The sequence below is a fragment of the Cebidichthys violaceus genome, unplaced genomic scaffold (genome assembly GCF_023349555.1).
Source record: "Cebidichthys violaceus isolate CVI_PGR_0920_01 unplaced genomic scaffold, fCebVio1.0.p SCAF_10, whole genome shotgun sequence".
NCBI lineage: Eukaryota > Metazoa > Chordata > Actinopteri > Perciformes > Stichaeidae > Cebidichthys > Cebidichthys violaceus.
In genome coordinates this window covers 923,576-1,052,500 of record NW_027176263.1, presented here as the reverse complement: position 1 = coordinate 1,052,500, position 128,925 = coordinate 923,576, and the positions used below count along the sequence as shown (strand labels likewise).

The window sequence follows — 128,925 nt, the reverse complement described above, 5'->3', positions numbered from 1 at the left end:
TTCAGTGTTATGAAGTTAAAGAAATATTTCTACATGTGGATCTAAATTATGAAGATTACATACATTTGTTAAAAGTACAGTCAATATGAAGATATGGTAAACACAGACACACAAAGCCAAGCTCTGTAAAAAATAAGTGAAAATAGCTTTGTGCAGATCTTTTCTCTCTAGTACATAGTGTCATAAAGCAGCACTGCTCTGATTTGCTATATTGAAAATGTCAGCAGCAGCAGATGCTGAGCTAATAGCCACTGGATGCTGCACTGGAATCTAGCAGCTGGTAACCATGACACTAACTACCACCGGAGAGAACGGCCAAGCTATCCACAACCCTGTTGCAGTCGAGGAGCAGTACACAACACTTCATCACAGTTTTTTGGGGTAATGCAATACATAGGCAAAGCCTCAGCTTATACTTGCTGAGCAATATGGCTTAGTGGAAAGCAGAAAAACAGGGTTTGTTATAGGGCTGCCAACAAATACTCTTAATTTAAATGTATATATATTCAAACAGATATTCAAATAGGAAAAACAATATTTGACTGTGAAAAAAGCAGCACTACAGCAGTCGTCTACCACATGACAAGAGTCACACGTCACTTTCATTAACTGAAAATGAGATGTAACGTTGAGTTAAGCAGAACGAGAGAGTCACACCTATCAACAAGCGTTTCCTTACGTCATGTAAATAAACCAGGTACCATCAGCTGAGAGCTCCACATCAGACTGGAGACGTAACCACTGCAAAGATGGGTTACTCTTTAAACAGAAAATACACATTTAATATTGTGATATTTACTGGAAATTACACACAATATAGCCAAGAGCAAGTAGGAAACTTTAAGGCGATCTCCCTCCAGCCACCTGCCTCCTTATTTAGGTGTTTGTAGTGAAATGAGGAGGCATCGTATATGTATACCTCCTCATTTCAACCTCACCAATCAGCGACCGGAATAAATAAAACAGGTTGTGAGACAAAATTTCAGCTCAAAACGTCAAGCTGCACCGTGCTGTGTCCCCCGTGGACATAAAATACACAAAAATAGGCATTTGAATATTTCGAACCTATGTGTGTATCATGGATATTCCACCGTCATTGTTTTGTTACTCAGAATCAGATTTGCAGCTCCATGAAGCCGAACCACAGATATCGTATTTTTGGTTCCACACACTTTTCCGTCCTTGTTAAAACTTGGCACCAACACTGCAATTTGACCACGAAAAGATGAGCCGTGATTCAACAGTGTTATGTTAATGAAGCCTTGAGCTGCTATCGTCAAGCAGAGATGAGGAGGTCTGGTGAGCTCACTTTTCTCTAACTCCAAACCCCGACATTTGACGTCACTCGAAGCATTCATCCGACTTCAACTAGCTCTCTCTGAAGCCGCAAATGGCTTTTTACAACTTTTTCACATATGCAGTAGTACCAACTGTAACCCAGTCCTGGGTAAGTACACCTCACTGTAAGTTGTAAGTGCAATAACCATAAACACAACAAACAAGAGAATTCACTGCAACTTTAGTTCGCCTTTGAATAGCAAAACAAATGCAACATTTAAATGGATATGAAAAATAAAAAACTCCTTTTAAACCAAAGAAAACTGTCATTATGTTTTATGTAATTGAGTCAGTGTCTGATGACCATAGGGATAATTTGTCAGTGAACTTTGTCAGTGTTTTGAGTTCAGATCACATGAAGGTCTGATGAGTCAGACTCTCTAAGTATGTTGTTTGAGCTGGTGATGGCAGGATCCTACCACAAAGCAGATGGTTTATCAGCTGTTTCACTGGTAATGTAGATCCGGGTTCCTGGAAGCCAAGCTGGGAGGATCGCCATCTTCTGGGATCTAAGCAATAAATAAATATAGTTTACACATTAAGTCTACTAACATTACCAAGGGAGCAATCACAATGAATTTGATAGATATTCTTACTCAGTAACAGTTTTTTAGTTCACCATTTCTTATCAAAATACAGCTTGACAAAATCACGTAATCATCTCTAGCAACATAAAGAGTAATGTTAACCGAATAACAAATCCACATTTAAAGAAATTCAGTTTTTTTGTCTTTTAATAACATGGTGAATATTACGAAGAAATGTACACTTTAAACATCATTAGACAGTTCATATTCATATTCACCACTGTAAAATGCTCTTGTGGGCTTAAGATGGACATAAGTAGTTAGCACAACTAGCAAATTAGACCTGAGAGGTGAACATTTTCTTACAAGTGAAGTGTGACTTATTGAGATGAAACGGGCACTTCTGTCATTCTAGTGGCTTCTGCAGAGAAACCGTTTCACTGTCATCTGTCACGGCTCGACTTCAGCGACTGTTTTCACTTATTGGCTTCTGTTTCTCAACTTTTGTGAAGCCAACCTCGTTACACCGAGCAACTACTTGTTGCTCAACATGGCGACCCAGAGGGATCGACATCGCAGACTCCTACCTCGCAAATGGCACTGCAAAACTTCCGGTTAATGTTATTAACTGCACAGCAACACCTCCGGTGGATTTGAGTATAAGCTCACCTTAACTGCGCTGCAAAACTTCCGGTAACGTAAGTGACTGCACTGCAAAACTCCCGGTTAATTTTAGTAAGGGATGGGAAGAGGTCAATCAAAAGATTTAACAAAGTTATCACAACTGTACTGTCTTATAACAGAAATAAAAGCATTGATAGTAGATAGTTCAATTGTTAATAACTTTTAATTACATTTTCAATAAAATTTCATTTTAATAGCCCAATATAAAAAATCTCAAAATCGTCCTTAGTGGGCTTTACAGTCTGTACAACGTATGGCATCCTCTGTCCTTGGATCCTCGCATCGGATGAGGAAAAACTTGCCAAAAAAACATTATTCTTTTTGATTTTTACCTGTTTTGTTAAGTTGGTTGACATAAGTAAGAACAGCAAACAGACTTTGATGTCAGTGGAGTTCTGCTTTAACTCTGTCTTGATCTAGTATTTTTGATCTACTATTTTTTTTAGAAGTAAAAAAGGGTCCTAAAGAGATCAAAGGAAAACACAAGCAGATAACTGTAAACACATACAAGGCCAAATTGAGTGTATTTCCCCCATTTGCAGCAGAACCAGCATGCAAACCTCTCAAAAGTCTGAATTGTACCTTCAACTTGTAAAATATTCCCCTAACATGTATTCAAACTATTTTAACTGGTGCCACAGAAAGGAAAAGTTGCCCTCAGCAAATACACCAACACATGAGCACTGTTGCTTTCTGGTCCCCCACCAAGACCTGTCACTCACCCCCAACGCACCCCCAGTTCATCACCACCTTTCTCCGTCTGTCCGTCAAACAGGACACAGAACCCCCCCCCCCCCATCCATCTGTTATCATCTCCCCTTCTCCACAAGTGCTGGGGGGTCGGTGGGGGCCGTCCACGGGCTGGTCATCCCGTTAGAGGCCTATTAACAGTCCCCGGGCTCTCTACTGGGGCCTACTGGAGAGAAATCCATATCAATACCTATCTGTTATGCCTCCCACCGCTAGACACAGCCAGGCTGCCTGCCTGGCACAGACAGCACTGCATGGGCCTCCTGTCGAGACAGAGAGGGGATGGGGCTTCAATGCGAGCGTGGCACTTCAGTACGGACCTCCTGTCAGTCCTCCTGTTGCACTGATGGACCTCAGAAGACAATGCAGAGTTTGAAAAGGCACACTTCTTAGTTCTGTTGGTGTCTTTAATACCATCAGTTGTCTCTTTGGATCACATCTGGCCTGCAGAGTTTACAGCATGCCACTTCCTCCACCACGCTGAGAGAAAGGAGGCTATGCAGAGGTGAAGAGAAAGTGCGTGAGGGCAAAGACACATGGAAACAAACTGTTGAGGGAGTTTGTAAAATATGCTTTCTAGAAACCATTATTAACATACCAATTATCTATTCACCCTTCCCTTAATTTAACTTTGCGTTTCACCTCTGTTTTAAACTTGTATCCTTGTGGGTGCCTTCTACGGCTTTTCTGGTCTTTATCAATACTGACTGATAGTAAAAAAAAAAGGAAGCCACGATGTGTAAAAGGTGCTGATGAAAACTTTCTCCCAGTTTCTCCTGGAGCAACAGTAGACCTGGTTCTGCGATAAGGCAGCTAGAAAAATTCGAAAACATTCAGAAAAAACAAACAATGATATTGCTTTTTTAATTTCTTAAAATGAAAGTTAATTATTGATAAAAGGTAACTCCAATGCCTCCAGATCCAGCCACTCGGACCAATCAGAGCCTTTCTGCCATCTAATCCGTCATATTAGTAGGAAGTTTAAAACCAACATGTCGTGTGAGTCCATCTGTCTTGATGTTAGCAGAGAATGGAGGCCTGTTTCCTCATTAGCAGCTTATTAACAGCCCCAGCCCAGCAGAGAGCACTCTCCCTGGAGGACAGGGGCCCAGGGGGAGGGCATTCGAATGGCAGAGAGTGCTTTGTTTCTGGGTCTGGCCTCCTAAACAGGCCCCCTGTCCGGGCCTGCCCAGGGGACTCTGTGTTATGCATGAAGAGGATAAGGAGAGCCAGAGGAGAGGGACGGAGAGAGGAGGAGAAGGAAGGATGGAGAGCAGAGGAGATGGAGAAGGAGAGTTAGCTGGAGGTCATCCATCAAACCTGCTGTCAATGTTCTCCCTTCCTGTGGAGACTCAGAGACAAGGACAGAGAGAGATTTAATGCTGCCCGAATTTAAAACAGACAGTAGCAATTTAGAGTCACTGAAATTTTTAAATATTTTTCCAAATTTCCAAAAGAAGAAATTTAAGTTGTATTTTATAGCGCTCCCTGCATTTGTTGTCAAATCACCACCTTAATTGTTGCGGTATTTTTGAGGGCAGTACATCATGGTTTAATTTACCAATTCAAATTTCTAAAATGGAATAAATAAAATGTCAGAAAGCAAAAAAATGAGCACTACATTGTGAATGCCGATGACTAAGCAGGTGTAGAAAATAACTTGACCCAGAAGTAACTGTAGCTGGTTATTATCAGCGCTAATGTAACTGATGTCACCCTCTTTTGATAAATTATAATTATGCACAAGTGCTGCATTATGTCGCTATTTATATTTCCTTACTCTAAAGGGAGGAGAATTAAAACTTCAGTTTGCTTTAAAGGATTTAATACCCACCCCAATAGCTGTGAAGCCACTTTTAAACAGAAAACGAGACATTTCTTTGAGCTGCTTTTCGTTCCAGGATTTGCTTAACACATCTGTTCAGTGTGTGCTTGTGCCAGCACAGACATGTGTTGACCTCAGACCAAAGCCGGACCCTGAAGGTCTCATGGTATTTGTTGGGTTTGTGCTAGAGATCAGGACAACATGGGTTCAGGTCTTCATGATCACACCCATGCAGCGCCCATCTGTCCAGCGTGCGACATGAGCTGTACATGTAAGAACACTGATGAATACATAAAGTGCGACTATAGACACACAGACAAAAGCAAATTAACATATTCTTGCACAAGTTTAGGAACACAAACGTGGCAAGCTTCCCAAGACGCACACACTATAACAAGGAAAACAACATATTCCACTAATTAACCGACTAATTATACAGTCGCCCGCGTATTTACAGTATTGTAGAAGTGAAAGGCAGATGACACAAGCTGGCAGTTCCTCACAATGCTTTACCAGGCGCTGTAAGGCAGCTGGTTAGCAGAGGGCCTGAGTAGGAGGAGGGAACTGGCAACAGCTGCTGGAATGAATGCGAGTAGTTAAACACAAGTCCTCCAGAGGCTTGATGTTCGGAGCGATCACCTGAAGCTTCATATTCCTGCACGATGAAGAGACTGACATGGAAATGAGAGCTGCAGGAGGAAAAGATGGCACAAAATCGTTTCTAAAATAATTCCTCCAAATAAAAATAAAAATACATTATTTGTAACTGTGTGAAGTTACTAACAAAACCCATGTTCAGTGTTAGCTGAGCCATCTACTCCCTTTACAAAGACTTTGTCGCTCGATAACAATGTCACCTCACTTCCTTCTTTTGCTCCTGTCATCATGACTTGAACTTCAACTGATGCTCTTGTGAAATAGTTTGTGTATATCGAGTAAATAACAGTTCATAAGAAACATAGTCTCAGTTTATCTTCATTTGTGTTCCTGCTCTACTGATTCTTCATCCTGGCTGCTTCTATTCCAGCCCTATCTCTAACCGCTCTCCTCCTCCTCCTCCCCCATTCTCCTGCAGGCCACCCTTCCCTTCCCAGCCTGCTTTGCAGTCCCGGAGGCGCCAGCCGCACCCTGTCCCGTGCAGTCTCCTGCGGTCCCGCTGAAGACCGTGAAATCGGCATGATTAATAATTATAATTATTGGCAAACGTGCCAGCTGCTCTGTGGCAATGGGCACCTCTGATTTATGGTTCTGTAAACGCAAACAGTCATTGTCCATATTCAGAGAAGAAAGGAGGGAAGGCAGGAGGGCAGACGGAGGCAGACGGGGAGTTTTGGACGCCTGCCCTCGAAATATGATTTTATCTTCGGAAGTCAGCGGCCCTGTCCTGCAGGCATTGTCCTCTGTCCCTCCCTCCTCGCTTCCAACCATTCGGCTCTTGTTCTGCCCATACTCCTCACCTAGTCTGTGCTCCATGGAGCATTGCTTTTTGATCTCAGTGGGCTTCAAAGGAGTCTGAGGCCACAGGGTTTCAAGCATTGTGCGCAGACTGCCGGCTTTATGGACAGCCTATCGTTAGCATTGTATTACCACGGTCTTAGCTGTTAGTGTCGAGGTGTATGTCCACAAAGCTGCGCGAATGGGTTAAAGACAATTAATGGTTCAAAAGGAAAGTAGAACTAGATAAATCATCAATTATCCGGGCATAATATGATTTTTCTGATCCAATAATAAACGGGCGAACAACCAGGAGTCTGTCACAAGCACTGACGTGGAGTGTGCACTTCATATTTGTGTTACCTGCATGTGTGTGTGCGTGTGCGTGCTCTGACTGATGGAGCTGCACAGTCTGTTCATCAGGCTCTGGGGGTCCGCTGATGTGTCTATCACTGACAGAACGAGACTATGGATTACCTCGCTCATTAATCACCATCAATTTGGCAGCCTGCGTGCACTCCCTCACACAGACTTGTGTATCACATACGTGCACAAATGTGAGCTCACACAAGTACGCCTTCATGCAAACACACACACACACACACACACACACACACACATTAATCTCTCCACACACAGACAGAGCAGTTGTGACAGCTACTGGCCACCAACCTGTCCGCAGACTAATCTCATTAGGGTCCTTCTGGCATCTGGGCCGGTTCTGCAGAGGGATGCTCTATGATGGAGTGAAGAAGACAAGGCGTTCAAGCGTATAATAGATGTCTAAATCATCTGGCCTCAGCCAGCGGGTCCTCTCGCTCTTTCATGTGATGCTCTGGAAGTATGCAGGGGAAACTATCGTGCAATAAAGGGAGACGGAGGGAGAAAGAAATGAAAACAGATCTTGAATTTGTGTAATTCTGCAAAGTATTTTTGCAGAAAAGCACGTGGCAACAGTAATAAAATGTCACAGTGGTTGGGGGTGGCACAGTGACACTCATCACACCTGTCTGCCACTCTCCAGTCTGCTGCAGGCCTTACCTGTCCTGTCTGGTCCTGGAGTGCAGCGTTGTACCTGTCAGTGTTGTGCAGATGGGCTCCAGCTCCCCCAGGTACCTGGGCTAAATACCCGTCATTAATCACCACATAAAGCCTCCCCAGCGGGAGATGCCCCAGGTTAGACCACATCAAGAAATAAATTGGCTGAAAAATGGCTCTGGACGAAAGCTCCGTCCCTGGAGAGGAGAGGAGAATCTGAAAGCAGCCTTCTGAAGCTCGCTAAGTGATCTGTCAGCGAGCTAAGCGACATCATCATTCACTTGGCCCCTTTCGTGTTCCCGTGGTGCTGACAATCTCAGCTGTTTGCTTTCAGATTTGTACAAATTCATCTTCTTTGTTTTCCAAAGTGGCTATGCTTAGATGGAAGACTGAGCTTTGAGTGTGCGAGCCTTTAGGTCCATCGCGCTTTGAATAAACACTTGTGAAAGATGACAGAATAGTAATGGGACGGGTCGTTCCCATCATTATCTAAGCTCCAAACTCTTTGGTCTATATTGGTTTCTTTGCTTATTAAACTTTCTTACTTTTTTTTCTGACATGGGCCTCTTTTGACAACATAAATACCTTGCAGCTTCAGATAGCAACCCCTCTAAAATAATCCATATTAATCTTCCTGTGACCCACCTAGAGGTCACGACCCAATCTTAGAACAACGTTGCTTTAGGGCTCACACTGATTTAGGGGCCAATAACATCAGAAAAGCTAAATTGGGAAACTGTCCTCTGTAATACAGGGTCCTGTCAACAAAAGAAATGCCTGTCTTCTTTAGGCAGTTAATCAAACAATCAAAATGTCTCCACACAACATGTTTTATCCATGAAGATGCTAGAAAATGACCAAGAAAATGCTACAATCACGGGTGTAAAAAAATCACAAAAACAAAGAAGATGATTACATCGATGAGGTCAAGGACGTGATGTAGTCCAGTGGCCCAGACCTGTCCACCTGTGTCTGATGCTGTCCAGTCCTATGATTAATGACCACTGAACCTCTGCTCTATTGACACTGGTCCACTTTTCACTAGTGATATTCTGCAGCTCCTCAGGGCCTCACAGAGACTTCAATAGTGTACAGATCTCCTACAAATTAAACATTTTATGAAGGCATCAGAGCTAAAGTGTTCCCTTTTTTATTATTGAACTAATGGTTTTACGTTTTTTAAGATGTGATTACAATCATCTCTGTGGCTGTAGTGGGAAGTTCTTTAGTACCATACTTAAGTCGTTTTTAGGTACTTGTACTTTACTTGAGTATTGTCATATTATACTCGTATACTCCACCACATTTCTGAAAGAAATATTGTTCTTTTTATAGCACTTAATTGATCTGACAGCTATCTATTGGTTATTTTGCAGATTTTACAGATTCTGTCTCGTTCATCAGCTTCGGAAACATGATGCATTATTCAGAGATCAAAAAAAACAAAACTCCAAGATGTCTTTAACACTTAAATCAAAGTTTTATTTTCTTAAAAAATGCAATGTGATAGTTTGAATATACTCAGTGTATATAACAATTTTCATAATTGTAGTGCAATAACCAATTATGTAATCTCTTGTTTCAAGATAGACACTTTTCTAAAACATTTAATAAACAACTTGATTACAAATTTTAAAAAAAATATACAAATATTCTCACATAGTCATTGAGTGGCAAGGACTCAATGCAGACAATGGGAGTCAGGTGACTGGAGCAGGTGGGGAATTGATGGACAGGTAGAGAACAGCAATGAACAGGTTTGAAACAGAAGTAAAGTCCAAAGTGATACAAAGATACCAGCTATCCCAAAACCAAACCATTAGCAGTTCACTTCAATATCTTTTAATTCTATCTACTGTCACAGGTTAAGAAACACTGACACACAGTAATGATGTGTTGTATGTACTGCAGACACTTTACACATGTCTACAACATATTGCAGTTTGGGTTTCTGATTTCAAAAATGACAGGTGAAAACTTTGTATTTCAAGCTGGTCATTCATTTGAAACTTCAAGGTTTCATCGTAGATGTTAAATGAAATCAAACTCATAATCGGGAAGTTATTCCCTGAACTCCATAAATACACTATATTTGTGTGGATTTCCAAAATGTTTAATATATTCTATTTCATTTTGCAGCTGTTTAAGAAGCTCATTTGTTTGTTTGTCACCTTTAATGTTGCATTTTTTCTGCAGGTACCTTTTTCTGAGTGTTAAACAAATGAAAGCACTACTCTCTGAAACTGCCGCAGTGATTGAACAATATGTTTCAAACTCTGCGGGCGGAGATCACAGTAACTCACACCATAAATCTGTGCTGACTTTGAGCTGAAACCTTTACCTCTACATCTCTGCACATCACGCTTTAATACAAACACACTCTTAAAAGGCATAGCAGAGCACCACAAGCCATTATGTATCTTAAAAAGAGGGGCATGGTGAGCGGCCAGGTTATGCTCCTCTATTCTTCTTATTCTTCCCTCACCAGAGCGGTCGCTGTCAGTAGGAGATGGCAGGACAATGGAGGTGATCTCTCTGATCTCAGCGCTTCTATTGTTGCCCGTCATATTATTAATGTTCATCTCTGAGAAAAGCCACGGCCTCTGCCTCGCTGCTTCTGCATCGCTCTGTCATTTTCTCTCTGCTGGACTTTCTCTCTTCTCTCTGTCGTACTTTCATCTCCACGCAGCTCTGCCACCTCCATGCGGTATTCTCTCTGTCAAACACACATGCACACACACAAATCACCAAAGGAAATTAAAGTCTTTATCCGGGTCAGTTCCTGAAAAAATACCCTTTTTTTTTTTTACAAGCCTCATTAATCAGTTGTTATAAGGCAAATATGTCAGCTCTATAGACATACCAGAGGGACACTGATATCAACAATCATTTGTAGAACTGTTGATGCGCAGAGAAGTACAGTTTGCTTTAAATTCCTTCCCAATGAGCCTTTGCTTACAAACCTTCATTCAGACATGCCCACTCATTCCCGCAATGTCTTTGTACTCCTACAATTATGCAAAAAATGGGAACACTTTGAAGGTATGTTACCCACTCTCCTTTCAAAACACACAAGCGAGAGAAGCCACGGTAGCTGTCGTTCATTTATCACCGGGGCCGTGGGTTGCTCATGCCTTGCTGTGCCGTGCATGGGGTCAGGCTTCCTTCACTGTGGACTGGGAGTAATTATTAACCTACTGGGATTGTCCCGCAGTCCTCTGGTCATCTGGGACTGCTGAGTGTCAATCTGCAAAGGTCATGACAAGGCAACACGGTGATGAAGAAGGAGCTGGAGAGTGAATATAGACACAGAGAGAGAGAGACTGACCAATGAATTAAAATCCAACTGGAAAATTAGACCACTTTCATAACAAGAGGCGTGAATCATGGATTACACACATTTTTTCTCTGTGCAAACATTTAAAGAATAGTCAGGTTATATTTTTCTTATTGTCAAGGATATGAACAGACCAGTGCAGAGGTGTGGATGTCGACGTTTTGGAGTTGTTCAACTGTATTTTAGAATTTGTGTTGAGTAACAGAAGTAAAGAACAAGTTGTGTAACTTATTTCTTTTGCTGATGAGTTATTAGTAGAGTAACGTTTTCACTCACTAATAGGGCTGTCCACTCTTAGTCGATTACTCCACTATTTAGTCCGCTTCTGTGTGATTCTTTCTGTTTCTTTGTGTGTAAGTGAGTGAACACACACACTTACACACTGTAGTTTGCTTTGAGTCAATCCCACACACACCACCCTGCTGTTATAAATACCCACTAAAATTCCAAATGTGTATCAATCCCTGGCTGAAATTGTCCCCAACACATGACCATTATTGGACATTATTTAGCCTTTTACACAAATTAATTATTTACTATCTTTTTGAATGGTGTTTTTTTCCTAACTTTATTCAAGAGCATGGTTTTTCAATTTGAGAGCATGACTCATTGATTTCCCTTTTAGATTTTGTAATGCTTTTCTTCAAAACACTGTCTTCACACCCAAATAGCCCCTGCCTGTGCTGTGCCTGTGGGTTTGATCTGCTTCTGCTCAAACTGTATGTTTGCACTTTTTTGTTTGCACCAGCCTGTGCTTAAGCTTCAGCACTTCTTACACTCAGGATGCTTCTATGCTTGTGAAATGTGTGCTCTCAGATTTCTCCATGCTCTTGAATTTTCTTATGCAATAACCCTGTGAAATTCCCCCAACCAGTAGAATACCAGGTGTAGTGTTGACCAATGAAATGATCCCTGCATCCTTGCAGGTGCGTTCACTTTACTTCCCAGAGCGTCCCTGACCAGCAGAACCAGGTTCATCCACTTCTGTCAACCACAGCTTAGTTATGTAGCCTACTGCCCTTGCTTTCTTTATGACGTTTGGAATAAAATTAGTTTGTACTTTTTCTTTTACTACAATAACTACCATTATATGAACCAACTTTTTTATTTTGATGTAAGCTGACAAGGATGCCGTGAATCAAGCTCTTATTTCATTGTTTTAATTTAATTTTATTTAAATTTATTTGTATTTATTAGTTTGTTGTTATCGAATCGATTGGTTGTGTTTCATCTATTGTACTGTTTTATTAGGGTTTAAATTCATCCTTAGTTTGGTCTCACTGTTTCTGTTGTTTTATTGCCTTCATGTGTCTGTCAAAGCACTTTGTAAACTCTGTTTTTAAAGGTGCTATATAAATAAAGTTATTATTATTAATATTATCATTATTAAACATACAGTTTGAGCAGAAGTAGAGCAAATCCATGCCCAAGCAGACGCTATTTAAGTGAGAACAGGATTTTAAGGGAAAGTATTAAAGAATCTGAACATAAAGAGAACATAAGAGTCATGCTCTCAAATTCAAAGACCATATTTCCTTAGACTATAGCTCAATTAAATTTGTCTATGTAATCAAAACGGGTCATTCATCTAAAATGACTCTAAATTAATCGATTAGTCAATTGACAGAAAATGAATCAGCAATTATTTTGATAGCTGATTAATCAGTTAAGTAATTTTTCATGCCCATCAAAGCTCATCAATTGTGATGATTTGGGATAACAAGAACGTTAAAGATGTCAACCTGGGCTTAAGATAATGATGACAGGCATTTGTTTCTTAAAGACAAAACAATTGAGAATAAAAATTTGCAGAATAATTGATTATGAATATAATCTTTAGTTGTTCCAAACCCATTTAAATGATCCAAATGTAATTAAATAACCATCTAAAAAATTAAAATGTAATTTAAAGGTTTGTGTGAACGTAATCTTTTTCAATAGTTTCTGCTAGTCCCTAATCCCTCGGCTATGCCCCCTGTGTGTGATATAACCTGGGAAAAAGTGATTCTTTTTTTTTTTTTTAATCATGGGAACCAGAGCAGGGTGTGGACGTTCTCTACATAAAACCCACCACCTCAAACTGAAGGTAATTTATGCTGCTGCTGTGGCATTGTTGCCTACAGAGCCATTGTGAGGCAGTGCACAACACATCTTCTAAAGATGTTTGCGTTTTGTGGGGAATAAATTGTGCTGTTGGTCTGCGGTCCAGCTCTATATCATATTCGGCTGTCTTGTCGGTGCCAGTGGGGTGGTGAATGGGCCGCCAGAGGCCCAGCCACTAGCGGGTGGTCTGACACAGAAAGGTTAAATATGGTTCAGCCACGGACACGCTCAAAGAGCCTTGCTGTTAAAAAAAGAAGTTATGTGGGTTGTATGTCTTCAAGCAGTCAGGAAATTGACAATACTGGCGCAGTGAGGCACAAGGCTGTCCCAGGGCTGAACTTCATGCTTGACCGTCCAATTGGAAAAAAGAGTCACAACATCACTTGTTTCTGGTGGATTTATTGACGGCTCATCAAAGCCCTGGCTAGACGAGAGGTGTAAAGTCAACACAATGACCATGCGTATATAATTCTTATATTCATCTACAAGTTCTTTGAACTCAAAACTCTTTAGTGACAAGAAAATAGAGGCCAACAAAGATGCTGCAGTTAGAGAAAATAAATGGTTAAAACATTGACCTAGTACAAGCCTTACATGCCTTAGATAGTAGGAGAAACACAGGATTATAGCCCTGATCACACACTACTATAGTGATCTATTGCCCTGCTTGTATGGTGAATTTATCGTTTGTTTCGGCTTTGTGTTAAAAGGTAAGTTTACTCAAATTTCAGACTGTGATGGAGGCCAGTTTCCACCAGTCCCTGCACAGAAAGGTTCAAGTGTGTAGAAACAATCACATATTGAGGGAGACTCTCTCCACTTGAGGGCCGGGCTGATTTTAAGAGGAGCTATTCTTTAATCTCCCAGATGTAGGTCAGCGGCAAGTTGCTCATCTTCTCCTTGAATACGTTGTCAAAATGTTCATTCTGGGCCACTGTGAAGATATTCTTCCAGTCACCTGCTATACCTGTTCGGACACAGAAAACTGAGATGTACCCGTCTGTACTGGTCTGCTGCTTAGTCATTTCCCACCATTAAAAGTAATTTTCTTCTCTGTAAATGATGACAAAAGTAGTGTAAACAAACCTTTGCGCATGGTTTCCTTCTCGTAGCGTTTGGTTTCAACCAAGTCCTTGTAGTTTGCTTTGGGGTTGGTCTTCATGTTTTTGAAGGTGGACATCTCCACAACATCATCAATGGCTTCATCTGTCAGATCTCTTCCCAGAAAAGCACAAAGCTTCACAACTTCCCCTCTGAGGTCCTGTCAATCACAGATGTGTATACAATATGTGTATATTATTTAACATTGTGTTCAAAACAGAAAGGCCCATAAATCCAAAATCTGCAGGAATCATTCAAGTCTTTGAACATCACTGATTCTCAGTGGTGTTACCTCATGGCTGTTACATCCATGCACATTAGTTCATCATTGCTTCAGTACTCAACTAATTTATATATTTGTATAAAAGTCTTTCTAAATGTTCTATAAAAAAATACAATAGAAAAAAGAAGATTCCTAACCTTCAACATGTTCTCATATTGCACAAAATAGATGTTCAGTTGGTCTTGTGCTTTGTGATAATCTTGGATGTGATCAAACCATGATCCCATGTAAACTGTTGGAGAAAAGATTTGTGAGGTTTGTTTTCTAAAACTTAACTAAATACTACCAACCATACCAAAATAAAGTGAGATACACAAACAGACATTTTATTTGAAAAGTCAAATACCTCATTTGAAATTTCAACTCCTTGTTGTATCTTCAAATAAAATCAAATGATTAGATGCAAAAACGGACTTTGATTTACTTAAGTAACCTGAACCTACCATTACCATCCAGGAACTGCTGAAAGAAATCCTCAAAGCTCTGAGGTGTTTCCAGCAACACCCAACTGTGGGCAAAGTGATAGAACGACACCAGGATATCCTTGGGGTTCCTCCAAACATACACAACCTAGAGCAAAAAAACATACAGTATATGTATTTTTTTAATTCGGCTACAAATCAATGCTTGAATTGAATTGAATATTGTAAATTACCTTGATTTGTTTGGCTTTCACTCCCTGTGGTAACATGTCGGGGGGGAGATGCGAGCCAAAGATTCGAGGATCAGGCCTTTCTCTGAAAGGGTTGTCCACACTTCTCTCCTCCAGCCAAGGAACTCTTGTCCTGTTTGGCATCTTCTGCCAAATCAGGGTGTGCAGCATCCATGATACAGACCAGGATCTGCTGCATCCATGCTGTACCTGCAGAGTCAAATAAAATATAGGATGTTTTAAATACAACAGAGGGAAAAGAACATACCAGACCAGACCAGCCTGTTTCTGTTATTCAGCCTACCATCATTGATATAAATGTGGTGGAAATAATAAATAATAGAAACACCTGTCAGAATAACACAACAGCACTATGATAGTATCTAATACTTGGAAAAACAGAAAAGCAATTTCAGAGAAGCCGACAGAAGGTCTGCAATATGTGTTTGAGGTATATATCCAGGATGTGAAACTGACTCAGCAGTGAAAAAAGGTTAAAAAGATAAAGATAGAAGCTAAAGCCTACAGATCACAGTGTTAACATGAACCACCACATCACCTGGAGTTCAAGACAGAAGACAATGACATTAAGGAGCATCTCTGTTCCTGTAAAGCCGGTTAGGTCTGTATTGTATAAGTGCCGTATATATTTCACTCGTAGTATGTAATTGGGACACAGTTTGGGTGTGCATGGTTAATCTGACGTTAACGTTCTTCATCTTAAAAACCAAAGTATTGCTGCATGTTTTATCCAAAGGTGTCATTTGCACCGGAAAAATAGTTAAAAAAAACATATTTGTTTGAATGACTCACTTAAATCTGTCTTCTGACTGTTCAGCAGTCAAGTTTTAGATGACAGAATAGAGGAGTTAGTGTCAGCTGAGCCGCCAAAATTTACATTCATAGGATTCTTTCATTCATTCGCTCTCACAGCAATACGTTTTACAAGCAGCAGTGAAGGCACATTGGAGCTGTCCGAGCCTGACGGAGAGACCAGCAGACTTTACTTAGGGCTGAAAAAGGAACTACTGTACCACTGCATATCATTGACTCATTGACTATATATTGTGAATTACAGTTAATAGCTCCTAAAAAGACAATACAATTGAGTAAAAAAAAAAGATCTGTCATTGAAACAAAATGTGATTTTAATTGGGGACAATGGAATACATACATTTTCATAGAATTTGAACATATTCATCAAAGTTTATTTGCTATATATAAATAATTTGTTAGATATAAATATTATAATATTATATAATATTGATCTGATGCCCACTTTTCAAAGCACGCATGCTTACACAGCGTTTTCATTCACTAATGCCTGATATATATGCTTGTAAACAGTTGTGTGACAAAAAAAGCTGTAAAAGTGTCAAATTTAACAGAAAGTTCTAGAAAACAACTGACCTGACTTGGGGTACGTGACGAGGAAGATGTCAGTGGGACGGGTCTCAAAATGCTGCAGAGCATCAAGGTCTGTTGGTCGCAATTCGTCCTTGACCAGAAAGTTCCTCCTTTTGTGCCTGTACAGGTAAGGGCTCACTAGGTCCAGAGAATCCATGGATGCTAAAAATGTAACGTAAATGAGAGTAAAATCATGCAAGGATTCTTAGTATTCTTATATAGAATTGTGTATTAAGTTGGATATATGTTTCTACTTACACCTCTACAGCAGGTGAACACGTCAAGAGAAGCACTTGAAGGGATCCACTGCTGCCTTTCCTCCACTGAGGAAAGGCAGTTGAACTAAGCTTGCTAAACTTGCTAAGTTGGAAAGCAAGACGAACACGTTCTGTGCACCAGGTACATGTGGTGGGGAAAAGAGTTGACTGATCATATTGAAGCCGTTTCAAACCCTGGTTGAACCCTGTTTTACTGTGTGACTCAGATTTAAATTGTAGCTACTACCTGCCTCACAAAGCTGCTGGCATAGCTGTAGACTCAGATGTCAGATAATTGCACATGCCAATAATGTAGATGTGCCAGCTGATGATAGGCAAGAAATTGTGTAATAGGTTTGTCTGCCTCTAAAATGGCAACGTAAAAGACGATGTGTTTTGAAATTGGGGTGGGAGTGGGAAGAGGGTGTGTGTGTCCGGTTGCGGGGGGGGGGGGGGGGGGGGGGGTCCACAGGATGTGAAGGGGCTTCAAAGCCCGGGGAAGAGGTCCCTGGCCCCCCACTGCAGCCTTGTTCACATGAGAATCAATCTGGTGCCAGTGTTTGATGTGAACCGCCAATAAAAGAAAAGAAACAAAAAAGGACAGCGGGGAGATATGGAAAGATAGGGCATGAGCGGACAGGGAGATTAATGGGTAAGGCCGATAAAAACATGTAGAGGTATGAAGAGTTGCGAGAGGGCTATACGTTCAGGATACGGCATCTGAACAAGACCAGACAAGGCAAAGTACAGACATGCAAAGAAGAGACATAGATATGACACATAATTATGGAATCACACTAGGGAGGAGAGAGACTGAAAGGCAGACAAACAAAATCAAACCAACTGATTGACAGAAACATGCAAGTAGGAGGACAACGTGAAGGACGCAGTGTTTCAGTCAGACACGATCCATCAGTCAGTCAGACGTCGAAGGTTCAAAGCCAGCGTGGTGGACACAAGTGCAGCGTCTCCTCGCACATTCTCCCCGTGACGCCAGGAACTCGCATTAGCATCACAATGCAAACTGCATTATCATCATCGCCCTCACCATTGTCATGAAAAATGAAAATCATATTGAGTTCGGAGCAAAGCCCTCAGATGAAGGATTCACTCGTCTGGAACGTGGAGGTGATCTCTCCGCCTCTCAAAGAGTTGCAAACTCACGGAAAAAAACACACTGCTTTCGTATTGACACTCAATGCTAACATAATGTGTCAAAGTAAATCAGAAACATCCTTTTTAAATCACATGATCAGAGCCGAGAACTCCCCCCTCCTTTGCTGGTCCATCGGTCGGCCGTCATGCTCCTCATGGAACAGTGTAGGAATGTTGTTTTATTTGTACTAAGTTGAACAGAAAAGTCAGAGCTCTGTTATCACAGGGACAATGAGAGGTGGAGAGAGCAGCTTTTGGATCTTTTCTTGTTTTTATTTCAGTCGAAACAGACATTGTTGTTCTTTCTGCTAATTAAGCTGTTAGAGAGAGGGGCTGGTCTGACAGGGCCCTGCTTGGCGGGGAGGCAAAGAGTCAATGGGCCGAAGCCGAACAGGAGACATTTATGGGCTGCCTTAAGCCATTGTTTCCACCCACCGAGGATCTTTTCAGGCCGGCCGCCTCTGTCTCGGTGACCTGTACAATGAGAAGAATGCCACTCCGAGGACCCAGAGCCAGCCACAAAGAGCAGCCCCGCCAAATGAGGATTTCACGGCACTGGGCCGAATCCGGACGCTGCCAAGATTCCACGGATAGTTCTGGCTTCTTCTGATCGTCAGACGATCTGAGTAACTGTGTGTGTGTGTGTGTGTGTGTGTGTGTGTGTGTGTGTGTGTGTGTGTGTGTGTGTGTGTGTGTGTGTGTGTGTGTGTGTTATCTTACGGAGGTGGACAAATGCTTTGAATGTATACGTTTTCCATATATTCAATGACTCAGTTCAACAAATGGATAGTGCGGCTGGTGCAAAAAGCTAACTCAAAACCCAGATCTTAAACGTATTCCATAATAATGAAACTGAGACAAACTTCCTATTAAAGAACTCAGAAGTGCGAAAAGTTTCTTCTTTAGCATCAAAGTATTTCTCCTCAAAATTATAAAAGTATAAATTTCCAATTAATATGCTGAAAAAATCAGATCGGGGCTTTAATCAATGTTTCCAGAACGGCCTCTCTAAGTTTGTCCAGCAGCAGTTGTTTGAGCCACCTGTTCCTGTTACAGAAGCTGTCACCCAACCTTGCAGATTAAACAGGTGAGATTAAGGCAAAGCTCTGGGCAGCTTGCAGAACATCCCCTAACACAGGCTACAAACACCCCTTCTGTGACTGTGTTTGTGTGTCTGTGTCTATATGTGTGTGTGTGTGTGTGTGTGTGTGTGTGTGTGTGCGTGTGTCTATGTGTGTGTATGTGTGTGTGCACGCTCTGGTCCATTTGATGGTCATCCAAGCGTCTCCGTGTGTTTACTTGGACTGCAGATCCTTCCTCTCTTGCAGAGTCACACAGCTCTGTCGCTGGCCTGGAGATGAATTTGTGATCTGCTTAGCTGTTGCAGAAAACTCAAATTGTGGTTTTCTAGTGACTTAAAACAAACCATTTCTGTGTCAACACCACCTGCTTATGTCTTATCAGTGTGCCAGTTTCTGCTCCTTTAGCAACTGCCATGTGTTGTCATAATGTAACTCCATTTACCACAAAGTGTTGAACGGCACTTTCAGACGAGCCAGCACCTCGCACAACAAAGCGGCCCAATTATAGAGCCATTTATGTATTTGTCAGGGGCTTCAAATGGGCACTGGTTTCTCGGGGTAGCCATATTGGCGAGGTCAGGCACAGCATCTGAAAAAGGCAGCTTTATTACAGAACAAGCCATCCCTCTCTTAGATGAACACCCAAGAAGAAGAAAAAAAAGACAAAAAAAAGGAAGAAATAAAAAATGACAACTTTGTTCTTTACAACAGTTTGGCTGAGCCTGCCTGTCTGGCTGCTCTGCGGAGCGCAGCAGCATGTGTTTCAGGGATTGTTCTGGAAGCGGGAGTGCAGAAACAGCAGGGAGCAGAAGACAAACAGGCAATTCGTGACTCATTAAACACGGCGACGGTGGCCAGCACAGTGGAGGGGTGTGAGGACCCGCGTTCCAACCGGGCGATAAACCCCCCCTGTACCAGCTGGAGCAGGCATCTGTCAGCCGCACGCCGCACCACGCCACGCCGCCGATTATCAGCAACAAGCCATATACGACTGGCCGGCCACGACCATTTTCAAACACCCTACACTTACATAACAGCCCTGATTGGCTCACATGGGACCCGTAGGTCCACTGACAGGCCTCACGCTGGAAAGTTGTTGCAGGCCGAACTGTGGAGCGAGGCAAAGCATGTCTCTCTCTCTCTCTCTCTCTCTCTCTCTCTCTCTCTCTGATATACCAGAGGTCAACACATGTCATTTTTGTCATTTCGTTATGAGCAGCAGGTTGGCAGTTTGGTTTGGAAGTCCATCTGCTAACAGTGGCCCATAACAACAAAGCAAAGAAAGGACACCAAACCCAGAATAACTACCTGCTCCCAGGACAAGAGTTGAAGTCCAGGTAATTTTGACTTCAAACTTATGGCACATTCAACTGAGAGCTACTTGTATCTGACCTTGAAAAACTACAAGAAATTCATATACATATTTTGATATGCCTTGTTTTCAAATTTGCAGCAAATTGCACAATACTTCAGACACACTGGAGTGCCCCATCCGTACTGTGCAACTCCCAACAGAGATAAGAAGGCAGCGACATGGCTCAAGTTTAGTTCATTTGTAGAGCACATTTAAAAACAACAAAAGTTGACCAAAGTGTTGTGCAGCGGTAAAACAACAATACAATATATAAGAAGGCTGCTCACTCTTTAGCTACTAAATCATCAGCTCTGGAAAAAACAATGTGTCTAATTCTAATTACTCGATTTACTCGCCCGACGTGACATTTTACGGGCAAGCCTTATTGCTGAGCCCTGGTTGGTGAACATTGTGGAGCACTTAGCTGCTAATGAGCCGGATTTTTCCCAAAAGAGTTGGTGGAGACAAAAAGCAGAACTAGAAGGAGAATGAATATTGTACGTAGAGACAACTGTTAACTGTACAGACACCTTAAAAGACGATAGTATGTCAGTGTTGTGTTCACAGCATATTTATACTGCCCCCAAGTGGCCAAACAATCTGTTATAGTTGATTTGATGATTGCTAAATTCATGCTTGCTGTACGAGAGACTCCAGATTAATAAATATTTATTCCTCCATCTGTCTCAATAAGAAGCAAAAAATGTCAGAAGAGAATATTCTCCCTGAAAAAAAAACAAGGCGATAAAACAACAAAGATGACATAACTCAATAATAACTTATGACACTGTGGATGCAAGGTAATCAAAATCCTCCATCGCCTGGAAAAGCTCAACATCAGCACAACTTTGCAACGAGGTAAAAGTTTGCTCTCAATAGAATTTAATGAGCCGCTAACTGCCTAATTAAACGCTGAGAGCAGATAAAAGCATGAAATATAGATAAGCTGGAAACGCTGCCTACAGCTCTACGGTCCGCGCCGAGGAAGACAGTGATGTCTCCTAAAGCCACAATCAGCAGAGCAGCTGAACCGAAGCCTCGTCCTCCACCCGGTTGTGAATGTTTAATAAGAACGAGAAGCTAAACATGCTGCCTCACAAGCCATGAATTAGACTGAATCACCTGCCAATGGAGCAACGTAAAAACATGTCTAACTTTCGGTGAAAAGCCAGTGTTAATGTGGTACTTCAGAAGCCCATGGCACTTTCTAGGACTGAGGGATTGGGGCTTTAACAGCGCTCGAGGTGTGACAGAAGGGGCCTCTCCCTCTCCTCACCAGTGGTAGCCAGGGTTGTAATTCTGACTTTAGCAGTCTTTACGACTCCCTCTCCTCATTTCTCTGGAATATGAAAACATCAGCATATGGCCGCCAACAGCACCGAGGCTAAGGAGTCAATTTCCCCTAAGTAACATTGGGACAGGGGTGACATTCATTTCGATACTGCCCCCCTGGCTCAAAAAGAGGACAGAGGAGAGACAGAGAGAGAGAGAGAGACTGAGCTACAGAGCGAGAGGAGACAGATGGTGAGACGCACAAGGACAGAGAAATTCAATGGGAAAGAAAGAGACAAAGATGGTTTGACTCTCATTTTCTTGTACCAGCAGGTCTTCATCGCCTCCCTGTCTCAGTGTGTTCAGTGTGCAGTTCACAGAGTTTCATGTGGCTACCAGGAACAGAAAATCTGTCCGTCAGCTGCCAAAGGTTCCAGCTCCGCTCCGTTCCTCTGAGCGCTCTTAAAAACCCGCTGTTTCACACCCATGAATTACGCTATTTATGGCCCCGGTTAAAATGGGCAGTTTCTGGGCACGCTGCATGTGTGTGCCTCTGTTTCTGTGTGTGTGTGTGTGTGTGCGTGTGTGCGCATGGGTGTGCCATGTGGCAGATGGGAAGCAATATGGCACACCTCTGCCCGGACAGATGTGGCACAGCACATCACAGTGAGCTGGGAGAGGAATCGGAAACCTCAGGAACATCTGGACCATGGGGCAACCTTCACCCTCAGCCAACAAGCTAACTTTACCTAGCTGCTGAGGACCTGGGAGGAGAGGAGACGAGACGAGAGGAGAGGAGGAACCACTGACTCGTAAGATATCATCGGTCCCCGCTACACCCCTTACATCGCATCTTCATCTCCAGCCGCATTTCGACAAACAGATGAAGAATCCCACCTCCCTCAGTGAGGGCTGTCAATCAATTGCTCTGTGGAGTGGAGCGCTGAGGCCTGTCCCAACATGGGCCTGTCATGGCTTGCTGCACAGGAGTACATTCCCACCACTCAGGGGGCAGCCTGGCTGGGACAGACTGGGGCTTTTCACAGTAATATAAAATAGATATTAGAGAGGGAATTATGACCTGTTTAACTTCCTAACACTAGCTCTAAGCAGCTTATAATACATATCTTTTATTACAATATTTCATTTGAATTGTTTCTTTTTATGCAAAAAAAAATGATTGATGACAATAACAAAGTAAAAGGATAACATGTTGTTGGTCTGACTATCCAACCATGGTAACAGACCCAGAGTTTGAGTTACCTCTCCTTCTGAAACTGAAAAATGGAGTTTCCCTCATATCAGGGTGAACTATCTCCAGTTTTCACAAACCTGCTTTCTTAAACAGAGCCCATGACTCGAGTTTCACACCTTGCGAGAGACCACCTGGCTTTGCCAGCGTGTTTGAGTGTGTATAATAGTGTGTGTATAACAGTGCTGGGGGAGTAAACATTTTTGCATTGGCCGGGAATCGAACCCAGCACTCCCGCGGGCGAGAATTCTACCACTGAACCACCATTGCTGTTCTCTCAGAATAAAAGGGGGCGGGGCCTGATGGCAAACGTAGTATTTAGTTCCACAACAGCAGAGCAGTTTGGTCAAACAAATCTGAGTTGTTCACTCTTAGAAAAAAAAACCCCACGATTCATCATGGCAACAGGTAAACAAAAGGCCGCAGCATGACAGTTGCTGTCATGCTTTTGGTCTGGCACACACAGCGTTACAGACCAAAGTTCAGAATTTGTCACAACTGAAAGTCCAAATTAAATCTTGAAGGAACGACCTTATAAACATTTGGAACAACTAACTGAATCAGTCACTTGCTTGTGTATCATTCCCATACATGCTGCTCAGAGTTATCACAGTGACCAGCTCTCCATCTCTTCCATTGCACAGTCCTGCTTTCAACATAGCTATACCGCCTAGTTAACAGAGGTTACATCTACTTGTGTTATGATGCGTCTTTTGTTTTTTTGGGGACGGTGTGGGAAATAATTAGTCGGGAGCCTTGCTGTCAATTGTTGTTTTTAGAAAGATAATTGGAATTTAAAAAAAAATAATCAAAGAATCATAATTGGCCAAGAAAATTGCAATTGCAGCATCTCTATTTATAGATTAAATGCACAACTTTGACTATTTTCTGAGTGTTTTCTTACTTTGAGAATAGTTGACTAGTCTAAGTTTTAACCTTAGTTTAAACATCAGGGAATTTAGTGGTTAGGAGCATCCTTATATCAAGTAAAAACAAATGTGCGTCTACACCTCCTTTAAACGGAGTGTGGAGCAATCGCAGCACTTCTCTGTGAGATGAAGATCGTGGTGTGAGTCAGTCCTCTAGACTGGGCAGACGCTCCCCCGAACACCTGTACGTCCTCTGCTCCTCTGTCTCCTTATAGTCTGTTGTATGTCTACAGACCCAGGGAACAGCCTGTTTCCCTCACAAGTCATCTGGTACACGAAACAAAATACCTTCATGAGAATCTATATTTGATCATTCTCTTTCAAATAAAAATATTACCTGATCTGGAATATCACTCATATACCCAAACGGATGACAGATTGCAGTGTACGATTACTATACATTCAATCCTTTTATATGCTGCACATGTAAAGCCCTGGTGCTAGCATAGCACACAACAAAATGACTAGCATTTTCTTTAGATCCCTTAATATAATGTTTTAGTTTATTCAACTAAAGTCATACTCCAATTGTTTTTTAGTAAATATCTTCAAATGGCATGAAGTCCCACCAGAAGAACTTCTTACTCTCTGTGAATGACTTCGCTGTGTTAGCTGTAAGAGATGTTAGCTATTTTAACTATGTTAGCGATGTCAGCTATGTTGGCACAGAATTATAAATATACAACAAACACTCACAGGAGATGTAGCTACACTGGTCCAGCAAGAATGGCGACGCTTCGTACTGATGCTTATTTTCCGCGCTCTCTCTCTCTCTCTCTCTCTCTCTCTCTCTCTCTCTCTCTCTCTCTCTCTCTTCAGCATCTCAGACACCGTGAAAACTACAAACAAACAAACATTTTACATAAATTGCGAGCTCTTCCTGGAGTTTCTCAGGAACATATCCCTTGCTAAACAGGCTAGCACATATTAGCACATTAATAATGACATAAACTACAAAGTACAATCTCAAATATTCAACACATGTAAACGTAAATGCAGGTCAACAACAATACACACAAATACATGCACAAATGAACACTTTACCGTGTGCACCTCTTGGACCACGTGCAGAATTAGTTTAACCTGGGGTCGTTCACGCCTCTCTGCTTCTGCGCCAGCAAACGACCCACAATGCCAAGGTCATATGTCCACGCCAACTCTGGGTGTGGCCCGTTACTTTGCGACATTACATGACGAATCAATACCTTGAGGCACCACATACGGTACCAAATAAACTCAATACATTCACATGTCTCTTTGACAGTTACAGGAGAATCAAATACAGTGAAACACCTCTGCAGAAATTTGACCAGTTACTCCTCGCCAACAAACGCCCTCTGTTGGACTAACATAGCTATTGCAGATTGGACAAAAGACAAAATATAAATGAGTATAAATAAATAAACCATAATAAATGGTTAAATAAATAACCATTTTGTAAAAACATTCATGGTTCCCCAGATAATGTGTCCTCAAGTCTTTAGTGATCCCCTGACTTTTCCTCTCGCAGCACCAACAACTATTGGACGGATTGTCGTGACATTTAGTACAACCATTTACTCCTCCCTCAGGATGAATTAAACCACTTTGGTGATCCCCTTACTTTTCAAGATGTTGCCTAACGGACCCAGAGTTTAATTTACCTCTCTTTGTGAAACTGAAAAAGCAGAGTTCCCCTCATATCAGGGTTAACTTACTCCAGTTATCGCCAAACCTGCTTTCTGAAACTGGAAACTTTCTGATTCCAGTCCACGAGTCTCACGCCGCAGCAGCGGGAGCACGGGAGACCTCCTTCATCTGTGTCAGTGACTGGATATAGTACTGCGGAACTAAAGATTTTTGCATTGGCCGGGAATCGAACCCGGGCCTCCCGCGCGGCACCCGGGGATTCTTTAGCTAAAAGTCCCTAAACCGTTTCCCATTCATTTTCAATGGTAGTCCTAAACCAGTACGGATGTAATATATTTTTGGCCATCAGCAGCGCTGTGGAGCCAAAAGGACGTAATGTGTTCGGCTGGCCGCTAGTTGCGCTTTGGAGCCGTTTCGCGAGTGACAGACTTTCTCCGGTGTTTGTCAGTCAGTCGCAGCCTGGAAAGAGCATCGACCTCCCGCATTTTCCTAGAACTCTTCGCTGTGTGGACGCTACGTTAAACGGTAAGTCATTAAGATGAATAGCAATGAATTAAAATGTCATTATAATTAGTCTGGGCTGTCTGACATTCACTTGAACGCTAAAAAGATAAAGTGAGTCGTCTTTCTTCAGTGTTATTGTGTTGAAGTCGGACTTCTGTATGAGTTTGTTACCTTACATGCTAACGTAACGTAACCTGAAGCCGTTAACGGTTCATACCGGTTCATTCATGTCCGACTTTGTTGTGTTTTTTTGGCCGAAATTACCACAAGTTAATACGAACGTGCATTCAAATATATAGGTTAGCATTTACTGCTGTCCGATGAATATAGAGGCTGACCAGCGGCCGGTTAAGGTTAAGGTGAACGTTAGATATACTCTGTTACTTTACATACACGTAACGAAAAAACAACGAGCTATGACCGGACCCGGTGCTTCATTTGAATCACGTAACGTTAAATAAACACGCACGTCTCCGTTGGATCACGTCACGTATCGTCATTAATGCACGTAGTTCATAGTTACGTACATTAACTGCTCCACTGTTTGACATTAGTTACTAGTTACTTAGCAGATAGGACATCAGACAAAATATACTCAACTAATAAATGATGATGTGTTATTACAGATTACACTACCAGCAGTATATCAAGTCATTAAAGTGATGAACACATTAATACCTCAATAATTATAATACTATAATATAATGTATATTATTCTGCATTATGAGTTTATTTTTTGTACTTTTACTTAAGTAAGACTTTGAGTAAGTACGATTTAAATGCAGGACTTTTACTTGTAAAAGAGTATTTACACCATGTAGTGGTATTAATAATAATATTATTTTTTTTACTGAAGTACAAGGCCTATATACTTTCTCCATCACTGTTAAAATCAGAGATCACCAGAATATGATGATGTTGTTGTTTATTACATCGTATAATCTCTATTGCATGTTTGTTTGGGAGGGTGAAAAGGTGAATTGAGTTCCGAGCATTTCTTGATAAGACACTTCACACTTCATTGTTACTTCAGTCACATGACCGGGGGTCGTAAATGAAGGTGTGACTCCCCACTAGGCTGAGCTTCCTTCACCTCCCAAGTTCTTTTCCATCAGTCGTTCAAAGGCTTTCACCCACAGGGGGTCTGCCATTGAAGTGTAAATCAATCGCTGACTCAACAAGCACAGAGTTCATGTCAAATTGACAGGAACAGGCACTGAAGGTCCACACATGATCAACAACATCACATGTTAGGCTGATATACTAACCTCCTAAACCCTATCTATTAACATCTGTTATGAAAACAATGGCTGTCCATAAGGTAGTAATAGACTTATTCATATATTCTACTCTTTGTCATTACAGGTAAAATGCACAAACAGTTTTTTTTCCCTGGGAGAATGACGGTTACGTTCCGTAAGGGACCACTGGGATTTCTCCGTCAGGATCCGACTGATGCAGCCAAAGTCCTCAAAGACAACCCGTCTCTACAGGACAAGTCTGCAGCTGTGAAGGAGGAGCTGGTCAGACAGAATGCTCTGACTGTGGTCCGCCAGAGAGGAGGGGATGCCTCAGATAGAACTGAGGTGACTGGAGACTACATCCTGCAGTTTGGGAAGTACAAGGGCAAGTCCTTCCGCTGGCTCCTGGAGAATGACATTGGGTACACCATCTACCTAATCAGGAACCAGCAAAAGGAGGAGGCTGCAGGAGTGTTCATGGCAGCGGGGCACAGCAAGGACAGCCTGCTGTCATTTGTGAGCTATTCCCTCAGCTTTCAAGAAATCCAGTCTCTTCTCAGCTATGAGGAACAAAAGCCAGCTGTGACAGCAGCAGCAGCATCGGAGGATGACCAGCTGGTTGGTTTTGGCTCTCGTGCCAACAACACCTGGAGAGAGATTTGGCACAGCAGAGGTGATGGCTATGCATCTTTTATACTAAAGAAAAGCTGTGCTCCAGGGACGAAGATGCAGAAACTCCAGGTGTACCTCCAGAAGAAGCTGCATCCACCTTCTGGCTCCTCTGTGATGACACAACGTTCACCTGCTCCTGCTGAAGCCATGGGTGGGTCTGGTTTCCTGTTTGTTTTAGAGAGATGTACACGCTGTCATACACACCATCATTCCAGTCATTTAAGTCATACCCGCCCACGTACAAGAAGATATTCATTTAATGACATTCTGATTCTTGTCTGTTTGCATCTCAGTGATGGATGAAGATGAAGAGCTGGAGAGAGGGATGCTGAGTATCTCTCCTTCAAAGCAACAAGTGCAGTGCTGTGAGTAAACAGTTGCTGTCTTTTGTTTCTTTGTTTCTACCACCTGAAGATGTATTCTATTCAGTATATATGATATATTTTTTGTTTGTGTTTAACAGCTGTTTCTGCATCATCATCGTCATCATCATCATCTACAGCCAGACAACAGCAGGCTTCAGGAAGAAAAAGAGGTTTTTCACCAAAAACGTTCTGCCGTCAACTGACAGCCCTGGGACCATGAATTCTTATCCCACATGAAGCATGACTTGAGCCGTTCTCATGTTGACCATGTTCTGGTCCTGTTTGTGTTTTGGTGTTCTACTTGTTGTCCTAGTGACTATGAATTGATACCAGTCATGATGAGGGTACGTATCACTTTTTGTTTTCTTATATGGATAAAAAGAAAAAATATGTATGCATGTGAAACTTCTGTGTTACTAACACCTGAATGCATGTGTTTGAAGTGTGCCATGTTGCTTCACTTGCCTAGGTTACATCATACTGAATATTAACCCATCGAAACATAAACACACGTGTATGAATGAAGTATATTCTTTATATATTAATGTGAGAAACAGTCTGTTTCATTGGATAAGGCTGAGAAAGGCAGGTGAAGTAACCATACTAACAGTAGTGTTTGTATGTTGTCAAAATATAAATGACTGACATGTTTTTTTCTGTTGTAGAACCATCTGCTGCACTGGCTGCACCAACTCCTCTGAAGGGTTCACAAGTAGATGGTAAATGCATCTAACGTTTAAAGATATCCGTCATATTCACTGTGCTCATATCCGTTATAAAGCATTGGTTCTGGTTTGTGATCCTTCTCTCCTTGCAGCCGCCGCTCTAACTGTGAAGAGACCGGTGCCTGTTCCCCAGGAGCTCATGTGTCTGCTGCCAGAAGGACCGGCTCGTCCATCAACAGAAGCGACTGTCACAGTTCCTGGTGTGCATTATTTGACCTGTATTTGCATCTTAAAAATATCCATATGTAGTGTCCATCAATACTGTTGTTAATTCTTTAAAGTCTGTTTTAGACTTACTGCTGCACTGTATACAGTAACATGACATCTACACTACAGTGTAGATGTCATGTTACATTCTTGCTTCATGTTACTGTCAATAATAATAATAACATGTTTAATATTCTCTATAGTGTCAGAGGCCCCCCGGATTTCTCCTGAGACGTCTGCAGAGCCCGGTCAACTGTCACCTGCACAGAGAGATCAACGTTAGTATTAGAATGTGTTTCATGGCAAAAAGATTAAATCAAGTCGCACCAAAATGGTACTAATTAGCCCTGTTTATTCTTGTCTGACTAGGTGAGCCATTACCCAGGCCGTTAGCTGTGCCCACCCGTCCTCCTCCACAGCTCCCTGGCTACGACCAGGAAGTCAGCCAGTGGACCTGTTCACAGCAGCAGAGGATCTGGATGAAGACAGAGCTGGAATCCATGGGTCTCTGGCCGGGCTCCTTTCCTGTGCGCAACCTCATGAAGATGGTGTCATTGTGGCGTCTCCCTCCCCAGCCAGAATTAATTGACAGCGTCTCAGATCTTCCTTCCCCAAAGTACTTTCAGCTCCATCCCTTCTTCATATGGAAGCCAGAGAATGAGAACTTGATGGCTAGACTGAGGAACAATTACACTCTGCCGTGCATTGAAGGTTGTGCCCGGCCTCAAGTTGTCTCTGCAGGTGTTGGTAGACCTCGTGCGATTGTCGGTGTCACTGGACAGTACTACCTGTTGTCATCCAGGCTGTGCTGCAAAGTGTGCAGGAAGAGGTGGTACGCTGACAACCCAGTGTGGCTGGACAAACTCCCAAAGAGGTTCACAAACCTGTTGCCAGCAGTACTGACCTACAAGAAGGCCATTTGTAAATCGGTCATGGACGAGCTCAGGCGGACAGGCAACTCACCCACCGACATGGCAAAGCAGATCATGGAGATGATGCACCTGAAATTTGAACGTGCTCACCTGGCCTACCTCCTCAGCTGCCAAAACATCATGGATGCTGAGGCAGGAAAGTACGACCAAAGAACCATCACTCAGTTCATCAGGCAGGAAACCAAGCCAGCTCCCTTCGGAGAGTACGCTGATCCAGTTGGCTGGAACGGGATCTCTGTGTCTGCTCACTACCTGACCGACTGCCTGCTGCACGAGTACCAACACCAGGAGAGTGCCATAAAAAAACTCCTGCAGGGCACCTTTGGACAGGCTCTCCGCTCAGACCACACACGCAAAGTTGCGAGGAAGGTCACCTTTTCATCCGGCACCATGTCCTCGTATGCGGTCATGAATGAGAACTGGATGATCCTTTCATGGGTGATGGTGCAGTCGGAGACAGAGAAGTCCCTGAAGCCCATGTACGAGGGACTAGCACAGCGCTACAGCACTGCAGGCATAGAGAAGGCACAATACCAGTGGGTAGACAGGTAAATTATAATCAGTACTTTTTACCATCATTGGTGACACAAACAGCTCAGAATCACACTTACATTGCTTTTCATATTTCCAGTTTGATGACAGAAAATCCCTTTGCATTCATTTTATTGTGACGACCATATACACTGGACTACACATGGTGGTTGATATGACTACTTTAACATTCATGGCTATACTTTGTCTATATTTTTTCTTTCAGGGATTGCTGTGCAGCATTTAAGGTGGCTGAATCGTTTGCAGGAGAGCATCTGAACTGGGATTCTTGGAGAACAACTGATGCCATTGTTGCCGGGGCCACTTCTGGTAACCTGCTGAACACCTGTGCATCAAGATCCCACTTCAGTGCAAACATAACTATCAAGCTGGACTTATTCCACTGCATGAGGCGGTTCCTCCGTGAGTGTGTGTCAGAGCATCATGCCCTGTACAGCTCTTTTGCTCAGTTCCTGTCTGCAGCTTTTTCTGTGGTGGATCAGGAAGACCTGCAGAGGCTTAAAGCTGCATATGCCTTCTGTGGAATTCAGCCTGCCAACCCAACCAAGCTCCACATTCGCGAGCACTGCAGGACCAGGATTCCACAGCCTGAGGAGCTCATCAAGAGGGTTGAGGGAGTTTTCCAGCAGTTTCACCTTGCGAGTGATCCAAATGGCACTCCTCTCTTCAAGCCCTCAATGCTGAAGGCATGGCGGATTCAGCGGGTGCACATCCTGCGAAGTTGCCTGAGTGATCCTGTGGTGGAAGGAGGGACTTTGTACAGGTATGGAGGAACACTGCAGCTGAACCATATGCAGGGTGAAGGGGCCAAAGTTCCTGTTTGGATCCCCATCAGAGGCACGTCTCAGCAGGAGGGCTATCACTTCCACCAGGCTCAGTGGGTCACTGGAACACGTGTTTCCACAGAGCTGTTTCAAGCTCAGGGGATGACTGGGGTGGCACGGTGGAACTACCAGCGCCTGGTGGACTTGAAGCAGCCAGGCGTTCACCTCCCAGCTGTCTTTGATCCGGCATTGATTGCACAGCTCAACGCGGTCTCTGAACGGGTGTTGGGGCAGGTCAAGTATCCAGCTTTTCATCTCACTGGTAGAGACACTGGAGAGAAGTTTGGCCTGGAATACGTTGAGCCTGGTTGCCGCCCAGTTCTTCTAGACTGGGACAAGCACAGGAGCAAGACAGACTCCGCCCAGGCCCAGAATTCACCTCCTCAAAGCGGCCCGCCCGCTGCCCAGACTGCGCTTCCTCAGTCATCCTCAATGGCACCGCCCAAGTTGCTTCAGTTTTCTCCATGCCCTGCTGCTGATTCTGCTGCCAAACCAGAAGTGAATCCCACTACAACAGGTAAACATCTAACAGACAGACAAAGTAGTGCACCAGACTTCAGTTGGTAGTAACTCGATTTTATTCATATTTAATGACAAGCGTAATGGATGATTCACTTTTCCTTTTTTACGCGATGTGACAATATTGTGCAATTGAAAACATGTACAAAAACATACCAGTCAGCCATTTATCTAAAAGCGGAAAGTGTGTTTTCACCCATACAAGTGTATGAATTAGGGCTTTTCCCTTCTGTAGGTCAGAATGTCTTATTGTACTCTGTCTTTTGTTTTTATAGAAACCACACGTTGGCCGTCTCTGCCCCTGCTGTCCTCACCAACTGGCGCCCGCACTGGACCTGTGAAGACAGGAGGGAGAGTTTTTGTGTTGGACCACAAGCGATGGCCGGCCCCCATGAAGGCAGCCATCGACAACCTGCTCAATATTCACCGTGGGCAGAAGGACATGCTCAGGCTTGTGGACCAGGACTATGCTGCTCTAGTTCACAACTCCTGTACAGACCCCAACAGCATGCTCCACCCAACAACAAAATTGCACATCTCACTGTATGTAAAGCACCTGAGCAAATTATTAAACACCAGCTCATCTTTGAACATCAGCCCAGAAAAACTGCAAGAGAGGCAGGAACTCTGGCACTCTCTGACAGAGGGCAGTGAGACCACCAGTGTGCCAGTTGTGACCATGCCCGTTGCAGTCATTAACCCGCCTCCACCTGTTCAGACCCTGACTCAAGCCTCCATTGAGGAAATGGTACGAAACATCATGGAGAAACAGCAGCAGCAACAACAACAACAACAACAACAACAACAGTCAAAGGAAAAAAAGACCCAGACAAAAAGGTGTCTTTCTTGTGGTCAGCCAAAGTCCAGGTATGAGAATGATGGTTCTTCTATCCACTTCTTCTTCCAGCAGGGCCCTGTCAGATACTTTTACTGCTCCACGAAAGTTTTTAAAGTTTATGGTGCAGACGGTCTGACAAACCCAAGAATGCCCTTTGTCGACTTTGCAGAGACAAAGTTCTTTCAGCTGGAACTGGATGCAACAAGGAAAAGGGTGGAGGAGAGAGGACAGCAGAAGAGGAAGAGGACTGAATCCAAGCCCACAGGTCGTAAGTGCGGATTCTGTAAGATGGAACTGAAGCAGGGCCCAAACAGTCCTCATGTTCATACGGGGTTCCCTGGACTAACAGGGAAGTACATTTACTGCCCTGGTAAAGTCTTTTCCTTTTACAAAGACCAGGGCATGGAGAAGCAGATGACCTGGACTGAGTTCCAGAGGTCTCCTTTTTATGAGACAGAAAAAAAGAGATGGGAGGTTGAAAAGGGAAAATAAGAGACATGAGTGTTTTGTCGTGTATATACTGTATATATTTGCTCATTTTTTACTGGATTTATTATTATATTTGTTGTACATATTTGTGTTGTGTATTTGTGATCTTGCACTATGGGCTCTGTGTTCAACATTTACTGTCCCTGTTGTGTTTAATAAATATATTTTGTTCACTAATGTTTACATGTCTCATTAATAAGTGAATCATTATAGTGAACAGTAAATAAATATTTAATTGAAGTAATTAAGTGATTGCAATTTAAATGTTCATAATTAGGAAAACTGCAATATAATAGGTTAATAGCCATAAATAAATCATGCACTTGATAATATGTCTGCCACTACAATCTAGTGATAATCAGTAAATGTTAAAGTTGGATACACATTTCTTGATTCATAAATAGCTCTTTATCATTGATGAGTGGCTTTGCCCCAACTGAGACTCGAACCTGCGTCCAGGAGCTGAAACCAGCACTGTGAAAGTGGACTTTGAGCACCTTGGACAGCGTTAATAATGCTACAATTTCATTGGCTGTCAGCGTATGCCAACTATACGCGACTGGCCTCCGCGTGGCAGGCGAGAATTCTACCACTGAACCACCAATGCAATTGTTGCCCTAAACCAAGGCATGCTGGGAAATGTAGTTCTTCAGAACTACAAAACAGGTGATCAGCGTTTGTTCAATCAGCTTTGAGTTTGTTCACTCTTAACAAAAAAAGACATCATCAATGGAGCTCCAATGGCGCGATTCATCACGACAATAGGTAAACAAGAGGCAGAGCCTCGATTTTAATCCGGAGAACGTATTATTAATTAATCCCTGTAAAATATATATATATATATATATATATATATATATATATATATATATATATATATATATATATATATATATATATATATATATATATGTATGGACTGAGCACATTTATCTTTAAAAAAGAGAGCCTGAGACAAAGTGTCGATAACTTAACACAATTAAGTTTAAAATGTCCACATCGACATCGCAGGGACCAGCTCCACATCTCTCCCTGACTCAGCCCGGCTTAAAACGAAAGCTATACAGCCGGTGCGTTCAAGCTCCATTCAGCACATACAACACACAGTACCGTGTGTGATCAAATGCTGTACAAAAGTGCATTTAATAATTCTGCCAATGAATAAATATATAGACAGCCATCCCTACAGCTTTGGATTTAAGGATGGTAACGCCTCACAGGTACAGAAATCTTAACATTTTCCAGTCCTGTTGTTTGAAAGACATCAGGTGCAGTTTGTTGATAGTGGGCTATATGCCCCTAATCATAACACATTACAATAATTGATTGACTTTTTACACTGCAGTTTAACTACCCTAAAATGTGGAAATGCAAAGTTTGTAAAAGCTCCTGGATCTGAAACTATTTCTAAGATTTGAATACAAGAATAAGTGGTTAAGCCATTTTAAAAAACAAGTTCCCCTCCTGCCAAGGCTGTGATGGAAAAAAAGAAAGTATTTAGTGCAGTGTGTTTCACAGATTAAAGTCAACATTAGGTAGATCATAATAACACCCTGAAGCTCAATTAAACAATCAGAGAACAATTTCACACTAGAGCAGGCAACAGGTAATTATAATAAACTGACTTTCCAGGAAAAGCAAACAATTGTATTTTGTAGATTGTATTTTGTAACATAACAGGACTCAGAGCAGACAGCAGCGTGAGAAGGCCAGAACAAGTCCTTATGTATCATTACATCACTTAAAAAACGGTTGCATTATTTGCATTATATTACTATTGCATGGTATCTACTACTAAACAAATCTGGGTGGATATGTGTGACTAGCATTTTTCTTTTTAAGAAAACCAAATGTGTGTCTCAACTGCAACAGTAAAACATGAGAGGCACAAATTGTGGTTTGTTGTCTAAATGTCTCCAGGCTTGTTTGAGTGGTTAAGCCTTAAAAGTGTTTATTTAACCCGGCAGGAGTCGAAACAACCACAGATTGTTTAATCGTTCTGCTAACTTTTTCTGTCTGCTTTTCTTTTCTTTTCATCCGCGGTCAGAGATCACATCATTTATATTATTTCCTGCTCCATTAGGAAGCTCCGGTGGGAATAAGAACAGGCATATGTTGGACAGAGGTGTGCTGGATGCCTCTAGACTGAAGCCCAGATGTCCTCCCGTCCACACAAAGCACCGTCAATATGGCTCACATCCTCTGTCTCGCCTCAAAACAAAAACATCCCAAACTTCAGGGACTATGTGCTCCTCAAAAGCAACCAAATAAACAGTGTGGCAGTTCTGAAACAAGAAACCTTTCATAAACAATGTACTTTTTCATGAGATATGATATCAGTTTATCACCCTCTGTGCTCCTTCTATTCATTGGTGAAAACACTGAGCATGTTTTATTTACAGTATCATAACTTTATTGATACATCATGTAGAGACAATTATGTTATATGTTTTATATCTTCAGGGATTTACAGGGATTTTTAGACTCTTTCAATAAAAAAGACACAATAATCACTTAACTTGTAAATAGACTGTATTATAGCTTGATTTGTGCTGTATTTGTGTGTATGAATAGTGGAACAATATTTTTTTACGAGCCAGAACTGAATTTAAATTGACTTGTAACATTTCTATAGGCGCCTGTGTCATTTTTGAAATGTATTTTTGGGTTCCTCGCAGCTTTGCTAAGTTGACAAAATGAGAAATCAGACTTATAGCTGAGTTTGTGCAGAAAGAAAGGATTCCATGTAGGTGGGCTGAGGACAGTTTAAAAGGTGCTAAACAAAGTGACAAATGACTGAAGCTAAATCTACCTGGACTAGTCCCCGTCCTCTTGGTCTCACATCTTGCATCACATCACAGAGAAAAAACAACCGGCAGACTCCTTCCTCAGCTCCCGCTCCCTCTCGGCTCTTTGAATAATTAGTGATGTGTGTCAATATTGTGGCCCATAGTAACCATATGGTGGGTGCAGGCAGACAGGCCATTGTTTGGAGCTGTGAAATATTGTGTATCCCTGCGAGGGCTGGAGCCAGCAGAGGCAGGAAGTGTTGTCGGGACTGACAGGGACATTGTGCGCTTGAATGGGCGAGTCCTCGGTGGCAGGGAGCACCGCGGACCCAGACAGAAAGTCTTGACCCTGGCGAGAAAGGCTGATTAGGCATGGTGCTGCAGGCCTCTCCTTCATCCACCCCCACCACCACCACCACCACTCTCATCCACACCCCCAACTGGAAGCCGTTAGGGCCCGAGCAGAATACAACAAGGCCACTTAACTCAGCGGCGCCTTTTCACTGCGCACATAAAAACACTCATATATTCATGTCAGGGGTGGAGAGGAAAGGAGAGGGGCGGGGGCTCGGGGCCGCACCGTCAGTGTGTGAACCCCGGAATGATTAGAGTGAGTGTGTGTGTGTGTGTGTGTGTGTGTGTGTGTGTGTGTGTGTGTGTGTGTGTGTGTGTGTGTGTGTGTGATTTGTGGGAGTGACAGTGTAACATAAGAGAGTGTGAACTCGACAACTGATCTAATGCCTCTTAGAGGTGGAACGGAGTAGAAGAGAATGAAGTTGCTTTTGAGCGTTTTCTTTCAGCACTTTTTTAACATGCATCAAAACCAAATGATGTCGTTAGCGTGTTGTGCAGAGGACAGATTGGAAATGATGCTCAGCTTTTGTTTTACAGTCCTCATACTGCCACAGTATAATCAGACAAACACATTAGTTCAGATGTAATCGAAGGAGGCCAACATTATCCTGCCACATTAACAAGCTGTGGCGCGCAGGAAAACGGAGCAGCCAGTGCATCCTGACACTACACAAAGCCTTAAAACACACATATAACACCCCAGCAAGCATCCGACTCTTAGCTCTGCAAACATTTAAATTCAGGAGATCCTTCAAAACGTCGAGGAGAGACATTTAATTGCGATGCTTCTTCGGTAAACATCCGAGCTTCATGGCAAACATTTTACTTGTTAATGGAGCATTTAACAAATTGAATATCAAAACTTTATGCTGCTCAGAGAAAAAAAACTCCACATCACTCGCAAGACGACCAAATAAATCAATGGAGTGAATTATACTTTTAGAATTATGTGATGCACTTTAAAGGATCCAGCGATTTGTTAAACTGAGCACTGAACTTTTTTTTCCCACAACAGTGATAATACATCTTTTCTGCAAAACAATCTGGGCAGCTTCAACCGGAGGAGCTGGTTCATCTGGTTCTGTTTCATTTCACCATCCTCTGAGTCTTCTGCTCCTCTCTGCTCCAAAACTGCTTGATCAAATACGCCTCCATCCACATCCCTCCTCTTCCTCGTCTCTCCATCCTTCCCCTCTTTCATCCCGTCCTCCTTTCCCCTCTCTGCCAATTATCTCTCCGTCAGTCTGTCACACTTTGTAGTCTAATAAAGGCGTCCTAAATTGATGCCCATCCCGCCTTTATCCCCCTGATAAAGCACAACAATTAAGGCTCATGTCTCTTTGCTCAGGGCCCTTTGATGGCACACAAAGCTGCACCCAGAGAGAGAGAGCGAGAGAGAGAGAGAGAGAGAGAGAGAGAGGTGGTGGAGCTGTAGCTCTCTCTCTCTCTCTCTCTCTCTCTCTCTCTCTCTCTCTCTCTCTCTCTCTCTCTCTCTCCAAACTAATGTATGCCACTTAATGCAGGTATGAATCCAGAACAGTCTGTGCACAACAATGCATCTCAGGGGACTCGTGAATACTGCTGACTTTAAACAGGAAACAAATTGACAAGACACTTCTTGACTTTAACGCCAGTGACTCTGGACTTCACTTGAACTTTCTAGCCCTTTAATTTAGAATAATTTGCCAATCTTAAAAGTGGGCCTCTTTCTGCCAGCATTCTCAGGGAACAGATTAGACCAGGACTAAACCATGATAAGGTTTTTTGGGGGGTTTCTGGCCTCAAGCAGTCGCCGACCATTGTGGAAGGAATACCTGTAATGAGAAAAGCACCACAGGTGTGACAACAGCCATGAGCAAGAAGCTATATAAACTAAAACAACTTATAATTTGTCGATGTAAACAAAATGTGTTTATACATAAGAGCAGAGGCTCAATATATGAATAATACATAGAATAGAGATAAAGTCTAAACAGTTGTGCTGCCACTCAACATTTCTCCTCCTCAATCAGCAAAACATACAAATCTCAATTTAGTCTTTGAGTTTGTGTTATTTTTCATCTTTCTTCAAATGCTGAAAACACAAAGATTCAGTAAGGGATTCAAAACTTGATTCTGTTGAACCCCAACCTTAGTCACAAGAATAACACCAAGCATTATAATTCAGAATTTCTTCTGAGGGCAGAACAAAAGTTTCTGTTCCCAAAGTAAAAAAGAAAATCGTTTGGAAATGATTGATAAGAGTCTTGAAACAGCAAAATGTGGTAAACAATCATCAGGGCATGAGAAATAAAGCATAGATAATTACTGAGTAAATGCCAAAACATTTAGAACAAAAACGAGAACATTTAAAAAACACAGCGTGATTCCTGCAAGAATGTTCAACATGTTACCTCTTTGTTTATTGAGTTGTTGTTTTTTTGCTGTATGCCACGACATCGGGGGGGGGAGGCAAAAAATTTGAATCGTCAGTGGAAGTAAATGGAAAGCTGTGAAGAAAAGCAGAAGACACGACGTCGTTAAAATCCATCTTCGGTCTGAGAAGGATTCAGATACACAAGAGTTATGTTGTGATGGTGAACAATCTGCACCCTGTTATTATACCAGAGACGGATCTGAGGAGAAGTGAGCGCAAAACTCTTCAACTCAAAGAAAAAAATTATTTTTCTCTGTTCCAAAATCCAAATGTTGGATTATTGTTGCATTTTCTGCTGATGCCTAAAGCTCCTTCAAACTGTATTTAGATTATTTGGAGAAAAGTCTAAAGGTCAGTGACCTTACTCAGTAATGTGCTATTTCTACAACAATATATATAATATAAAGTTTGCTAACATTAGCTAGCATTAAGCTACTGGCTACCAGACCCAGTGAGGCTGTAGCAGCAAAAAACGTGAGTGTATTGAGCAGCAATTGTAAAATAAAGAAAACTCTTTCTCCTTAACAGTCACAAGTTGACACTGACAAATGAATACAGCTATTGACATACTGTAAGCATGTTCGCTGCAAATCAACACGACATTACAAACTGAAGTAACTGGTGATGTTTTTAGATTTTTTTGGTTCCTGTTCCATCAAGCCGTCAGTATGCAAATACAAGATGACGGAAAATAACATTATCGGAATGAGCTTTATTGGCCAAGTGTGTTTACGCATACAGGTGGCTCTAAATGCACTCACACACAGCTCCATGAGGGATGTTCATGAGGACACCGAGACGTGAGGTTCAGTGTCTCGCTCAAGGACACTTCAGCATGGAGGCAGGAGGAGCCGGGGATCGAACCACCAACCTTGTTGTAAAAGTAGTAAAAGTTGCTTTATATGGGCGACTGTGGCAAAGTGGATAGCAAGGCTGTCCTTCAATCGAAGGGTTGGTGGTTCGATCCCTGGCTCCTTCCTCCTTGATGTGACCTTGAGCAAGACACTTAATCCCAAAATTGCTCTGGTAGCTGTGCCTACAGTGTAGTGTGATAAAATCTGAATTGTAAGTCGCTTTGGATAAAAGTGTCTGCTGAAAGTCTGTAATGTATATGCATACAGTAGGTGGTTTATGTAATCACATGTGTTAAATAATAGTTTTTTCTGACTGGTTTAACTCTTCATTAAGTGATAGCATGTGGTATTCGAGTTTACTTTTGGTAAAGAACTTTCAGTCTTTCTCAGCTTCCTCAAGCGGTTAATGCTTTTTTTCTTCTTCTCTGGCTGTCGTTTGGTTGATCCGCATTATGTGCACACTGTGCTGAGGCTGCATGTGTACTGTCCCTCCCACCAGCAGCACCAGCTCAGCAGTGTAGTTACCTGGGAGGCCGGGCCTTGAGAGTGAGTAATGCTGCTGAAACAAAAGCGCTGACAGCAGAAGTGTGGAGAGAGTGATGAGACCCCCTGCTGGCCTGTTAGCTTGCCTGGCCTCGGAGTCTCCTCCCTGGCTTTCCCTTTCAGAGTCCTGCCCCCGAGGGCTCGGAGCCCTGGAGACACCGGGATCCCGGTTTACCATTGGTCACCTCTTATCCAAATGTTGTAGCCTTCTTGAGCTCAAATCCAAAATAACAACTTTAATAGTATGTAGTGTGAGGAGTTTGAAAGCTCAAACACTAAGAGGCTGTTTTACTTTGATGAAAGGAGGTTAGTATCAAAAAGTGCATGTATGTTTACTTACATATATCAAGTACAGTTTTGAGGTACTTTGATGTGTTTCAATATTCTGCTATTTTATACTTCTACTCCACTACATTTAAAAGGGATTATTGGACGTTTTTCTCCACTACAATAATTTGACATATTTATTGACTAGTTGTTTACTACAGATGAAGATTTTACATACAAAATGATAATGATCACCTTTTAAAATGTTGCAGTATAGATTTAACTACTCAAAAGTATATAAAACAGTAATGATCCCCACCTTAACACAAACATTTTAATGCAAAACATAAGAAATATATAATTATAACACTTGAAAAAGGGACATCCCTCATGGCAGTACTTTTGATACTTGTTTTTGTACATTTTGAACATTTACTTGAATGCAGAACTTCACTTGTAACAAAGTATTTTCAGTAGGATACTGCTACTTTTACTTGGCTCTCAATACTTTTTCCACCACTGAGTAGTATAAAATAAGAAGGCACCTGATGTGAGAAGGGAAATTAAGATTAAAAAGAAATTACATTAAGCTTTAAATACTGTATACGATGGTGGTTGCTTTGTCTCATCAGTAGTGTTGCCATCATTGACTCACTGTCAAAACTAGCTTCAAAACACGCCATGAGAACAGATTTAACAGTTTCTTTTTAAATTGATGTTCATGCTTTGTTCGATGAGCATGAGAAGAAATGAAGAAGCTTTGATGATAAAACGTGACATGATGTGTTTTCTCAGACTTGTAAAGAAACTAAGAAACACTCAGTCAACTACCTCCAAATACTGAACTCAATGAGAAAAATAACTTTTAGTGTTCGTGTTTGGAGGCTTCACACGGGAGACTTATGGTGACACAACACCACCAACTTCTCCTGCCCCCCCTCCCATCTCTGCCAACCTCTTGTGGTTGCCAAGGTAAACGTGGGATCGGCTGCAGGCTCGGAGGGACGTCTGGCTGTGATGGGGTGCGTGACATGATACTCGACAATCAGACACCATGACAACCTGGCAACAATGCTGTCGATTCAGCAACCACACTGTATGAGGAGTCGGAGGGAAAGAGGACAATAAACATGTTGCAGAGTGGAGGAAACTCAGCTAGGTGTTGAAAGGCTGCAGAGGAATAACAGGAGCTTAATGAGTGAAAAATGTGCTTTCTGTCCTTTTGTCTGTTTCACTCTCATGCACAAATAGGCTCTTACATTTAGAAAGTAAAATCATTATATGAAGCTTTTTAATATATTCTGCTTTTTTACTAATAATAATAAACACCCATCCTGGAGGTGGAAATAAAATGGGAAATCTCAGTTTGTTTTTCAGGATACATGTTGTTTCCCTTCCACATTTATTTAGCTGATGATTGTATCCAAAGCGACTTCAAATAACTGCATTCAATCATGAGGGTACAACCCCAAAAAGTGCAAGAATCATGCAAGTAGGCCTTCATCAACTTCCTCAGATATGCTGATCTACTTCACATTCTATTCTATTATAGATAACAGGAGATAAAGAAAGTGTTTTTGTTGTTTTATTTTAAGGGCCATGGTAAAGTCTGAACAGATGAGTTTTCAGTCTACAACAGAAGATGTGTAGAGTTTCTGGTGTCCTGAGATCAAGTTGGTTCCACCATTGTGGAGCCAGGACAGCAAACAGTGTGACTTTAAATGATCTTTGTAACGATCTAATAGAGAAACAGAAGATGTAAATCCAATTATTTGTTGAAGTTCTCATAATGTGCTTGGAAAAGGGAACCCCAACTCACATGTACATATAGATCAGGTGAACTTCAACCCCGGAAGACTTTCCTCCAATAACACGAGGAGATATGTGATGGTCCGAGTGTGTGTTAAATGTAATGTCATGTCACTGATTGTCTGTAAAAGTCAGAGAATATAAATAACAAAATACAGTATAATGCTAATGTTTATAGTAATTCTTCATATCTAGGCAATTCAAAGTGCTTCATATGCATTAAAAAAAAGAAATCTATTACAACAACATTAAATCACACACTAAAACAGAAAATAAAATAGAAATAAACAAAAATTATACAGTTGGAGAGCAGTTATAGTGCAGCAAAATGCTGTAAGTTGCTCCAAATTTGATAACGTAAAAAAATAAAGTAGAAAAATGAATCAACTGATGACACGGGGGTAGTTTTTGATTTTGATTTTAAAGGTTTGCAGCATCGTAGCTAAAAGCAGCTTCAAACTGTTTGGTTCTGCTTCCTAAAGAATCACAAGGCCTTCTGGGTACTCTGTTCATCAAACAGCTCAGAGATGTGTTCATGGCCCAGGTTGTTAAGTTATTTATAACCCAGCATCACCACTAAAATCTTTAACTAACTGGAAGCCTGTGCAAAGCTTTAAGAACAGGAGACATGTCTTGTTAAAATGTTCTGACTGAGCTGAAGTTGATATTTTTTGCGCCGATTCCTTCTATGTTTGTGATGATAAAATACTGATTTAGAGTATAAAAGTCTAAATGGATAAATATCAATTTAAGTGTTGCAGATCAAAATAATAACGATCTTTACCCTCTATTAGGCCTACACTGCCACCGTGTGGTAGCAGTAGAAACCAGAAATCTATAAAATGTATAGCTATCATCTACAATGTTCTGGATATATTCTTCCTCATGATGCATATTACCAAGTAACTCCTATTTTTAGTTTCAGTATAGTTTAGAGTCATATAAGGATCTTATAGAAAAAGATGGCTATAGACTTATTTTGAATAATGTAACATGAGATGTTGCATGTGTGTTGTAGTTCAATCATATCAAAAACTGAATGGCTGAAAATTGATGGCTTGTAGAGTTGGTTTTTTTCAGTGTCAGTTTCCTTTTTCTTACATAGTGAACATTTTGGTGTTTTTTCAGCTCAGATAAGAAAGATAACATAACATAACATAATATAAGATAAGATAAGATTAGCTTGAATTCTGAAACAATGGATAAAATGTACATCCTAATGCCATACAATATCTTATACCATATAAATAATAAGTGCAAACATGTGCAAAACGAATTAGTCCAGTAGTGCAACTCTGAAGGTCTTAAAGAAAAGACCCTGTCAAACAATACTGAATGGAAATGGGTCCATTTTATTCTGTTATAAAAGCCAGACAGATTATAAAACATTTACATTTTGTAACAATGTCCAACTTCATCAATTGTACTGAAATGGTTTCATGGTTCTAGTTGATGGAGGATGCAACACCCAGGGAGACATCCTGCTCCCATTTATCACAATGAATCTGGGTGCAAAGTGGGAAGCCCTCATCCACGAACCCAGATATGTCCCACAGGGGAGCGTAGAGGTCTCTGCAACCAACACTCTCATAGCCTTGATACACATAGGGGTCACCGCAGTTGGAGCTGAAAGTGACCTGATGCAGAGTCCTCAACATCCAGCTGCTTTCTGTGACCTCAGTGCAAGAAGACGCCTCAACGTCACTACTCAGACCACACCAAGCCTCCACCAGGGGAGAAGAGTCTTCATTTGTGGGAGGAAAGTCAGTACTCATGCTGACTGGCTGCCACATGTGCAGACCTCCAGGTCCTGGTGTAGATTTGGAGGGTCCAGAGATGCAGTCCAGCTCAGAGCTGTTGCAGGCTGGATAGTAAAGGTGTTGCTTTTTCCCAAGGACTTTTGTTAGATTACATGCAGTGTAATCCTCATCTTTGTCATCACTTTTTAAAGCATTTAGTAGAGTGACTGTTCGCATCCATGCTGAAAGACAGGACATACAGGAAAGTTGACAAATCAGCAATTAGCTGCTAAAATTGAATATTTCCTGATTTTGTTAATGTTCCTTATATAGTGCCTACATTGTCCCATGTTTTTCTCCCAGCTCCCTTTTGACATAATGTAAGAAACATACAAGTAAAGGTTTTCTGTTGTACAATGTTGGGAAGTTCAATTAAGCTTTTTTGTGTAAAATCTGAATCTGCAAAGTTCAATATTTGCCACTGAAATATTGGTGAAGAACTATAAAATGTCATTGAATTGAAATACTCAAGTAAAGTACCTCAGAATTGTTCTTAACTACAGTAACGTTACAGTACCATTACATTTAGGACATGGGGGAACTATTGGACCGTACAAAATCAGAGATGTTATTTGTAAGATAGACAAAATATATATAAGTAAACAAAATAAAGTTGCATCAAAGAAAAAACCTAGAAAAAGACTCATAGTCTGGCAGTAAAACATAAAAAAACGTTTAAAACGTAGCTATATTTAACAAATTTGCAAGCTGGCATCCTTAAATATTCCAGACAACAATTATCCTCACTGATCCACATTAGATGTGTAAAATCACTTACTTGGTTGGAAGTATTTCTCCATTGTTGACTTTTGAATCTTATTTCTGTCAGGACTGCAGTTGCTGCTTACTCAGCTAGTGAATGTCAACTGACAAAAGTGAATTGTTTTCTGCATCTGAGGAGCATTGTGACATTCAACTGCCTCATTCTGGAACTCTAATTATGTCATGTTGTATTGTGTTAAACAATACAACACCCTGATACTAAAGGCCACACATTCCCAACAATATTGTCACAAAACTAAATTACCCACTTGTACTGTACTTTGTGATTGAGATTTTTCTTTTCTACTTGTATCATATTTTGGAATATGCCATAAAAACTAACGATCAATATAGGGAACCTGCTGTTATTATTCAACAATGTTTTCCGTTTGTTTTTAAAAGTATTTGTTTTGTGTCATAATTTCTTGTGGGGATATTAAATCATAATCAACAGGCTGCAACTTGTGCTGTAAAAGTTATTTACCGCTTGGGATAAATGGGGTCCTTGCAGTTTTACGTGGCAGCACTAGAGGGAGCCCTCTACTCAGTCTCCACCGTCTCCTGAGCTCAATTAAATATAGATGTAAAGCCCATCACAACTGACTGCAACATGAAGCCAAGGGACTGGTATTCAAATAGGACATGACTTGTAGAAGGGGGAACTTTTTTTATTTTAAATTTAAATTTAGAATAATCCCTTAGAAAGAGTCCCAGGTAGAGTACAGCTCATCCATACCATGCAAACACACACTGTACAGTCCACACATCTGGAGTTCAATGCTGCTCTGGGGGGGGGGGGGGGGTTCTGTCACTGTTCACTGACCCGCTCTCTAAATTTATCAGGACTTGTGTCATCACGTGTGTCTCTCATATTTCTGCTGGCCGACGGGACCGACAGGCTAAGAATAGAAGAGCACTGACACAGATTAACAGGGCTGGTCTCTCCTTCTCACTCTTTCTAAAAAACGAATTATTTTCCATCTGTCGCTCTTACGACCATGAACCTCCTCCTTCTCTGCGTGTGTCTTGACCTTTTCGTATGTTTGACTAGTGACCTCGTCCATTGCAGTGTGTGGAAGACATGGACAACCTGAAGTTCAAATAAAGAGTTAAAGACCACAGGCAAGAGAGCAGGCCAAGGTTTGATCTGTATCAGTAGGATGCTTGGTGAGCCTTGAGGGTGTTGTTGTCCTCTCGATTTGACCCTTAGTTTCCCAGAAAAACTTTCAAATACTGTTCACAACTGCCTGCAAAAGACCCACGTTTTACAATCAGGGGTATTCCTTGACAAGAACTTTTTATCTGTGACTTTTATCAATGACAGGAGAGACAAGAGAGTCCTTCAGTGACTCCTAAATGTCACATCTAATCCCGGGATGGAGCAGGATCTCCAGGATATGTGGGGTTGTCCCTCAGAGAGAGAGAGAGAGAGAGAGAGAGAGTTGATCCAGCACTCGACAGACACCCAATCACAGCCAGCCAACTAAAGCCTGATTGGCTGATGATGTGCAGGGTTACATAAGGCGAGCTTCGAATGTAAATATAAATTGACTGTGTTGATGTGAGTGTGTGTGTGTGTGTGTGTCCAGGTCAGAGGAGTTAGAGTTTAGAGTTGGAAAGTTACAACAGTTCCTTTGATTACTTTCTCTAAACAGTAGCTTTGTTAGGTTAGGTAGAGCCGCTAAGATTAGCTAAATGCCAAAGCCAACACACCTCACTGCTGCAGCTAATGTAAACAGATTAAACCGAGGCTGCTGACTAAAACACACCTGTTTGACAAATAATCTAAGGGACTATTTAAGTCCATGTCACTACATGATGCATTTAATTGTTGTTGTGACATTTTCTGTCCTATCACGTGATCGTCCTCAGCAGAAAAATGGACAATACACAGATTTGGATTTGTAGACAATCAACTTAACATTTTTATGGGCACTAAATGACGTCTTGTGCAGGGGTGCTGGAAGGTAAGAGAATACATCATCATTTACCAAAAAAATAGTCTTTTAAGTCCTCTTTTAAGCCACATGTTGGATCTAAAAACTGAACCGAAGTATAGTCTGAGTATAATGAAGTATAAAACCTCTTCAAAGATACCAAGTGATACCAATAGATACCGATTGTCATGAAATTTTGTTCAGACAATTCATGGTTCCCAGAGGTTGAAGTCTTTGATGATCCCTGAATTGTCCCTACCACCATGAGGTTGACATTTGCACAGACATGTTCCCTCAAATTTCATTTGTTCAATAATGACGAAACATCGGCAAAACTTATTACGAGTTGTACTTTGCTAATTAGCAAACGTTAGCATGCTAACACGCTAGACTAAGGTGTTTAACATGGTAACATTGGGCCTGCCAAACATCAGCATTACATTATCATCGTGGCATGTTAGCATGCTGTTGTTAACATTTAGCTCACAGAGCCATTTGTTCATATTAAAATCTACATCCACATACTTCATTCTAAATGGTCTATTAAAGCATATTTATTGGTTTTAAACCCATATCTTCCTCAGCAGCAAACTGAGCACCAAGCCTCAGCAGCCAACTGTAACCTGGCATGGAATTACAAGGCTTGAAGTAAAAAGCTGCCCCCCTATAGGCATCTCTGACAGCAGATTGTCTCTTTTACACAATGTCAGAACATAATGCTGGACATGAACAGCTGCATAAACACATGAAGTCAGTTAACCCACTGAGGTGAAGAGCTTTTATCACCTTCTTGTTTGGCAGACATCGTCGCTGAGAGTAGTTAAAACACCATAAAGTTAGCAAGCATAGAACAACAGATCTGCACTTCATCCCAGATATCTGGCTCAACACAGGAGATAAGTCTTATCTTGGGGCAGTCTGCATGCGAAAGCAAAATGAACCTTCATCAAGGTGCCAAGGGAGGAAGTATTGTACAGTGTGTAGACATTAGACCACAAGGCTGATGGGTAATGCTGGCGGGTCGGTGAGGCTTTGCTTATAGGCACAGCGGCGTTTTGAGCTAAATCATTATCATGAGGCTTATTAATGTTTAGCAGGTATAATATTAGTGTGTTGATCATTGTAGTGTAAGCATGCTAACATTAGCTAACTAGCGCTACACATAAAGTACAGCTGAGGCTGGTGGGAATGACATCAGTTTTGCAGGTATTTGATAAACCAAAGTGATGGACAGTTGAAATGTGGACCTGATGATAGTTAGAGTTCATAGTAATACATCCAATAGTTGTTGAGATATCTCACATAAAATCACAAATGTCAACCCCAACCTGAAGGTACTGGAAAAGTCAACGTCATCCTCAGGAGACCATGAATGTCTGTATAAAATGTGAGTGTAGCCTGGTGTTGGCAGTCCAGAGACATGTTGAGGAAATGGATCCAATTTCCTCCAAGATTCCTATCTCACATTCTTAGGAACAATAATGTTGAAGACTATGTCATTAGTGGATGACAAAAGAAATAAACAAATTGGTCATACTGCCCAGTAGTAACAACAGGAAAAGAAGAAGTACAGTTACGCCCTGTCTGTGAATGAATGAATGAGTCAGTCATCTTCTACAGTGCCAAATAGAAAGGGAGGTGATTATTAAATAACACCAAAACCACCTAAGATGAACTCACTAGATAAATCAAATGACAGTCAGTTGCTTGTGGTGTTATCAATCAAACTGTATGAAGCCACACACAGACACACACACACACACACACACACACACACACACACACACACACACACACACACACAGCCCTGATGAGGACACATTAGCTGAGTTTTTGAGTGTTAAACTTTGATTATTGTAGCCTATTTTTTTTTTTACTTTAACTTGTAAAATATTAATTTATTTTTTTTTTAGATTGTAATTTACACTATTAACCAACAAACATAGCTATCTACATATTCTCTTTGTTTCAACGAGACGCGAGAAATAAACATACAACTAAGAACAAAGACAACAATGATGATGACGTCAAATAAACATTTAACTGTAGACATACAAGTATGTGAAAAAAAGATAATGACATAATAGGCCTATGTAAAAAAGTATATGCAACATAACATATCTATAAGTCAGATTTCTATCAATTGTAAACAAGAATAAAAAGTGCAACGAGTGGTAGAATATTGACTGATTAATGCAACAACTTTTCAAAGCCTTTAATTTGTCTAGTGTCAAATAAATGAAGGGTATGTAATGGCTGTATATTTAAAATAACATGTCCTTCTAATACTTTAAAAGAACTTTAAAAATAAATGGAGTTTCGCTTGTGTGAAATTAACTGAATAGTTTGCATACTAGTGCAAGGACGCACTACACTCAGCTGCAGCAGCCTCGGGGCGGCAGACAGCGTGAGAAGAAAAAAGCTCCTTTGACGTCAGCCACGTTAGGTTTCAGTAGTCCAAGATGGCGGAGGTGAGCGGGTTGAGGAGCAGAAATCACTTCGAGCCCAACTGCAAAAGCCGAGGCATTGACGAAGGTAAACCGTTGTTGATCTTGTCGAGTGGATCTGTGAGAGTGAATCGATTAAGGAGTGAGGAGCTGAGGAGCGAGGAGGATTAAAAAAAGTGTTTTTTGCTTCGATCGTCTTTGTCTTTTCTGAGGGGTGAACTCGCTTTTCCGTTAGCCTCTGTTTTCATTTGGTGTCCTGAAAAATGTGGTACCCCGTGTCAGAATGTGTCTCCTCCGACGTTAGTCTGCAAACTAGTGTCAACACAGCCCAAACTGTGCTAAAATTAATCTTGAGGCACAAACATGTTGTCAGCGCGTGTTTTCGCTTTGTCAAAACATGTTTTTCCCTCGTTAACTCGAGTGAAACCGATTCTGGCTCGGGTACGAAATTCACCCGCGACACCTGTCTGCTCATTTGTCCGGACCGTCACTTTCACCTGGCGGCTCGTGAACCTGGAGCTGCACAGTCGCACCTTGTATTGTCTTTAACTGCACGTGTTTGTGAAGCTGGAGCAGTTTTCTGTTCAGTCCAACTTAAACACAACACGTTAATCTTCTTCATGGCACTAATGACTCTGGGATATATTTAAATGCTCTATTATTAGTCTGTTCAGTTCTCCAGCAGACTTATCAACGTTAAACGCAAGGCTAATGTTGTCCTCTGAACATGTATTATTATTTATGTAAACCATAGTCATTAACACACTGTTGACTGATGCTAAAATTAATGCATTTCACATCTGATGTTGATATTTCTTGCATTGAATTTGTTTTTTATATTAACTATTTATTTCTTAAATATCTGGATCATGGTTTTTTTCCTCTAAATATACAGTTTATATATTAGTAAATCAGCAACGATTCATGTTCCCATCTGTGACTGACAACGGCGCCGTCCTTAAATTAGATTTAAAGCAGTATTGGGGGGAAATAAGGCTACTGCCAGCACCTTGTTCATATTGAGTAGTTGATTGACTAAAGTTGGCAACATAAATATTTGCAATTTTGATCATCGATCAATCATCAGTGAGTTGTTTAAACGAGCAAAAATGTCAGAAAAATTTACATAATTTCAAACTTTTTTGGAGGTGTTCATAGCAAATTCTCAGCACACTCACTGTTATTGTAACCTTTCTCTCAACCTTGTACAGATTCGTAAACGGTACATTTTCTCCCCATGGTTCCCCACTGAGATACTTTTATCATGATAACCTTTATATCTACTTTCATACGGACCAGCTGACTCTGTGGCAACAACATTCACTGACTGCGGCTGCTCTTAGTCTGCACTTTGTCCTCACGGACTACTGATCGGTCTGCTTGCTGCTATTGAACATTTGCCCTCCTTGACTCTTGTCTAGGGAGGCCGTGGCAGGTTGTCTGCTGGTGTGCATGAAAGTCAGGGTAACTGCATCTACAGTGGATAATTTGTCCGCTTTCGTTAGCTCAGACTCTGCAGTGTTGTTGTCTTGACATATAATAAACCTACATAGCCAGTGGTCACTCAAAATATAATTTTTCTCCAAGTAATTAAGAATGCATAGCCTGGATGTGCCAAGCGGGTGTTGAAACCCTGCTGAGAAGCACTGGTGTTAATAATCAGTCTTGCAACAGTAGAGAAACAGCTCCAGCATGAGTTTCTCAACACTTAAACTGTCAGTGTTCTCTCCTACGATCCAAAATGTGAAATGGGATTTAAAAACAACGGCATCAGCAAATATTTAACATCTTGCTTGCGGCGTATTTGTCACCGTCTAACTCGCAGCAGTGGTGAAATTTTCCTCGCATGCTTCAACTTCACTCCCAACGTTTTTGTCAGGGTCTTCATTCCTATGAAGGCTCCCGTTTAAGTCGAGTGGTCCATGGACTTATCAAAGTGTGCCTCAGATATAGTGCAGGAGTCCAGAGAAGGGAGAGCTGATTTGGGACGCGGTGCTGAGACGTAGGACCGGCCTGCACTCTATTCATGCCATGCATAGTTAAAGATAGACCCCACACTTGTGTGTTTGTGTGTGCTACACAAACTCATCTTATCCCTTAACAACTTTGTGTGTGAGTGTAACGCTGTGCAGAGTAAAAAGTATATAGGCCAGTTAACATCTGCTCAGTGGCTCCATAAGATAAGAGGTGATGCAGCTAATTTTAGTTCTGCCCTCGTTTGCTGCGAGCTGAGGCTGAAGGACGGGGCCACTTTATCAGAGCGTAGCGGTGAAGGCGCATATCGGCAAAGATAATGCGTTTTCACTGGCTGTTGTGCTTCCTTGCATGCTTATTGTGTTCTCCTCGCGGTCCCAGCAGAATGGTGTCTTTGTGTGGGTCCCCTCTGAGCCACTTCATCCTGCTGAGAGCTGCTCTGGACTCGGATGTGATCCTGCCAGACGGCCTCAGACTGATGAAGTCTGCTGGGCTAATTTGTGTGCGGAGAGCAGATTACTGTATGGCTGGATTACTGCTCCGTGCCTTCGGCCCAGCAGAGCATGGCTGCTTTCCTTTTTGGTGGCTTTGCAGCAACTACAGAGTTGATCTCGTGGATGCCCCATTTCCAGTTGTCCTATTTGAGGGACTCACAACGGCCCTCCCACTTCCTTAAAGTGGCCCAGTGCTGGTGCCTGGATTCAGACAAGCCAGCATTACCACCACTTAAAAAAAGTAGATAAAACAAACGGTACAACAACTAAGATGTGTAATCTACTGTGAGGAGTGTAAGAAAACACAAAATGAGTGTTGGAAAAGGATCCAGGTCTTGAACATCACCTAAATTTTGACGTTGGTTTGATAGTTGAGGCAGCTGATAGTCAGTAAAAGTAAGATAGTATGTTATTGATCCGGTTTGTTGTTGTTTTTGTCTCCCCTGTCACTGGTTCCTTAGCTTAGCGCCCAGCACAGTGTTGAGGACCATCTATTTTTGTTGGAGATACTCATTTAAAATGTGTTATCTAGCTTGTGTGTCTGCTGCTGCTGTAGCTCACTACCTGGGGTCACGTTTGTGATGAGCTGGTTGGTACAGCATGAACTCTCTCTTCATGCCCTCTTCCTGTGTCAACCACACAAGGCACCGCTGTCGTCGCTCTCTGTAGTGAACGATGGAGACATTTGGTTTGGATGTCTACACCGGTAGAGTAAAATAATTTAGGTTCTACTTGCTTGACGTAGCAATGTTTATTCTATCACTGTTGGAAACAGGTGGAGTATCGGGGGTGTGTCTTTTGTCCCTGCACTCTTTCTTCAGATGAGTAATTGAATGAGGAAGTCAGTGACTTGCATGCAGGTCCAGCGTGTCCATCAAGGGATGGGTCCTGCTGATTTGAATGTGGTGAGAGTCACTGTGGAGCGACGATTAACTCGGTACAGTTGACTGGCTAGTCGTTTGAAATATTTGAATGAGCAATGATTAATGCTAGTTGGCCGATGGATTGTCACTTTTGAGTTTGTGCTTCAGGGAGTGTCATCTTAATCCTGCGCCAGGGATTAATCTACACCAGGAAGGAAGGGGGGGGGGTATTTACCTCTGCACAGAACTGGATTAACAGTCATAACATGTAAATGTTTGTTCAAGCAGCTTCATTTTTGAATAATGCTTCATAGAGGTCTGAAAACTACAACGTAACACTACCAAGACGAGCGACCCGTCTGCATGCGTCAGTTTGTGGTTCAGCACCCTTACTTTTAGTTGTTACTGTGACAGGAAGTAAGGTATCTTACAGTTTTAGAGGCAAAAGACTTTCATAGAAACTGGCTGAGATGAAGAATGTGAAAACGCTGTCCCCTTAACTTATTTTTCTTCTGTCTTTTTTTTTTTTGCTGGCCCTTTGTGATTTTCAGGCTATTTTTGAGCTTGACCTAGATGGGCCGACCAGAGTGGATGACAGTATTTAGCTGTAAAGATCTACAATATGACCGCATGGAGGGCGTTTCTCCTTCTCTTAAACTTCTCCAAACTTATGACGATGAAACCTGGTGGTGTTTGATCCTAAACACACAAACCCCGCCTCCACATCTTGCGCCTGTTGTTTTGTACATTAACACGCAGCATGATGTTATCTGAACGGTGTATTTTAATCTTTTTTGCTCTACTTTGTCCGGTTATCTAAAGGCTTGAGTGGTGTGGAAGATGTCCCCATTTATCGGCACAAGCAGAGGCCTCCTTTAGCCCGGCCTGAAGACCTGGAGGATGAACAGCTCCCCAGGACCAGGGCCTCAAACTCGGGCAAAAAAGCCAAGCTCAACCTCTCACCAGACGAGTTCCTGGAAGGAGAGGTAAAGTGTTGCTGTATTTCCTGTCTAGTGACCAGCATGTTTACCACTAATATTTATCTACTAGAAATCTTTAAATTATCTCTGTGTCTTTGCTGTTCGTCAGGCTCCTGAATGTGTTCACCTTATTTTCCCCTCCCAGACGCTTTAATTGCTGATCTCAGCGTTGTTATTTTCAGTTCCCTGTTTCCTCCGTGAAACCCGCCTCATCATCACTGTAACGACCTAAATGCTTTCTCGATGCCAGAGAAAGCCACTGATTGATTGCAAACTCGTGTCTTCAGGCTGCTGCTGTGGTGGAGGAGGAGGAGGAGGAGGAGGAAGAGGAGAAGGAGGAAGAGGAGAAGGCCAGACCCATCCAGATCGTCGTGGCCAACGAGGACGAGCACAGCTTCGAGCTGGACGCCGCGGCGCTGGAGAGGATCCTGCTGCAGGACCACGTGAAGGACCTGAACGTGGTGGTGGTGTCGGTGGCCGGGGCCTTCCGCAAGGGCAAGTCCTTCCTGCTGGACTTCATGCTGCGCTACATGCACAGTCAGGTGAGAATAATCATGTGTTTCAACGTACACACAGTCCTGTGGAGATCAAGAGAGTCAAGTTCTTAATGCATGACGTCAAGCGTTGCTTATGTGACGCTGCATATATTATTAAGATCCGGACAAAACAATCTTTAACGTCATGGGTGCACTGATGGCAACTTCAGAGCAACCGTGCCAGACTGAAATATAAATAGTGATATTTCTCTCTGAGTCTTTGCACATTGAAGTTTAAATATTAACTTTGATCACTTTTAGTGATGGTCTCATTTACATAGAAATAGCCTATAATAACTAAAATACACTCCGATGCAGTTGCTCTTAAATTTATCACCCATAGGTCAAATTGGTGTGATACATTTGGCCCATCAGTTATCATTGTTCACACTTGTACTGATTGTGAAAGGCTGATGGTGTCTTTTACATGAGCTCAGTAAACATAATTCCTCTTGCACTTTAATATTGTGTAACATTCACAGGCAGTAGAGATTCTGAAAACAGGTGGGCTGGATAAATGAGTAGAGCAGATGAGATTACAACCGGCACAGACATGTGCGTCTTGTTTGGTCTCATCCTGAGAAACTGACTCAACCAGGTGACTAACACGTGGGGCATCAATGCGGCGCAGTGGTTTAACTGGTCTCCACTTACTGGGAAGGTGAATGTCGCCATATTTAGGTTTCATAATAAGAGTTTAGGAACTTTAGTGTAATTATAATAATATAAGAGTTTTGGTCCAATACTCTTAATTTCCCTGTGTGGTTACTGGCCTTTTATATAATATCTGTAAATATGAATAACACCAAGTGGTCACACACACACACACACACACACACACACACACACACACACACACACACACACACACACACTCTTGAGCTTTAACAACTGTGTGTCTCAACAACAACTAGTCCTTAAGCTAAGCAGCCAGGATCACCTTACACTCACTTGCACATACTCTCTCTGACACACACACACACACACACACACACACACACACACACACACACACACCCGTAAAGAGGGAGGAATGTTTCTCTCACAGCTGTGATGAATGTTTTCATTCATGTAAGTCTGACCAGATCTGCACATGTTCACATTTTCCCCTGAATACTGATATCCTGTTTCTTCAGACTGTGGCTCTTGATAGTCAGTTCCATCCAGAAGTTAATGTTGCAAACAGCAGCTGTCACAGGCGTGTGTTCATCTGTTGTTATTGGACTGCAGCTACATGTTCTCATCAAGCGACGGACTGCATTCCTGCTCTGTCGAGTGGTAGTGACGAGGCCTTCGGCACAGACGTCATGTTGTACACACCAAGAATCAGTGTTCATGCATACTTTGCCTTGCAAATCAGGTATTTGCTTGTCAGGTGAGGCTTGTTGACGCACTTCCTATTTGTGGTCAGTGGATCTCCTCCTTTTTAAAGTCATAACACAACTTTTTTTTTTTTTGGGATGAGGGCCTTTTAATGATGCATAAAACAAAAGACTGATAAGATAAACCTTACATCCAATGGGTGTTCATCTAAAGCTGAAGCCTTGTGCTGCAGCATATTCGTGTTTCTGTGTGACTCAACCAGTGTCTCCCAGAGTGATTTGTTCACTCCTGTTACTGTGCACACTGTACGAACATGAGGACGATGGTGTGACTTGTGATGCTACGGTGTCCTGTGGTGGTTTAAGTCAGCTATCAAGAAAGAACGGATGGTACCTGACTGGTTAGTTATTAATATTGTGGTCACAGACAAATTTAACAAAAGCTCTTTCTCTCTCTCTCAACCCTTTTTTTTTTTTTTTTTTTTCTATCCCAACCCATTTTCTCATCTCTTCTTCCATTCTTATTTCCTCTCATCTTATCCTATCCTCGTCTCCTCCGTCCTTCTCACCTTCAACAGCAGAGTGAGTCGTGGATTGGAGGGGATGATGAGCCCCTGACGGGGTTCACCTGGAGAGGGGGCTGCGAGAGGGAAACCACAGGAATTCAGATCTGGAGCGAAGTCTTTGTGGTCGACAAGCCTGACGGCAGCAAGGTAGACGGTGATCAAACAAACAGTACAATAAGTCCCGATGAGCTTCATCTTCACATGAAGCTCATAAGGAACCTGCTGCATATACGAATTTTGTGTTTTTACCAGTGTAAACATTAACAGCAAAAACACAAATGCCCTACTTGGCCGACAGGCTGCAGTATTTTACATCTATTGCATCTCTTGTCAACAGGTCGCTGTGCTCCTCGTGGACACTCAGGGAGCTTTCGACAGCCAGTCCACCATAAAGGACTGTGCCACTGTGTTCGCCCTCAGCACCATGACCAGCTCTGTACAGGTGAGACTTAAAAAGCTTGTGTTGTCTGGTGTAAATATGCTGTTTTTCTTTCTCTTACAATCATGTCCCATGTGGTGTGTCTTCCTTTTTTGTTTTTTTCAGGTGTACAACCTCTCCCAGAACATACAGGAGGACGACCTGCAGCATCTGCAGGTTGGTGTCACGTCTTCTCCTCCTCTGGGAAAATAGCACCAAAGTTACAGTAACTCCTGTTACCGGATCATAACTAGTTTTTCCTCTCACATTCAGCTCTTCACAGAATATGGCCGCCTGGCAATGGAAGAGATCTACCTAAAACCTTTCCAGGTACTGACTGTGAACATGCATGTCGTCTGAATGATATATAGAACATGCATCGTGTGCATAGAGTTATATTATATTAAATAAGTAGCTGCACAGCAAATCATGCAGTTTTCTAATAATTATTATAATATTAGATTATTAACATATCTATAGAATTGAGAAAATAACAATAAGACTCAAAACTGTGTTTCAGTCCCTGATGTTTCTGATTCGGGACTGGTGTTATCCTTATGATCACAACTACGGGCTGGAAGGAGGCAACAACTTCCTGGACAAAAGACTACAAGTGAGAATCTTTTTTAAATTTTTTTGAAAATGCAGATTTGTCTTTTTGTGGCTACTGGAAATATTTGTCTACCCTGACCTTTCTACACATTGTTGAAGACGTTTCTGCAGCAGGTCACACACACTCGCTGCTCCTGTCAGACACACCACACCTCTTTTTCATAACCACTTATCTCATCGTCTGTTCAGGTGTGTGCAAAATGTGCTTAGCGCGACGCATGCGTCTGTGTTTACACGCTCCACACATCAGTCAATGACGAGAAGGAAAAAAAGCACACACTTTCACTGTGAGTCAATTGTTGTCTGCTGCTGACTCAGGTGAGACAGAACCAGCACGAGGAGCTGCAGAATGTGAGGAAGCACATCCACTCCTGCTTCTCCAACATCGGCTGCTTCCTGCTGCCACATCCGGGCCTCAAGGTGGCCACCAACCAGCACTTTGACGGCAGGCTGAAAGGTGAGGAAAAACAGGAACATGAACTAATAACAAAGACTAGTGATGGCTGAAGCATGCTGGGCTGAAACGTTTCAGAGGACAATCGAGGTGTGTGTTTTGTGCGTTTCAGACATCGATAGCGATTTTAAGAGGGCGCTGGCCAGACTGGTGCCTCTCCTCCTGGCCCCAGACCGCCTGGTGGAAAAGGAGATCGGAGGCAACAAAGTCACCTGCAGAGATCTCCTGGAGTACTTCAAGGTCCTGCAAGATTTTATTCAAAGTCCAGTGGTTTTCACACTGATAAAAAGACAAACAAAAGCTTGATGGAGCATAAATGGCACAAAATTGTTTCGTTTTTTCACAGTAGATGTCAACAATGTCCTGTAGATTTAAAGAAAAAAACAATCCAAGTTTAGTCACTGCATAGACACACAACACGTGTACAATATGTCCCCCAGGCTGTTGATTTCCTGTGTTATCATCAGGTGTGATAAACTGTATTATTTTCCATTCCTGCAGGCTTACATAAAGATCTATCAAGGGGAGGAACTGCCTCACCCGAAGTCCATGCTGCAGGTTAGTTACCGTCTGAGGCAGCTTATCAAGTATGGCTCACACTTTTTGTTTTTTTATCTTGAACCTCATCGTCTTCTCCCGTTCGTCAGGCGACAGCAGAAGCCAACAACTTGACAGCTGTGGCAGGAGCCAAAGACATGTACGGCAAGAACATGGAGCTGGTGAGCACGTGTTTATCTTTCAGTCATCATGAGTTATGATCGCTTCATTAACCCAAAAATCACCAAATACGACCAGGTGTCATTGAAGGAGAGGGGGGAGGTGTTATGTTTACATGAAACTAGCAGCACACTGAGTCATTTTAATTGTTTAATCTCTAATAAAAATCTTCCCAAAATGGGCCCTAATGCACGTGCAGCTGGAGGTGTCTTCATCTCTTCCTCCGTCATTCTCAGGTCTGCGGCGGGGACAAGCCTTACATCGCCCCGGCCGACCTGGAGCGCTGCCACGAGGAGTTCCTCGAGCACTCGGTGCGTCACTTCCGCTCCGTGAAGAAAATGGGCGGAGACGAGTTCTGCCAGCGCTACCAGAACCAGCTGGAGTCGGAGCTGGGCGAGGCCTTCGCCAGCTTCTCGAAGCACAACGACGGCAAGAACATCTTCTACGCGGCGCGCACGCCCGCCACGCTTTTCGCGGTCATGTTTGTCACCTACGTGGTCTCCGGGCTGACGGGCTTCATCGGCCTGAGCGTCTTGGCGGCGCTGGCTAACCTGGTCATGGGCGTGGCGCTGCTGTCGCTCTGCGCCTGGGCCTATGTGAAGTACTCTGGAGAGTTTCGGGAGGTGGGGACATTGATAGATCTGGTGGCCGAGACACTCTGGGAACAGGTGGGTCGTGTGTGTGTGTGTGTGTGTGTGTGTGTGTGTGTGTGTGTGTGTGTGTGTGTGTGTGTGTGTGTGTGTGTGTGTGTGTGTGTGTGTGTGTGTGTGTGTGTGTGTGTGTGTGTGTGTGTGTGTGTGTGTGTGGCAGAAAATAGGTTATTTCTTAAGATTTGGCTTGAATGATAATACACTTGAGGTCAAATGTTTTTTAACAGAAAAGGTCTGGAAATAGGAAATGTCAGATATCAAAGCAGAAATAACCTTATCATGTCATCCAAGAAATAAGAGTAACTCGATATTGCACTTCAGAAAAACCAAAGATATATGTTTGTAAAATAGACAATGTCGCAAACTAATATGTTTTCATTTTTGATTAACTTGTTGATTATTTCTTTCAACTAATTGCTTAAAGTCTAAAAATATTTAATGTCAGAAAATAGTGACTTTTCCAAAGCCCAAGGTGATGTCTTCAGGTTGTCACTGAGCAACAAATCATCCCATTTGAGAAGCTGATCTTTAGCATTTGTGTTTGATAGATAATTCAAATGATCAATCGGTTATAAAAGATCGTTGCCAATTCTCTTGGTGGTGGACTTGTTACAGGCCTACATTTCAGAGTTTGTCCACCAGAGAGCACTGAGGGAAGATGTCCCATTCCATACATAGACTTCCTGGTTAATAGCCATTCATCAGCTAATATATTGTTTGATTCTTTTTTTTTTACTTTTGAACATTGTTGTCAAAGCTTAAGACAGGAGTCAAATGATGTTTTTTGAAGGGATTGACATTTTAATTATATTTTCTTTTCTCCAAATGAATAACAATATAAAGTTATATTTAGTGTTCCTGCCATTGGTTTCTACTGTAGTTTAGTTTCTGTGTTTTGAAAAGAGAAACAAGAATCCTTCCATCAGTTTTTAATTCCTTCTGTCCACTGCATGTTTATGATCGTCTTCACATCCGTCTCACGAACTCTTAAATCACCTTCCAGCGCTCCGTCCACACTCAAACTCCATCAGCACACACTGTTATTTGCTCCATCAGTTGTTGTCCTGCAGACTCTAATATAGAGTCGGGGTGTTTCTGGGTTTCTTATCTATTTAATCTAGTTTCATGAATGTTTGCGATTCAACACAAACGCAGCCCTCGTGTCTCCTCTGACTTCTCCTTCCTTCCTCTGCTTCTGTCTCCTCCTCTCTCTTTGCCTCACAGAAGACAGTGAGAAAGGTGAGAGCTGTTGGTTCTCTGATCTTCTGTTCTCAACATCTTTTCCTTTCCTTTTTACTTTCTCCACCTCCTGCGGCCGGTCTCCCTGTTTTTCTTTTGTTTTTCGTTTGTAAGGTTCAACATCTACCCAGTTTTCTCATCTTTTCATCTCTTCTTTTCTAACCTTTTTATTTCTCCTGAATCTGGATCCATCTTTTTCTTCCCCCCTCCTCTTCCTGCTCCAGTGTTCCTGTCAGTTCCTCGTTTTTTAACTCTCCCGTTCCTCCCTGCTGTCCTCTCAGGTGTTTTCCAAACTTTTGGAGCCTCTCAGGAGCCGCCTGGCTTGGCCCGTCTCGCTGGGCCTCGGAGCTCCGTCTCCTCTCAACAACAACTACAAGAAGATGAACTAGCTGCCGGCTGGATTTACAGACTGTTGATCTTCATTTTTTTTATATCAAAACTTGTGCAGTTTGCTGGCTTCTTGATAGTTAATTTTCAGTCCAATGGTGCTGGATTCTTGTACTTTAACGCGTGGACACTGACGGGCCAGACCCATCTCAGGATCTCAAAGACGTGACGCCGGCACAAACGGTCAATTATCTTGGATGACTGATTTCTCTTTTTTCTTTTCTTTAATGTTTATTTCCGTTGAAGAGGTTTTGTTCAGTTGTGTTGTGAATCTTTCCGTGGTCGCTTTGTGTTTTAGTTTCTTTATTTTACCGTAAACGGTTTTCTTCCCTAACCTGCTTTCTTTCCGTTTCTTTGTCCCCTTTATGGATACTTTTTCTTTTCGACGAGTTCATTTGATTTGTTCTCACAGAATCCTCTTTCTGTCTCTTCTCCTGCAGGTTTTGAAGCCGCTAAGTGAACATTATATGGAAGACAACGTCAGACAGACGGTGGTTAACTCCATCAGAGCCAGCTTGACAGAACCGGGCTCGCAGCGCACCAAGTTAAAGACTCACTGACGCTCTTCCTCCTCATCTCTCCCGTCGTCTTCATCACCCTCCTGCCCACTCGCCCAATGTGTTCAATCCTAGAACTGTGGAACTAGTTCAACACCAAAGCTGATCCTCTTTTAATCCCTCCCAAACGTCCATCGTCACCACATGGCTGCCCCCATCTTCATCTGTTGTGGACCTGCCCTGCTCTTCATCGCCCCCCAGTGCCTCAGAGCAGAAACAGCACGTTCACCAGAGGACGGAGGAGAGAAGCCGGTAACGTCGCCAAAACCGGACCTGAAGGACCGTCTCTTCAGTGTGCCATGCTGTGATAGATGTCTTTTGCTGTAGGCACACGCACACACGCACACACACACACACACACACACACACACGTATGCTGGTAGCGGACTGCACTCGCTTCAGGATTGAGCTGCAATTCAGGGAAAACTGACAACAACAATGGATGCAAACTGAAACACTTTTCTGTGCATTTAATCGTCTTGTCTTACAAGTCAGAGTTTACTTTCTCTTCAGTCTGTTTAATGAACGTTTCCTACAAGCACAAGAGACTATCGACTAATAGTGAGGTGATTGTCGAGTCTGGTTTTGTTATTGCAGTATAATCAGGAAATAGATTTTATTGATTCTGAATTGAAAATCCTGTCCTGGACCAGCTGGAGAGGCGTTTCACTTTTTATTTTCCAGTCTGTCTTCTACAAATTTGAGCTGTGTAGAACGTTTCTTCTTCTTCTTCTGACATGCTACTGACTCCATTCATTCAGTTTCTCTCAATACGTCTGGAAAGGTTAACCAGGTAACATAATGCCACGCTGGGCTCAGGTTGCTTCTAGCTGTCCGCACGTCTTTCCCTTTAATATTTTGTGATTGTAATCGTGAAGAGAACTGTAGGAAGCCTCGAGCCTCTCAGCTGACTTTTGAAGTGTTTTTTTTTTTTTAAATTAGGACTAATGTTTTATCTGGCCTTCAGTGTCTCGTAGCGAACCGGCCCGCCTTTGGCCCTCTGCATGGTGTTAAGAGCTACTGTGTCGTAGCATTAAACTAGCTAACAGCTTTTACAGCCAAGGTGTCTATAGTTAGGTAGCCAGGGAGGACTTTCATGTTGAACCATTTTCTCTTCCGCTGCCTTTTTATTTTTATTTTTTTATTAAAGCTGCACTAGAAGGTTTCCCTCAGTTGTAAGACCTTGATTCTTGATTTTGGGAGCCTTATTTAGTTGGAGCTCAAACTCCTATTACATCTTTTAATGAATTAGTTGAAACCTTTGGAAAATACGCTCATTTGCTTTCTTGAGTCAGTTAAATTGATATCATATCTGTAGGATGAATATACAGCCAGCAGGGGGGGAACTTAGAAGAACAGCCTAAAGCAGCACCTTAAATGCTCAATAATTAACATGGAATATCATACACACAAACCAAAGTGCTGTTTACCCTTTTTCCAATCTTCATGCTAAGCTAACTGGCTCCAGCTTCAGCGGACCGATATACATCTTCCCGTTTAACTCTATGCAACAAAGTGAAAAGGCGTATCTCCCAAAAATGTTGAACTATTTCTCTCTGAGCTCTTTTTTCTTTTTGTTGATTCCGTCCACATTATTTCTCACCTCAAGCGCCAGTGTCACACTGTACAGTCTCTCTTTCTGTGATCACGCAAGCACATCGGGCATGTTGTTGGATTACATATTTAAATAAACTTTGTATACATTTTATAGTGAATCAGTTGACAATTGCTGTTTTCTTGATCAACTTAACTTTGGTTTGTTTAAGAATAAGTTGCTGCTGTAGGGTTTACCTGTAGTTTATATCCTTTTCATGAGGATGGATGTTAATAGAAACATGGTGTGAATATTTGGATTCTGATAGGGAAATCTTTTGATTGTGACGAGTGGGTCGGAGACAATGTATTGTCTGCCTTTTAAAGATATCTCCTGTAATTTATTTTTGAATAAATCATCAATTCAATTCTTATGGCTCCTTTTTTTTTTTTAAGATTATTTCTGGGGAAAAGAATCGTGTTAAAATTGCTTTTTTTGGCCATTTGTTTAACATTTTAGTTTTATAAATTTTTTCAAGATCTATGCCTATCTGTCATGGGTAATCTACGTCTAATATTAGCATTATTGCAGAGTTGCTCAATCAGTGGCCTCATTTCATAAAGGTCACTGAGAAGTTGCCAAGACGAGCTGCATGTTTCTGTGCTGAACACTGAGGCGTTTTCATGGACAGCTAACTTCATTATTCACTCACATGCAGAATGGAAAGATCAGCGTTTATCATCTGGGGAACGCAGACAGTTTCTACCGCACATTCATGAACTACGAAGAGAGCCGCTGGTGTCCAGATGTTCAGAAATAACTGAACTTTACCTCATCAGCTGCTGAAATGTCGAGCAGTTCACTTCCATAAATGACCAACAGGAGGAGCCACATTCTTAAAAATACAGTTTTATTTTATCTCAGAACTGTTTTAAGCTGCAAAATAGTAACATTTTAATGGTCCATGACTCCCATACCAACCAAAACACAGAGTACGGAAGAACAGACCAACGTTGTGCTTATAAACAAACATACACAGCTGGTTTCATGACTAATAGTGTACATCTAAAGCAGACTTTAAACAAGAAGCATCAAAAAAGGCCACAAAAATATAACAGACCAGCACAAATTTATCTCCGCCGCATTCAGAAAAAAAACTATCTCGGCTAGAGCCAAGTGGTAAAGTTTGAAAAACATACTTAACTCTACTTCTGATACAAAACTTATCTTACATGAAAATGGGTTAAAATGAGAAATGTCCCAGACTCGAGAAAAACCCAAGAATGAGATTAAAAAGTCTCCTAATCCCATTTTCAAATGGCACATTTCACGTCACTGACGACTGCATATTCTTCTTTTTGCTTCGATCAATAATACATTGTAGCAAAATGTATCAGGAAGATACAGTGACAGTAACAACTTCAACATGTGGGCAGAAAATGTGACATGTGTGCTTTCAGAAAAACCAAACAGACCCTACAGACAGACATGCCCCCTCTAAGAGGATGACTATTCAGCAGATAGTGGACCAGATTATTGATCAACACCTCGTCTTCAGGATCCAGCCCGTCCTTACATTCTTTGAGAATTTACTGATCCGTTATGAGTGAGTTTACAAAACACAAAGTGGTTCTCTCTCTCACACACTCACACACACACACACACACACACACACACACACACACACACACACACACACACACACACACACACACACACACACACACACACACACACACACACACACACACACACACACACACACACACACACTAGCAGTTTGATGGGTCGTGACTTCCCTTCAGAGTTCATCATTTTCCCATGTTGTCTTCTTGTATTTGGTTTGATCAGAGTTTAAAAGCTGCAACAGTCCAGAGTGAAGTCATTCAAAAATAAAAAGTCACGTTGAGGATCAGTTTACAAACATAATTAATACATAAAATTGACAGGTTTATGTAGACGAGTCGAACACCAGAATCTAAGAGCCTCATTTATATAAAAAAAAAAAAAAAAAAACTATTTACACACCATCATAACTTAATATGATTTCTAAAGAATGTGGCTGTTTCAAAGAAAGTGTAAGAGATGTATAACTTTACATAACAATAAAACGTTGTTTGATCATTATTTAAATAATTTTAGAATATTTTATGAAGGAGGCTCTGGGATGCTACGTACAGTCCGTCTTCATTAACTCTGTCTGGGCTTAAGATTTGTGATATCTGGGGAAATTTAAAAATACCTCGGAGAATCTCTGCCGTCGTCTACATGACGAGTCCACGACGGCTGCTTTCTCTACATATTTGGTTTTGATTTGCTCGTCTAGTTGCACTCTGAACTCTTCAAATCCTCTCAGAGAAACAACCCGTTTTGATCAATGGCTGCTGAGTTTGGAAGAAAACTAAATATTCAGTAACATGTTCTAGCTTATATTGTTGCTGAGATGGCTGGACGAGACAAGTCTCTACTGTACACTTGAGAAGACCGAGGTCCTCTAGTCTTCTGTGCCGTCTCCACTCGGTCGGAGATAGTTGACCGGGTCGAGTGGTCTAATCTACGTCTGCTGAAGGGTCTGCTGGGGATTTTAGATCATGGCCCTGAAAGCAAAGGAGACTCCAGCGCCCAGCGCCAAGCCGAGGGACAAGAAGAAGGCCATGATGGCCCCCGCCGTCTCCGCCTCATGCGGTGGCACCTTCCTGTACAGAGACAAGAGAGGGACAAAACTCATTAGAAAGGAACACACATTGGCGCTTGACACGGTGTCAATTCATCAAGTTCTGTGTTTTATCTTGGTGCAAGACAAACGTTTCCTCAGGGATTTAAAACATGATCACTCATGTCTGTATGATGCTACAGCCCAAAGTGGGTTAGCTTAGCATAGCTTAGCTGAATGCATGGAAAACCGCTAAACTGGCTGTGCCTTGGCCAGCACCCCTAAAGCTCGGGAGTGGTCTCAGTCTTCTCAACCAATACTCTGAAAGAATCTATCAAACCTGACTCTAGTCATTCCAAATGTACCGTCTGGCTGCGTGTGTTTCTTACTTGGGTCCAAAGCACATGCAGAGACTGGCCAGGTATCCGTTGGAGAAGGAGAAGATGATCATGAAGATGATGTACAAGGAGTCGTGGCCAAACACCACGGGGAGGTAGGAACGAGGCTGGACGTTACACAGCATGAAGAGAGGGATGAAGATGACCCGCAGGCCCACCATGACAGGAAGCCATATGCTGTCTTTACCCGGCTGTGGAGAGAGAGAGAGAGAGAGAGAGAGAGAGAGAGAGAGAGAGAGAGAGAGAGAGAGAGAGAGAGAGAGAGAGAGAGAGAGAGAGAGAGAGAGAGAGAGAGAGAGTTAACAACACTAACATACGACTCGGTGCTTTCTTATCCTGATTTACATATATGTGTGCATGTGCAGATTGCTTTGGTGTTTAAGTTGGAGAAACACGGACAAAGTTGTGTAAAGACAACAGTTTAAAAAGGACTGCGAGTCAGAAAGCATCTCAGAAGAAACGGATCCTGATCAGTGTCGTCTTATGATGGTAAATAAACTCACATGGTCCACGAGCAGCTGACTGCTGTCGTCTGCTCTAATAAGCTGCATTCCAGTGCAGGTCAGACTGGGTTAACTAACTACTCAGTTTGAACAGAATGAATAGATTCAATTTGATCACAGGAAATAAGACTCGTTTGTAAATGTGTTTTTTTCTTGGACATAGTTTTCAGAGATCTTTGCTAGGAAAGAAGCGAACATTTGACAGACAAAAGAGGAAAAAAAAAGAAAAAATTCAAACTGAGGCCAAATGGGACATTGGTAAAAAAAACTGGTGAATAAAACACATGACAGCAGGCGTTATCATGATCCTAAACAATCTATTAAGGCTTGTAGCAGCATAAAACCAACCAGTGATCTCAGAAACAAAACTTGTCTCCTTTATTTTCACCCCAAACCCTTAGTGACTGATGTTTTTCCACTCATGACTCAGTGATTTATTCATGTGTAAACATTTTATGCTGCCAAAAGCTTCCATTAAAGTGTGTCTGTTCTCCGTAGCGCCATTCGCCTGACAGACGACAGCAGATCACACTAAATATTGTGATGTGGTCACTTTAAATGGACTCTATAAGGCAAACGTGTATAAACTAGAGAGCTATTTCTCAACTGGTTTGTTGATGGGGCTGCTTGAGGTAGCAAAGTTCACGTATTAGTCACTGTCATGACTACAAACTGGTACCTCCAGAGAAGGTGAGAAAGGTGGAGCCTCGTCGATAAAATGTGCGTTATGTGTGTTTTAGTGTCGTTACTGACCCACATGCAGACGGCCGTCAGACTCCTGCCAGCCCAGTCCATCAAGTTGAAGAGGAGGAAACATGACACAGGGATGAAGTAAGTTTCTGAAAAGGGAGAAAGACAAACAAGCCGTTACTAACAACAAAGATACTGCAGAGGTCTTTGCTTGAAAGAAAACCCTCAACCTCTGTGGGCGTGAGAGGTGGAGCTGAGACACAGCGCGATCATTCTTAGAAACGACTTTGGTGTAACTTTTTTTATTTATTATTTTTGCTGTGACTCCAAGCTGATAACAGCTTTCTGTGCACAATGACGGACAACGCTGCAAAGCTTCAGAGCTACACTGCGAGCCAACGGGGAAGAGAGATTTCACAAAAGACAGATCCTAGTAATCCTTTAAAGGAGATACCATTTTAGAGATACTAAAACTAATTTCAGTATTTCTCATGTTCATAAATAAAGGCTTGTCCACTGCACTTTCAATACAAACTACATATATCTGCATTGACAGCAACAGTTACGTCTAAGTTAGTCATCCCTCTCAAATGTCTCTAGTTACTGCAGCAGAGTAGCTTTGTTTAGATGCTGGAAACGGAGACTCACCCCAGGTGCCCCCATCTGCTACCGTCGACTTGACCTCCACCGTTACGGCCGGGAACGTTCCAATGGTGACGGTAAAGATGAAGCACACCGACAGAGCCATCACCCAGATCTGAATGGCACAAGACCAACATAATCAATACTAAGTAGCTATGTTGATCTCTGTCGGACAGGAAGAGGGTGAATGGTGATGCTGAATGGCAGCTACAGATATTACTGTCCAGTCAAACAGCCAGAGGTGATGTTTTGAATGGTAAGAATGTGTCACAGCAGACGTATCGACAATGCTTTTTTGGCATTCATTAATTTCTCTTTATACGTCACAATGTGAAAAAGTCATTTCACCTGTTTGAAGATGTTCAACACAGACACGGTGGGTTTGGCCTCGTCCTCCACCAGACTCACCACCGGTCGCTTCTCGGCCGGGCTCTCTGAGGAACAAAACAAACATTATCGTTACATTGGTCAAGTGAAAACACATGGGAGTAAACGCCATCGTTCCCACATTTGAGTGGGTGTACACACAAGACTTTAATTGTTCTGTAACACAGGGTTCCCATTATGTTCTCACACACTAGTAATTAACAGCACAGACTCACACTGGTCGAGCTGTCGCCAAAACACAAAACTGAAACAAACACTTTCAGTGGGTTTGGCTTCCTTGGTCAGTGTGAAGTAAAGAAACCTTTGGGTGTAAAGGAGACACTAAGGCTACAAATCGATCAGAACAATTCCAAATGTGATGTCTGACACAAAGTGACTTCAAATCAGAGCGTTATCCATCACATCAAACCGAGAGAAAAAAACAAAACTATATCTTGTACAGAAAATACAAAACTGATGGCCATAACATAAACATGGTGTTATTAAGTTAACCTGTGTTTATGAGGACATAAACTCTTTTGGAAACTCTAAGCTGAATATCTGAGCAGGCCTGTGAGCATACTATATGTACCTTTTTTGAGCAAGTCCATATTGTTCTCCTCATCAGCAGAGGGTGTGGATCCATTACTCTCTATGTAGTACTGGAAAAACTCCTGTTAAGAAACAACAACAACAACAACCATAATGAGGCGAGTCCACCGAGCCAATAGAGCAAAGATAAAAGGATTTATCTTTAGCTAAGTAGGTATTTTTAATAAAGTTAATGGGCACAAAAACATTTTTGAGAGTAGTTTAAAACAAATACCTCAGGATAAAAAGAACCAGAAAGAATGTAACACTGTAAAACCATGTTTCATTGAGAGAAGATGAGGTCTTACCATCCTGGGCAGCGCAATGTAGGACATTATGGCCAGAAGAATGACCACACAGGCTGTGATGAAGTAACCAAAAGCGCTGTCCTGCAGGGCCGATCCAGCTACAGACAAACAACAATCATCAGTGGTTTCCTTCATATCAGTATTGATTTAGCGCAAATTCTCATAGTGTTAGTATTCCTCTTTTCAAATGTACTAGACTAAACCACAAGCAACTCAGGCACCAAACATGGGCTTTAAAACCTCAATAAACATCTGTATGTTGTCAATTCCTAGTGGCAACATAATACTGGAGTTCATAATGGAATAGGTAAACCATTCTCACTACTTTAAAAGAATGAACACTTCCTATAATTCACTCTCACAGCAGCTAACGTCAGCACAGCCACATGAACAGAGGAGAGATTTCTCAATGCTGTGGTTGGAAAGCCGGGCTAACAAACTAGCATCTAATTCCGTTTCCTTAATTCTGTCTAGGAGATCAAATGCAAAGAGCAGCCAGCAAAGTGTGTTCATCTCTTAACATCTGTCTTTTACCAAATCATTTAACACATTTAATATGTAACAATATTTGGGTGTGGATGTGTCTCAAACTTTCACCTAAAAGCAGAAGTTAACTTAGTAACTACCAAGTTTTACTTTCTGTCACTATTGTATTAGAAGTTAGAATTACGAGTGCAAGACATGGAAAGACATTTCTACAAATGGCATTGCAGGAGATGGGGACTGTGCAACAAAACATTAAACTTGTCTTACATCAGCGGTGTCTCCTAAAAAGTTAATGTGGAGCAAAGTGTTTTTGTCATTTTTTTGTCCACCTCCTGTGTATCCTCGTTTCTAATGACAGAAGAAGAAGTGTGCTTTGTGTGTGAGACATACTGGCCAGTGCGCAGATCATGGAGAAAGCGGCGAAGGTGCCGGCCAGCCCCTGTCCACTCATGATGGGGGTGGTGTAGGAGGCGGGCAGTATTCCTGCCAGGCCAAATAGACTGCTCTGAAGAATCGCCCCGAACGCTGGGAACAAGACCAGGATGTTCAATCAGTAAACGTTAAAGAGCCACTGTGACACAGGAAGAAACACACTGACCCGCAGCAACAGAGGAAAACAGGCCCGTAAAAATAAAAAGAAACTGCTGCCACAAAACAGGGAGATGACATCCTATCTGAAAATCAAGCAAATGAATTGTTTTACATAACTGTTATGCAACTATTTTCTTTCTCTCACTTCACACAGAGCTGAAGCCAATAAGGCTCCATCACACCGATTGTTAACCATTTATACGGAGACTTTGGAGCTTAATTAGCTGCAGAGATCGTGTAACATGTCTCCACTTAGAGGAATGTACAGACGTCTATATCAAAGCTTACAGGTCACAATGTCCTCCACTCTAAATCAAACAAGATGGGCTGTTCCTCATGAAGACCTGCGGGTCAGGACCGGCCCAACGGGGATAAGGAGGGGGGTGAGCTTATCCCTGCTGCTCAGTGGGTCATTGGAAATAAACAAACGCAGTGAGATTACATACTGTGTTTGTGTGTGTGTGTGTGTGTGTGTGTGTGTGTGTGTGTGTGTGTGTGTGTGTGTTTACCCAAATGAAAGGGATTTTCCCAACACACTGAATGCAGATGATGTCGATCAAAGAAGACGACACATGGAAATAATCATTTGCATGAGTTCATTGTGGAAATGAGAGAAAAGGCAATCCTTCACTAACAAAGTCAAACACAACAGCCCTGCAGTAAATGCTTCCTTTATGATAGAATGTCCACATTACTTCATTGTGTTCTGTGACTGGTTGATTCTTTTTATAAAGGAGTAGGAAGAGAGACTTTCCCTGCAGATGACGTAGTGATCATCAGTTGTGCATTTAGAAACTCACAGTTGATGCAGATAATTTTGATCATGGTGATGGTGAAGAAGGGCATCGGGGCCACGTCCACCTTGACGAACACCGCCGTCAACAGGAAAACCACCAGGATGACCGCGAGGCTACCGATGATCCGAAGCTTCTGAGGAATCCTGAGAGCGAAAGCAACACAGAGGAAATACATTTCAACTAAAGTCGATGTCTGTTTGAACACGACTACGAATCAAGAACATTAGCCAGATCCATTTAGGACACTTTAAGAATGAATAAAAAAAATATATTAAAAAAAGTTGGGTGGATCCAACAAATATGCAGCTACTTATTTGTCAACACATAATAGAAAAGTGTTCAAAAAAGAAAAAGAAAAGAGAGAGAATATAATATGGACGAGGTGTTTATGAACATAAGTAAAAAACAAACAGTTTCTGATAACATTGGAAAGAGGTCATTGCTCTTCCGAGGAAGTTGAGGTCCTTTCTGACATCTGCCTTGAGATTGTAACATCTGCCTTGAGCTTGTAACATCTGCTTGAGATTGTAACATCTGCGTTGGGACTACAGATGAAAAATAGCCTCTTGGCCAACTCTGGCGCATTTACAGCAATGTTTGTATTTATGTGCACTGTCCCTTATCAAATAAACCAATAAAACAAATGTAAAAAAGAGTTTAAGAAAGTGGATAATTGAGTGAGTTGGGTTGTAATGTTGAAAAAAAACAACAACAAAAAAAACACATTTTAACAAGTGGGAGAAAAAAGGTCTGCAGGAATAAAGTATAATGAGAAAGTGAGGGACAGCAGGAGGAAAAGAACAAGAAGAGGTGAAGAAGAAAAGGGGGTCGGGGGGGTGTAGAGAACATAAATAGCATTCCTGGGTGTGTTTGTGTAGGGGCATGGTCAGCCGTGGTCAAGGTCCACCCAAGATCTCGCTCAATCCCACTTTAATGAAAGAAAACACAGTGCAGGCATACAGACATGCATTCACATAACATCAGGTAACCTACATGTATAGTGGCGTGTGGTGACCAAGGGGTACTGATAAGCAGGAGGCAGAAAGAGCGGGAAACTAAAAGTACAAAATTTGCACCAAAAAAGGTTTGTCCTCTGAATGTCTCGTGTTACCAGATTTCATATGTTGCCCTCGAGAGTTTAACGCGCTGCTTCCTGTGAGCGGTGAAGTGTACATACTAGATACAGGACTGCAAATGACCAAAGATCTACACGGAGCGAGGTGGATACCTCTGGTGAAGGAAGGAGTTGAGGCAGGTGAAGATGAGCAGCGGCACCATGGCGCAGAGCGTCATCACGTTGTTGAACTTTGACTCCAGCACGTTGCGAGTATCTCCGCCCTCCGAGGTCCCGTTAGTCGCCTTCAGCCTGCTTGTGAAGTACTGGAGAAGAGGATGGAGGAATGCACAGTTATTACGATGGTTATCAGCTCCTGCGACTTAACAGTGAATGATAATTCATTCGGTTTGGAGTCACAAGTTTGAGTCACAGGACTGTAATTTGCAGGAATGTAAGTGGCATCATAATCTAGATCCTTTATTTTCTGAAACATTGCAGAAGATAAAACCATCTATTGATTCCAAAAGGTCAATACTGAGAGGCGTTTAGGAACACTAAGAAAACGTAAGAAAATCCAATCCTTGAATCAACGTCTCTCTAAAACAACTGAACGGTAAAAGGCTTCTTATTTATCAAAGTGGCATTCAAACTTTTCATTCATCAAAACAAACCAGCATAAGCTATTTGAGCTTCAAGTAAACAATCCCCCTAAGGACGGGTCCAAATTAACCCCTCCAGGACAATGACCTGAAATTCCACGTTTTAAGAAGTTAACCCCTTAGAGCTCAAAAAGAGCAGCTGGGGGTCAGAGAGGCCACACCACTGCTGATGGACATCCACCTGGCTGGAGTCAGCTCAGCCATCCTGAGAGAAGCCAGGTGGTTTTTGGAGGGAAAGGTAAACAAAAAAACCTTTGTTTCCTAAAGTGAGGTGACCTTCTTCTAAGTGGAGCCCGACCTTTTAATTGACTAATGACCAACCACACGGCCACCAACCGGCCTCTTCCTTTCACAACCATCTGTCTGTTGTTCCGAGGATTAACCGCATTTGGATGCAAATATTATCAAATCCAGAAGAATAAAAATGCCCTAAAACGTTTCCTAACGTACCATCGTCGCCGTCATGAAGAAATTCCAGGGTAAGAGGGTTCCCAAGCCCAGGATGAAGAAAATGATCCATACTGCATTGTATCTGGGAAAGAGGCAAAAGGAAGTTCACACGAACGCACATCACTGAAGTCATGCAACTTAATATCAACAAGTTATTTATTTACTGGGTCTCATCCAAAAGAAATGTTGCACATACTGCAACTAAAACAGAAACAGAAAGCAGCATATTGACATTAATAAGTCTGTGATAGACTTGAACAGAGAGCAGTTTTGTTCCCTTTCAGAGAGTTTCTCTTACTTGTCCCGCGGTGCGTTGATGGCCGTCATGTTTCTTGTTAGACAGTTAGAGGCTCGTGCTCGGTCAGGGTTTGATCAGGGTGGCACCAGGTCTGAAAGACACAGATAACACATTCATGTTTCCACCGCGGTAAACATTTAGAGTCTGGCAGCACCTACATGTTCTATCAGCAGCAGCCATAAGTCCCTCCTTTCTATATTTAGCTTATTAATGAGCCAGACAATCTGTGGCCCACACAGCAATTAAATAATGGGTGGCAAAATGTTATTTGAACAGTAAAAAAAAAATTAATTAAACAATTCAGTTGACACGTTTAAGCAGCATGCCAGCACCAGTGGTAGAAAACCACAAGAACAAAGAGTTGTTCAATGCTCAAGCAAACAAAATTCAAAAAGATCTTGGTGGTAAAGTTACATAACAGATGTGAAACTCACAAGACATCCCATCGGTCAGAGACATGCTTCACCTCACACAGCATTCCTCATACATGTGCTACAAAGTACTAAATAAATGCAGAACCATCATTTTCTGCCCCCATTAGCCTTTAAAGAAAACCTTTAATACAACGTACTTACAGCAGAGTTAGACCAGGAACAAAAGACTCCTCTCCTCTGACCAGATGCACAACTAAAGCGAGGGCTTCACTTTATACCATACAGAGGTTTAGTAGGTTGACACCCCACTGTCAGCAGCCCATTGGACCAGCTCCCTCTTTGCATCTCAGTGTCCATCCCTCCCTCTTCTCCTCAACCCTTCCAACATGCTTTTACGCTCTTCTGCATTTAGACGTCAACTTCTAGATTTACAGCATTCAAGTAAATAGAGTAAGACTCCTGAGAACAATCATGCAAAAATGATTTGCATATAAAGTTTTATTTTTTTTATTATGTTGTTGCACAATGTTCTCGAGTGTGTTGCCTTTAACAATCCAAACGGTTCTACTGCCTATTCTTCAATCTAAAACACGTTTTCTCAATACATTTCTGACCTCATTTTATCTGCTGTTGCTCTTCTGTGTTTCTATCATCATTTTGTATTGTGCTACTCGTATTTTCATATCCTATTTTCTCTGATTCACTTTTATTACCTCCCATCACTCTTTTCTTTATTCTCCACCCTCAACGTATCCGACACCATCTCCCCCCTCTGTCCTGGCGTCTGATGGAAGCCATGTGCTCAGATAGCTTTGTGACACCCTCTCCAAACAAAGCAACTTTTCTTCAAGACACTTCCTCTTCAAAAACAACAACACAAAGCTATTTGGCACTAAATCAAGCTAAACAACACAGGCAACTTGTTTTTTAGTAAATACATGAACCATGAGCACTTTAAACGCAACAGCTCTCAATGAAAAGCACCAATTGATCGGTATTGAATTTAATACCTCTACGAAGGAAAACTATAACGACATTGATGCCGATGGGCATCGGTTCAGAGCACTTAAAATACATTACGACACAGCGTGTTAAAAAACATCAGCAAAGCTGTCTGACTTGCCCAAAAAAAAATTGCAGAATTTCAATAGCCAATCACTGTGTTGGCAACAGAAGACCTGCCTCCTTCATACTTTAGGTACGGATAAGACACGTATGTTTTGATTCAAACAGTTTAACAGACGGTTGTCTCCCAAAGTGCACCGACTAGCTTCTTGTTGCTGACAGACGTCACATGAGGAGTCCCATGTTTGATCTGACTGGTCACGAGTTAGGACAGAGATGGCTTTACTGTACATTATGGGAGCCACACACACACACACACACACACACACACACACACACACACACACACACACACACACACACACACACACACACACACACTGTAGTCCATTATCATGCATTTACATTACACTGATTAAAGAGTCCAACTCACAGTGTGTGAGAAAGGTCTGTAACGGCCTGTTAGAGAAGACAAAAGCCCATCAGATAGACTGGATGTTAAACTTGTAAGCTTGATTACGTGGAAATTCATCACGAGATCAGGCATACACTGTGCAAGGTCAGGCTTTAGTTAGCCTCGGTTAGGTTCTAGTTAACCTTGATTAGGTTCTAGTTAACCTCAGTTAGGTTCTAGTTAACCTTGATTAGGTTCTAGTTAACCTCAGTTAGGTTGTAGTTAACCTCAGTTTGGTTAACTATCGGTGATAACCCAAGTATTATGCATTCATTTGGTGGTTTTATTACCAGAAGAAGGAAAAACTTGATTTGAGACTCAGCCAAAGTAGCCGTCAGTTTAGCACGTAAGCCTTGACAAAGTCAGTTTTAAAAAGCCATTTGAGAAACAAATTTGCATTTCACACTTCTTTGTCTCTTTTCCCTCTCCCTCTGATTGTCATGAAACAGTCAAATCCTACAGTATCGTTCAAACTTGATCAAAGCCATTGATTTTACTAACGCCACTACGAGTCTCGGTCTTAACACACTGGCTCAGCAATGTCCCAGATTTCTGTAAAGTAAAGTATGCCTTGCTCAACCTAACGTATCAAAATGAGCCAGCTGGCGTGAGATGCCTGGTGTTGAGAGGTTGCCCACCACACACACAGTCACACAGGCACTTTGCAGTCTGTAGAGTGGTACAAAACTCCAGTTTGGCATGAGGCTGACACTTTACCGAGCTGGCCTCTCAACGACGTCCAACTCCGACAATCATCTCCAATGGAAAAAGATTTAACGGGCAGACAGTCATTTATTGTTTCCTCCTCTGATGTCAAGGGAAAAAATATGGTTCAAAGCCTTGCCAAAGAGGGCCAGTCCAGACTAGTCCGCTTGCCATGGTCACACAATGGTGTGCAAAATTTTAATGATGCAAACTTGAAAACCTGGTCACTCAGTGTTACAATTGGCTACATTTATATTTCCGGCATGAGTCTTCTTCTTATAAGACATCAAGATTTCCACAAGCATCTGCTGATGATTATTGAACTCTAATCCATGGAGCCATGACACAATACTCCAAGTATTAGTATCAAAACACATTTTATTATCATCACGTTGGCTTTCCATTCCTGACTTCCCTTTTCTTTTTCTATGGAAAATCTCCAGTGTCTCTTATACGGGACGATTATTTGGGCAGCTTCTAACCCCAAAAACGTTCTTAGACGACTTGGACATCAGATGTTTGATCTCTCCATAAGCATGGGAATCTGCACACTGTGGACCTCCTGCACATCACGCCCTCCCAGTGGAGCCCATTGCCGTCAGGTGAAAAGAAGCGTCTGGTAACATGTGTGGTAACGCGTTTCTAGGGATTTTGGCTTCATACGATTATGAATGCAAGATAACCGACATATTCTGTATTCTGTTTCGCAATGATGCTCTCTTTTTGTTTTGTGTCATAAATCCAGCAGGCTTCAGGGATTGGAGTGCACATGGAAGTGGACATAACCAATGGGGGAGAAAACAGGAAAATAAAATGTTTCAATTAAAACTGAATTTAGCAGGTTTCAGGTGTGACCTATATCTTAACAGAAAAGGACAAGAGTGCATTTTTCTTGTTTCACCAGCATACCTCTCTAACTGGGTCACCTTTATTCCCAGGCTGACACACAGAATAGTTTGATGGTGGTCATATGATGAGGCGAAGCAAGAATTATTTCCCCGAGGTCCTTTCCCAGCGCTTATAGACGGGGAACACGCTTATCAAAGTCACAACGTTTCCTCTGCGCAGCATTAGACTGGAATACCATTGTAGGATTCCACCAGGGTGAATGGATAACGGGGGTGGATTTCTTTTTACATTAATTGTGAAAATTAGCAAAAGGCATGGTAACCTCATGCCAACGGATGCCGTTGTTAGTATGGAGAATTCCCTTAAATCCAAATGATATAGGATGTAATTTGGCTAAATAGAATGCAGCATAGCTTAAATACCACCAATGCCAGAGTTACTCAACCATGGTGTTCAGGATGTAAAGATCTGCTGGTTTCCGTTCAAGCAATCTAATTAGAAGGCCTAAAATAAACAGAGGCAAGGACGCCCCACTACAATGCAAACAACAACAAACAGAATGATTACCGCCCTGCATGGGAAGCATTCAGTCTTGGGGTAACGGGTCTCGGTGATAACAAGCTATCAGGTCCTGGATCAGAATTTGCCTGACTTAACTATAGCTTCTTATGCACAACTCGTAAAACTGTTCACTGATGATTGACATGCCACTAACATCAGCACCCGACTGTTGTGGTAATTTATCAGTGCGTTCTTTTAGATGCGACTTGTATCGCTTAACATGCAGACGTTGTAAAAGCAGAACCCGACAGTAAACAAAGGTAGCCTCTGTCCGACTCGCTGCTCTCTCCACCTACGCCTTTCTCCCCGAAGCAGAAACAGCAGTGGTCTTCAGTACCATATGGTAGCGGTACAACAGCATTACATCTACCTGATTTTGCCTCACAACATTCACCACATGCATAATGTCACATGCGGGCTGACTCACTACACTGCACAGCATACTGCTGGTCTGCCCACCCAGATTCGACCTCAGGGACCACCCCCCCCCCCCCCCCCCGCCAAAAGCTGATTTAGGACTGTTTGTGGACGTTTCGGCCTCCCGCTCGCCGGACACGGGAGAGCGGTTAGTTGGGTTTGCTGAAGTTCTCATCATACAACACTCCGCTCAAGCCTTTGGCGCTCTGTCGAAACAGAGGCTTTCTGACATCATCCGGCAAAAACCCATTTCTCACCACCGTCTTAGGGCCGACTTGCTAGAAGCCGTACAGCTCCCTAAAACCCATTTCAACAGGGAATGCTGCAGCTAAGCAAGCGGCTTTTTCAGGTTCCTATTTTCAGCTCACAACACTTATGCTCGGTGTTCCTTAAGAAATATCTCTCACTTACGGTTTGAAAGTATCGGAGACATTGGCTACCGCTGCAGGGCATAAGTGTTGGGCCTCATCTGGTGCAGTTTACAAAAATGATGTATGGATGGGCCCAGACAATAGGCTCCAGAGATCTTGCCATGTTGACATACCATAATAACATTCCCTAACATGCATTGCTACAACATGGAATTGCTTACAACTCGCGAAAACAGCTAACCCTAATCTTGTCGATTGATGATGCGCATGTGTAAACCATTTTGGGTAATATGTGTTGATGTTTTGATAAATTATATAAACTTAAATGGCCATAAGAATGACCAAAGGGGGAATTGTCTTGTAGTTTATCAGTATGTTCTTTTAGATACATCTTAGCTTCATCCGAAAAGGGAATACGTCTTCTTGGGGTGGGGGGAGATAATGTGCAGCTAGAAGAAGCAGTTCCGTTTGTGAGAAGCATTGTTAGTAGACCTCCGAACCACCCGTGGGGAAAGAGCTCTGACCATCCGGCTGATTTATTATAAGTGTCTGTTCAATAAAAGACATTTGAGAGTTTCTCATCATGTTTATTTCTCACGCAGGGAAATTAATTCGATTTAGTTCAACCACACTGACAAGAGTTTCCAAATTCACATCGTTCCTAGAAGCACACACACACACACACACACACACACACACACACACACACACACACACACACACACACACACACACACACACACACACACACACACACACACACACACACACACACACACCAGCTTGCTCAACAGCCTGAGAACATCCTAGAACCCATCACAGTTGCGTTGCAGTACATTGCCTTTTACAGCCTTGATTCCAATTTCACACTACGTTTCTTCCTGCTCTTCTTTCAAGGACAGTGCTACCGACTCTGGCAGTCTGAAGAGAACAAATTAAATATTCAGAACAATGCGAGTCTAACAACAGACGGACTGCACCCAATATTAAAAATCTCCTAAAAAGAAGATATCACATCGTTGACAAAAGCTTGAGAAACTGTCTGTTTTGGATCAAGGGTGAAAAATGAGCGAGGGGAAAATATCAAGTTTTATTTATGGATCTCTGTTGAGGTAATCCCACTGTAGAAGCCTCTGGTAAAGAAATCAATGTATAGTGTACAGCATAGGATTTAACCATTTATTGTCCCAGAACAACTTGTAACCGAGTCCATTCTGTAGTTTGCAGTGTAAATTAATTTGTTCAATCAACAGCAGCTATCACGCATCCACACCTAACAACGCAGGTCTTAAATGCATCGTCGCTCTCACTGTGAGGCAATCTTTGCAGCCGGTCACCCTGGCAGAAAAACGCTGCCTAAACATTTAACAGCTTCCCATCACATGCACTGTGGTCTGGTGGGAAGCCGGTCTCACGGTCGGTAGCTGTCCCTTCAAACTATTTGTCCACACAGGCCTTTCATGTCAGCCGCTGGCTTTATACTCGAGGCCAACTTAAATCCTAAAGACAAAAAAAAAAAAAAAAAAAGTTTAAACGTCTCAATCTGCAGGGAAAAGGACTGTGACAGGTGGTGAAATACAGTCACCTCATCCCTTCCACACACAGAAGAGAGGCATTTGAGTCATGCAGCAGGCCTAGGTTACACCGTAGGGGCCCTAATGATTGACAAAGGGGGCTGCAGAGCAATCAAATTAACTCAAACAAACCTATAACAACACCGACTGGACCTGGGGTCACAAATCCAATCACCACATAATACTCAGCTCAGGCCTCCACCAGATTATGACGACACTGTTTTGATATTTCACCTGTTTTAAACTCTTATGTACATGTTATTGCTTCAAACAATGAAAAAAAATAATTGTTGGTGGGAAAAGTGAATGTGAAACAACCTATAAGCACATTAAGGTGACCAGCTGGAGTAGTTTTAACAATTACGTCTCATCGAGAATGAAAAAACAAATTATTTTCTTCTTTATTGTCCATGTTGAACAGAACACACCACTCTAAACATCTCGTCTTTTTGAGGACGCACAAACATCTCAATGGAAACGGGGTTGTTAGTGTTCTGCTTGCTGCTCATGATCCACATCTTCAAACCAAAGACGGATCCGCTCAGGGGAGTGAACCTGAGGATTGTCATGCTTTGTATAACTGGGATGTGATCGGGGTAATACAAAGGAAACAATGGCTCTGAGGCAGGAAAAGAGACTATCGTGAGACACTAATGATAGCTGCATAACAATCCTGAGGGGGGAAAAACTCTGCAAAGAAAATAAAATCTCACCAATGCCAACGGAGGGAGGGATCATAAAAGGTCTCCAAATTCATTGTCTTCACACAGACGACCCTTTACGACCCAAATCATTTCCCGCCGCTCAAAGAGAACGAAAGAAAGAAAGAAAGAAAGAGAGAGAGAGAACAAAGCCCTTCTCCAGCTGCCGGTCTTTTCAGTTGATTCAAGTGGTCTGGATAAATAGCTGACTGATGAACTGGCCACAGTAACTCCACTTATTGCCATGACTGCACCACAGTGAGCGCTGCTGGGTGTAAATGAGTAAGACTAGGTGGTGCAGGGTTTCCTGTCATGAGTCACTTTAGCCTCATCTCCTCTTCACACGCGCGGAGTTGCCACCGTGCCAGCATGGGCAAAAATAAATGACATTTGTTTCTTGCTTTGCTGGACATTTCAAGAAACAAATGGGAAAACTTAACTCCTACTCCTACGAAAACAGATGCCGCACCCAGCGGTGGGTCGGTGCTGCTGTCCCATCAGCTGTCGGGTGTAAAACAAAGCCACCATTATGGTGTGCTCCTCTTCTCGCTTCAGGGTCAACGGAGTCGCAAATAGGAGAAGACAAATTGTGAGCTGAGTCAGTTTACACAGTTATCCCTGTTCATTCAGAAGAGTTATAATAATCAGGTAATATATTTAAGAGGACTACCACAAAACTATTCCCCAACATTATTAAAATATCATCAAACCTTAGTTACAAAAAAACTAAGAAGTAATAAAAATATACAACTGAGTATCGTCTTATAACTGAAGTCACTATTGAGGAACAGTAAAATATATATATATATATATATATATCACAGTGACTTGTAAGAGTGACCTACATACACACATTTAACATTGATTCACCTCTCGTGTTTTGTTTTTTTTACCCACACTGCACCAGGAATGTTGCTGCTGTCAAAACCACTGGCACGCTCATAAAGCTCACTATGGACTCTTTCCGACTTTCCCCTCAGTATCTTCCCACGTGCTACCGCTTCAAGATTTCAATAAAAGATGCCTGTCACACACGTGCTTTGGCAGCAAATGTCATGCCACACATGAGTTATCACCAGGAACGTATCGAGATCTTTAGTCATTTCATTTAGACAGAAAGCGCTATATTTTTTTACGCTAAGACTCCAATGTCACTTTAAAGGATTAATTATCAATGTATCACAATTTCCACTGACAGCAAGTGCTCCTTATGACACGTTAGAGCTGACAATCGGAAGATTGTATTTGATGTTTTCTGAGGGCGGACTATTAATCAAAATGAGGACAAATATGAGGAATACAATTATGTCATTTTTAACACGTTTTCCAGTGAAAATACAGTTTGTAAACAGCTCTTCTAGTGTTCTATATTTACGTTTTTTTCCTCCGTTATCTCACTCGCAACACTGTAGTTAACTGTAGTTCGCGTTCATCCTCAGCTGGTCTATTTAACGTTAATTAATTAACAAAAATACCGTTACACTGCCCCGCACGGACAACGCTAAAAGTTGGCGCTAAATTCAATTGCAAGCCGCAGTCAACAAAGGACGCATGCTGACGCGGGTCCTGAACCAAAGCACCGGGACCGTTGTCTTTGTTTTAGTCTCTCAGGAACAATACGTCTAAACGAGCCACGGGATCATTTAGCAAGTCGGTACCACGTGGTTAGTTAGCACAGTGTTTAATTCAGCACGCTGAGGTGTCCTACCTTATACCATCAGTCTGTGGAGGCTTGTTGTGTCTGAGGTCGTCTGTGTCCTTACACCGCTGGGGCATCGCTCAAATATGGTTGCGTTCAAGTGTTACTCGTAAAAGTTACATTCTAACGCGGAAAATTTTGTTTTGAAAATTACCATTAAATTAAAAGACGGATTGTTTAGCAAAATTAAGATATCTTTAAAAACAAATTGTACTGAATAATCAGTTAAATTTTGCAGACAACCATTACATTTCCATAGTTATCTAAAGTGAAACCAGTAATCAACTAAATAATATTATCATCCAAAGCACAACAAGCAACATCATTTGAGTTCTCTGGTACTGACATTAAATCCATACATAGACTACCTATGCAGTAATCCCTTTTTTTTTAGGTGATTCAAACGTCGGGATCTCACGATTGCAGAATTTCCGATTATCGTGAAGACATCAGCTGCTCGTCACTCGAGGAGGCGGAGAGAAAGTTTCGATAGTATTTTTCATGTGGTGAACGGGGGGGATGACGCTAAAATATCATCTGACTGCTACCCATGACTGCTACCCACTGCTACCCAACTATTTGACTATTTCTGAGCCAAATAGAATAATCTCTTTACTGACACATCGACAGAAATCCCCACTGATGATGGGGGAAGTCAAAGCTCCAGCAAGCTTTGACTTCTAGTCAGTTATTAGCAGTCAGTGAGCCAGTCAGGGTGAAAACAAATAACTTATATTGTTATTTGTAATGTATATTTCAAATTTGAGCTTTTATAGGCCCACTAAATGTCACTTTACCTTTATATACTTGTACTTAGGCTACTGTTTTACAAACTGTTTACACCTCTATATATATATATATATATATATATATATATATATATATATATATATATATATATATATTCTACTTATCATTATGCATATACATTTAACACATTCCACATTATTTCATTATGTATATATATATGTTGTATTCTATCCCTATATTTCAACTGGCTCTATCTGTGTCTTATATTCTCATTTTGTCATTTCTTTTTATAAACATTTTAAAAGCATTTTTTTAAGGGAGCCTGAGATAAGATTTTCATAGTCAACAACTGCTTTTCTGTAATTGTTGTGCATATGACAATATATCATTTGAAATGAAATGCTGCTAAATGCATAGGGGTGAGCAATGTGTAGCTATTAAACCCTATATCATGGTATATGTAATTATATAAATGATATAGAAAGTCTAAATATTGCCACAAAGCATTCCTGCTCATTGATTTGCAACTTTACCCACAATCGCCAAATATAGCCAGAGATATTAAAGAGAAAGATAGCACAAAATATTTGATGGGAAATCATTTTTTATATAACGTCTAACAACATACAATGCTTAATCCTGTGTAGCCTCTGAAAGCACCAGATACGGTCTCATTTAGGAGACACATCTGGCTGCTCGACTCGAAAAAGAGAAAAGAACACTGATGGAATTCATTTGCTGCTCTGAGTTGGAATATCACAGCAGAGAAGTCACTTCCTGAAGCAGCAGTCCATATTTCTGGAGCAATAAATTCCTCAACAACAAAGACTCTTTCAGTGTAGCAGCTGGCATCAAATTGGCCAAACTTAAAAATGATGGGCTACTTTTATTTCTACGTTTCCCCAAAAACACAATGGAAGTATGCTCTAAAGTTGCGTGATCCATTTAGTGACGACTGGATGATTGATTCACTGAAAATTACACCGCTAAGCACTCTTGTTTGTGTGAATGTATAGGAAGAAACTGTGTGTTTTCAAACTGTGCCATGAATCATAGCATCTTATTCACGCTTAACCACACAGTTTTTTCCAAATGCAAAGACAGCAAATGTGTCCAGGCTGAAGGTCAATGCTGACAGTGTTAAACAGTCAGGAACAAAACAACACAAGGATAAGAAAGACAGAGTGCGCCTGATGAAGCTTGTGTTCGTGTGAAACTGTAAAACTGGCATGAAAGCTCTAAAGATTCCTCTCGCAAACAGCAATTAGAAAATCTTTTACTTTAAAGACGGAACAAATGATTTGCTTCAGGAAAAATATGCAATCAATTGATGCCATCATGCAGTGCACTGTCCTTCTGTAAATCTGTGTGAAAAGAAAAGGACAAAGTAAACACATTACGCTCCTCTCTTCTATTGCTTTTAGAGTACAGCTTGTTCTTGTGCCTGAGAGAACTGACACCAATTTATAATTTCATCATAACACGTGGGTCTGTCTGAACCGCCGTGCCGAGGCGTTGTTTGCGAACGTTTTTGTTTTGTTTTTGTGAGTCTGGAGCTTTGGTCTCCCACTGGTTGCTCATATAGTGGTGGTAGGTACACAGTCATCCACACCCTGTCTCTTTCCCCCCCGTCTAAAAAAAGCTTGTGGTTAAGGACAGAAACCATGTGGGAAGGAGTCTGGCTGCTTCCAGGCTCGCCTGAACCCATTGAGGAGGAGCTGTGAAGCTGAGGACTAAGGGACTCTCTCTCTCTCAGCTGCTGTAAAAGACACAAACATACACTTAATTTCCACCAAAGGACATAGAAATATCTTTATTTCCTGTTCCAATATGTCTCTTTACAACTGCTTCCTCTCCCTATACTCCCTGCATTCCTCTCGCTTGTTTTGTTTTTTTGGCTTGTGTTGTCAAAAGGGGAAAGTCAGTCGGCAGCCTCTCGGTGCAGCACGCCACAGCCTTGACCGGGTTTTTCCATGGAAAAGACACAAAGAAAATAGAAACGACGACAAGAAAAAAAGAGAGAGGACGGTTTCTACAGGACACCTCCTTCATCCGACAAACACCGAAAATCCACGAAGAGATGAGCAGTTGAAAACAGTCTCAACTGTAGCTCAACAGGTGCCTGTGGTTGAGGTCTTTGCCACTAACTGATCACTACGAGGCACCTGTGTGACACAATATCTGCCAGTAACCAGCGGAGACGTTTGTAGCCTGCAAAAAGGTAAACAATGAGCCAAATCAACCTGATCAGAAGCCCATTGCTTGTAAAACATTGTCAAGAAGAATCTGGAGGAACATTCAACGGCCTCCTTTTTGTTTCTATTGTCAGTCGAAAATCTTATGTCATGAACTCCAACGCTTCCTGCAGACAGTTCCCTCTCGTGACATTTTTAGAACACAGGTTTACGAGCAAACAAACATCATACATTTCTAAGTTGAGAAGATCCTGTGAAGTCTGTGGCATAAGAGGCGAGCTCGGGGAGAGGAGGAGGGCATGACATGAATGGGCTGGAAGTGGCTTTCTGACCACATACTGAGACAGCGGATAGGAAAAGGAATTCCAATGGATGGCCTCTTCAACCCTTAAATGGCTCCGGAGACACAGAGGGAGTGAAGTAAATCCCACTTGGGATTAAGAATTTCGAGGCCTGGCTCCTTTTTGGAGGATTAAGGTTTCGGACTGAAGCAACAAAAACAGGCAAACAAAGGAAAAAAAGTCCTCGGGGAGGTCTGCGAGAGTGAAATCCCTCCTCATCTTTACTTTCAAATTCCCAACAGAGGGTGAGTGGTCGGCAAGGGTCACGCTCTAGCATGAAATCCCTGTCACGATGGACCGTCCACAAACCTGCTACTGCCCAGACAATGAATTCCTCTTAATCCAGGGGTGCATTTAGGGACAAGAGGTGAGTTTGAGACAGTCCATTATAGGATTCCCCTCTTCAGTTTGAGTCCAGCAACTTCAAAATTGGCAAACGTCACGAACATTCTGCACTTGTGTTTCAACCATAGGAATCAGATTAAATCTTCAAAAACATTTATCAATAATTTGGTATGTGCTAAATGTTGACAAAGGCTTAGATTTTGGGCGCAAACTTATCTAAAGAATGAAGCCATGTTGCCAAATATATTTTAGATTTAGTGGCCTATAATTTGTAGCCAAAATGTTTATCGCTGAGTTTCAGACACGTCCATCCACGCTATTTTTCAGGTTCTAGCTCTGTTAAATAATGCTCAATAACATCTGTTGTGTTTCCCCAGATATCAATAACCTCATTATTCATTTCAACAAGGACAAACAAGTGTCATCATTCCTATGGTGTAAATGAGAGAAACTGAAACAGCCTTGAAGTTCAATCATCAATCATTTTGACCCAACAGTGACTTCTTAATCTTCTTCAAATGAATGCTCATAAAATGTAGGAATTATACAAAGTTCAGAGTCTGTTGTGCATACAAGGAGGAGGATTGTGTGAGCATGCATTCTTTTCATTTCTACATTCCTGTGCTGTTTTTTTTTAATTAAACATGTGAAGTAATAGTGTTGTCCTGAAGAAAAGGGTTCAATCTGGGTGTTAAAGGTTAAATTCACATCTCACGGGCAGAAAACTGCTGCAGTCTAAAGGGGTTGAAACTCTCTAACACCCATACTAGCTTACTATTTAGTGTGCCAGAAATTCAATTTATTATTTCCCAATACATATTAAGTCAAATACAACATGCCAAAAATATCAGGATTTCCTTCTGCATCTGGTCGCATTATGCAGCATGCAAGCCAGCCTGCTTTTCTGGGTATTCTGACCCACAATCCTCTGCATTCTGCATGCAACAGTACGTACTTTGGCTGCAGTCATACATTTATAAATTGCATCACAGTGTTTTGGATAAGATGCTGCAAAATAGGTTTCTGACAAAAAAACAAAACAAGATCATTGTGGGATTGTGCAACGCAATCCAGTACCGTAGTCTTGCACATGACATGTTTCTTCTCCTTTCTAAAGCTCGTATTGTTCAAATATTTGCTGAGAATGTCAGTGCACATGCAATCAGATGGTTTTTTTTGTGTGTGCATGTATGTCCCCACATACATAAGATCACAACTAAATCAGTTCAGTAAATCTGAATTCCCTGCTGACAGTCTCAGCTGTTTAAATACTTTTGGTCCTGTGTTACCGTCTATGCATCTACTCTTGTCTTCACTGATTTCTCTCTTTGGGACTCTATCCAAACATCATCCTAATCAGTCCTCACCCCGGCCCATCCTTCTATCTTATCAGAGGCTGTCAGCCATCCTGTCCTGATTTGGAAAATAATCAAACAGAGGTAACTGAGGGCAAGGTCTTATTTCTTTTAAGATTTTGGAGTGCTGCCATTACCATGTTTTCTATGGTGTGGTGTATGTCTATTAAGCATCCTGTTTGCCCATTTGAAATCCATTACTCAAATGTTCTCTCTATTGTTGCGTGAGACGGCACCAGCTGTATTTTCCAGTCTTATTGATACCAGCCCATTAAACCGAGACTGTTTGCAGTCCTCTCCTCTTGTTTGCTTGACTCTCTGGACCCCGAAGGCCATCTGTTGAAGCCATCAGAGCCACAAAGGCATGCTCAAGGTGATCATTGTTAAAGAAAGCTTGATTAATACAATGATATTTTTTTTTTACAATTCTTCCAGATGTTGAGGGTCAATTAGTCCATAGGGTGTAGCCTTGTTGAATAACTGATGACTATCAGCACTTATTTTATATGGACTATACTTTGATGCGCCAATGAAAACTGTTGACAGTGTGTTGTGTGGATTATCCAGACTGTTTATGGTCAAACATTTTACATTTTTTTTATGTATTTTTTTCAGTGATTGTGAGCACCACAAATGAAATACAGATAAAACCGAGAATAGGTTTGGGTGAACCAACCAGTTAAAGTTTTGGACTTAACCCTTGTGTTGTCTTAACTTTCTGTATACACTACTTGTCCTAGGGGTCAAAAATGACCCGCCTTCACTAAACCCCTAAAATAAAGCAGTGTGATTGTATTTTAAACCCCAAATCTATTTTGCATGAAGAAACAACCTGTCATTCATCACAAACTTTGTGAATATCTAGGTGTTTCCTCTTCACAGTGCAGAAAGACTGTGTTTAAAGTCGTGTGCTCCAGTGTATTATTGAGCCAAACTCTGACGTCTCTCCCGTTACAACCTGGAGTACACTTCTACATCACTGCATCATTTTAAAGGCACAGGTTTTTTTCATTTATTCTGGCTGATTAGCTTTAAGGTGGGCGGAGCTATGCTTGATATTACATGAGGACATCAAAATCCATGTGTTAATAAAAATGTTAAAGGTGTGAGCTGTCCAACACTCACATGTGCAACAAAACTAAAAAAAGAGAGAGAGGCAGATGTCAATCAATCCCAGCTTGTTAACGCCCACACACTCCTGAGGACAGGTCCAATCAGCCACCAAAAGTGAACACACCTGAGTGGGCTTTTAAAGAGCTTTCTCTTGTACGAAGTTGGTGTATCACAGCTCTGATTTCCAAGAAAGTTTTTACTGTCTATCTGTCCTTATGAGGGTCCCTGTTTTTTTTGTATGCTGATAGAGTATTTTCAGAAGCTGCTATTAGATCTCTCAGCTGCCTGCAGACAGCACGGCAGTCTGACACCAATATGATTAAGTGAGATGTATCCGCCACATGTGTGTCCCAACAACCGCATGTGAAATGTGTCACAAACCCCAGTGACCGTCACAGAATTCCAACTCACTGATCAGGGAAGGGTTCAGTTCCACATTTCTACTGAGCAACGTCCAACTGCTACATTATCATATTACTATTAAAGACATGTTTCTATTAAATACTCCTGGCTTCTTGACTGCGTGTCAGACACTGAAACGTTTTCTTGTTCTCACATAGTTAGTTGTTGTGCACTGTGTCCATTTTTTAGTAGGAAATTAATTCAACATGTTTGGAAGGCCTTGAGGTTACACAAAATGCAAGTTTAACAAGTCAATATATTTTTGATTATATCAAATATAAGTCACCAGAGCCAAAAGTGATGTCTTTAAATTTCTTTTTGGTCTGACAAGCCAAAAGCCAAAAAGTATATAATTTATGATTTAAACACTTAATAATTACAACAAAATGCCAGATAGATTTTCTGTCCATTAGTTAATTATCGTTTCAGCTCTGCATGTAATAACATTTTTTGTAGGTAAATTGACTATATAAAATTAAACATGTCTTCAGTTAAAATAATTTTCTGAATATGGCACAGCATAAGGAAATGTTTACCTCATAGCATCATTTAGACTAAACAAAATTTGAACTAAACACAGCAGAGACTGAAACCTGTCCTGCGCTCCAACAACTAAGTTAGCTGACTAAACTCTGCTGAAATTAAGTTGTGGTTGTCTGAGGGGGAAAAGCAGTCTAGACAGTTTGAGTAATGTTGTCAGAGTACAAAAACCCCCACAAACCTCAAAATTAGTGAATGTCTTCTTGTGTGTTTTTAAAATGTACCTAAATTTAGTGTCAAGACTCTAGACTATCTTTCTCTCTAGGATGTACAGTAGGTCATCCAGCAGGTTCCATATATAACAAAGAGTGCAGCAATAGTCTCCCTAAATCTCTTGGATGTGTACCTTAACTGGAAATAAAGTTTAGAGTTAAGTGGAACTTTTTTTAGATCCATCTTGGCAGTTAATCTGTTTCTTTTGTCATCCAAATCTTAAATGTTGCATTTCATTGATTTGTGCATAATGCCTTTTAGAGAAAACTTGTTTAATCAACACTGTGTGTGGTCTCGGTTCCTCACGCAACACAAATTTCCCAACTCCATCTCAATATCAAAATCATCCCTGACTATTGTTTTCTTTTTGGAAAATCACTTCAAAGTCAGCAGCACATAGTGTGAAATGCCAAAAAGGCAACACCACTAACCTTTGTCAACAAGCACAATATTAGTCATAAAAATCTCAATTATATATATCTTAACCTATGATCTTGACTCTGTTATATTCAGCAGAAAATCTCTCCAATGCACAACATGGTCACAGCTACACATTCAGCATCATATCCACAACACAGATGTCATCAAACAAGAGGCTGCAGCACCATGACAACAATCATAGCCAGGAGAAGGAACAATGCGCATCACATCTTGTATTAGCTTTAGTTTATGCCAATGTAAATGTGGCCACAGCTTCAGCACTGGGAATTTATGTCCAGAACAAGATTTATGTCCAAAGTCAATGTTCAGTGCCAATGCAGGAAATAGCGTGACCTTTATGTGGCAAAGTGGAAAGTAAGGGTGGAGGTCGGAGAGGTGGCTGCATGTAGCATGTCCTCACAGGCAGTAACCACAATCTTTCCCGAACCTTAACTGTACCGCATACGACATGCACAGACAGTAAAGAAAGCGATTATTTTAACCCTTGTGCTCTGTTGAAGTTGGCCTCACTTGGTCTGACATCTTTATAACCCATTTTGTTCACTTCTTAATGAACTGGGCTTGCAGCTTTGATGAAGCTGACGTTAATTATGTTTGGGGTTCCCAAAAAGGAACTTCTTGTTAGACCTCTTACAAACAACCAGAAATAAAACTCCAATAGTCTTATTTGGTAGGAGTAATGCTCCGTCTACTCTAATCCCAGAGCATCTGAAAGTCCATTGTATTGTACCCAAACAGAAGTCAAGCATACATTTCTGTGACAGACTTCTGAAATATGTCTTCAGTTCAAAATCACATTTAGAAGCAATTCTCATGAAATTCGGAAAAGTCATCAGGACCAAATGGCAGTGACCCAAAACCACCATATTCTATATATAACACTTTGGGGACATGGTCCCTTCGGATAAGCAGAGCAATTAATTATTGAAGTGATTAAAAAGCTCTTTACAGGCAGTTCACTTTGTGGACATAAAACTGCTGGCAATAATGAAGATGTTATTTATAAGTTATATTCCTTGGAGTTTCCCTGAACCAACATGGGAAAGTTATATAATCTCATCTGCTGATGAAAACGTGCTTTCTCAACCTTTTAAACTTCATGCAGAAACATTATGAGTAGCTAGTTCTTTTATTGTAAAATATACTGCTTTAACTTCACCAGTGTGATGAAAACAAATCTGTGTGAAAATGTGTTGATAAAAACCAAACTGACCCCAATTCGCCTCCTCTGTGTGTGTGTATATAAGATTATTCAAGATGTAAAAACAAACCTAAGCTTATTTACTTATGTAAAGTTAATGAAGCAACATTCCAATGACTTTAAGCTAAACTGACCTGTGGCTTGACGTATTTTCAGAACAAATATGCTCAAAGTGTTTTATCTTGGGGATTTTTAAAATCAGTATTTTCTTTCAGATAACTAGAGGAGCTCTCTCAATTCAACCGTCCCCTTTTCCTTCCTTCCCTCCATCGTTTAGGCGTCAGGTCGGTTTACATGTGAGAGAATGTGATACTGCACACAAACTAAACATCAGGACAGACCACACACACACATGCAAGCGACAAATACAAAATATTCACCATCTCAGTTTTGCGTGTTAGCATGCTAACATTTGCTAATTAGTACTAAACACAAATTTCAGCGGAGGTTGATGAGAATGTCATTAGATCTGCAGGTATTTGGTCAAAAACAAAAGTATTCATTAAATTGAAATTGTGTCCCTATAATAATAATACGTTCATGGATCAGTTGAATCATTCGTTCAACAGTTGCTGAGATTTTACTATCAAAACCACCAATGGCAACGTTACGGTGGCACTTGAGGAAAAGTTAGGGGATCATCAAAATGATTGATCATCTGGGAACCATGAATGTTTGTAGAAAAGTCCATGTTCAAGCCGACATTCTCATCCATACAGAGCATCAATGCTTCAATGGCAAAAAACAAACATTTGCTTGTTCCAGCCTCTCAAATGTGAGGATTTTCTGCTTCTTTATCTTTTAGAACATTGTTAATTGACCCTTCGCTAAGCGGGCGATATACCTGATATACCTACAGTAGCTAGCGTAGCATAGAAGTGCTAACGCTAGTTAATGATGTGCTAACGTACTCTGCTAATGTTAGCTCAGGTGTTTACGTAGAAACGTAACGTTTTATGAACATACAGTTGTGGTCAAAAGTTTACATACACTTGTAAAGAACATAATGTCATGGCTCTCTTGAGTTTCCAGTTATTTCTACAACTCTGATTTTTCTCTGATAGAGTGATTGGAACAGATACTTCTTTGTCACAAAAAACATTCATGAAGTTTGGTTCTTTCATGACTTTATTATGGGTTAACAGAAAAAGTGACAAAATCTGCTGGGTCAAAAATATACATACAGCAACATGAATTAGCAATTTTGGTGACTTAGAAAGTTGTGTCAATGAAATGAGCTTCATAGCATGGCCTCTTAACTTCTTGTGAGTGATTATGAGTGACTACAGCTGGTGACTTCTCTGAGGCCATTTAAATAAGGCTCATTGGATACAAACGCCCACAAACGCTACAATGGGAAAGTCAAAGGAGCTCAGCATGGATCTGAAAAAGCAAATCATTGACTTGAACAAGTCAGGAAAGTCACTTGGAGCCATTTCAAAGCAGCTGCAGGTCCCAAGAGCAACAGTGCAAACAATTGTTTGTAAGTATAAAGTGCATGGCACTGTTTTGTCACTGCCACGATCAGGAAGAAAACGCAAGCTATCACCTGCTGCTGAGAGAAAATTGGTCAGGAGGGTGAAGAGTCAACCGAGAACCACCAAAAAGCAGATCTGCCAAGAATTAGAAGCTGCTGGAACACAGGTGTCAGTGTCCACAGTCAAGCGTGTTTTGCATCTCCATGGACTGAGAGGCTGCCGTGCAAGAAGGAAGCCCTTGCTCCAAAAGCGGCACCTTAAGGCTCGACTGAAGTTTGCTGCTGATCACATGGACAAAGATAAGACCTTCTGGAGGAAAGTTCTGTGGTCAGACGAAACAAAAATCGAGCTGTTTGGCCACAATGCCCAGCAATATGTTTGGAGGAGAAAAGGTGAGGCCTTTAACCCCAAGAACACCATGCCTACCGTCAAGCACGGTGGTGGTAGTATTATGCTGTGGGGCTGTTTTGCTGCCAATGGAACTGGTGCTTTACAGAGAGTAAATGGGATAATGAAGAAGGAGGATTACCTTCAAATTCTTCAAGATAACCTAAAATCATCAGCCCGAAGGTTGGGTCTTGGGCGCAGTTGGGTGTTCCAACAGGACAATGACCCCAAACACACATCAAAAGTGGTAATGGAATGGCTAAATCAGGCTAGAATTAGGGTTTTAGAATGGCCTTCCCAAAGTCCTGACTCAAATCCCATTGAGAACATGTGGACAATGCTGAAGAAACAAGTCCATGTCAGAAAGCCATCAAATTTAACTGAACTGCACCAATTCTGTCAAGAGGAGTGGTCAAAGATTCAACTGGAAGCTTGCCAGAAGCTTGTGGATGGCTACCAAAAGCGCCTAATTGAAGTGAAAATGGCCAAGGGACATGTAACCAAATATTAGCACTGCTGTATGTATATTTTTGACCTAGCAGATTAGATCACTTTTTCTGTTAACCCATAATAAAGTCATGAAAGAACCAAACTTCATCAATGTTTTTTGTGACAAAGAAGTATCTGTTCCAATCACTCTATCAGAGAAAAATCAGAGCTGTAGAAATAACGGGGAAACTCAAGAGAGCCATGACATTATGTTCTTTACAAGTGTATGTAAACTTTTGACCACAACTGTACATCTCCTTCCAACTTCTCCAGGTAACGAGTGTCACTATTACACAACGTTTAACCATGACTAGCTCCAGATCCACAAACCAGCCTGAAAATGATGACAACCTGAAACGATTGCATGAGGGTATATGGAGCAAAACCAGACTCTGGCTGATGCTACGCTATTTAGTCCTCTTGAGCTCTAGAAAAATGTGGAGGATGTTTTTCAGTAGTTTGACATTTCATACAGTAAACAATTAACCAAATCATTGAAATAAATCAACAGATTAATTGATAGTCTGCTCTTGTATACTTCCCAGCTCCTGCTTTGCACTCAGTAAATCTCCCTGATTGTTCAGTGTTCATGACCTTGTGTTGTAAATACAATGGGGCTTTTGATGAGTAGCCCGGTTTTGCTCCACTGCATCATATTACCGTGCTACATGCTTATTTTATGTTTCCCCGGTCTGCCTTTCAGATGGAGCTTTCTAATTATAGTTGTCTAGTTGTCTGGGAACACAAGGTTGTAGTAGGTGAATAGGTGATTGAGAGAGCTGCTGCAGAGAGACAGTAACTCATGTCGAGGTGGAGCTGAAGGCTGATTGGCTGAAGGCTGGTGTCCCACTTCTAGCCTGTGACCTAAACTACAAGACGTCTTCTTCTTCTTCTACTACTTGAGAAGATTACGACAGAAAGGAATATCAGGGATGTCACAAGGGATTCTTTTTCATTATCAATAAATCTATCTGTTTAATTTCTCTGAATAATTGATTGACGGACAGTTTTCGAGTTAAAGGAGTAGGACTCTGCCTGAGCTTCATCAAGTCTTAGAAAATAACCCTCCATGATGTCATAGTGATGTCATCAGGGCTATGCAGGGTTTGGGCATGCAACTTCAAATGTATAACAGAAAGCCTCAACAAAAACTGGAGGTTTGGAGATTAAAAAACGTGAAAGTTTACCAGGCAAAAAAAAAAAAGAATCCAGTTGTTTTTTTGGGAAATGTAGGCTGTATATAGGAAACTACAAGTCTGGATATCTCAGCCTCTGCTGCTTTAACTTTCAACATTTGTCTCTTACGAGCTACGTAAGCTACGTAGGGGCCCCCCCCCCCACCCACACCCACACACACACACACTTTATGGATGTGCAAACTAACTTGCTGAAGCATTACGATAATTGTTTAGTCTATAAAATGTCAGAAAACTTGGACAAATAATCAGCAGAAGTTTCTAAAGTCCAGGCTTGTCTTGCAGTTGCTTATTATGTCCAAACAGAAGTTTTAATCTAAATGGATTCAGTTTATGTTTAGTTTACACTGGAGAAGCTTAAACCTACATGTTTGCCATTTTTATTTGATAGAACAATTAACCAGTAATCAAAATTGCCATCTATTCCTTTTCTAATGATGTTCTCAGCACCATCTTCTTGAGCCTGAGCATCTTGAACTGTCTCCTCTTTACGTGCCCAACACTGCTCACTGCACGTAAAAACTGACATCAACAGAAACGCTAATCACTGTGAGAATAGCAGCTTTCTCAAAGCCCCAGGACTGCTGTTAAGCAAGCAGCTTCAAAAGTTATCAAACACACTCTCCGCCAACATTGTATCAAGCACACTGAGGAGAGGGGTTTGAAATATGTGGTGTGTGTGTGTGTGTGTGTGTATGTGTGTGTGCGTATGTGTGTGTGTGTGTGTGTGTGTGTGTGTGTGTGTGTGTGTGTGCACTGAAAACATAGCACAACATAGTACCAAGTGTTTACATGGTACAGTAGTGTTTTTAACTCAACAGGGTCTATTCTTGGAGCTCTTTCATGCTGGACCCCACAGTGAAGTGTGTGTGTGTGTGTGTGTGTGTGTGTGTGTGTGTGTGTGTGTGTGTGTGTGTATATGTGTGTGTGTGTGTGTGTGTGTGTGTGTGTGTGTGTGTGTGTGTGTGTGTGTGTGTATATGTGTGTGTGTGTGTGTGTGTGTGTGTGTGTGTGTGTGCGTGTGTGTGTGAGGAGGATTTATATTCTCACACTGTCACCTGCTGTGATGCCTCAACTCAGACTGTGTACAAGTCTCCACCTCTGGCCCACAACAACTTTGAGGTCAGCTTTCAACTTCCTCTGCAGCTATCACAACACGCACGTTTGATTATTGACAGAGAGAGAGATATATATTCCAGGTCTTAATATAGACCTGTAAAGCAGCAGCATACATGCATATAGTCTCTTTGATATCACATATCAAATACAGCTATCAGCTAAATGCCCTTGGTCTCACATCAGCTGTTGTGATGCAGAAGCACTGTGACTTCGTGACCATTTGACCTTGTCACCATTTCAGCTGGAGCTCCAGCAGCTGGACAGAATCGGCTGTAAACCAAACATCTGCATTAGCCTAGCAGAGAATAGCAACGTGCACTTTGTGGACATCCCTTACGCCCCCCCCCCCCCCCGGGGGGGCTCAGTATTTTTGATTCTGTGTCAGCAGTCTGAGCACCCGTCCTTTACTTTCTATGGCGGACGCATGAGAAGCGCACTTACCCTCATACAAGCGGCCTGCGATGCCCTCACACGTCGCTTCGGTGCGCACTAACGCTCATGCATTCGTTCGTCTTGTTATTGTCGCCTCTCATTCAGCAGCAAAACTCAACTCAACGCTCCGCAGTTATGCAGCTGGCACAGGGAGACGGGCTGCAGGGGGGAGGCAGAGGGGGAGGCAGGGGGGGGGGGGGGGTCTCTCTGACTGGTCCAGATTCCGACAAATAGCAGGCCAGTTGGTTTATACACCGCCAGAATATAATCCATTTACTATGTGTATTAGAGCCCTGAGGCAGATACGTGGGTACTCTTTTTAATGCAACTAACTTCTCACTGGCTCTGTTGCACCACTGTCACCGCTGGCCTAATAGCAGGAGGTGTAACAAAACAGGGGCGTAGCAATGAGGGTCCTGAAGCAGCAACGGGGACCCCGGGGCCACCACCATCCATCACCAATCAAGCGGCAACCTCCTGTTATGAAAAGTGAAGCGGAAGTGCGTTAAACCTGCATTCTTTCTAATGGCCAGCAGGGGGAGAATCCTCTGGTTGCAAAAAGAAGTCTGATTGTATAGAAGTTTATGAGAAAATTACTCTACTTCTCACTTAATAAACATTGTAAACATGAGTTTATGGTCTCAATTGTTAGTTTCAAGTTTTCTTCAATACAGCGTGATGTTCATTTAGTAAATTATGGTTCCTTTTAGAGTAAACTAGACCATAAAGCAGGGTAAGCTTTAGGGCGGGGCTTGTGATTGACAGGTTGCTACCGCTACCAGAGCCGTATACGCCGTCTCTACGTCACTCCAAATATAGTCACTTCCGTTCACTGGTTGCACAAAAACAACCGCTGGGTGCAATGGCAAAAATCTAAACTTCAATGGCGATGTGTTTCTGCCATTGAAGACAGTGTTAGGTGTCTGCAGCATGCGAGTCGTACGTTTGTGGTCATGGTGGAAAAATCTCAGTACTTAAATATAGGTTACCCAGGTTTGCATAATGCAAAGTCCTGCATGTTTGGGCAATGAAAACATTTGGGTAAAGGCTAATAAATAAAAGACATGTGTCTCATGATTCAAGTCACTAACTTGACCTTTTACCACGATCTTTCCCCACCCTTAACCAAGTGCCTAAACGTAGCCATGCTGTCATGCTTTAGCTAATTGCAATGAGCAGAAACTGTAAGAAAACAAATGGTGTCAGTGAACATTTTGCAGATACTTTTTGTATAAGCAGTCTGCCACCTGGCAGATACTTAATTAGAAACTTTTCCACATTAAGTTGATGAATTATGTAGTCGTGAACGTAGGCCTAGAGTAATGCTGTGTCTCATAAGCTTGCATTTTCATTCATGTGCCTGGCTAAAATCATTAGGCGAACCACACAGTAAGAATATAGTAACAGATGAAAAGTGAGCGATCAGTCAGCAGATCTGGAAAGGACAAGTATGTGAGGAAACAACTGTGTTGGAAATCTTCCCGCAACAACAACAGCATCGTCAGTCATTCTCAGTGCTTTTAATAGCAGAGCTCCTCGATGCATGAAAGGTCCAGCATGTGATTCATATAAACGCGGATTAGCAAAAGAAGGTAAACAATAAAGCAAATGTATCATCTGGCCCTCCTCAAGGTTTTCCACAAAACAAACAGTCTTTGTATTTGCACCACGGATCTAAAACATCTACTGCATGTGATCAGATGGGCTGCAAAATAAAAACAGATATTCTGTCGTTGTGGGTTTCTTTTACTTTAATAAGTTACCACTAACACATAATGACAGATAGCGGTTTATTCTTCAGGTTTGCAGATCTGAAAGTTCGAAAGGCGTGGAGTCAGAAGGACACATCTGTCCCGTCATCATCTTTACAGCTTTTCGTGCTACGCTCCTCCTGATGGGACGCGGTGCCTGATTGGTCAATAATCAAACACGAGCTCTCTGATTGGTATTGTGTGTCGTTAAAAATGTTGCTGGGTGAAAACTTCTTCTTGTCTGTATACTTTCATCTTCTTACCTGTGCTAGGGCGCACTTGACACAGAGATGATCTCATCTCCTCTAAAAACAATCTTTGTGACACACACTTTCTAGCCTGTACAGACCCTAAATAACACGAGTATCTTTCCAATAAACTTGAAGAATGTAATCACTGTCTGTGTTCCTTCACTCTCTCTGACGGCTTCTCCTCCCAATAACTCCCACATTAAACAACTGTGCAAAAATAACAAAGATATCTACAGCAATGTTCAGCTTGACCAACATCCCTTTCCCCATTGCCTAATACCTAATGCTTGTTGGTGTGTTTGCGTGTGTATGTTGCAGTGTCCAGAGGATGTCCACCAGATGTTGGCTGTCCTCCTCCACATCAAACCACTCCCGTGAGGATGATCCTGTCAGATCTCCTCCACCATCAATTTCCTTTGCTCATGAAACTCCCCTGGAATCCCCTCTATCCTCGCATGGGTGGACCATTTGGCTTCCCCCCCTCCCCTTAAAATACTTTGGGCTCACTTGCAGAGACTTCCTTGGGTGAGTATAACTCAATGACCCAGTTATGCAACCCAAGGCCAGAGGAATTCCTGATGACTGCTGAGTGCTCGTGAAATTCTTTGTAACAGCTTGTGGGTGCAAAATGTCACTTTTCACACACTCTGCAGTCTATACACACACGCACACACACACACACACACACACACACACACACACACACACACACACACACACACACACGCACACACACACATACAGAAAAACTGCCAATGTAACCCCCTCTTCTCCTGACACAGCCTGACCCACATAAAGGAAAATCCCTCCAGCTCCCTTGAGTAGGTTTCACATAATTTAACTCCACAAAAGATTAACCTCTTGCCCTCTTTTTTTTTTTTCAGAAAAGCATTTTCTCAATTCTGAAAGAGTCTGGGTCAGAGAGTACATACTTAATAATATACAGTATACAGCTAGCTTGGTCTCTAATGTGACAGTGATTTAGCCAGCTGAGGGTGTTGAACACAAATCATCTGATTACATTTGAGTGATTTAAGCCCAAACATGAGCCAACATGTGGGAAAACTGTTCCCAAGGATCAGGGGTGTTTGCTGGTGATCCTGTGTCTTTAGGGGGAGTTGTATAACCAGATTAAGGTAGTTGGTTTTAGGTTTCAGGGTCACTGAGGCCTGATTAGCTCTTTAGCTTTACAATCTAAAATCTGAATCGCCTGAAGCAGCTTCCCAAACACACAGATTCCTGAATGAGCTCCTGTTCCGTGTGAGATTGTGAGGTCACCTGGGCTTTTTTTAGACCTTTATGGTCATTTAGACCAAAAAGTCGTGGATGAATTTTTTAAAACCCGTTGACTGTGTGAGTGGAATTTCTGCTTTTCGAGGAAAGCGAAAAGTAATTAGCAGTTTATAAATAAAATCGTTGAACCTGCTCCCTGAGGAATTAAGAGCTTTGAACAAAAAGTGTGTGAGCAACTGATTTGGCGCTCAGATTGTGTGAGAAGTGTCAAAAGTGAAAATGTTAATAATAACTTACAAATAACTTTTTTTTTTTTACAATTGAGTTATGTGATAAAAACATTTAAAAAACACACCCAAAGGGCAAAAAAATATAGAATTTTTTAAAGTTTTTTTAAAAGTTTTTAAGTAAGAAAAACGGTTTAAAAACTGTTCACTCTGGTGATCCTTCACGGACCTGCTCAGTAGATGGCTAAATAAAGGCTCCTGCAGCACCACCTACTGGTGAACTATATTCCTCTCACACCAAAAACAAATGTATTTGTCAACAACTACAACTCCTCCGGTGTGAATGCATGCTAATGTAGTAAAACACAGGGGTAATAATATAAAATGTGTCTTCATTGGAGAAGTTATAAAATATTACTATTACAAAATGTTCTTTTAGCTGCCATCAACGACATAATGTCTTACAAACTGTTTATTAAATATGTATATAGTCCTTATACATGCTAAATAGCGGTGTTTACATTTTACCTATACTTTTGGATAATCTCACACACGTCTCATGATGGAGCAGCCACAAAGACTCATTAACTCTTTTATTTGTTCTTATTTAAACTCAGAACTTCTGCCAGATGTAAATCAACCAGCCTCAGGTTTGTTCTCCCTCTTTACTTTAAATGTGCAGTAAAGCTGGTTTATGCATTTTAATCTCTTTAACATGTAAATGTGGAAGGAATATATTTGTCGTGACCACCAGAAATGATGCCATAATCTTGGTTTTCAACTAGAATTTGTTCAAAATATGTTATAAAACACATTTGCATTGTTTCCAGATTATCCTCTACTGGAGGAATATCCTCCATCTGCCTCGATGACTGTAAACACTCACATTCATGACGTTGTTTCAGCCCAGAAGTTCATGTTGTGTAACCACTGCATGAATTCTTGTCGGCTTATAGCAGCGCTAAAATGCATTGTGGGTGATCCGAACCGCTCTAAACACAGATGTGAATGAAGCCAGATTTCATAACTTTCAGAGTCGCTGTCAGGGAAACAAGCTCATCTGCAGCGTGAATAACTGCTTCAACAGGATGACTTGCTGATGTCAAAAAAACACTAAAATGTAATAAATAATAAAGCACACAGTAAACTCTGGTGGCTATTGAAGCTAATAATTCATATTACAGTAACATTCAATGCGAGTGTTTCCCTTTCATGTGTAGTAGTTGACAAGACACAGCAATATACTGTTAATAGAATAAAATCTGAGGCTGTCAGCACCAAGCTGTGAAAGAGTTGTTTAATATGTATGAGAGAAGCTGCTGCTGAAGCGAACAGCAAAGCGGCTCCATAGAACGTTGCTTGATAAATATAGTATTAAATAAATACGTGCATCCTGCTACACTCGGCTCTTGGTTAACTAATGTGGTTTAACTGTGTTCAGCAAGTCCCAACAAATCACAACACAGATTCAACATCATTCAAATTCTGTTACATAAAATAGATATTAATGACAAAGACACTGTTTGTTTTCTTGACGTCGATAGCAGTGTTGTTACTGAAAATAGTGACTCTTCCTGTTAGTTGTTACTGAGAACACGGGCGATGTCGACAGCAAAGACGGACGTTTATAAAACATTCTTTTTGTGCTTCAGTGAAAGATAAAAATAAGAAATATTTCCCTTTTACTCCTCCTTACTCCAGTTTGGTTTCCCTTTTTGCTTCATTTTAAGGGGAGTCAGATTAATCACTTGAGAGCGTCTCTTTTACACATTGCTGTAAGGAGAAGAAAGTCGCTCTTAGTGCTCAGTCAGCAAAGGCCTTTCTGATAAACTCAGGTCCAGGTGGATTTAAAAAAAGAGTCAGCATTTCTGAGCGTGAGTCCCTAAGTGGTATTTCAGGTGTGCGCTCTGTAGGAACCCTCTGCCACAGACGTCACACCGGTGCGGCCTCTCTCCGGTGTGACTCCTCATGTGCTTCCTCAGATGTCCGCTGTGGGTGAAACTTTTGTCACAGAAGGAGCAACAGAAAGGCTTCTCACCCGTGTGAATCCTCAAGTGGATCTTTAAGTCTCCTTTCCGGCTGCACTCCTTCCCGCACACATCACAGCGATGCAGTTTCACCCCGGCGTGGCCGGCCATGTGTTCGGTCAGGGCGGTGTTGCTTTTGCACTGTTTGCCACACACGTGGCAACATTTGGAGCCCTTGTGTGAATTCAGGTGCACGTTAAGGCTTTCGGTGGACTCCATGGTCGTGCCACACACGGCACAGAGGACGTCCGCGTCCTTTGAATGCATGCGGAAAGCGTGGTTTGTCAAGTGATGGTTGGAGGAAAAATACTTATCGCACAAAAAGCAACGATAGTCAGGTGCAGATAAATCAGGGGATTCTCTGGATGTGATAAAGGAGCTCTGACTTCGGTCCGTCTGCATTTGGTTCGACATCAAACTTGCAGCGGGTCTTTCGTTTTCCCGGCCATCTTGGACCAGAGTTTGTAAAGACAGAGTTGAGGCGAGAGGTAGCACAAAATGTACAGCTTTTGTTTCCTCCTGAAGTTGCTCCTCACTTTCACTGGTTTGAGTCTGAGGTTTAGCGTCCTCCCAGACAGATGACTGAGGTAGGCATGAGGCATCAGCGTCCTTAAACTCTTGTTCTTCTTCTAGCTGACTGGCCCAGAGTTCATGAGCTTCCTCCTTGATGAGTCGAGGCTCTGGGTCCCTCTGATGGACGCTGAGGCTCGGCTCCTGCTCACAGTGGTGCTGCTCAGGGGCAGTTTCCTCTTTACAGGTGGACGACTGAAAAAAGTCTAGGAAAAGAAGAAAAAAAGAGTAAAGACTTTAGAAGTTCTGCATCTCCCATTCTTATTTCTTGAATAGTTTTATCACCAGGAACGGTTGTTTATGCTGCAAGAGAGGTCGGCAATGTTAACTAAATCTAGATTATGGCTGCAGCTGATGATTGTTTGCATTAAGGTTTAAAACTGCCGGATATATTCCTGATTTTTTTGATTGTCCAGAAAGTGTCAGAAAATAGTGAAAATGTTCTTTTTTACTGCATTAACGTCACAATCGTTTGTCTGGTTCTGTTTTACGCCACAACGTTAAGTACCGGTACGGAAATAAAAAAAAAAAATACAATCAAGATGACACTTTGACAAAGGCTCATTACTCTAGTGTGGCCTTGACAGATGTAAATAATGAATAATGAACATACCTGTTGTGTGGTCCTGCAGCAGACCTCTGAGACGCTCAATCTCCCGTTTTGAGCTGGAAGCGTCTTCTTCATATTTTGTTATCGTTCGTTCAAACACCTGAAATATCTCCTCGACAGCAGCGGTCAGTCGCTCGTTCACGAAAGCTCGGAGAAGCAGCGGAGCGGACATCTTAAAGATAACGGTTTTATATGAACGCAGATGACTCCGGGGAGGTTTTACAGAGTCGGTTTCCTGTGTTGTTAGCTGGTTGTTAGCCTACAAGCTACGGAAGTAACAATAACAACAAACCACAGAGGAAGAGAGTTTGGCGCGTGTCAGATAGCTGCTGCCCCCTGCAGGACAACAGCGTCATTACCTCTAACGGTGGAAATAAGATGAGTTAATTCATCTTTATTGATCCCCAGCGGATACATTCACTTGTTGCAGCAGCACAAGGACATAAATATATACAAAATAAATATAGAAGTATAATTTAATAATAAGAGTAACATAAACTGAAGTACTTTCTTCTGGTTATAGGCCTGCTGAGATCATTTTACTTTTTTTAAGTAAGGTTTTGAATGCAGGACTCTGGAGTTTTTTCCCCAGTGTGGTATTGATACTTTTACTTAAAAAGGATCTGAGTACTTCCCCAACCGCTGGGCATTTTTAGAGGTACATATTACACTTTCTACTACATTTATTTAACAGCTATATGCAGGCTACTAGTTTGTTTGATTTTAGGAGGGCAGCCAAACTTAAACCGGGAATTCATGGGCAAAGAAAGAATCAAAGTACAACAAATAACATCAGTTAAGAATCAAACGATAAGAAAAAGGACACACTCTGCTGCCAGCTTCCTTATAAACTGAGGAAACAATAAAAGGGATTTATACAAGATAAAACATTGAAGCAAACATGAAATCTCCATACTTACATTTCCTTTGACAGTTCTGTGAAAACCAGATGAGAAGTGAACAAACACACCAGTAATGATGCCTCTTGGCAGATGTAGGTGGACTCTTATGGATCAGGTCATTTGTTACAATGTGATACAGTATTTTCATAAAACAAGGTCTTTGTGGGAAACCTGTAGGAATGACATCAGTTTGATAATAAAAGGCCCTTTCTAAAAGGATCCTGAGTCGTGACCTGCTCCCAGTGCTCCCTCTTGTTCACCCACTTGACCATCTGTCCCACACTGAGCTCAAAGGAGATGAAAGGACGGTCGTGATGTGAGCTGTACCCGGCACTGTGAATCTCCATCTGCAGCTGGTTTGACTAACTACATACGCTGTTTCCACAATCTTTCAGAAAATCTATTGTTTTTGATGCTTTTTGTTGTATGTCACCTCTCAATGGGATTTAGGTGCAGCACCGTATGGACATAATGCTCCTTAATGTAAGCAGTTTCACACTTGTGTGCATTTCTGATCACCACCAGAGGGAACCAAATAATTCAAGATACAACACTATCTAAATCAGTTCAAGTTGGAGCTTCTGTAAGTGTATGTTGATCAACTGCATGTTGCCCATTAAGAGAAAAAAGAGCAGTGTTCCTTATTCTAATGTAAATCAGTCCAAGTGCAACAACTGGGACAATCACTTATTTTCCATCTATATTTATCTATATTTGTGGCGTGTTTAATCTTTTTTTGTTTTATTGATCAATGTGACTTTAGGTTGTTGTTATTGTTGTTATTTGTGTATGTATTCTAACATATAAAATTGTTTTTATGCTGCTATCTTGACCAGGAGTCCCTGTAAGAAGATATCTTGTATCTCAATGGGACCTTCCTGACTGAATGAAGGATTGATAAGCAAACATTAAAAACATATTTTGTATTCATTGATGCGGGTGCTTCAAGATATTGATTTTAGTTTTTTGGGTCATCAACAGTGTTAAAAGATAGACTTCTCTATTTGTTCTGGAAAGAAAAGACAAACTCTGAAAGATAAAAAATGCACAAAGAGTAAGGTCATTTGAAAATGAATGTAAACATTATAACAGCTGAATGACTAAAACACATATTTGGGCCTTGAACACACCTCCAGACTAGTGGGAGTGTCCGCTGAGATTGTCGAAACAATCAAGATGATTCAGGTCCTGTCGGATTCCAAAAACCTATGTCGGATAAATCCATAAAATGACAATATTAAACATGTGGCTGACAACTATTTGATTCCACACTAATTGCGAAAGCAAGATGTTTATTTGAATGAAGTTCAAAGCTGCAGCTGCGTTAGTGTTTCTGTGTCCATGGTAAGATAATTGTAATATCAGACACGTTGTACGCATGTGCGAGGTGTGTTACTTCCTCGCGTCTAACGTTGCCGTGGATAGAAGCTCCTCCGGTCCTCCTCCAACTGTCTTTGGTGCAGCAGCAGCACGATAGCGACTCACAAGTGTAGTCAGCCAAAGAGACCCAGCAGACATGTCGGAAAGTGGGAGCCAGGAACAACCCTCCGGGGCCGCGAACGGCAGCGACGACAGCCCGACGAAACGTGCGCACAGACCGCCCGTCGGCAACAAAGTGACCGTGGTGCTCGGGGCTCAGTGGGGCGACGAGGGGAAAGGAAAAGTTGTGGACCTCCTGGCACAAGACGCGGATATGGTGTGCAGATGTCAGGTTGGTTATCCACACACACACACACGCACACACGCACACATGCTGCATTCACTTGTTATGCGTCCGTTACGTATGCGTAAGTGTGCGTTCCAGAGCAAGCCACCGATAATTAAGCGAGCTACCTAACGTCTCATTCAGTGTGTTTGTTCTCACAGTTTTTGCTAATGTCACCTTGAATTCCTGCTAGCTGCCTTTTTAGCTCCTCAGACACATTTTAATGTCTGTGTTGAATTGACTCCAGCAGGCTTTTATTCATTCAGACTGGGATGTTATGTATATGCTGCTGTGTCGTATTGCATTGTGGCTATGGTCGTATCCAGGTGGGTTTTTTTCCTGGTGTTGAAGACTGCATTTGCTACATTAAAGTTAGAAAATGTATGAATTAGTCAGACTATTGTAGCTGGGCTAAATGAACAATTAATTACTGTACCTGTTGTCTTCTATATGCTAAATATCATTAGTTTCACACAAAATCAACATGTCACCTCATTTTGTGTAAAGTATTGTCAAATTTGAGTTAATTCAAATTCTTTTCATTTGTTAACATACTAGTGTTATCCAGATCCTGCAGGCTGCACTTGAACATATCCCTATACACACACACTATACACTTAAACATACACTACCTTATCATTTCACACATGCTGGGAGGGGACATGATGCAAAAACAAGACAAACATGCGTGGTGTGTTGATAACACAATAGCTACCGATATAACAGGATGTACAATCTGATGTTGCTCTCTTGTCAATCAAGATTTGAGGGACGTGTTAAAGTGTGCGTAGCTGTGACGGTGGGACTTCCTCATAAACGGAGGCATGTGTACAGAGATGTGATTGTGCAGGTAATGGCGAGTTGGTATTCCACTTCAATGTTCAAGCACATCAAATGGTTGTTATCTTATCAAGCTGTATTTATAGTGACATCCATGTGACGCCTCCACGTGCTCTTTGTCTGGACTCGGTCAGCACGTCGGCCCTGTGGTTCAACTCCCGGCGCTTTGTGTTGAATTTGCATGCACTCAATGTTTCCCATGCAAAACCGGTGGACTGGGGACTCTGAAATGTTATGTGTTGTTGTTGTCTCGCACTTGTTGGCATGGAAAGGGCTTTCTCAACATCTCTGCCCACTGTGTACTGCGGAGATTCCTGTGCCGGATCTCCCTGAAAACATTAATAGTTTTTGTGAAAGCAGTCGAGGTGATGGCCGAGAGCCACACACTCAAACCACATCTACTCCCAAGAAAGCTGTAGGGAACTGGTCATTCAGTCAACCTGGCTCGACTCAAAATGATAATCACTTTCATGTTTTGGAAATAGTGATCGTCATGGGCAACTAAACTTGGGAACAAACTTGAAACCCTGGCAGCTCTCATTAGTTCCTGTTTACACTTGGCCAGCAACAGAGTCTGTGTGTATACTGAAGAGAATGACAATGTCACTATACGCTGTCATTGCAAGGTTGTCTATAATGCTGCTGAAACCTCTGGTTTCCATTCATTTCAGCATGGCCTGAAAGCGCATTTTTACAGATTGAATATGTCGTGTTGTTGCCTGGATCGATATTGCATGCATTTGAGATGATAAACTGTGATTTGAGGCTCTAGCGAGTTGTAATATCGGAGAAAATGTTGCTGATAGTTAAGCCTAACCTTCTGCTAACCTCCTCAGCCGCCACGGCTGCTGCACCGGTAACAAAGCGTGTGAACAATCTCGATGAGTTGAGCTTGGCTGTGTGTCAGCACAGAAATGTGAAGTACTTCCTTTTTTGTTGTTGAATAGACTTCAACAAGCAGCAATATAGCAGCAAACGACTATTGTTGCTGCTCCAAATATTAATATTGCACCAGCAATATTCATGTTTTTGAATTTTGGCTTTGCCAAGGAGTGATCTGAGCGGGACATTTCTTTCATTTAGTTGGTGCTATCTATCTTATACTATCTTATTTTAAGATGAACTTATTGGTTGACTTGGCTGATGCCGACATATCTACGATAATCTAATATCATAACTACATACTTAACACCATTTATCTCAGCCTTCAACACAGACAATCGTGCCAATCTTTTGGCAGCTTGTACTAACTCTGTCGACTCTTGGTTATCTCTGTTGATAACCAGTTGACATAACAAGGATTCTTCGGAGCCTCGTAGCTTCCTTGTCTCTGCGGTCTTGTCGAGGCAGAAGACGTGTAAAAATAAACCATCGCCCTGCAGTGAGTCCCCTCCATACTTGATGGTGCGTGTGTTTATCGGGGGCCGCTGGAGCCAATAGCGATGACCTTTTTATAAAATAAGCTTCGACAGCAGTCCTGCTCGGTGTTCCTTACAGTCCAGACCTCTAAGATCCTAGAAGTCACAGTTGGGAAATAGAGGGTGTGTTGCTGAGGGGCGTGATACCAGCAAAACACATCCCTGGAGACCGAGGGCAGGAGAGCCAGCAGTCATTATTGTGGACTATCATGTATTATACACTGACTCTGCTCGTAGATAAGAAAAATGCCTGAAAAAGGGCCAAGGGGCTCAAACAGGTTCATCAAGTTAAACTGTTTGTAGGAGCAACTCTCATAGTTACACAGTGTGATGTATATACGCATGAGAGGAGACACCCTATTAGTGTCATTGGGATATGAGTTCACACACAGATTCAATGCACTCAACGCGGTTGCTCCGGAGATGTTTACTGAAACCATGACTTCGCTAACTTGGCAAACAGAGACCATTGTCTTTTTAGCGCTTTCACTGGACCTTTTGGTAAATGGAGGTTGAATGCACAAGATTTTTCAACACGTAAGAGGGTTAATTAAAAGTGTCGGATACATATAGTAAAGGTAATTAAGTAAAATGTATTAATGTCGTATTTAAGTCACAAAGTGCTTAACGGGAGCGTTATTTCAGACATAGAGGAAAACATATTTAACACAAGGTGACCATACAAGGGCCGCTAATTTACAAGATCAGTTTTTAAAACGGGAAACATATTAACAAAGTCACAATGGACAGTAAAATAGACAATAAAATCAGATAAAATGCAGACCTGGAGCATCAATTTTACCCAAACGCCTGTCTAAACAGGTGTGCCTTGAGCTGATTTTTAAACGAATTTACAGAATCGGCTAGTGCCTCAAAAGCTCGGTCACCTTGGGTCTTAAGGCGAGTGTGTGTGTGAAAGGCAGAAAATTAAACATGTTTGACTTGAGAGACCGGGCTGGTAAATAAGAATGAAGTAGTTCAGTTGTAAACAATATTCTGCGGTCCAGACAGTGTAGAAGCCTAGATAACCTAGAAGCTTCACTAGCTTTGAAGGAAAGACAGAGTTGAATATCATCCGCATATAAATGATACGCAACATTATACCTTTTTATAATCCGTCACAAGGGTAACGAATATAAAGAAAATAACAGAGGCCCCAGAAATGAGCCCTGCGGTACACCACGAGACAGGGGAGAGGTAACGGACACAACGTCTCCCACAGAGACGGTTAAACTTCAGTGAGGTAAGATGAAAACCAGTCCAACGCTATGCTAGATATGCCGACTCAATCACGTAGCCTCTTAATCAGGATGTTACTGAGGTCGAGAAGTACTAACACAGAGCATTCACCTGCATCAGAAGGCATTCATATATCATTAGAAACCTTCTAGAGTGCTGTTTTCGAAACTGACTGGAACTTGCCGTACATATTGTGCCTCTTCTTTGCAGCAGTGAGTTGGTTGGCCACAACCTTCTCTAAGATTTTTGATAGAAAAGGCAGTTTCGGTATAGGCCTTTTAGTTAATGAGCAAAGCAGGATCTAAGTTAGTTTTCTTTATTATAGGCTGGATAGTGGCATGCCTAAAATAAGAAGGAGACACTTCCTGTAGACAATGAGAAATTAACAATAGATGTTACAGCAAGGCCAATAATTGGCAGAACTTTCAGAAATAGAGAGGATGGTTAAACATCCAGAGGGCAAATGATGAATTTATTTTCTTACTCAAGTCTTATAGGCTGGAAAGAGTCCAGAACAGTAGGAGATGAATACTGGACCTAGTAGCCATTACTTTATCAATACAAAGTCTCTTGTGTATACTCACCATCATGCAACCGTGGTGTGGTTTGTTTATAGCCTAACGTTAGCTTTCTAATAATAATTCAAAATCCAACAGAAACATCCCCAAAAAATTTGCTTTTTGACGTTGCTAACTTCAGGTGTTGGCCTACAAAAATACGTCATCCCTGCAGCACTCTGTAGTTAACAAGTCTTACTGATGGAGTGTGCTCACAGTTTGATGTAATAAAAGGTTTTGTTTTCAGTCTGCTTCTGAAGAGTTAATGCATAAACATAAACTTTATAATAAAGCTATATTTACCATCAAAACAAGCTGATTTTTTGGCATGACGATGATAGAAGTACTCATCAATATGTAACTAGAACTTCCTATAAAAGTTGCAGTAAATCTCTGTAGAGCTGAGGGGAAATGCAGTCAGGTTTCAATTCTCAGTGGATTCATCTCCACAAGCGACCTTTCACATACAAGCAGTCTTCTGATACATTTTGATAAATGACTCATTCTTGATTTAATTTATGTGGATCCACTAATTAGTGAACTAATTCTAATGACTAAAGACATTTTAGCCGCAGTAGTAACCCATGTCTGCCCTTTCATACCAAAGCAGAAGGGTGAGAGGCCCACATTAATCCCCGGTCAAGAGCAGGGTCACACATCCAGATCAGGTAACATGTCATGATCCATTAACACCAACGGAAAACTCAGGCTTTATTCCAAAAGATGTAGAAGAAAATCTTTCATCATCGTTCAGATGTCATACCAAACCCATCGCTTCTGTGTTTTGTAACACTTTATTTCAGTGAATGTCAAGTCTATTTGTATTGACCAATATTTCACCTCAAGGGGCTTTAAAGTCTGTACATAACACACTAAATAAGGGAAAGAAAAACCCTTTTAATGGGGATAAAATGGGACCAACAGGGGAGGGATCCCTCTGGAGAATACGTTTCCATCTATCGTGCGTGGAAGATCGCTGAGGTCAGGTGACATTGTTAGCACTCATCTTTCCTGACACCCCTCTGTGGAATCAGCGCACAAACCACAGCACAGGAGCAGGTGAGTAGTAAAAGTGTCTCGTAATGGGAGCAAGAGTTGGATCCCAGGACTGTATGAGAACCAGAGTTATGTTTTGTGGGGGATGGGATCCATCATAAAAGTATCTAAAAATGAGAGGCATTTCCCTGCCCCCTCCATCTGTTCCTCGTGTCCACCTTAAGGGTGCTGCTGTGGCCAGGAATAACCCCATGTGGTCTAAGCACATGCTGGACTTGATTTACATCCACAGGCTACAGCGTTGGGAACACGTCCCGGTCACAGGGCGCTCCGAGTTGAATTGGCACCTCAGGTAGTGAGCGCATGAATGGATCTGCAGCTACCTTCATTTTCAGCACAGCAAAGAATAAACATACTTACCATACTGTACTTTGTTCTTCTGTCCCGTGTAGTTTCTTTGGTGCTTTGCATGCTTTTTTTTGGGTCTACTAATGTAATCCTTTGTTTCTTTTCCATCTGTAAGTCCATAAGCTGCAGAGTATAAACCCCTCATAGTGTGAAACGTAAAGCAGAGAGGAGCCAAGCAGGTCCGATTGTGACGCTCTCTTCCGAGGACTCTCTGTTCTCCTTCTGGGCTCCACTTTTGCATTTTTGTCTCCACTGTCAGCTGTGCTTAATCATGTGCAGGCCTGTATGAGGCCAGCAAGCACCTACTGTACCCCTTAAATACAGTCTCTGACTGTTTGGTTGATTGATAGCAACGTTTTCAATCAGAGTGGTTCAGCATTTAGGAAGCAGACTGGCTGCTTTCTACGCAGACGTGTCAGTAATGTGATTACTCCAATACAACAACAACAACAATTGAATCATGATTGTTTCCTGAGACGTTTGCAAGTATATGTGCAGGGTTCTACATAACAAAAGATAATTCAATTTAATGTCTTTAATGTCTAATTGTTTTAGCTAAATATAAAGTTCATCTTTTCAGGTCACGTTATTTGGGGCTCATCAAGGTTTTGGAGTGTGAGACAGAAAGTTAACATCAGACGCTGCTTGTATTTAAGGACATAATGTCATTTTGCAAAACTTGTATTCCAGTTTGAGCTGCTTGTTTACCAGCTGATTGACTCTGGGCTTCATGCAAGAGCCGCTCGTGCAAACACATTTGTTCCGAAGTGGCACGAAGGAGTGAAAGAGAATTTGTGGCATCGAACACATTTTTTTTAACTTTTGTTTCAGGCACACAATGAAATTCACAAGTGGTCTAGACCTGTCGCACGATTCATGTAGCGAACGTCTGCCTTTCTCTACGGGACAAAAAAACAACAACACTAAATTGACCTGAAATCGTAATGCCTTATTTTGAATGGATTTTGAGTATGAATATGATGCAGAAACTACTAAAACAAACTAAATGCATTCTGTTAACCATCTTGGCACGCTGATTTAATGAGCTGTCTGGTATTTTTTGCATTAATAGTGTAACAGAACCTACTGTAGGCTATAATATTCACGTTGCATCCTCTCGCCCGTCTCTCATATTTGACTGTTCTCTCTTTATTATCTGTCACAGTGCAGCTGTACTGATGCTGCTAAACGTAATATGTTTATATGCTTTACTATTAAGTTTCGTTTTCTTGTGAAGCGGAACGAGTAGATTTACTACACATGCTGATGTAGATTATGCAAGTGATGAAATCCCACGCACCTCCTCACAAAGAGGTGGCGTTCATCAGGCTGAAATGAGTGATTCTTACATCTACTTTTTCCAGTTTGGTGAAGCCAACCCTCGTATGAGCAAACCTCACAGAGTAAGAGAGGTTTAGGATGAGAATACAGGAACGAGGCTCATTTACAGTCAAAGCTTTGGTTTGTGTTCGGCCTCGGTTTTGTCATTGCACTTGTTATGTGCCAAAAAAAAGGCAGAGCAGTTTGTTAGAGGGCTGCGAATGTGACTGAGCGATAATTCAACGTGAGAGTTGATCCTCTTTCAATGGAATCGCATCTTGATACACAATAACATTGTTTTAATTGATAATATCAAGCACGTACTGTTTTATCAGTTTAATGTGATTAACGCACATATATGGTGATATTTATTTAGTCATTTTACTTGGAACTGTTGTGTTCATTTTGCACTAAAGTTCTTTAATTAAAAAGCGAAAACCCTCAGTACTTTTATTTTGTCCAATGTTTAAGAGTTAATGAAACCATGCATTATGTCATATAGACTCTATATTTATTAAACTACCAGAAAACATGCTGCATCGTGACGTACATCGTTATCGAGATGTGAAATGACTTATATCTTGATGAAGATTTTGGCATATTGCTCAGCCCTGGTTCTAAAACAACACATTGTTCATGCAGCAACACGTCCTCTGTTGGAGAATGATGGCAGCTTTTGGCTCTGCAGTTGAAGTTTGACACTGTGAACGTGTTTGCTTCGTGATGTAGGAGTCAGGGGCAGCAAGTCTCGACACAACATGGGTCTACATTATTTACATAACGTGTAATCTGTAGTAGTGCTTTTTATTTGTCCTCAACAGAGACGTTTGTCAGTTAGTTTACGCTTCAGTGAGACCTTTGGAGATGTGAGTAAACAGTGAGCAGGAGTCTCTCAGAAACACAGTCACACACACACACACACACACACACACACACACACACACACACACACACACACACTAACAGACAGCGGCCAGCGGTTTGTATGTGGTGCTTGTTGCTGCTCGCCAAACTATTCCGCTTGCCTTCCAGCTCAACCAAACAAAGTTGCCGAGCCTCCATTAGGCCTGTGTGTGTGTGTGTGTGTGTGTGTGTGTGTGTGTGTGTGTGTGTGTGTGTGTGTGTGTGTGTGTGTGTGTGTGTGTGTGTGTGTGTGTGTGCGTGCGTTTCTGTTGGTCTCTCTCCTCACCGCTGTCTGTCTTTCCTCTCTCTGCAGGGCGGCAACAACGCCGGACACACGGTGGTGGTGGACTCGGTGGAGTACGACTTCCACCTCCTCCCCAGCGGCATCATCAACCCCAAGGTCACCGCCTTCATTGGTGTGTAATGCACACAGATGCAGAAACACTTTAAATTCACATATTCGATATTTGTGCCATCTACACACACACACACACACACACACTGGAGTGGCACACACACGCCATTTGCTCATACGCATCTACACAGAGACGCTCATTCCAAGGCCATCTTTCCTCGCTATTTTCCTGATGAATTGATCGAGACTCCTTTTTAGCCTGGCACTCGTCATCGCCTGCAGGAACGGCCTCCATTTTGACGACGGCTACAGTGAGTGTGATCAGCTTGACTCAGAGCCAGACTGCATCACATTCACTCATCTGCAGTAACTTCATTAGCTAATGGTATCTTTTCTTTCTGGCTTCTAACTCTCTCCCTTCAAACACACACATCTGCACTTTAACATGCAGCCGTGTGGTCTGTCAATGCTTAATCACATTTATGCTTTTACTTCTTTGATGTATGACACATTATTGCTTCTTTATTGGCTCAAACGCTCAAGAAGACAGGAAGACATCTACCTGAATAAATGGTGTCTCAGAGCAGGTTGCATTTGCCCCACCAAGAGAAATAGGACAAATATTTAAAAAACGTTACATTGCAGCCATGTATATATATTTTTTTTCTTTACTTGAGCTGTTCATTAACATCAGTAGTAGACACCATGTACAGCATTTCCATAACAATACATTCAATTTGGTGGAAGCATTTACCCAAAAGTGCCCAACTGTACTATAGTTGTGTACTTCAGCACTGTCAGCTGATTCAAGCTCTGCAGATTGAGCTTTCCAGGAGAGAAAAACTGTAAAATGCACCGACTGAGCTGAGGTGATCATATTTGTGTTCCTCTGTAGATGTGTTACGATTATTTTTTAAATTGACAGCAGGCTCGTTTGTCATTTTCCTCTCACTACAGTAAAAGCTGCGTCAGGATTATTTGACACTGAATGGAAAAATGGAGATTTACCATCTCTTTCTCGATGATGCTGTTTTAGATGCATGTGGATATTTATAGCCATGCTCGTGGCATGTTTTTATAGACGCAATCTTGGTCTGTCAGATTATCCCTGACTTTGGCCCAGACTGAAATATCTTAGCAGCAGGATTGCCATACATTTCGGTTCAGACATTCATAGTCTCCAGATGATGAACCCTAATGATTTTAAGGATCGCCTGACATTTTTCCCCAGACCACCATGAGAGTCACGTTTGTGAAAGTCTCGACAACTGTTCGATGGATTTCAAACATTCATGTCCCCGTCAGGATGAATTATAATAATTTTGAGAATCCCCTGACTTTTCATCTAGCACCATTATCGGGTCAAAAATTGTCCAATAGTTTGGTTTATGATTAAATACTTGCAGTAATGTTAGCATGCTGCTAAAACTAATGTTGTGAATATGGTAAACATTACCTGCTTGGCTGTCTTGTTTTTATTTAAAATCATGTTAAATGCATAAAACAGACAATGAGCCAATCAGATTGTCGGGAACAACAGCTGTCTGAATTCACTCGGTCAGTTCGCTGTATTCAGTTTTCATAAAGAAACTGAAACCTTGGCTCAAATCTGACCAGTGTCTTGTTAATACACTACAAAATAATCAAAACGTTAACCTCATATAAAGCTCTTACTGCAATCTTAGCTTGAGCTCTAGTTAGTTATTTTGACATCTTGTCATTTTGCAGAGAAAATCTAGATTTCTCTTTCCACAACAGCTAATCATTTGGTGTTATTGGTGTTGCTGTGTCACACAGTTACACAGAAGGAGAGACACACATTGATAATTTATAATTGTTTCATTGTCCCAGAGTGGAAAGCATGTTGCCATTTGTTACATCATCATTCTCCTCCTTTTGTGTAATTAAATTAATTCATTGTAATTAAAAGCACATTCATGGCCTCCAGCACTGGGAGCACATCTGTGTTCAGGTCTTTTGTGTCCCTGAGCTGCAAATGCTTTTTATCTCACACATTTATTCCAACAGTGACACTAAAAGAAAGGTGTTTCTTTTAAGCCCTTTTTCTACATTTCTTACCTTTTTAATTTATTCAAAGTAGATACCTTACCTCCCTCAGTTAATACAACCCAATTTAAAGAGATAATTTGGGCCATCTGTTTAAATTCTCCTGTGAACAGGCATTGCTCTGACTCACTTAACATCACAGTTAGTCGGTTCACACCTGGGGCTGCTTTCACAATGACACACATTAACTCTAGTTTAGATGTAACTTATAATTGGACTTCAGGTGGATGATTAAAGGTGCCTTTTAGACTGTGCGGCAACAACAGTCATGAACGTTTATTGCACATAAACACTGTGCAAGATGCAGTGGTGGAATCTCACGTAGTACATTTACCCAAGTACTGTACTGACGTACAATTTTGAGGTACTTTACTTGAGTCTTTCCATTCTATGCTACTCTATACTTCAACTCCACTACATTTATTAATGAGCTGTCCATTATTTTCCTCTGTTGCATTGACGGTGTAACATCACCTACTGTAGGCTATAATATTCACGTGGTCCTCTCGACCGTCTCTCATATTCGACTCTTCTCTCTTTATTATCTGTCACAGCTGAACTCCCTTTAATACCACTGAACTGATGCTGAACCTGATTATGTCCGCTGATCAGGACTTGAAGCTCCGCCGTGTGAGCTTCTCTTTTTTTACTCTTAAGTCTCTTTTTGTGAAGCGGAACGAGTAGATTTACTCTACATGCTGATGTAGATTATGCAAATGATGAAATCCCACGCACCTCCTCACAAAGAGGTGGCGTTCATCAGGCTGAAATGAGTGATTCTTACATCTACTTTTTCCAGTTTGGTGAAGCCAACCCTCGTATGAGCAAACCTCACAGAGTAAGAGAGGTTTAGGATGAGAATACAGGAACGAGGCTCATTTACAGTCAAAGCTTTGGTTTGTGTTCGGCCTCGGTTTTGTCATTGCACTTGTTATGTGCCAAAAAAAAGGCAGAGCAGTTTGTTAGAGGGCTGCGAATGGGACTGAGCGATAATTCAACGTGAGAGTTGATCCTCTTTCAATGGAATCGCATCTTGATACACAAAAACATCGTCTTAATTGCCCAGCCCTGGTTTTTTAAAACACATTGTTCATGCAGCAACATGTCATGTGATGGAGAAGGATGGCAGCTTGTTGCTTAGTACAATTTTGAGATACTTCACTTGAGTATTTCCATTTTATGCTACTCTATACTTCAACTCCACTACAGTTATTTGACGGCATTCGTTACAAGTTACTTGCATATTCAGATTATTCATACTAAATATAAATCAACTGATGTATGATGATGTATTATTATGAATTGAGCTACCCAGCAGTATATAAAGTAGTAGAACGACCGTTACCAGCTGTGACATAAGTGATGCCCACACATTAATGTGTCAACAATTCAGTGATATTATATTAATCTGAAATGGGCCATTCTGCATAATGATGACTTTTACTCTTGTCTCTTTAAGTATATTTTGATGCTTATACTTCTGTATTATAGAATAAATATAAAATAAAGTTTTGAATGCAGGACTTTTACTTGTAGCAGAGTAATTTAGTACGATAACATTGATACTTTTATTTAAGTATAAAGAAACTTATGAAGAATGTACGTCTTCCACTGACGATCTTACTTCCTCTAAAAAGTGTTTCAAAGTACTCTTTGGTAAAATTGTTCATAGCTCGTTGATTCAAGTGTATAATCAGTGAGGAGAGGTTGCAAGTAGACGTGTACATCTATTTGAGTTGATACATGCTTCAGGCCCAAGAACAGTCATCATGAATTAATATCAACAGGTGTATCTTTGCACACATCCATCAAACTCTGTCTGGTTCTGTTTTATCAGAGACTGTAATCTTAAACGGCAGCTGTGGGGCGGCTGTGGCTCGGGGGCTACAGCGGGTCGTCCTTTAGTCACAAGGTTGCCGGTTCACACCCCCCCCCCACCTCCTTTCCTGGTCTCACGTCAAAGTGTGCTTGAGCAGGGACTCTGATCTCCAAGTTGCAGCTCTTTTGTGTGAATGAGATACAAACTGTGAAAGTTTTTGAGTACATTTACCTTTTATTTTTTCACCTCAGGCAACGGTGTCGTGATCCACCTGCCAGGCCTGTTTGAAGAGGCAGAGAAGAACAAACGCAAAGGAAAAGGTGAGTCGTTTTTAAACACGTACAGTAACAGAACAAGACTCTGCTTTGACATGTGAAGACTAAAGTGTATTTGTGTGTGTAGGTCTTAATGACTGGGAGAAAAGGCTGGTCATCTCAGACAGAGCACATATTGGTAAGTCCTCCATGTGTGAATGTTTGAATGTACAGTGTGTGTGTGTGTGTGTGTGTGTGTGTGTGTGTGTGTGTGTGTGTGTGTGTGTGTGTGTGTGTGTGTGTGTGTGTGTGTGTGTGTGTGTGTGTGTGTGTGTGTGTGTGTGTGTGTGAGCCCTGCTTTCTCTGAGGTGTGTGAGAGTGTGTGTCCCCTCTCTTCCTCCTCTGCAGTGTTTGACTTCCACCAAGCGGTTGATGGTGTTCAGGAACAGCAGAGAACAGAGCAAGCAGGCAACAAGTAAGAAACCTGTTGCTTTAAAAAGGGTTACACACACACACACACACACACACACACACACACACACACACACACACACACACACACACACACACACACACACACACTATATTCACAAACATGGAGGGAAAGATCAGTTGACACATCTTTCTGAGAAACAAGTTGAAGCTTATGAGTCACGGCCAACTCAAAGATGAACACCCAATGTCAAATACTCAGTCTGTGTTTGTCAATAAAAAGATCACTTCATGCATTCCTCAGCTTTAAATGTTTGGATTTTTAAAGTAGTCATAATCTTTTCTCTCTTTTTGTGAGGTCCTTGTCCTTCCATCTGGATTATTTTGGAGATAAATCTTTATTGTCGACACAGAGCCTTACTACAACAAAAGTGTTCCACATATTATACACTAAGTTGTTGCTAAATGTTATGTGCAAACAATGTTATTGCAAATATAATATAATACATATTCTGTAAACTTTCACTTTTTAAATGTGCCGTAAGGAGTGTCAGCCGTCCTCTAGTCTTGTTTGCACTCTTAACTTAAACAAGACTGTGGTTCTCACTTACAAACCTTACAAGCTAACACAAAAAAAGAGTTATAATCAATATTATTATAATAATGTATCAAATGACGATGTAAAAGGATGATGAACCTACAGAGATATATGAATCTGCTGCTCTCGTCACGTTTGACTTTTAGCTAATTTTCGCGCTGTCTGACCTGCAACTTTACTGTTTTGGTTCACTCTCACAGCACGCAAATGTTTTCAGCTCTAAAAACCCTCTGTACGATATTCTACTCAGCAGCACACAGCAGACTAAAGCCAATACAGCTAAAAGAGAGTCAATATTGGACATATTCGCCTGGTGGCCAGAAATAAATGATTATGTTGCTCTGTAACAAGTGGATGTTTTAACAAATTCCCCACATCGACTTAAAAGATGAATATATGTCAATGCTGTGTTAAAGCTTGTTTTCGCTGCCCACAGTTACCTTTACCGCTTACAAAACAGGTTTAAAAAAAATGCCAGAAGTGACAAATTACAGCATTTTTAAACCCTTCTGTTACCTTCAAATTTACTAACACCTTTTATCCTGGGGTCTATTTTGACCCGAGCAATTTGAACCTTCAGAAAATTATTGTAATTAAAATTGCTACCCAAGTTTATGTGTCAGGTACTTAGTTTTTTGTTGACTACCTAAACAGCCCTTTAAATAAAACAACCCCATATCATTTTAACATATTCATAATATTCTATATTTTTTTATGAAAATAGGACAGAAATCTAATGTTCCTTCTTTATTAATTTGCTCATAGTTTTATCTTCACTTTCCATATGTGAAGAAATCTCTTTCCACAGTCGACAAATCTCACCACTGCTCTGCCTGGAGGCCTCAGAGAGGTCAGGCAGGCGGAGGGTGTAGCAGCCCTGCAGCAGGTGGAGTTTATGAACAGTGTGACAGACAGAGAGTAGCAGTGCTTCGTCAATAAACCAGCAGCTTCCCGTTAAGGGACATACTTTTAGTCTCTTAACAAAGACACAAGTATTTCATGTGGTAAATCCAGGTATTTATGTTTTATTCCACACCCTTTTGAAACGGCCGTATTCTAATAATAAATTAGCTCGGGCAGTGAACCACACCGACGTATGTGAGGAATGTTAAGCTGAGTCTGTGGTGCATTCACAATATTAAGCTCAAGAGAGATCCAGTGTATTCCTGTTCAAAGCTGGGTAGTCTTTACCAGCTCAGCCACCAAAGCCCCAAACACCCAGCCAGCTACTGTGTGTGTGTGTGTGTGTGTGTGTGTGTGTGTGTGTGTGTGTGTGTGTGTGTGTGTGTGTGTGTGTGTGTGTGTGTGTGTGTGTGTGTGTGTGTGTGTGTGTGTGTGTGTGTGTGTGTGAGACACGGAGTAAATGCATGTTCACAAGTGTAGCTTAATGGCACGGTCATTATAAACTTTCAGCAGATTGCTACGACAGGCTGGTGGATTTCCATTCACAGAGTCTTAAAACTAGAAACACATCGGGGAAACGAGCAGTCTTGTAGTTTCAATAAGATGCTAAAAAAGAACGGCAAAATACGGAAAAAATAAGTGTTTCTTTATAAAAGGCATTGACTAACTGTAGCTTCAGTTTTATCCTGATGTAGAATATGTTCATTTTTATGCACTTTTAAAGATACAGTCACATGAACTTGTTCACGATGTAGGATTCAGTTATTTTCCAACAACTTACTGTGTGTAGAGGTGTTAAGAGTTTCACAATAATTAAGAAGAATGACTTAATGAAAACAACGTAAGTTGTGGAATGAGATCACCTGCTGATGATACTTCTGTTCCCCCCCGTCCCTCCTCTCTTGGTCCTGCTCAGCCTCGGGACCACAAAGAAGGGGATTGGTCCCGTGTACTCAGCCAAGGCAGCACGTAGCGGTCTCAGGATATGTGACCTGTTGGCTGACTTCACTCAGTTCTCTGAAAGGTCTGTGCCAATAGTTCAGGATTATGTTTCCATCTGGGTTTTTTCATGAAATCTGTATAAATACATTTGCTCAGGGCGTCAAGATCAACGCTCTACAAAGACTATTGAGGAATGTAATTGTTTGATTGGTTCTAGTGAGCCATGGAATGCAATCCAGGAAGTCCAATTTGAGAAACAGTTTCAAGAGTTTAAACACTTATCAAATGGCAAAACACCTTCTCTACAGTCTGTAATACTGTGAGACGGGAGTTTACAACTCTGGAAGGTTTTCATTCCAGCAACTACTTTTATCTTTTGTTGCGACCATTATAAGGTAAACAGTAGAAACACTGATTTCACGTTACAAAGTAATTCAACGCTTGCATGTATTTGATTGGCCAGGAGACGTCCAACAAATGTTGAGTCAGGTTCTACTTTTTTTTTTGCCGGAGCCCTAATGCCTCGCTGCACTGAACTCATTCAAATGAGGAGAGCTGATGTCGGTCTGAACGGGGCCTAAATGTGGCTCCTTGTTCTTTGCAGGTATAAAGTTTTGGCCCAGCAGTACAAGGCCATGTACCCCACTCTGGTGATTGACATAGAGGGAGAGCTTATCAGATTAAAGGTAGTTCAGATTAAAATGAGAAAAAAAAAAATAGTTCCACAAACATTCATTTTTTCCTCTTTTCAGTAACATGCTGTGTGATTTTTTTTTTTTAGGACTATGTGGAGCGGGTCAAGCCCATGGTGAGAGACGGAGTGCACTTCATGTACGAGGCTCTTCACGGTCCTCCTAAGAAGATCCTGGTGGAAGGAGCCAACGCAGCTCTACTGGACATCGACTTCGGTCAGTACATCGCTGTGTGTGCATGTGTGAGCGTGCATGTGCACCACAGTTAAACCCGCCTTACTCTTAACTTCTGTATATTTACCAATTATCATTTTGAAAGTACGCCAACGTCTTTGTGCTAACCCTTTCCTCTGGAAAAAATCGAATTCTAATTGCCAAGCGCTGTCCGGTGCATCTACAGTGACCCGGTGATGTTGCCCCTGAAACACTTAAGCTTTGTGATGCTCTTTACAAAAGCCTGCTCGGAGCTCACACTAGGGATGATGGTAAGTTTACTAACCGCTCTAGGCATCCAGGCTTTGACGTGCACGCTCACAGTTCAACCACTTAATGCCACCTGACTGTGCATGAGCACGAAGGCGTCTGTGTCAGCAGTCTGTCAGTCGATCGATCAGAATCACAGAGTAATCGTTGAATCCGGAGATACTCTCAAGAGGTTGATGAAAGCACGGTGGTTGTGTTGATGCTTTCAGATAATGACACGGCAGACGTAAACTATATTTATGTCACCGTAACACAGCAGACCTGTGATTATTGAGAGCGGTGAGACCATTAAATTACAGTCGAAGTTCAACGATGGTTATAATCAAAACACCATGCTCGTAATAACTGGTGGCATCAGGGCACAGTGTCCTTTACACTAATAGGCAAACAACCTCTCTGACTAGCTATATCTATACTTGATTATAAAATGTCGCTTGCAGGAAGTCGTTGTTTAGCCTAAGAGCACCTTGACAGGACACATGACTGCTGATGGACACACGAGCTGCTGAACCTGTTCTTCTGTGTTTACACAACGGTCTCTATGAAGACTGGAGTGACCTGCATGTGGGAAGCACCCGGCATCAAGACGAGGAAACTCAAACCCTTGTTTTCTTTCATCACAGCAGTATAGAGAGACGATTTCTTGAGCACACTTATTTTTTTTTTAATATGTGTGTCAGTCTGTGAGTGCTTTATAGAGCTGGGCGATAATTCAATATGATGATTTATTGTCTTTCAATGGAATCAAATCCTGATGAAATCATAGATCGTGATATACAATTATATTGTCTGAATTCTCCTTTCTCATCAAAACTACTGTCTTAATCTAAGTACTCTGTATTTGTGTGCATGCATTTAAAGTCGGTAAATAACTGTAAATATATATACATTGTACCTTTTTATGTCATGTTCAATTTGCACTAAAGTTCTAAATGTAATGACAAAATACTTGTTTGTATACAAAAATAGGCTTTACCTTTTGGTTATTTTATATAGACTATTTATTTATTGAACTACCAGAAAATATGCTATATTGTGATATTTTTCGTTATGGAGATGAATATCGGAATAGAACATTTTGGCCATATCGCCCAGCGCGAGTGGTTTATCACCTCAGGGACATCCTCAGGTATGTTTAGACTAAAGACAGGTGAGTTAAAGGGTCAGATGTGTCATGGGTGTCTCAATTGTCATGGTAAAAGGACTTCTACTTGTGTAGCACCTTTCTAGTCTTTCGACCACTCAAAGCGCTGTAACACTACATCATTCACAGGCTGATGGTATGGAGCTAAATCCAGGTCAAAAGTTTTGATCATTTGAAAAAAATGTACACGCCCCTCTCAGGGTCAAAAGTCTGAACTGAAAAAAAGATTGGAAACCGAAAAAAAAGATTTGAATCTGAAAATATAAAATCTGAAAGTGAAAATTATAAGACCTCAAATATCAAAATATATATGAAAGTGAAAAATTAAAAAAAAAAAAATAATGTATTAAAAAAAAATTCCAGAACTGAATCAAAATTATATTCAACCTCAAAAAAACTTTTCATTCACTTATTTTTAATACATTGCTGTATTTTTCATTGTTCAAGACCACAACTTGAACTTTCAGGTTCAATTTTTTTTTCTTCAAATGATCAAAACTTTTGACCTGGATTTAGCTCCATTTGGCAGGAGCTACCATGCAAGGTGCAACCCATCACTTCAACTTCAATTTAAAGAAGTTTTAAAGTACATTTATTGCACCAATTTGCATCAACAATATTACTTCTTCTTGCAGTCAATACTCAATCTGAACACACAGACATGATACACAGTCTTAGATTCAGTGTAATTTACGCTTTCTGATTATATCAATAACAACAAGTTTTCTTTAGTATCAAAGCAGTCCAGTGATAGTTGTCTCTACATGTATGGGAACAATACAAACAGGAACACACTTCTATGTGTGGCAATTCCTTTTTCTTGACATTTATAATGCAGTGAATGTCACATTGACATGAGGAGATGAGGGTGGCGGGGTGATTTTGCGCGGTCCCACAGTGTCAGACTTTGTTTGTTCAACCTGCAGTATAAATGAAAAGTATGATCAGTCTTCACTCCTACTGTCATTGCAGGGACGTACCCTTTTGTGACATCGTCCAACTGCACAGTGGGCGGGGTCTGTACGGGTCTCGGCATGCCACCTCAAAACGTCGGGAACGTTTACGGGGTCGTCAAGGCCTACACCACCAGAGTGGGCATCGGGGCCTTCCCCTCAGAGCAGAGCAACGTAAGAGGACACACACATTACCTCATACCACCCATCAATATGCTAACACAGACTTTTTGCATCAAAGACGGAGAGTATTCACAGGAAGCAGGTTTTGCTACTCTGCCACCAATAACCAGCTGTAGTAAACTTTATTTTTTAATGTAAATAAATGTGTCTATGACACTTATTCATGACTAAAACATGACCATCATCCCGTAGAACGATATGAAGTACTTTACACACTTACAAAATACATTCACATGTCAGCAAGCGGTAAAGACTGGAAACTTTGCGCTCGTCTTGTTGTCTTTAGGAGATCGGAGACCTTCTTCAGACTCGAGGGAAGGAGGTGGGCGTGACCACAGGCAGGAAGAGACGATGTGGTTGGCTGGACCTGGTGCTCATCAAATATGCACACATGATTAATGGCTTCACCGCGTGAGTTCAGCGTGCACGTGTGTGTTTGTATTGATTTGTTTAGTTTTACGTGTTCGTGTGTCAAAGTTTCCCTCAAGTGTTTATGACAGCATTTAGTAGAAAATCATGAGAGGTCAAGATGAGAGGCTAATTTTTGTTGTTGTACATATGACTATATTTTTTAAAGGCACCGAGGTGTATGCAGCTTTTGCAAAAACAAAGAAAGAGAAGGTCTTTTTTTCAGTTATTTTTGTGGTTTTAGTCACCTTTATTAAAGTAAACTGCCAGTCTCCACAGGAAACAGGTTTTTTTTTTTTGTTGTTTTCATAATAAATCTTTGGTTGCTTGACAGAGTGTCCTTTGTATTCCGTCTTATAAACTTCCTGTCCTCTTTGTGAACCCAGTTTAGCGCTCACCAAACTGGACATACTTGACGTGTTCGCAGAGATCAAAGTCGGCGTATCGTACAAAGTCAACAACCAAACTATACCTCACTTTCCAGGTGAGCCGGTGTGTGAATGAGTGTTTATAAAAAGTGAATTATTAATATCAAAATAAATTCCAGCATATGTTCTTTCTTTTTTTCTCCAATTGTTGCTCAGGCTTCAGGTAGATAAGATGGCTAACAAGTGTGATCAATCAAAGAAGCGGAATGCTAAATATTGGAATTTAAAGACAAGCTTAACCTCTCACATAACTATCTCAAAGGTAAACGATGTGTTGACACAGAGACGTCATCAGCAGAAAAGTGGAGTTGATGCATCTCTGCCTTCAGTGGATATGTAGTCAAACCTCTCGCTTCCTCTTCTTCCAGTCTACACTGTTATTTATAGAGAGCTCCATTTCAAGGCAGAAACATATTGATCTGTTGTCATAGCTGTTTTGATTGTGGTCTCCTGTAAAGCTAATGGTGTGATATTACTGCCCCCTCAACCTCACCCAACACCCTCTTCTCATTGATTCTGTGCCAGCCAATCAGGAGGTGTTGCAGCATGTGGAGGTCCAGTATGAGACGCTGCCGGGCTGGAACAGCGACACCTCGGCTGTGAGAAGCTTTGAGGACCTGCCCGAGAACGCCCAGAAATATGTCTGCTACATTGAGAAGCATGTGGGAGTGCCTGGTACGTACACATGTACACGCACGCACGCACGCACGCACGCACGCACGCACGCACGCACGCACGCACGCACGCACGCACGCACGCACGCGCTGATTAAAAACACATCCAAATCTAAACTAAACTAAACTTCAACTAAACTTCACTTACTTTCTCAGTTTGAGAACCAAAGTATATAACGTGTGTAATATTTTCTTGCAGTTTTGTCTAGCCATGTTTAAAATAAAACAATCTTTTTTAAACTCCTCTGGATACACCGAGTAAAAATAAATTAATGTCAGAAAACTGAACAGAATGAATGTTTTGTTGGTATTCTGACCTCTGTGGTGTTGAACCCAGAATACTTACACGCTGCTTCTCGGATGCTTTAGTGTTGTGATTATGTGTCTTTTTTTTATTAATCAGCTTAGTTCACTGATAAGTGAATCTGGTGTACAACTGTTCAGGCTGATAGTGAATTTTAAGAACGCCATCTGCTGGACCACAAGGCAAACTACGTCAATGTTCTGCTGCGCTCATAGACTGTACATTCTGAATTGGAACAGGTCATTATTACAGATCATTTATATATATATTTTTTTATTTTTTTTAAAGTGACAGCCCTAATTTAACTGTCTAACCAGGTTTCTAATCTTCGTGTCAAAAAGGCTGCAGACAGCAGAATCACCGCTGTGAGAGCGCTGAAAGGAGAGATAATTACACAGAAATATGTTTTCTCATACTTAAATGATTCTATCCACACAAATGGAAGTCCAACAAGTAAGCCGTGAATCCAATATAAGGTCAGAGGAAGTGGAGACATCTGCTGCATGTTTGCGTGGATCACCATTTAACACCTACCTCTGCTTCTCTGTTTCCTCAGTCAAGTGGATCGGAGTGGGCAAGTCTCGGGAGTCCATGATCCAGCTGTTCTAGATGAAGGGAGGAGAAAAACCCGAGCAAAGAGGATGCACATCAGCGAATCAACTGTACACACACACACACACACACACACACACACACACACACACACACACACACACACACAGCCTACCTACCTGTCTCAACTCTCTTCGACAGAGACATGACCGCCATGTCTGCTCTTAATGCTTTAACACTGTATCCTCAGACTGACTCATGTTACAGACCGCACCTCTCTGGATCAGACTCCCCTCACAGACTGACCTCCCAGCGTCTTCGTCTGGATTTTTAACAGTTTTAAACTTTTAGAATAACAGTTCCCTCTTTTTAATTTGTATATCGTAGCCGTTTATCTCAGACGTGCGACACCGGCTGCCATCAGGTCTGAAAGCGGACGTGAGAGAACGGACTCGACATGCACACATACACACACACACACACACACACACACACACACACACACACACACACACACACACACACACACACACACACGAGATCACTCTCTGGAGGAACTGTCCTCGGATGTTTGGTTGGTTCAAGTGTGTTTCTGTTAATCTATGCGCTGTGCCAGTCTGGTGTAAATCAGTTTTTAACTCTTGCACTTTAGATGCTTTGGACGACACCTGCTTTATGTTTTATTCTGCCAGGTGTACAACACTCCCTGACACCATAAAGGGATCCTTTAATATTTGTAATGTCTTTTTGTCTGTTTTTTGTTTTTGTTTTACGTCATCAGACAAAGACTCCTCCTTGTCATTCAACCAAAAGATTTGAGACCGCTCGTGTGTTTTTCGGTATAGAGATAAAACTGGTTTACCTAATCAATTCAGTTAGCCGACACACTTTACGCTCACATTCTTGTGATTGTTTATCTTATCGATTTCTTTGCACTTTCAATACAATGTTGTGTTAAAGTGTAGAAGAAGGCAACGGTAACTTTTACTCAAAGAACAGTAAGTGTGGATGGATAAATACTGTATAAGTGGGTCATATTTCCCTTTTTTTTGTCCAGTTTTCTGTCATTGTTATACACATCTTTAAGAAAAGGAAAAAATAAGGCTTTAAAAAAGTCTTCAAAAGCAGGTACTCTTCATCCACATACAGCACCTGCTGGTATAAATGGTGTCTGATGCTGCCTTCAAGGGAAACCTCCCATTACTTTGACTTGGGAGTGTTCATGCTCATCATTTAAAAAGCCTTAATTAGCTACTTTTGTGGTGTTTGGAGCAGTGTGTATATATATATATATATATATATATATATATATATATATATATATATATATATATATATATATATATATATATATATATATATATATATATACTTTAAAGTGGCTAAATCGATTGGTGTTATTTGATTCTATTTAGATGTAACTGCCAGCGATGGTGGCTTTTCATCTCTTCTGCCAACAGTTTGTTGGTGATTTTCAACTGTTGGTAATTAAGGCCTTGACAACATCCATTGTTTTTATCCAATCCTGTTTAAACTCAGTTTAGTATACTGCTGGATATGGTCTTTAGATATCTGGATTATGTGAAAGGGTTACCACAATGATGTAGTATTGCTCTTTCATAAAGTTGGGGGACTAACAAGAGATTTTTTTTTATTGTCAAACTTGAAGCAGCAGAGGCCAAGTTATCCTGACCTTTAATTAATAATGGAGCCTACAGTTTCCATAACTTTCCATGACGTGGGGGCACTCACATGATTCGATGAATCAAGATGGTCATATTATGAGAGTGAGAGTTAAAAATACTGTGCATTGACGATATAACACTATATCCGTTAGATTTACATCAACAGCAGACTTTGGCTGACATGAGTTGTCTGTGTTTCGGTTTTAGGCCAAATTGAATACATCCGAGCTTTCAGAAAACTCTCAGTTGTAAGTACCACTTGGATGTTGATGCTAACGTTATTTATAAGCCTGAAACTATTTACCATAACTTTGATATTGCACATGAATGTGGCATTAGACCAGACTTTGGAAAGTTCTCCAGAGCCACAGAAGACATGCAGCTGTTCACAGCCTCCTCCAGATGAGTAAACTGAACTTTGTGTAACATCGATACAACTGTTGGTAAAAGTTTTTGTGGAAAAAATGTCAGATGTTTGATAGACCCACAGCTGTCGTACCAAGTTTAATTTAAAAACATATTGTGATCGTTCGACAGCACCAACAGATCTTAAAATATATTTTTTTTCACATTGCCACAATAATTATCTGCAGTTGCAATTGCCAGCTGGTGGAAAGTCAACCGGTTTTGCCGAAAGCAATTAAAACATTACATAAAATTCCAACACACAATTAGGTATAAACATGATGACGTGTATGAATAGAAGTTTTCCATTCAATATTTTGAAAAGAAACAGTCATCAAGTCGATTTTGAAGGGAAGCGTTAAGTGAAATTATTGATTTGTAACTTTGGGATTAAAACTCATCCGTACGTCTCTGGTGAGCTAAACATGACCGCTCAGTCTGACATATTTTTCTCAGGACATTGATTAAAAAATGTATTTACTCTTTATGCTAGTTTTGTCTTGAGCTTGTGTGTAACTGCTGAAACCAGTGGGACAGAACCCCACGTTTAACCTCAACAACCTTTTAAAGGGAAGTTTTCTGAATCCCTGATAAGCGGTATTGCAAAGCTGCTCTGACTGATAAAGAAAGCAAGTAATTCACATACTTACTGATTCATTGACTCACTGTTGCTCCTGTCTGTCTCACTGGTGGAGGTCAGGATGAAAGCAGTGAGCCAGCATCATTCATACCTGCTCTACTGAACGGTGTATGTTTGGTGTGACCCTGTCTGTCTCCTAACAGCAGCACTATATTTATCTTTTTCTGTGTTATAATGAACATCTATCCCTTTACATGCTCACACTGCCAACTTTTCACTGAATCCCCTTTTACA

At 41.5% G+C, this 128,925-nt stretch overlaps 7 protein-coding genes across 9 annotated transcripts; 4 read left to right on the top strand and 3 right to left on the bottom strand.

Moving 5' to 3' along the window:
- Positions 1-13,884: 13,884 nt before the first annotated feature.
- On the bottom strand, positions 13,885-16,636 carry LOC137877223 (amine sulfotransferase-like). The gene is given in 7 exon segments (XM_068716981.1): positions 13,885-14,003; positions 14,123-14,297; positions 14,558-14,652; positions 14,864-14,990; positions 15,076-15,211; positions 15,213-15,282; positions 16,483-16,636. Coding segments are annotated over 7 exon segments (876 nt in total).
- A 9,244-nt stretch (positions 16,637-25,880) lies between these two features.
- Positions 25,881-27,941, top strand: LOC137878290 (uncharacterized). Its single transcript, XM_068718550.1, has 3 exons — positions 25,881-25,934; positions 27,279-27,882; positions 27,914-27,941. Exons 2-3 carry the CDS (start codon positions 27,284-27,286, stop codon positions 27,939-27,941), a joined length of 627 nt encoding a protein of 208 aa, XP_068574651.1. The 5' UTR covers positions 25,881-25,934; positions 27,279-27,283.
- LOC137879082 (uncharacterized) lies at positions 27,942-33,450 on the top strand. Its single transcript, XM_068719658.1, has 9 exons — positions 27,942-27,977; positions 28,120-28,191; positions 28,290-28,361; positions 28,857-28,910; positions 29,009-29,116; positions 29,327-29,401; positions 29,493-30,603; positions 30,813-31,948; positions 32,226-33,450. Exons 1-9 carry the CDS (start codon positions 27,974-27,976, stop codon positions 33,278-33,280), a joined length of 3,687 nt encoding a protein of 1,228 aa, XP_068575759.1. The 5' UTR covers positions 27,942-27,973; the 3' UTR covers positions 33,281-33,450.
- A 15,795-nt stretch (positions 33,451-49,245) lies between these two features.
- Positions 49,246-62,984, top strand: atl2 (atlastin GTPase 2). The gene is made up of 14 exons (XM_068719649.1): positions 49,246-49,342; positions 53,408-53,571; positions 53,853-54,107; positions 56,002-56,136; positions 56,327-56,431; positions 56,534-56,584; positions 56,681-56,737; positions 56,928-57,020; positions 57,338-57,476; positions 57,586-57,713; positions 57,975-58,031; positions 58,121-58,192; positions 58,427-58,858; positions 60,907-62,984. The coding sequence occupies exons 1-14, from the start codon at positions 49,270-49,272 to the stop codon at positions 61,024-61,026; spliced, it is 1,881 nt and encodes a 626-aa protein (XP_068575750.1). The 5' UTR covers positions 49,246-49,269; the 3' UTR covers positions 61,027-62,984.
- A 466-nt stretch (positions 62,985-63,450) lies between these two features.
- Positions 63,451-95,931, bottom strand: LOC137879051 (equilibrative nucleoside transporter 1-like). Of its 3 annotated transcripts, none has more exons than XM_068719629.1 (13): positions 95,823-95,931; positions 73,047-73,137; positions 72,749-72,830; positions 71,811-71,962; positions 70,586-70,725; positions 69,585-69,719; positions 68,709-68,806; positions 68,402-68,483; positions 67,792-67,877; positions 67,450-67,558; positions 66,865-66,950; positions 65,600-65,799; positions 63,451-65,253 (listed from the first exon to the last, which is right to left on the bottom strand). In XM_068719629.1, the coding sequence occupies exons 2-13, from the start codon at positions 73,073-73,075 to the stop codon at positions 65,142-65,144; spliced, it is 1,311 nt and encodes a 436-aa protein (XP_068575730.1). In that variant the 5' UTR covers positions 73,076-73,137; positions 95,823-95,931; the 3' UTR covers positions 63,451-65,141. The 3 variants fall into 3 exon arrangements, with proteins under 3 accessions (XP_068575730.1, XP_068575723.1, XP_068575739.1); XM_068719622.1 differs by lacking the exon at positions 95,823-95,931 and adding an exon at positions 81,826-81,893; XM_068719638.1 differs by lacking the exon at positions 95,823-95,931 and adding an exon at positions 73,622-73,656.
- A 4,626-nt stretch (positions 95,932-100,557) lies between these two features.
- Positions 100,558-104,226, bottom strand: LOC137879041 (zinc finger protein ZFP2-like). The gene is made up of 2 exons (XM_068719609.1): positions 102,486-104,226; positions 100,558-102,078 (listed from the first exon to the last, which is right to left on the bottom strand). The coding sequence occupies exons 1-2, from the start codon at positions 102,652-102,654 to the stop codon at positions 101,135-101,137; spliced, it is 1,113 nt and encodes a 370-aa protein (XP_068575710.1). The 5' UTR covers positions 102,655-104,226; the 3' UTR covers positions 100,558-101,134.
- Positions 104,227-104,809: 583 nt separating this feature from the next.
- Positions 104,810-127,254, top strand: adss2 (adenylosuccinate synthase 2). Its single transcript, XM_068719601.1, has 13 exons — positions 104,810-105,095; positions 113,084-113,186; positions 117,263-117,331; positions 117,414-117,464; positions 117,674-117,740; positions 120,115-120,222; positions 120,745-120,826; positions 120,922-121,048; positions 123,432-123,586; positions 123,882-124,006; positions 124,390-124,487; positions 124,957-125,106; positions 125,966-127,254. The coding sequence occupies exons 1-13, from the start codon at positions 104,901-104,903 to the stop codon at positions 126,016-126,018; spliced, it is 1,383 nt and encodes a 460-aa protein (XP_068575702.1). The 5' UTR covers positions 104,810-104,900; the 3' UTR covers positions 126,019-127,254.
- Positions 127,255-128,925: the final 1,671 nt, after the last annotated feature.

Coding starts and splice junctions, on each gene's coding strand:
- LOC137879041 (XM_068719609.1), bottom strand. CDS start 102,654: ATGTCCGCTCCGCTGCTTCTCCGAGCTTTCGTGAACGAGCGACTGACC. Junction 102,079..102,485: donor GCTGCAGGACCACACAACAG/GTATGTTCATTA, acceptor TTCTTTTCCTAG/ACTTTTTTCAGTCGTCCACC.
- atl2 (XM_068719649.1), top strand. CDS start 49,270: ATGGCGGAGGTGAGCGGGTTGAGGAGCAGAAATCACTTCGAGCCCAAC. Junction 56,137..56,326: donor ACAAGCCTGACGGCAGCAAG/GTAGACGGTGAT, acceptor TCTTGTCAACAG/GTCGCTGTGCTCCTCGTGGA. Junction 57,477..57,585: donor CTTTGACGGCAGGCTGAAAG/GTGAGGAAAAAC, acceptor TGTGCGTTTCAG/ACATCGATAGCGATTTTAAG.
- LOC137879051 (XM_068719629.1), bottom strand. CDS start 73,075: ATGACGGCCATCAACGCACCGCGGGACAA. Junction 69,720..70,585: donor CAAAATTATCTGCATCAACT/GTGAGTTTCTAA, acceptor TCTTGTTCCCAG/CGTTCGGGGCGATTCTTCAG. Junction 68,484..68,708: donor ACATTGCGCTGCCCAGGATG/GTAAGACCTCAT, acceptor GTTTCTTAACAG/GAGTTTTTCCAGTACTACAT.
- adss2 (XM_068719601.1), top strand. CDS start 104,901: ATGTCGGAAAGTGGGAGCCAGGAACAACCCTCCGGGGCCGCGAACGGC. Junction 117,465..117,673: donor CTCAGACAGAGCACATATTG/GTAAGTCCTCCA, acceptor CCTCCTCTGCAG/TGTTTGACTTCCACCAAGCG. Junction 120,223..120,744: donor TTCACTCAGTTCTCTGAAAG/GTCTGTGCCAAT, acceptor TGTTCTTTGCAG/GTATAAAGTTTTGGCCCAGC.
- LOC137879082 (XM_068719658.1), top strand. Junction 28,911..29,008: donor GAAGGGTTCACAAGTAGATG/GTAAATGCATCT, acceptor CTCTCCTTGCAG/CCGCCGCTCTAACTGTGAAG. Junction 29,402..29,492: donor ACCTGCACAGAGAGATCAAC/GTTAGTATTAGA, acceptor TTGTCTGACTAG/GTGAGCCATTACCCAGGCCG.
- LOC137878290 (XM_068718550.1), top strand. CDS start 27,284: ATGCACAAACAGTTTTTTTTCCCTGGGAGAATGACGGTTACGTTCCGT. Junction 27,883..27,913: donor TGTGCTCCAGGGACGAAGAT/GCAGAAACTCCA, acceptor CTCCAGAAGAAG/CTGCATCCACCTTCTGGCTC.